The following is a 144179-nucleotide window of genomic DNA, read 5'->3' on the forward strand; positions in this document are numbered from 1 at the left end:
TAGATGCCTAATGTCAGGCACCTAAATCTATATTTAGGCAACTATGGTGGGAGTTTCAGAAGTATCTGATTTAGGAGCATAAATTCCGTGGACTTTCCATGAAACTTGTGCTCCTAAGTCACTTAGATACTTCTAAAATACCATGTCAATAAGTAGCCTAATTGTTAGAGCTGCTGAGCACCCACAGCCACCTATGACTTCAACGTGAATTTAGTTGTCCAAGTCTGAAAATTTTTGATGGAATGCATTACCTTTTAATTTTTGTTAATGGGAGTTGAGGATGCTAAATCCTTGCAGGAGATGCACAGAATTTGCAGGATCGGGCCCTTAGCAGTATTCCAGTTTAACTCAACAAAAGATTTTCTCTACTTCATTCCTGAATGCTGGCTTTAAACAACTGTCTTTACTATAAAAATAGACAAGGCTTCCATTAACGCAGTATCCTTTTTCATTTTCTTTGGCTTGTTCATGGAATCTTTGTTAAACTGGGACTTTAGAACTTGTGAATAAAAGATTGGTTGATCCCATTTGAACTGAACAATACTACTTTACTGTTTCCTTCAATTTTCTCAGAAGCTGGAGGTAAGCATGATTGTATTTGATAAGAAATTGTTTACTTAAGAAAATGTTACATGATTCTTTCTGTTCGGCAACCTAATGGCTCCATCTAGTGGTGTTGGGGCCCAATTTTTTTTAAGGATTGATTTGGGCCAATACAGTTTTTACATTTGTTTTAGTGAGAATATCGATTGTATATGAAGAAGTGCCTGTTGCTGGTACCAGAGGTTTCCTGAATTATTGACTCAGTCATAGGTGAGTTACTTTACCTGTCACTTCATTCACAAAATACGAGTACCGTTCCCAGACCTGAAGAAGAACTCTGTGTGGTTCGAAAGCTTGTCTCTCTCACCAAGAGAAGTTGGTCCAATAAAAGATATTACCTTACCCACCTTGTCTCTAAAACATGAATAGGACCACTTGCCATCTGATAGCAGAAACAGGTAACATGGTATCGAAGCTGTCAAAGGACAAGGAAAACAGAAGCCACATGAAGGGAGGAAGATTAAAAAAGAGCAGTAAGAAATTAATTCCATTCAGTAGTAGTAAGTAGTAAAGATGAAAATCTCATTTTAATGTGATAGGTGCAGTTGCTCTTACATCCACTATTTTGTAGTGGAGCTGTTAATTTCCTCTTGCCAGTGTAGGGCTTTGCATTTATTAGCATAGAATATTTCCTGATTGCTTGCAGCCATCACTACTTTAATCTTTCCTGGTTAGTTGGTAGTAGTTGGGTCTGTCCCCCTATATGTTTGCTACACTTCCAGTTCTGGTGTTGCCTGCAGGTTTAATCACCGTTTAATCTGAACCAAATAAAATAAGACATAAAGCAGATGAACAAGGTGCAGAGAGGTTTTTGGACTTTGAGGTGATCTATAAGCTACAATCCTGGTCCAAGAAGCAATTGCCAGGAAGTCTCACTGTTTAGAAACAGATAGAGAGCATCACCATTGAAGCGGCTCACTGGACCAACAGGAAATACTCCACAGTTTATGGTTTGAGCCACTGGCAAAATTGGCACACAGTATACAATATTGCACATGGATCAGTCATAGCACACATTAAGCTCTAAATAGTCTTTAAGTGTCTGATGTTATAATTGGTAGCTACTGACAAGCAGATCTCCGACAATTATGGAAAAGAGTCCACTAATTCCTTTTCCATGGAATCAATGGTTGATCCAGCATTATCACTTTCCCCACACTCTATACCAATATCAGATTCTCAAACATGGGCTGCTAGTGAATGAGAGATATGTAACTGAACGGGTACTAGCACTGTATCAATCAGTGACTTTATTCACATGAGAGCTGCTGTAAATTCTTTAAACCTTTATATCTTTGCAAAAGTTTGTTTAGTGCATTGGAGAGGGAATTGAATTTTTTAATAGTATCATCACTGATTACCTTATGTAACACCCAGCAATTCTTAAATAGGTGGCGTTTTGTTGGATAGTGCTATAGTAGCTCTTGAGGTAGAAAAAACAGTCACAGAGAAACGGTAGCAGTAATGGCATTAATTAAGCTTTGATTTGCCAAACAAGCAGGAGTAAGAACTCTCGGAGTTTTCACTATGTTTAAGACAGTATTGCCTAAACTACTGATCTATGGTAGTAGGCTAAGGCAATGAAATGTCAGTTATATGTACAACTGGACAAAATGAGTGACAAATTGCAGTGATAAGACTGTTGGGAGCTAGTGATGTATTGGAGTGAATTAAATAGTTGATCAGAAAACACAGAGTATTACACAAACTGTTCTATAATAATCCCCATAGCTCCTGTGTCAGTTAAAGTGAAATCAAAATTATAATTCTTAATTTTATTTACCTCACAGCTCAATATTCTCTTCCACCCCCTCAAGACTCTAAGGACTTTGGGCCAGCTTTGTACAGGTATTTAGGTGCTTAATTCCTATTAAAATCAGACCCTTCCTGCTTTGATGCTCTTCTAGCTAGCTCTGATATTCCTCTGCTATTCTAGCCCCTGACATCTCTTCTGCTTCCCATGCCTCTCTTATAGGCTCCATCCTGCAAGTTACTGAGTACCAATGAGAGTTGAAGGCACTCAGGTGTAGATCTTCAAAAGTATCTAGGAGTTTGAGGATCTGGGACTCGGTACCTCTTAGAGTCTTCACCACCTTACAGGATTGCTTCCATCTGCTCTAGCCTCTTCACTGAACTAATCCAATAATAATACTAATACAAATAAATGAAACATTCAAGATTTATTTTTGCATTTCCTTCTGTCCTAATTTCCTGCAGGGATTTTGTTCCAAAGTCAATGAAAAACAGCCTTTACCATCATCTAAACAACTTTCCTGCAGTAGCACAGGAGACAAAGTGACACAGACAGTTTGAAGTCTGTATTTGAACCTGTGTTGGAAATATGGGTACACTATATTCCTTTTCTGAATTCCCTTTTTATCACTTGTCTTTGCACACCCTTCGACATTAAGAGATATGATTAAAGCATATATCTAATTTGGATTGTCATTTATGTGATATTTGCATGGTTTTTTCTGCTTTAAAATGAAGACTAGCAATTATGTTCCTCATAATTTTGAGTATCTGCTGAATAAACGTGGCAGCATGGCAAGATTATGATAAATGTGACATGAGCTTGATCATTAGGTCATTCCTTATTTCATTAGGCAAGTCAATGCAACCTTTGGACTCTGCAGCATTCTGAATACTGCAAGAAGAAATCAGATGTTAATAATTTCCAGATATCTATTCCAGAATGCATAGACTTAACAGAACTCAGAAACAGTCTGTTTCATATGTTTTCTTCATATTTCAGTCTCTTTCTATCTGCATTGCTATATTTCTTTTAAGATTATCAGTGCACTAAAAGACCCTGTTTTTAAACATATTAGTCTAGTTTGTAATTGCAGTAATGAAACATATTATCTTGGGTCTAAAGTATTTCTCTCCGTTTGTTTATTTTATACATTTAATAGCACTTAGAGAACAGTCATTTTCACTGTCCCCCCTGCATTCTCAGTCTGATTATCAGACAGAAAAAAGTTGAATTAATAGTAATATGGTGTTGTAAACCCACTAACCTGTCAGAGGGACTCAGAGCAATGTAGCATCTGACATCACTTGTAACTCACTTTTGTCATTAATTAGATCGGTAATTTATTAGTGCTAACAGAGGTAGTGTGTTGAGAGCAGACTGCTGAGCAAAAGCTGGTCTCTGAGCCCATCATATGGAAATATGTCTAAAATGGAGAGCAAGAACAAAAAACAGAATTTTTTATACTCTGGATTTCTGCCTCACAGACCACACAACAGGAATCTTTGAAGAAACAAGTCCTGCCACCAGTTCAAACCATGAGGGATACTTGGGCACTAAATATGAAAAGAGACCAATTATAAATAGATCTCAATTAATTGCAGTTAACTCAAGTGATTAACTCAGAAAAATTGATCACGATTCAAAAAATTTAATCCTGATTAATCACAGTTTTAATTGCACTGTTAAATAATGAAATACCAATTGAAATTTATTAAATATTTTTGGTTGTTTTTCTACATTTTCAAATATATTGATTTCAGTTATAATGCAGACTATAAAGTGTACGCTGATCACTTTATATTATTATTTTTTATTACAAATAAACCTCTACCTCAATATAATGTGACCTAATATAACATCTGAATTTGGATATAACACGGTAAGCAGCACTCCGGGGGGCTGGGGCTGCACGCTCTGGTGGATCAAAGCAAGTTCGATATAATGCGGTTTCACCTATAACGCAGTTAGATTTTTTTGGCTCCTGAGGACAGCATTATATTGGGGTAGAGGTGTATTTGCACTGTAAAAATAACAAAGGAAATATTATTTTTCAATTCACCGTATGCAAGTACTGTAGCGCAATCTCTTTATCATGAAAGTGCAACTTACAAATGTAGATTTTTTTTGTTACATAATTTCACTCAAAAACAAAACAATATAAAACTTTAGAGCCTACAAGTCTACTCATTCCTACTTCTTGTTCAGCCAATCGCTCAGAGAAACAAGTTTGTTTACATTTGCAGGAGATAATGCTGCCCACTTCTTATTCACAGTGTCACCAGAAAGTGAGAACAGGCTTTTGCATGGCACTGTTGTAGTCAGCATTACAAGGTATTTATGTGCCAGATACGCTAAACATTTGTATGCCCCTTCATGCTTAAGCCACCAGTCCAGAGGACATGGTTCCATGTAGATGACGTTAAAATAAAAAATGCATTAATTAAATTTGTGACTGAACTCCTTGGGGAGAATTGTATGTCTCTGGCTCTGTTTTACCTGCATTCTGCCATATATTTTGTGTTATGGCAGTCTTGGATCATGACCAAACACGTTGTTCAGGGTGGAGCATGCTTTCAGAAGTCTTGAAGGGTTAAAATCCATGTGCATTTTGTATAACAACCTGGTATATGGATTGTGCCAGCTCTTTCTCAGACCCAAAGTCCAGAGTTTGGTCAAGAGACCAGAGGCCTAGCAAATAGTGATTAGCTAAGAGAAAGCTGGGGTAAACAGATAATCTTGTTTTGCTCAAATAGACCTGGTCAGCAAATTGCCAGGTGTTGGAGCTAAGAACTAAATAATTGTGTCTTATTCAGAGTTGCAAATTGAACAAAGGATCCCTGTTCCTGTTGTGTCAGTGTCTTCTGTAGGGAATGTTCTTCCCACAGATCCAATCTTGAGTTTATGAAAAGTTAGCACGTCAGTATAAGATATGGCATCCTTCCACCTCCGTTCCCAGGGACCAATGCCTGCCTTAAGACATAAAGCGGACAATCTTTATTGCCATATACTTTCACTGTTTCTTTGCTTTAACCCCTAGGAATGTACCTGTTGGACAACCAAAGGAGTTGCTCCATTCCTATGGACTCCAAATCAGAATTCAACATATATATTTTATACTAATAACATTTTATCAAAGTATTAATTAAATGTTAACTTGCTAACTTGAGACCATGGGCAGAGACATTATGTAACCTTTTAACCATTGGCTAATGTGCTATCTTGTCTTGCTGCAAAACCTATCCCAGAGTGTGGAACTGCCTACCCCGTCACCTTCCCCTGCCAAAGGAAAATCTATATACTCTATTGTAATCAATTGCTTGACAGCATCTCTGAGCCTAATAAGCAAGGTGACACTCTGCCAGTGCTGTGTGTAATAAACTCCTATGCTTGGCCTCTACACGCTGTGGATTGATGTCCTTCAAGTCTTAAAAAAGCAACACTCTGATGTGAAAACTACAGAACCCGAACCACAAAAAAGAAAATCAACCTTCTGTTGATGGCATCTGATTCAGATGATGAAAATGAATGTGTATAAGTCCTTACTGCTTTGGGTGATTATTGAGCAGAATCCATCATCAGCATGGACGCATGTCCTCTGGAATGGTGGGCGAAGCATGAAAGGACATATAAATCTTTACCACATTTACATAAACATTTTGTGACACCGGCTACAACAGTGCCATGTGAATGCCTGTTTTCACTTTCAGGTGACGTAAACATGAAGCAGGAAGCATTATCTCCCATATATGTAAACAAACTTGTTTGTCTGAGCAACTGGCTGAACAAGTAGGACTGATTGGACTTGTAGGCTCTAAAGTTTTACATTGTTTTATTTTTCAATGCAGTTATTTTTTGTACATAATTCTACATTTGTAAAGTCAACTTTCACGATAAAGAGATTGTACTACAGTACTTATATGAGGTGAATTGAAAAATACTATTTCTTTTGTTTCTTTTCTAAAGTGCAACTATTAGTAATAAAAAATAAATACAAAGTGAGCACTGTACATTTTGTATTCTGTGTTGTAACTAAAATCAATATATTTGAAAATGTAGAAAACACCAAAAAATTTAAATGGTATTCTATTATTAACAGCCCAATTAATTGTGGTTAATTTTTCAATCACTTGACAGCCCTAATTATAAACCTTCAGAGCTGCAGAGACCAGGCTGAAGATCATGGCAGCTCAGTTACTGAATTTTGATCACTGAGTGACTTTAACTACACAGTGCAGTCCGCAGCTTCTCAAAAATCACAAAATGGTGGCCACAAACCTTATGGCCACAGAAATACAGGCAGAGATGCCTGGAAAATTGGATGCACTCCCAAAAATATTTATGTGATTCCTGAGTGCCACCAGGAGAGAAAGGACAATGAAGATTCTTTAATGGATAAGCTTATTTTGAGTTCTAAGGCCTGTCCCTACCTGGATTAAGAAAGACTTAAAAATACTATTGAATCTCTGTGTTGAATCTGATAAAATAGGCACTCTCAGTTTCTAGATTATTGGATGTTCAGAATTCTTGGAACCTTTTGAGGTTTTAAAGTGACCCCCACTTATTAACCCTATATCATGCAGACAAGAGAAGACAGCCGGAGTAACAGACATTTCAGGAGAAAGCCACACTAGCAATCATATTATATTCCATAAAGTATTTAATTCCACAAATGATTAATATTTGTTCTAGGATACAACAACAGAAATTAAAGATGTAAGCGACCTGCTAGGTTGTGTTATTCCCAGACATGCTCCCATTCTCTTTTATGGGCTGGGCTCCCTGTTGGTCTATATTCCCACAATGCACTACCGTCTCCCCACTCCTTGGTGCATCATGATTTCAATAGGAGTTAGATACCTAGGTGCTTATGAAAATTCTACTACATGCCTATCTGCCTCTTTAGGTGCCTAAATACCTTTACAATACGGGTCCTCAAGAATTAAGGAGCCTAAGGTAACGTATTTTAAGTGTCTAAGGCGATGTCTAACTACAGCCTATGTTGGCAATAACTTATGTAGCTCAGGGTATGAATAAATCACCCCCTGAGTGACATAAGCGACACTGGCATAAATGCTCACAGAGGTGGGTTTTTTTATGCCAGTGGAAGAGATCTCTCCAGTTGGCATGGAGTGCCTTCACCAGATGTGCTGCAGCAGTGCAGTTGCATCTGTACAGCTGCGCCACTGCAGTGCAGTATGTGCAGATATGGCCCCAGGTACAGATATTCAGAGATATTTATGTGCCTAAAGTAAATGGGAGTTAGGCACCTACCTTAGGGACTTAGAAAATCCCACAAACTGCCTATCTGCATCTCTAGACACCTAAATACCTTTTGTAAATCTGACCCTAGGAGTCCATTTTCAGAAGTTACTTAGCCGCCTAAGTTGCACTGAAAATTAATAGGATTTTAGGGTCTGAAGTGCTTAAGCCATTTTTGAAAATGAGAAAAAGTAGGGATGTGTGGATGAACTTGTACAACTCCCACTTTGTGATGGAGCCAAGGCACAGTTTTCCCTATTATTCTCCTGAACTGTGCAGATCTGCTTTGCCACTTCCTGTGCCTTTCCATCACGCACTAGCCCCAGATGCATTAACCTGCATTATTCCAGGTTAAATTTCATTGTGGTATTTCCTGTCCACATTTGAGATCCCTTTGTATCATTTCTCTGTCCATGCTGTCTTTCACAAAACCTCCCACCTAAGTGTCACCAGCAAATATAATTCACATGCTGTTTACCTGGTCCGCGCCTTCCAGATCTTTAATTAAGATGTTAAGTAATATCAGGGTGAACACCACTCCCAGTGGTTTCCCACCGGATACTCTCTGCCCAAGTCAATACACTGTTATTAAAAACATATAAAAAGGACAAAATCTGCTAAAAAGTTGCTGAAGAAAATCCAGTCTGAATGATATTTGAAATCTCATAGGAAGAAAAGGAACCAGACAGATGACCTAGAAAACAGATTTATGGTATTGCAACTTTATTTCTACAGTTCTGGATCCTTATTGAGGCTACTTGCTCTGCTTACTCAGTGTCTGATTTCAGCACCCAAGCTCCAATTCCACCTGTAAGAAAAATAACAAGCAACAAAGCTGCTTGGGACACGTTAAAATACACCTTGTCAGATGATAATATCAGTTAATGTTGTATGACTTCAAATCTACTCTTAGCACAATTGTCGTATGCAACTTTGCAGTGTAGGCCTGAGACCTGATGAACCCTGCACCCCCATATGAAACCTGCCTTGGGTGAAACTCAGGGAGTTCACCACTAAAATTGGAAAAAAAAAAAAAAAAGAATGTTCTGCTGCTTATAAAGCACCCCCATCTCAGGAACATCCCTAACGAGAGTTATAGCCACCAAGGTTGTAAAGACACTGGGAAATTAGGGAGGATACAGAAAGAGACTCAATAAATGGTAAGATAAGCTCTGACTAGCGTTCTAATGCATAAACAGAGAAGGTCACAATTAAATTACAATCTAGGCATGAAAAATAAAATGTAAAAACTTGGGCAGGAAGGAGGACACATAAGTGCCAATTTTTGTTATTTAGGAGTGGGATCATGTGATAGGTTTAATAAATTTGAAGGAGGGAGCTAGTTTTACCTGTATAATGTAAATGAAAAACACTGTTCTTTGGGAACCATTTCTGGACTGTGGGGCAACATCAAGCTGCAGGAACTCTGACTACTCTGCCTGACTGTGATGTGCAGAGGCATCGCCAGGAACCTCCAGATGAGATGATCCTGACTGACTGTAGGGTGAAATTTGTATATTGGGAGTGGTAAGCATAAGAGATTTGCTTGGTATATGTATTCTGTGTGCGTTGCTAATAAATAGATATTTAGAGCACAACTGTTTAAGGCTCTTTCATTGGGAAAAGGTTCCGCAGACCCGTAGAGTCCTGAGCCCCGAGGGAAAGGCCAGGTACTTAAATTGAGCAAGTTTCTTCCTGAGCTGTGTAGGTAAGAATAGGTGCCTTACACCCTGAGCCCTAGGAAGGGAAAGGGTGGGGGTGCCCTAAATTGACCAGATTACGCCTTGAGCCCTCAGCAGGGTGTAGGCTGGGTGCCTTAGATTTTGCAGGTAACAGTAGCGTATGCTTGCACCTTTGAAAAGACTATGTTGGGCCCTGTGGCCAGCTTGTTCCAATAGGTTCTGTTTAACATTTAAATCTTGTTTAGTGCTTTGAAATAATGGGCACAAGGGAAGAGCAATCACAAGTATGGCACTTCCTCTGGATCTGGCTTGGAGCCTGTGCCAACCATAATCATCTCACTGTTACCTTGTGCATCCTGTCTGTTTTATCCACCTATTATCATATATATAGGATGTAAACTTCATTATCTTTTCATTATATGTATGTAGAGTATCTAGCATATAGTTTATTAGTAAAAGCAATAATAATGTGACAAAGCATGTGGATCCAATTTTTCTTATTTTCAGCTGTTTATCACTATTTCATTGGTACTGTTATTTCCCCTAGTTTTTATAGACCCTTTTTATAGACCTCAAGACAAATTTAAGCCTTTATTTTAGTGTCATACTGATGTTTCCCACCCTAGAGAAAACACAGGCACTAAGTCTAAAATGCCCTTTTTTGCTATGTTTTCCGTAACTGAATACAAGTCAAGCTAGAGTTTACAAAAGTCTCAGGGAACACCCACAATTTTAAAAAAAATCAGAGGGCTATGCTGTGTCCTGCACAATAGCCTACTAAACAAGGCTAAGAGATAAAAAGGGCCTTTTTGGATTAAAGAGAGTTTAATAAATTACGACTTTATATGTATCTTTAAATACTGCTGCAGTCCCTATACAGTCATGCCAAAAAATTATTGTATCCATTTGTCTAATATGTTTTACTGGTAGTTGTCTTTTATAGGACACAGAGTGAATCTAAACATTAATTTAAAAAAATGAAATCAAATGTAATTATTAAAATGGAAAGGAATTGTTTGAACTTCTGCCAGAATTTCATACTGTATATTATTGCCATATTTTACTTTAGTATTTATCTACAATGTTATCTTTTTTATTCTTCTTGGTGACTCTTTGGTTAGACTTCCTTAAGAAATATTAAATAAACTTACTTTTGTAAAATGCAAGAACACATGACCATTACTAAGCAGATCCATAGCAATACTTGATAAATCCCTGTTTAGTACAAACTGCCCTCAAAACGGCTCCAAATATCAGACACATAGGTTATGTCTACACTGCAAGGAGGGGTATGATTGTGACAAATGTACACATACCTGATCTACCTAAATCAAAGCCAGCTTGAGTAACAAGAGCAGTGAAGCAGCAGCAGTACAGGTGGCTGCATGGTTAGTCCAGCACACCCAGAACCCTAGGAACGTGCTCGGGTTGCCACTGCCCATGCTGCTGCAGCTTCCTCCTGTTGTTACTTGAGATTGTTTTGATCTACCAGATGAAGGCTAGCTTGGGTATGCCACACTTCCTGAATGCAGATAAGATATACCCATGTTAACAGATATGGTTATCAGTCACATACAGTCACCATATACTTCAGAGTAAGGTATAAAACCTCACGGAGGATAGGTGTGGGATAATTTGCCCCTCACATTGGGTCTCCTCCTAACCCCTAAAAGTTAGAGATTAGTTCAAACCCCAAAATATGAGGTTTTATATCCCTTCCTTAACTTTTTAATTAGTATTAACGGCACTAACTTTGGATATTCTTGTTATCCATATAAATCATGGAAACATAGGGCTGGAAGGAACCTTAAGAAGTCATCAAATCCAGCCTGCTGCATTGAGGCAGGACCAAATAAACCTAAAACCACCCCTGACTGGTGTTTGTTCAAGCAGTTCTTTAAAACCTCCAGTGACAAGGATTCCACAACCTTCCATGGAAGTCTATTCCAGAGCTTAAGTGCCTTTATAGTCAGAAAGTTTTTCCTAATATCTAATGTAAGTCTCCCTTGTTGCAGATTAAGCCCATTACTTATTGGCCTACCTCTAGTAGACATGGAGAACAACTGATCACAGTTGTGATCAGTTGCCCTAGAACAGGGCCTCATCCTCCCTGATTGAACTACCTCATTATCTCTAGCTTGCCTGCATATTTATACCTGCCCCTGGAAATTTCCACTACATGCATCTGATGAAGTGGGTATTCACCCATGAAAGCTCATGCTCCAAAATGTCTGTTAGTCTATAAGGTGCCACAGGACTCTTTGCTGCTTTTACAGATCCAAACTAATATGGCTACCCCTCTGATAACTGATCACGTTCTCTTTATAACAGCCCTTAGTGTATTAGGTCCCTCCTCAGTCTTTTCTCAAGACTAAAGATGCCCATGTTATTTTAACCATTCCTCATAGCTCAGGTTTTCTAAACCTTTTATAATTTTTCTTGCTCTCCTCTAGACTCTCTCTCCAATTTGTCCACACCTTTCCTAAAGTGTGGTGACCAGTGGATCGATCGCCGCAGCATTGATCCATGGTAAGTGTAGACATACCCTTAAACTACCATCTCTTCTAGGGCAGAGACTATGGGTGAGAGCCTGGCCCCACTGAAGTCAATGGAAGTTTTATCGTTGACTTCAATAGGACCAGGATTTCAACTGCTGTTTTCTTGAATGTGTGGACAGTGCCCAGCACATTATGGGAGCTGCTGGGATACGAATAATTATGTAATCTGCTTGAAAGACGCAGCTATGGATTCATACATAAAATGACCAGTCAATCACAATAATTTCTGAAGGTGTTGTTGAGTTTTTCCTGCAGATGGTACCATAGGTACAGGAGCATTAGTCAAGAATTCTGAGCAGGTCTAGGATTTTGGTAGAGCAACATGCAGGAGAGGAAATTGCTCAATACTTTTTTGTACCTGAAAAATGAAGATAAGTAATTTCTGTGGGGGAGTTTGGCTTCTGGCTTCTTATAAACAGCATACCTTTCTTTCATCTTGCAATGGCGAACACAAACAAAATCTGGTACCAAACAATGACCAACATGTTGGAATGACCTGTTGTAACTGTATACACCAAAAAGTTGATGGAAGTCAAGCACTTTATTTTTTTCTACATATATGGCTTACAAGGTTTAAGCGAATATTGTTCTGGTTATAAAGAGTACAATTTTCAAAAGGGCCTGACTAAGTTGGGCACCCAACTTCCATTGAAAGTCAATGGGAATCAAGGCCCAGATCCGCAAAGGGACTTAGGTGTTGCAACACTCAGTGTGGCAGTGCCTAACTTTCTAGGTGCCTAAAAAGTCACAGGTGCAACACTGGGATCCACAAAGCCTGACTCGGGTGCCTAGCTCCCTATACAATGATTGGGGAAAGATAGGGGGTGAGTCCCAGGGTGGTGGTTGGGGAAGAGGTCTTGGTGGGGGGCAGTGAGGGGACAAGGAGCAGGATGGGTCGGGGATTTTGAGGGGGGCAGTCGGGGGACAGGCAGCGGATGGGGGTTGGATGGGGGCAGGGCCAGGCTGTTTGGGGAGGCACAGCCTACCCTACCCTAAAGCTCATTCATTAGTTTGAGGCTTGCAGACAGCTATTTAACACAAAGAGCCAAGCTGTTATCTTTTCTGTGGGGGAGGGATCACATGAAAAGAGCAATATCCAGCACCACCTACCTCCTTCCCAACCCTACTAAGGGAGACTCCCATCCCCTGAATCCTCTGGGCGGCCCTGCCTGGAACAGCCTACAGGGTTAGACATGAGCCAAATGGGCGTTTTGTGGATTGCAGTTTTAGGCACCCAAAACTGGCACCTAGTTACCTAAGTGGCTCTGGACTTAAATGTCTAAGCCACTTAAGCACTTTTAAAAATCCAATTTAAAATGATCCAAACAACTGTTTTTAAATGGGTTTGGGTGATAACTGGGAGAAGCTGGGAAAGCCGGGGGGAAGGGGGCGGGTGCTGCAGCAGCTGGGGGGCCAGCTACGGGCGCAGGTAGTAGGGAACGCGGGCTGGGAGCTGCCTTGTAGCCTCTTCTCCCCAGGGCCAGGCACCCCGAAGCCCCGCCCCGGGAGCAGCCTGCGCCCCCCCAAGTGTAACCCGACCGGAGCCAGCGCGACAGCTGCTGCTCGGGCGGGGCTGCGCTGCGGCCGTGCACCCCGGGGCCGCTGCTGCCTCCTTCGCCGGAGCTGGAGCGGGCGGCCAGCGCAGCCGGTGAAGCTGGGAGCGCAGGCGGCATGGCCCCGGGCTGGAGGAGTCCCGGCGGCGGCCTCGCCAGCGCCCTGCTCCTGCTGCTCGCCCTTAGCCTACGGGCTCTCGCAGGTAGGCTGCAGAGACCCCTGGCCGGGCCTCCCGGAACCTGCTCGTCAGGCGGGGCTGGGCTGCTGCCCCTCGGCTGCTCCGTGGTGGGCTCGGCGGGGCCTGCCACCGCGGCTGCGAGCACCTGCCTTGCCTGGCCAGCGCTCTGCTGGGCGGGCGGGACCCTCCGGCTCCGCTCCCTGTGCGGGGCCGGTGCCTCTCGCAGCCCGGCAGCTGGAGCCGAGACACGCGTGGGCTCCGGCGAGCGCTGCACTGTAGCAGAGGGGAAAGGCCCCGAGCACCAGGCACTTCAGGCCACATTCTGCCTGCCGGGGCGAGCGCTTTCCGCGGCTCCCCAGCTACAGTGATTGCGGGGGCTCAGTGCCCCAGGCGCGCTGTGCTTACTGCTTACTGGGTGTTTGTGTACGGACCTGCAATCGAAGTCAGACTCATTTGACAGGCACTTCCTTCACTTCGTATCCGTTTTAAGCCAGCGCTAGCCCACCGGGAAGGGTTGTGTGGTCTTGTTCGTAATTAGTGGCCCAAACCTCCGTTCTTTGGAAGGAGAAATGCAGGATCAGGGGTCTGAATTGGGATTTCAGAAATGTCAGGCCTTAAAATAAGTGCTGAACTTTTAAACTTTTGTTTATTCTTTGCTTATAGTGGATTGAAGATTTAGCAGCACATTAAAGTTGTATACCAGAGGACATTGCTTGTTCTATTTCCTTATGGTGCATAACAAAAACCTTAAAAGCTTTTTTGTTTAAAGATTTTTTTCCTGCTCATTTTTTTTTTTTTGGTCTCCTGAAATATTAGGCATTGATTTCTGGTTTTGTTTTTGTTTTGTTGGTTGGAGGACTGTTTGGAGAGTTAGGGGGACAGTGATACCACAAGAGAGACCCTTTACATTTTCACATAACTTTATTCATGAGAGTAGTGCCAAGAGTGAGGAATTCGGCACATACCTAAGGGCTTGCAGGGAGCAAAGCTGAAAATATGAGCTGCAGCTGCCCTGTCCCTCACTAGAAGGGGAGTTGGTGTTCAGTCAATTTTTTTTTACAACTTTTTGTTAAGACTGGTTTAACTTAAGCTCCTGACAAACAGGATAAAAGCTTTTTGTGAAAGAGTCAACATCTCTTCCCTTTCAACCGAGGGCAAAGAAACGTCCGGCTCAGGTTTTAGTCTATTGTGATGTCTCTATTTCACTGAGGTCTGCAGTCCTCAGGAGGACCTCCCTGGAAAACTTGACATGTCCCATCTCTGTAATAAAAAAAAAAATTAGAAAAAAGGCTTCCCTTTCCTTTTAAAAACTGTAAGGGGTCATGCTACATTACAGAAGATAAATAAAAAACACAAGCAAGACTCCCCCCTCCGCCCTTTTTTTTAAGTTCACTTTTAAAGTAGTGATCAGAATGTTCAGAAGTAGCCCTTAAATTTGAGACCTCTCATGCCTGAGCACCTGCAACTCTTCTAGACAAAGAACTTTAAAGTCCAGGCCCTTATGCAATCATTAAAAGTAAGAAGGGTGACCAGATGTCCCGATTTTATAGGGACAGTCACGATTTTTGGGTCTTTTTCTTATATAAGCTCCTATTAGCCCCCACCTCCATCCTAATTTTTTACATTTGCTGTCTGGTTACCCTAACTAACAGTGCAACTAAAATCTCAAATCTTTTATTTCTCATTATAATACATAACAGCATCAAGGGCTGGAGTTTTTCTTACTACCTATATTCTAACAGTGGATGTGATTTGGCAGTTTGAAATAGCCATTTAGAGAGTGATACATTAAGTAGCTGTAGAAGTGTGCATTGTAGCAGAGCCACAGCTTTCTGGAACCCCATAGCTCATGAGTGAATTGCAGTGGAATTCTCCTTGGAAGTTGAGGGTGCTCATCATTTCAGAAGCTCCATGAGTGTATAGATGTCTTAATTATCTGGGGTTAAGAGATAGTGGATCTTTGTAAAGACAATACAATTTTCTTTTAAAATAAATGTGCAGTACTTCAGATATTTGGTAATGTTCCCTCGAGAACTATTTTCATGCATTCTGCATTAAATATATGGGGCTCATATTGCAACATGGTAGCTTGAACTGTGGTATGCAGTCCCAGATGGTGTTCTCACAGGTTTTCATGACAAGAAATCCCAGTTACAGTTGGGAGTGGTTGTTACTTTTAGGTATAGTTCTGTAGTGGGATTTTCAGAAGTGCTCACTTTGGCCCAAGTCCTATGGAAGTTTATGAGAATTTTGTCATTTACTGCAACAATGGTAGAGTTGGGCCCATGCTGAGCACACTTGAAAATCCCTTGAGTCTTGAAGCCTCTCTGTGAAAGTGGTTTCTTTAGAGAAAGCACTGGTGTGAAACACATATTTTATACTAAGACAGACAGTATAGATGTAAGAAGTCTATAAAGAGCATTGAAATTATATTTAAAAGTTAAGAAGTTTTCAGACTTCTGTGTTAGGAAATTCTTTGACGGTTTTAAAAAAATATGTATTAGCTGCAAAGGATTAGATCTTATATTAGTAAGATCCCAGCAGAAGTTGGTTTATATTGTATTTTCATCATCATATTAATGACTAAAAATGAAGCACACAAAATGGACTTCTCTTCAAAAGATATTTTTGCTGTGGGACTGTCTTTATGAGCCAGGTCCTGCAAATCTCTGACATTGACCGGAATTCAACATATTTTGGGGTTGCAGGATTGGAACTCAGGTTTGTCACCGTTTTTTCTTTCTGAATATTATTTTATGTTAATGAAGTGTAGTATATGTATATAGGTTTTAATATGATTTTGGACCCAATCTAAACACGCACACATGGAATTACACTCACAAGTAGTTTCAGTGACTTCCATGGACCACTTTATGTGAGTAAAGATATACATGTACGGATCATGGTCTTTCTTCTGAACTGGCATAATAGATGAGTGTTTTAATTGTTTTGCTTCCTGGAAAACAAATATACGGTCCAGTAAGTTGCATTTTTAATTAGCTAGATTTTTGTCTATTTGACTTATATTTATGAAATATACACGGCAGAAGATCCCATTTTAATGTAGATTCATACATTCCCACATCATTGTAAACATCATTAAGGAGGTTTGACCTTTTTGGTTTCAGCAGTTACCGGTGATAAAATACCAGATTTCCTTTCTTCACCCTCTACCTTTAGGGCAAATGTGTTGCCCTAACGCATGTTGATGTTAAGAGTATTTAATCTTTAATGGATCATTTGTTCTCATCTCAGTGTGCAAGAATTACATGTGAAACTCTCCGTTCACCAAGATGATACAAGATCAATTAATTTTAATCTCAGCTCAATAGTTTGAATAAATAGCCTTCTGTATGATTAACATGCATAGTCACTGTCTCCAAATCCCTTCAGGATTGAATAGGACTTGAAATTCTGTTTCAAATGAGTCCAGCACTCGTATTTCCTGTATAAAATACTTTTGCTGTTAAATAGCCTGTTTAATTTAAATGACTCTTAGAGAGTCTCTAAACATAATGGTTATTAAAGATGGCATTGTCTTTCCTTTTACCAGTCCTTAGAGAGGTGACTCTTGTCTTTCGGAGTCTGATAAAGAGTTGTTTATGATTATAACAAGCAAAAATTTTAATAAATATTTTAGTAACTATTTTTACATCAATATTGAGGTCTGCTCCCTACAGCTCTGTTGTGCTAGGCAATTTACAAACAACACAATAAGAGACAAGGCCAGGTCAGTGCTAGAAACTTTTGCCAGTATAGCAATGTCACTTGGTGTGATTTATTTGTTTATTTTATAACATTTCTATATTGGCAAAAGCCATAGTATAGACACAGTTATACAAGCAAAAACATGCTTTTGCTGGTATAGCTTATTCGCTTGAGTTTGTATAAGCTGTACCGGCTAAAGCACTCTTGTTCTGGTATAAGCTGTGTCTACACTTGGACAGTTTGCCAGTTTAGCTATACTAGACAAGCTTTTCTAGTGTTATCTAGGCTTGAGAGAGAGTTCCTGCCTCCAAAAGCTTAACTGAGATTGAGAGGTGTTAAATAACTTGCCCACATTCTCAGAAAGAATATGTAGTAAATCCAGGATTTGAACGGGGGCCTACTAAATGGTAGTCAAGTACCTTAATCACAAGGCCACCTTTCTTCTAGAATTGTGGTAGGTGAAGGATTTACAGATAAAGCATATTTCATGTATGCTGTGCACACTGCTGGTGAGGGTTATTTACTTGCAAACTCATTTAGTATTTGCTTTTCATTGTACACAAAATAACTAAGTGTTATAGTGGGGAAAGATTGGATAAACAGAAGATTTACTTTAGATTAAAGGTTAGACATGCTTTAAAATGTCAAAAACTAATGTAGCAAAACTCCTTCCCAGCTTTTGCGCTGTCAGTGTCATTTAGCAACAGTTTGGCACATAATATTGTTTCTGCCATCTCTTTTTCTCCTCCTCCTTCTCCCCTAGTTCCTGCCTCCAAAATCTTATCTTCTCTCCAAGACTCATGTGCTCCCTCATTTTGGGGCTCTGCTCCTAATTTACCATTATATTGCTCTGCTTCTGCTCTTTGTACTAGCAGTCAAGAATAATTCACTAACATTCTGTTGTGAAAAGCCCACACTTTAAAGAGCCATAGTTTAGACCCTTACTCTTGACTTGTGTGCACGTAGTCAAAGCACAGTAGTGTTGATGGAGAAAGCAGTGCAAGGAGGAATTTGGAATTGTAAAGTGCCACAAAGGACCTGACCTTCTAAAACAGAGACCTGTTAACTCAACATCCCACCACAGAAGCTTTCAAACCTTGCCAGTGCTTTTTGAAACTTCTTGCACTCTTTTAAAACATTTTTTTTTAATATAAAATTGCATTTAGGAAAAGCAGCTGCTGAAGATGAGTAAAGAAATGTCTAGGTACTTATGGCTCCCATCATTGTAAGAACTAAGAACAGCAATACGAGATCAGACCAATGGTCCATCTCCACTGTTAGAGACAGAGCATCCTGTCTCTAACAGTGGCCAATGCCAGATGCTTCTGAGTGAATGAACAGAACAGGGCAATTTCAAGTGATCCATCCCGTCATTCTATCACAGCTTCTGGCTGTCTAGGGACAAGTGGAGCCTGGAATTGCATCCCTGCCATCTTGGCTAATAGCCACTGATAGACCTATCCTCCAGGAACTAATCTAATTTTTTTTTTAAAGTTATACTTCTGGCGTTCCCAACATCCCCTGGCAATGAGTTCCACAGGTTGATCATGCATTGTGTGGAGAAGCACTTCTTTTTGTTTGTTTTAAACCTGCTGCCTATTAATTTCATCAGGTGACCCCTGCATCTTGTGTTATATAAAGGGGTAGCTAATATTTCCCTATTCATTTTCCCCATACCATTCATGATTTTATAGACCTCTATCATAGCCATGTCTCTTTTTTAAACTGAACAGTCCCAGTGTTTTTAATCTCTCCTCATATAGAAGCTGTTCCATACCGCTTATTATTTTTGTTTCCCTTCTCTGCATCTTTTCCACTTCTAATATATCTTTTTTTGAAATGAGGCAACCAGAACTGCACACAGTATTTAAGGTGCTGGCATATGATGGATTTATGTAATGACATTATTTTCTGTTGTATAGATCTATCCCTTTCCTAATGGTTCCTAACATTGTTTTTTTTTTTTTTTTTACTGTAGTTTTGGAGCATCTCATAATGAATTTATCCTTGCAACACCTTTGTAATGTAGAGAAGCATTATCCTTGGTTTAGAGATTGAGGACAGTGGAATCTCCCTCACTGGAGATTTTTAAGAGCCGGGTAGACAAACACCTATCAGGGATGATCTAGATAATATTTAGTTCTGCCATGAGTGCAGGGAACTGTACTAGATGACCTCTTGAGATCCCTTCCAGTCCTTTGATTCTATGACTTGGAGTCAGAGAGATTTCTATGATAGCTAGGAAAGTAGTCTCAATTTTGAGTCCTTATCTAGTGCCTAAACCAAAAAGCCAAAATTCCTCCCAGAAAAAAGGTATACAACTGAAAGGAAGGCTTGGTCACTGTTTTATGAAAACTGGAAATATCACTGTTAATTATTATACTGTATTACTTTTAGTATGTCTGCTATAGCAACCAGATGTGTCTATGCAAAAGAAATTCAATAGGTGTCCTCTGTATTTTTGTTGCATTAATGTGAACTCTGCTGTTAAAGTTTTATATCATGTGAGTCAATCATTTCATAGATACCAAGGCCAGACGGGACCATTGTGATAATCTAGTCTGACCTCTTGTATAACACAGGCCACACAACTTCCCCCGAATTTACTTTCCCTGTAATTTTTTTAACATGAATTTGGAGTAGTCTTACTTCTCATTGTAAATATCATATCAGTCTTCTCTCAGCAACTCCACTGGCTGTTGATTTACACCAGTGTGAGAACAAAATTAGGTGCATTATCTATGCAGTAGATGGAAACTCTGGATCCTATTAATGAGTTCCAGAAGCCAAGTTTTTGTTTGTTTGGTTGGTTGGTTATTTGTTTATTAAATAAAAGGAAGCATGGGGATCTCTACAGGTGCACACTTGGGGCCAAATGCTGCTCACCATACATAGACCTACCTTTGAATTCAGTGTTAGACCTGATCAGACCATATTAAAATCATTTAAAATATGGCGGAAATCTTAGGGTTTTGCTGTTTTCTCTTTTTTAATAAAGAGAAACAAGAAGTTGTTTTGTCTGGATGTAGCTCTGGATTTGAATGAAAGCTTATTTTGTTTAATGTAAAGGTACATAAAATATTGTTAATGGCTTTTCCCCTTGAAGCATTTGTTATTTTCAGGGAATATAGCTCTTGTAACTTATTCAGTGACTATGACAAGCAAAAACAGAATCTTTCCCTTGCAGTATGTTAAAATGTTTGGCCTAGAGAGCAGTCTCCAAGAAGAGAACCTGCAGAAGGGGGTGCAGGAGGAGAACAATGTGAGACGACCTTGTGAAATTATCCATAATTAATTCTCATAAGCACCAAAGCCTGCAGGGGCATGTGCTGCTCCCTGGCAGTATGGCTCTATTGTAGCCATGCTGTCAGAGCCTTCCCTGTGTGCAGCTGCCCCAGGCATCTCTTCATCTGATATACCCCTGCACAGAGGAGGGCTCAGGACAAGATAATGCCGTCCTAGGTTGTGCTACCTTTCTCTGAGGAATCTGAATGAAGGGATAATGATTTCATGGCCTGTCCAGCTTTCACTCCTCTTCACTGTGGAGCCTTCCATAGGATTCTAGGAAGTGGGGTACAGCGTTATTAGCCCACTAGCTCCCTCACTCCTGTTTCTGCTCAGGACCTGGGAAGACTGTCCATGAATGGGCAGGGAGTGGAAGCCATCTAGGCCTTTATTTCAATTGGTATCACTGCTGGTTATGTTTGTCTTACAGAAACGGAGAGCTACCAAAACATTTCCCATGTAAAAAACGTGAAATCAGGTTAGAAAATAAACAGTTCAATTATATAAATGTGTGGTATTGAGTGTGCATAAGTATAAAAGAATATCACAGGCATGTGGGAACACTACCAGAAAGGCTAATGACTGCACATGATGGCGTATATTACATTGGTGGACGTGCAGGTGAATGAACCGATGATGTTGTGGCTTCATTCACCTGCACGTCCACCAATGTAATATACACCATCATGTGCCAGCAATGCTTCTCTGCCATGTACATTGGCCAAACTGGACAATCCCTACGTAAAAGAATAAATGGACACAAGTCAGATATTAGGAATGGCAATATACAAAAACTTGTAGGAGAACACTTCAACCTCTTTGGACACACAATAGCAGATTTAAAGGTAGCCATTCTGCAGCAAAGAAATTTCAGGACCAGACTTCAAAGAAAAACTGCTGAGCTTCAGTTCATTTGCAATTTTGACACCATCAGCTCAGGATTAAACAAAGACTCTGAATGGCTAGCCAACTACAAAAGCAGTTTCTCCTCCTTTGGTGTTCATACCTCAGCTGCTAGAAGAGAGCCTCATCCTCCTTGATTGAACTAACCTCATTATCTCTAGACTGATTTTTGCCTGCATATTTATACCTGCCTCTGGAAATTTCCACTACATGCGTCTGACAAAGTGGGTATTCACCCACGAAAGCTTATGCTCCAATATGTCTGTCAGTCTGTAAGGTGCCACAGGACTCTTTGTCGCTTTTTACATTTGTCAATGTGTACATGTATTTCCCTAAACTTGGAGGAAACAGTTATGTTTCAGATACCACTATGATAATTTAGTATGTTGAATTTATAAACAGCAGTTAATGTATATGCAGATAACCACAATATTGAAGTCATAGCAAAAACTTGCTTTAATTCCAGTATCTGTTTTATAATGTAAAATACTTTCATGTCTCACACTACTGCATCAGGATCTTCCTCTATAAAAAAAGATATGGTATTAAGTTTAACCATACAGTAGCTGTTGTCATCAAATATCTAGGTATTCCTATCTTCTAGTGGAAAATTACTTGCTTTGTTTTAGCAATCCGACACATGCATAGAGGCAAAGTCTCAATTTTATAAGGATGGTGAAGTTCTACTCAGCACTTTAAAGCCACATCATGGCAATCTAGTTCTAATTTCCAGACTGTAATTTTTACTAATCTGCAAAGAAATTGTGATAAAAAAAAATCTTTCCTACTTCACAAACTTTAGAAAAATAGGTTATTTCTAATCTGATCCTCACAGGGGTTACTTATCAGTATAATACAGTACTATTACCCAACTCTTGTATAGCATTTCCTAATCATAATGTTACTTGCACGCTCTAGAGAAGTGGTGGGAAACCTGTGTCCTGCCAGGTAATCTGCTGTTGGGCTGTGAGACAGTTTGTTTACATAAACCATCCGCCGGCATGACCGCCTACGGCTCCCAGTGGCTGCAGTTTGCCACCGGGAACAGCAGCCACTGGGAGCTGCAGGTGGCTGTGCCTGCAGACGGTCAATGTCTGTAGCCCGCCAGCAGATTACCCTGATGGGCAGCATACAGCCCACCACTGCGCTAGGGCATCTCATCTCTACCCTTTTGTGTCATAACCCAGTTAATTTAGGCCCCCTACCATCTTAACCAAGTTCTAGGGCTTGGGGCAAAAAGCACCTACCCTTACCCAATTCCTAGGGTTCAGGGCATAATCTTCTATGGATTTGCAGGGCCTTGTCCTGGTTAAAGAGCCTTACACAGTAATATCCTCAACCTCTATTTATTAACAATCACCAAACAGAATACACATGGTAAGCATACTGTGCTATGCTCACCAATCCTGATTACACAGGAGGACTTTCCCTGTTGGCCATGCAAGTTCAGTCTCATCTAGGTTCTGGTTGCTGCATGTCACGGTCATGCATACGATTTTAGCAGCTCTGATCTTGGGCTGTGTCTTGGAGGTGAGTTCTTCTTCTTCTTCTAGGTCTTTTCTTTTTATTCTTTTTTTCTTTTCCTTTCTTTCCCCCCGGTCTCCTTTTTGGACCCCAGTTTATATAGTGAAACTTGAGTCCTGCTTATGTGGCACTGAGACTGCTTAGAGTGAGAGATATAAAATAAGTCTTCTCTGCAGCCTTAGCTAACTGCCAGTTGGCTTTTAGCTCATGCAGTACAGGCTCATGCACTATGCCCTAGAGGTCCCAGGTTTGATCCCACCCACAGACAGCTGAGGTCTGTTTGCATTACAAGTGGGGGCTTGTCCAGGATTTCAGCTGGGAAGTCTCTGAAGCTAGGGATGTGCTTCCTCAGCTAGGGGAAGTATGTAACCCACACACCTTCTGGGTGTGGTATTCTGTCCTATCTAGTGTCACTGAGGCCATGTCTACATCTAAAATTTTGCAGCGCTGGTTGTTACAGCTGTATTAGTACAGCTGTATAGGGCCAGCGCTGCAGAGTGGCCACACTTACAGCAACCAGCGCTGCAAGTGGTGTTAGATGTGGCCACACTGCAGTGCTGTTGGGCGGCTTCAAGGGGGCTTCGGGGAATGCGAGAGCAAACCGGGAAAGGAGACCAGCTTCGCCGCGGTTTGCTCTCGCGTTCCCCGAACCACCCTGCAAACCGCAGGGAAGGAGACCTGCTTGCTCGGGGTTCCGGGAACGAGAGAGCAAACTGGGAAAGGAGACCAGCTTCGCCGCGGTTTGCTCTCGCGTTCCCCGAACCACCCTGCAAACCGCAGGGAAGGAGACCTGCTTGCTCGGGGTTCCGGGAACGCGAGAGCAAGCCGGGGAAGGAGACCAGCTTGATTACCAGAGGCTTCCTCCTTCCACGGAGGTCAAGAAAAGCGCTGGTAAGTGTCTACATTGGATCACCAGCGCTGGATCCTCTACACCCGAGACAAAACGGGAGTACGGCCAGCGCTGCAAACAGGGAGTTGCAGCGCTGGTGATGCCCTGCAGATGTGTACACCTTCAAAGTTGCAGCGCTGTAACTCCCTCACCAGCGCTGCAACTTTCTGATGTAGACAAGCCCTCGAGACTGCTTAGAGAGAGAGATAAAATGAGACTGTTCTACAGTCTTACCTAAGAGCTAGTTGGCTTTTAGCTCATGAGATAGAGGCTCATGCAGTAAGCTCCAGAGGTCCCCAGTTCGATTCCATCTGACAATGACCGGGTCTGTTGGCATTATACTTAGCTATATCTTGACCAATCATTTGGTTAAAATATTACAAAATAATTCTTTGACCAGTCCTAATATATTGCAAAACAATTCTTTAACAATCATACCCTGCCACCTTAGTTGATTTAAATCTTGCATTATTAGTTATGCAACAAACAAAAACAATTAAAGAACCAGAGACTATACAGATAAACAATAGAGAAGTAGGGACCATAAAGTCAAAACAATAAAGTAGTATTGATTTCACAATCACAACTGTTGGTAAGTGATTGCTTGCCAGACAGAATGCTGTCAAAGAAAGTTTTCTTAAAAAAACAGATATGAAGATGTTTAAATCTGGTGATGGTGGGTACTTTTAGAACAGAAGTGCCTTCTTAACAGCCTGATATTTCATTGTTTTAACGTAATTTAGATGGAATGTGAGACTGACTTTCTGCTTTTTAGCTCACGGCTGCTGCTGTCCTAATGTGGCTGCAGAAAAAGGCCTCAGACCTCACAATAGGTCTCAAAGCACTTTACAAAGGAGGTCAATATCATTATCTCCATTTTAAGCAAGAGGCAAATAAAAGGTTACCTTTAGAAAGTAATTACAAATAAATCCCAATTTTTCCAAATGCTGATTCAAAACTCAAGTTATCTGAAATTTATTCCCTCACTTCTAAAGTCTTACAACATCAACATTAGTTTGTTCAAAACTATATTAGAAGGGTTTTGGAGACCTTCATAAAATCTGGGGTTTACCTGTAGTAGAATGAGCCGTAAAGCTGAATTCCACAGTATCTCATGTTATAAAGATTGCATCACATTCTCCAAAAGAGATCTGACCCATTTGTTGCTTTCTATATAAAAGTGGAAGCATATCTCAAATTAGTATTAATCAGCATTGTAAAACAACCTAATCAAGGATTTCTCCCCATCCCCCCGCCATGTTCTCACAGTTTATTATGATCCCTTTGAATGTTTAAAGGGCAATCTCTTTACTTTCCAAAATTGTGTTTCCCTCCATTATGCATATACTTAGGTGTATTTGGGTTACTCAAATTCTTGGTTTCTGTGACTGGTAATCTTAATATCTAGCACTGTTCAGTATACACAAACCTTTACAAAAGCATCAGCAAAAGAGTTAACAGCTGCACATGAATATTGCATAAAAACTCAAATTTATTTCCATAGATAACAGCTTCTAACAAATAGGTTTTCTGTATTAATAAGGATACTACCATAGCCTCTTATGCAGAATTGGAGAGTTTTATTTTAGAGGTTTTAATACAAGTTCGTCACTACCAACTGACTAACATTTGTGTAATAGACTTAGGGCTAATATTTATCTTTGCAGATTACCTCAAACATTCTGTATATACTCTGGAGTTGCTAGGGATAGATTTAGAGACACTCCTGTTACAGTCTGAATGACTGTTTCAGAGAACAAACCTGCAGCCACAAGGTAAAGGAAGAAGATAAAACAACATTTATAAATAAATCTGTAGGTCATAACATTTTTGTTATAAATTAATCTAACAGAATCACTTTGGTTGAGTTCTGATTAATAGTGCTGGGAGTTTTCCAACAGAGCATTCTAGCTGAAAACTCATTTTCTCTAAAGAGAAGAACTTCACATGCAGATAATTATCTGATCATTTCCCTAAGAACAGAGAGGCTGTGTGCTGCCCTCTTATATGGGATGCACCTGTGGGTGGCCCAGGGTCCATCCCTGATAGGGATGAGGTTATAAAAGAGGTCCTGAGAGTTTACTGTGAGAATATGTTTATTAACAGTGAACTGGGTTACTCTAGGTTACAGAAATAAACTTATTTATTGGAGTTTGTAGGAAAGTGGAGTTTTTCATTGTGCTCTATGGGCTGCCTTTCAACAAGTGCTTATAGGACATGTAGTGAGAGTCTGGGATGCTTATGAATTTATAATTGAATTTTTACACTTTTTTGATGTAGTGCTGTTAAGAGCATCTTGAGCTTGACAAACAGAAGTAGAAACATTTGTTTCCTACTTGTTCTCTCTTCTTGAGCTGGCACCACAAATGTTGGACAGTCATGAAATGAGTGAAAATGAACCAGGCTTTTAAAAGTTTTTAATGTGTCAAAACAAACAATCAACACCCTGAAGAACTAGTTGCATGAAAGGGAGAACCATCTTTATGATTAGAAAATTAACATTTATTTTCCTTTCTAGACTAAAGAAGATTTACACTACCTTTTACTGAAGGGTCTTATATTCTGAAGACTGAGAGCACACAGCTGTGTAGCTTGGATCTATGTAGTTAATATTAGAAACTTCTGATATGTCTCATAATTGATTAATTTTTTTATGAACCTCAAGATCAAAACCAAACATCTTAAAACCATCTAGTCATGCACACATCTGGCCTATGTAAAAACATGTTCTTAGTACCTTTTCCTTCATTCTTCTGCCTCAGTTCCTTCTGATATCTTGTCTTAGTTAGAGTGTAAGCTCTTTGGGGTTGGCGCTGTCTTTTAGTGTGTTTGCACAGTTCTATCACATTTCAGCCCTGATGGGTGTTCTCTATTATTCACTAAATACTATTCCATAAACACTCTCAAAAGTGGGCACCTACATTTGTGCCATACAGATCCCACAACATCTTTATCTACCACCAATCCACCTGTAAAAAGACATTATAGGACAAATGCCAATGCCAGCAGTGTCAAAAAGCACTTGACTGTTCCACAGCTGAAAGAAAAAGAAGTTTCTTAGCACACAGGATGAATTCTTTCACTTCAATTTCTGGAGGGTTTCAAATTGTAGTCCCACACAGAGTATATTGCAGTAATCTAATCCCAACGTGGAGAAGGCAGGGATAAATTGCAGTGACATTTGCATCCAAAAGCAGAGGTTGCACCCTTCTCAACAAGTGCAGATGGGAAAAAAACTGCTCCTGGGCACAGCTGCTAGCTTAGCATCCATGAGCAGCAGAGAATCAAAAGTAAACTCTGCCAACATGAGTAATAAGTGGTAGGCGCACACTCTCATTCTGTGGAGTCAATAGTAATCTCCATTATTTATTTTGATTGATTCCCCAATCTGTTTCTATTAGCTTTTTTGTTTTCCCCTGGAATGAGCCTTTGGTAGTGAGCCTCTGGTGAGTAAACTTCCTCAGAGCCCCAGTCTTAGCCAGACACTGGATAAATTACTCAGCTAGTGCTCAGGGCACTTAGCCATCAGGACAGAAGAACACTTATGTAATCACTCACTATTATCCCCAGAAATCTCTCAGAGAAGCAGAACTTCCTTTCTTGAGCATATATGCAAGATTGTAAGCTTTTTGGGACAGGGCCTATATATTTGTTCTGCATTGGTACAGCACCTAGCACAATGGGGTCCTGGGCGCTACTGTAATACCAATAATTAGCATTGAGAGGTAGCAACTTCAAAACTGATAAAGGGAAATAGTCAGTACATAATTAGACCGTAGAACTCACTGCCACAGGATATCATTGAGGCCAAGAAATTAGTAACATTCAAGAGGGGTTGGACAGGTACAGAGAACAAGAATATCCGGAGTTATAACAATTAATACATGTGACGTTGCACTCTGTATGATTTAATAAAAATATGCTAATGAGTGAATATAATGTCACGAATATGCTTCACGCAGAAGGTCTCTTGTAAGGTATCGTTACAAAGCTTGTAATCTACTGAGTGTGGTCATCCTGTTTGTATAAATGCATCACTCTTGTATCTGAAACTAGAAATATGAAATATAACTTTGAGGGCCTATCGTAATTATGCAAAGTATGGGCCATTAATGGTGGTTTGGAATCTTGATGGCTCCCATCAACCAGGACAATTGACTGTGGATGGTTCTGTTTGCAGGCAGGCCTTCCTGTGAGTCAGGCTGGGAGGAATGAAGGCTTGGGGTCTTACAGTGACATGGCATCATGTCACCTAAACTGGAATCCATCTTTAACCTAGTGCTTTTCCACTGGAGGGGGAAGGGGTGAGAACCCAGAGGGACAAAGGATTCCTGCCTTATGCAAAAGATATATAAGTGGGTGGAACAGAACAAAGGGGATAGCCATCATGAGGAACCCCGTAGCTACCACCTGAGCTGGAACAAGAGCTGTACCAGGGGAAAGAATTGTGCCCAGGCCAGGAAAGTGTCCAGTCTGAGGGAAAAACTTATTGAAGTATCTCTGAGGGTGAGATTATCTTTATTCAGTTTGATGAGACAGATTTGCGTGTTTTGTTTTATTTTGCTTGGTGACTTACTTTTTTCTGTCTGTTACTACTTGGAACCACTTAAATCCTACTTTCTGTATTTAATAAAATCATTTTTTACTTATTAATTAACCCAGAGTACGTATTAATAAACAGCCATGCATATCTCTCTGTCTGTGTTACGGAGGGTGAACAATTTATGAGTTTACCCTGTATAAGTTTATTACAGGGTAAAATGGATTTATTTGGGTTTTAGACCCCATTGGGATTTGGGCATTTGAGTGTTAAAAGACAAGAACGCTTCTGTTAGCTGCTTTCAGGTAAAACTACAGCGGTTAGGGGACGTGATTCAGACCTGGGTCTGGGTTTGCAGCAGGCTAGTGAGTCTGGCTCAAACGAGGCAGGGCACTGAAGTCCTAAGGTGATAGGGCAGGGAAGGCAGGGGTAGAAATAATCTTGGCACATCAGGTGGCAGCTCCCAAGAGGGTTTCTGTGATCCAGCCTGTCAAAATACAAACAAAGAATTTTGGATGAGATAATAATTCAGGGTTTAAGGCAGTCTCTAACTTTGAGGAATTAGGATCAGACCTTTATGGAGGCAGATTATCCTATAACTGACTACTGTGGGGGTTTTGCACCCTTCTCTGAGGCATCATACTGGCTATATAGACCATGGGTCTGATCCAGGGGCTCTCAAACTTCACTGAATTGAGACCCCGTTATGACAACAAAAATTACTACAGGATACCAGGAGCCTGAGCCTGCCTAAACCCCGCCCAAGCCCCACCGCACTGGGCGGGGGGTGGGCGGAAGTGAAAGCCCAAGGGCTTCAGCCCCGGGTGGGGGGCCTCTAACCTGTGCTTTGCCATCCAGGGCTTCAGCCCTTGGGCTTGGGCTTCAGCCCTGGCAGTGGGATCAGGTTTCAGTCCTGGGCCCCAGCAAGTCTAACTCCAGACCTGGTGACCGCATTAAAACAGAGTCACAACCCATTTTGGGGTCCTGACCCAAAGTTTGAGAACCGCTGGGTAATCCAATATGGCAATCCCTATGTTCCTAACTTTCAAGAAGTGACTCCTTCCTGTCCCTGCTAGGGACAGCAAATGTGTCCCCTCCTGAAGTAGCAATCATGAAATTTAGATACTATAGCAATTAAAAAAGATTAGAAACTGTTTGACAAATCCTCTGCCTTTTATGTTTTGACCTTTAATAACTAGATAATTTACTAGATTGCATGACATTTCACACTATAATAACACAGAGGTTGCATCTGGCTGTGTTCTCTAACTGCATGGAATGTTACCAGGCTACCTTAGTGTAATTAATCTGAGCAACAGTTGTCCTGTGACCTAATTCTGACATTTCTGTTTTAATGCCAAAAAATAAAATCAATAGCTTAGTTAGCATATTTTCATTTCCACATCAGAAAGGTTCAGCATTTCTGGAAGTACTTTCAGTGTAAGCTACATTGTTTTTGCTTGCACTATGGGCCTACAGCCAAAACATTATTTTATCTTTAAAGAGAAGCACTGATGCCAATATCTGTTAAACACTTTGAAGACCAGAAATGTTCTGCAGCTGTTCTGCCATGTGGGAGCTGAGTCTTGCATTGTGTAGAGGAGTGGGATGCACATTTATTGCTTTAAGAGATGGAATAGTGTAGTTCAATATTTGCATATAAAAAGACTACCAATTCTAAACTCAGAGGGTGAGGGAATTTAGTAAAGTCTTATTCTCTTGTACCTTGCATGGATGTGAGGGACTCTCCTGGATTACAAATCCAGGCATAGTAGGGAGAACAGGCTTCATGTGGCTGCTGCTCCCCCTTGGGAGTGAGTTGGGGACACACAAAGTAAGGGAATAGACAGAGCCTAGGCTTCTCTCTCCCCAGTGCACTGGAACTGTGAAGACATGGTGGATGGTGTAAGGTGCGCCCTGTAAAGGCCTACATTAAGTTATTTCCCCTCAACAGCAAGGGAGGAGCACGGAAGGAGTTGTGACTGCGAGTTCACCATTCCTTCCCAGGGTTCTTCCTGCGGCAGTAAAGCTAGATGCCACCCCTTTTGCAGGGCTTAATCTATCCCAGAGTGAACAATTTTGATAGAACAAATTGAGTTGCTAATTTTAAGTAAAGTCTTTGATCCCAATTTTGTTCCCCAAGATGCATGCACAGCTCCTGGTAACTGCACAAGTGGATTTGGGTGCAGAATTAGGCTTCGTGTGTTTGGTAGTTACATGTTTTGGGTGTTGCTTTTTAAAATTAGGGAAGAAAGAAGGCATTTATTGTTCTGTATTTCAGATAGAAAAGGACAAAGAAAAATCATTTGAAAAACAGTCTTCAATGGGACTGGAGATGCTTAAATAGCAGTGAACTAGAGCTGAAAGTGGACAATAATTTAAATATGATTTTGTTATATGGTGACAGTGAAAGCCAGGATAATTATGTTCTGCATACAAAGTCCGCCAAAAGAGCAAGAGATGCCAGGCTGCCCTAGAACTAAAGCAACCAGCTAATTACATGATATGCAGAAGATTTAAAATGAGAACTCACTCATTCAGTTTTTTGCATCTATAGAAATATAGAGACAACTAGTAGCAGTAACTGTAGAATGAGTGAATTTTAATGTCACATACTTACGTATTAATATACCAACTTCCCAAGACATATTTAAGAAAATAGAAAATTCTCATTGCTTAAGTGGATTGAGCTTTTACAAAAGAAGTTGTTACAGGTGGTATCTGAGTTAATGGGATAAAATACCCACCCCCTACTATATCTAAATGATTGACTGAAAAAAGCCCTCTTCTATAAGTCTGAGCACTTTCTCCATATCTGCTCTTGTTTATTACAGAGACAAAGTGGGTGAGGTAATATCTTTTATTGGACCAACTTCTGTTGGTGTGAGAGAGAAGCTTTTGAGCCTCACAGAGCTCTTCTTCAGATCTCAAGAAAAGCTCTGTGTGGCTCAAAAGTTTATCTCTCTCACCAACAGAAGTTGGTCCAATAAAATATATTACTTCACTCACCATGTTTCTCTAATATCTTGGGACTAACATGGTTACAACTATACTGGTTTGTTATAGTCATTTTCAAGAAAGATGCTCTGACTTTGTCTAAGGACCTTTCCTCTCTTTCTTGGGGCTCTGTTTAGTATTATGGAATGTACTGTCCAGTCCCAGAGAGAATATAAAAAACAAGTTCCTTAAATGATGTGCTAAATTCACATATTCTAACAGCAAGAGACATTCTAATGTTACTGGCTTGACTCCGTTCGTATTCCTTGATGATATGATGTAACCAGAACAAAAACAATTTCTCTTTAAAAGATCTGGTCCCAGAGACATTCGGAAGGTCACCTCTAATGTGGTTTTAGCCAAAAAGCATACTGAAGAGGTTCGTCTAGAGGAACCTGACTGCTACACTATAATAACATGCTTCTTTCACTGGTGAAGAATCCAAACACAGACAATGCCAGGATACTGTAGGTGGTCCTGGCTCGAGTAGTGATTTAGCCATGGATAAATGCCTAGGTTGAAAGATCCGTTTGCCGAGTTAGCTGCCCCACCCACAACTGTGGAGTCGAAGGGTTGGCTTGTAAAAGGCAAAATTTATAATCCCAAGGATTCTTTTGTCAATTCTTCTGTTATTTCCACTCAGATATTTCCCCCCGGTGGTTCACTGTGAGGCATTTTTGATCCTGTGCTACCTCTAGCCTAGTTGTTCTCTAGTTCATCCAGGAAGATCTAAATAAAGGTATTGCTCTGTGCACAATAAAGCTTACCCCAAGGTATGTGGTGGGTTCTCCAAGACTTGGAATCTTTAATCAAGATTGGAGGTCTCTCTAATATCTACGTTGTTCTGTCACAGGGTATCAGGCTTGGTGCAGGAATCACTGGGCAAAATTCTATTGCCTGTGTTAGGCATCAGGTCAGACTAGATGATCGTAATAGTCCCTTCTGACCTTAAAATCTGTGAAAGATTCAAACTTCAACAATAGATTTCCTAAGGGAGTTCATTGGTAGGACTCTAGTCAAATCCTGTACCATTGCTCCTATTCATTAGGGGTTGTAGGATCTAGCGTAGCAATAGAAATATAACTCCTCAGAATCTTAATACAGAAATTGAAAGCCTCTGCATTTCTCCAACTGAACTTCTCGTGGCCCATGATATTATACTGCTTTCCTAAAATCTAGTGTGGCCATAGTGGAAGGGGTGATCTTGTGATTAAGACATGGGAGGGGACTCGAAATAATCTAAGTTCATTTTTCATCTGTGGCATAGACTTCCCATGAGTCTGGGCAAGACACTTAATTTCTCTGTGCCACAGATTGCCGTCTGTATAGTGGGGGTGATAGTATCTCTTTTCTCCATCTCTCTTGTCTGTTAGGTAATAAACTCTTCAGGGCAAGGGCTGTGTTTTACAATGTGTTTGTACAGTGTATAGCACAAAGGGTTCCTGGCCTTGGTTGCTGCCTCTACACATTACCACTCTACAACTACTACTACTATTATAGTGATTAAGAACAGTTCCCTCATCCATCCGATTCTCTTGACCTAATATTTCCTTTGAAAAAGGGAGGTGCTTACATTCCTCTATTATTAGAGCAATAATATTTTATCTGTAGAGAACAACAAAAACCAAAAGGTCAGGAAAACTGCTTTTGATTTTTCAGGCACATGTTGTATGAGAGACTCTAGTCTAAGGCATCTGAATCTATTGGCCATTTACTTGCCTTCTGTCTATGGCGTGTTTATGGGAAGAGGAACTCCTGTCCATTCAACTCCAAAACTTATTTGACTCAATCAGTTGTTTTTCAACTCTTTTATTCTGCGGATTATTTCATTAGAGAAAGAGATCATTTAGTGCAGTAATTCTCAACCAATGGTCTGGGGCCCCCTGCAGGCCTCGAGCAGGTTTCAGGGAGGCCTCCAAGCAGGGCCAGCATTAGACTGGCTGGGGCCCAGGGCAGAAGGCCGAAGCCTCCCCACATGGGGCTGAAGCCCAGGTTCCTGAGCCCTGCCACCCGAGGCTGAAACTGAACCCTGAACAGTATAGCTTTGTGGGGGGCCCTGTGGCATTGGCTCCCAGGCAGTTGCCCTGCTTGCTACCCCCTAATGCCGGCTCTGGCTTTTATATGCAGAAAACCAGTTATTGCGGCACAGGTGACTGTGGAGTTTTTATAGCGTGTTGAGGGGAGGCCTCAGAAAGAAAAAGGTTGAGAATCTCTTACTACTAGAATCTTCTCTCTTTCCTGGAGATTTTTGTACCATAGATTGAGAACCGCAACCGTAAGTTTATGCCCTCTTCGGTGTTGTCTGCTTTTGCTGTAGAACTAAGTACAGTGATGATATAAAAGTCTTTCCACTGCTTCTCTAAACATTAGACGTAGGGCCAGCAGTGTGTTTAACTGTTGGCCACAAGGTTCTCAGTAGCATTATTTCTCAGATATAGTATGAGCTAAGATCAAGTGTAGTATCTACCTAGGATTCTATTGTGCACTGCACCAGCTGTCTGGGTTGGTGTATTCTAGCACGCAAAAATGGAAATTTAATTCTTACTATTCATTTTCGGATATAGTAGATACCCAGTGTGTGTGTGTGTGTGTGTGTGTGTATGGTAAAGATGAGGAGGCATTTTGCAAAAGTACATATATTGTAAGTCTCTTTCTTTTTTTTCTTTTAGTATCATTTTATGGTGATAGCTACGTGGAGTTGAACATTGCAGAATCATCCACTCGAACATCATTGCAGTTACGATTTCGAACCAGCAAGCCACATGGATTGCTTTTTCTTGCAGCTGGAAACGAGGATTATTGTTTGGTGGAACTGCACTCAGGATATTTACAGGTGTGATTTTTTAATTATAAAAAATAGAGAGCACAGGCACTGATTTGCCTAGTGTTTGTCTTTGGAGTCATAGCGGGACCACAAAGTCATCTAGTCTGACCTGTATATCACAGGCCACTAAACTCCATGCAGCCACCTCTGCACCTTGCCCAACAACCAGAATTAGACTAAAGCACTACAGTTCTCAGGAGACTAAACCGTTGTGTGTTGCAAGCAGAGAAGAGGAGGGACCAAGGTGTACCAATGCCTGAGGCCCGTGCAATGGCAGGGAATTGGTAAAGTAAGATATATTGTAAAACCTCAGAGTTAAGAACATCACAGTTATGAACTGACCGGTCAGTCGCACACCTCATTTGGAACCAAAAATACACAATCAGGCAGCAGAGACAAAAAACAAAAACAAAACACAAATACTGTACAGTATTGTGTTAAATGTGAACTACTGAAAAAATAGAGGGAAAGTTTAAGAAAAGATTTGACAAAGTAAGGAAATTTTTTGTGCTTGTTTCATTTAAATTAAGATGATTAAAAGCAGCATTTTTCTTCTGCGTAGTAAAGTTTCAAAGCTGTAGTAAGTCAATGTTCAACTGTAAACTTTTGAAAGAACAACCGTAGCATTTTGTTCAGAGTTACAAACATTATAGAGTTACGAACAGCCTCCATTCCTGAGGTGTTTGTAACTCTCAGGTTCTGCTGTACCCAGATAATCGTGGCAAGTGAACCACATCCATGCTACAGGGGAAGGCAAAAACTCTGCAAGGTCTGACCAGGGGGGAAATTCCTTCCCAACCTTGAATATGGCAGTCAGTTAGACTCTAACCATGTGAACAGGAACCAGTACGTCAAGCATCTATGAGAGAGAATGCTAGGTGCTACCTCAGAGCCCTGATCCTGCCTATCTAATGTCCTGTCTCCAGCTACGGCCATCTCTGATGCTTGAGAGGAAGGAGACAATCCCTTCCCCCCCTCCCAGAATATACTGAAGTGAAAATTCCCTTCCTGGCCCCACAGGTGTCTAGCTGATTTTAGGAACATAAGACATAAAGGGACCCCCAGAACTGTCAAAGGCAGCCCCCACAGCACTGCAGGCAACCTTGTTGTACAGTCCCATTCATACTTTTATCAACAACAATCTTAAAACTGATTGAGTTGTTTGCCCCCACTACTCCCAGAATCTCACTCCTCAGGTGGCTAGCAACCTTTGTCAAAGTTCCAGTCTAAATTTATTCATAGCCAGTTATTACCCATTTGTTCTTATGCCATGCCAACATTGTTCTTTAGCTTAAATAGCTCTTCTCTGCCCTGATGTTTATCTCCCTGATAAACTTATAGAGAGCAATTAAATCCCTTCTCAGCCTTCTTTTTGCTAGGCTAAGCAAGCCAGGCTCTTTTAGTCTCCTGTTATAAGATAGGTTGTCATTCCTCTGATCATCCTAGTAGCCTTTCTCTGCACCTGTTCAAGTTTGAATTAATCTTTCTTCAATTTGGGTGAGCACAGTTGTACACAATATTCAAAATGAGATCTTACCAGTACCTTGTCCTATCGCTACTGGAAATATCTCACCTAACATGTGCTAAGACTGCATTTGTCTTTTCCACAGACGCATCACATTAGTAGCTCATAGTCATCTTGTGATCAATTTATATACTTGTGTGTCTTTCCTCCTCTTTCACTTTCAACTGTTGAGCTCCCAACTTATAGCAGGAATTCATGCATGACCTTGCACTTTATGCTCACCTTGGGCTCTTGTAAATTTTGGTCATAGCAGAACTGGAAATAGTCACTTCTTGGGTTTGCATCTGACCAAGACTAAAACTGTGTTGGCAGGTAAACCTTCCCAAAATGTATAATGGGTTTGGGTTTGGATTTGATGTGGTGGTGTTAGCAAATCCATAAAAATAATAAATGCATTTGTGCTCAAAGTTTGAAAATGCAGTGATTGAAACTTAAGTTGAGCAGCTGTTAAAGCATTAAGTATTACTTGTTTCTTTGAGACACACACAATTAGTTTAATTATCATCCATGCACTTACTGATTTTCATCATTAAAATTTTGTCTCTTACAGTTGAGAATGAACTTTGGAGCAGGGGAACGAGTGCTGCATTCTCAACAGAGCTCCAGGCTAAATGATTTAGCCTGGCACCTGGCTGAATTATATCATGAAAATGATAATGTCACACTGGTACTTGATAAACATTATAGAACTAGTACAAAAATGCCTGGGATTCTATATCAATTAAATATTGAACGTGGACTTTACGTTGGTGGGAGCGGTACCCTTGATGTTCCTTACCTTGATAGAGCACTAACCAATTTCCGAGGATGTATCGATGATGTGTTATTCAATCAGCATGAGATCTTAACGTCCCTGAGACCTTATCCTGGGTTCAGAAATGTTCATGAAGTGTCACTGGGATGCAGTGATGAATTCTTTGCAAGTGAAGATGAGCCTATCAGTTTCTTTAGTTCCAAATCCTATGTTTCTTTCCAGCTGTGGAATGTCCAGGGTGAAGGATGCTTAGAGTGTGCAATACAGACCTCAGCTCAGCGAGGCTTGCTGCTTTATCATTCTGGACGAGCAGGAGATTTCATTGCAATGGAAATTGAGAGTGGACTAATTAAGGCCCATATTGGAAAGAGTAAAAGTAGAATGCAGCTTTCTTCTCTTAAGTCAGTCAGTGATAATAAGTGGCACTCCATTGAGTTAAAATTTACCGCACAATATTTGCAGCTGATGTTAGATGGAGAAACAGTGAAAACATCACTACCTTCCCACAGCAAGATACCCCTTCTTAAAGGGCCACTCTTTGTAGGTGGTGTAGATGACAGCACACGGGTAGAAGTGATAAAGTTAGAGCTAACCTCAGTTTCTGGAAAATATGCCAGAGGAGGATCCTTCAAAGGTTGCATAAGAGACCTGAAAGCCAATTCAGAAAAGAGATCATTAAAGAATGTTCTGGTTACAAAGGACATTTCAGCTGGATGCAAAACAGAGAATTCTTTTAAGACAAATTCTTTTGTAATGACAACAGAAAAGACTCCTCTTGTAACAGCAGCCTCCACTTCTGTCAATTTTCCTGAAATCGCCAAACCCCAAGGCAAAGAGGATAGTGGCCTTTTCTTGGTTCTAAATAACTTGATTGTCCCAGAGGGTGGACAAGCTCCACTTGAATCTAAACATATTAAAGTAAATTTAGAGTTTAAGAAATTAGGGGTTCGTCAGTCACAGATCTTTTTTAAAATAAAGGAGCAGCCCTCTCATGGTTACTTGAGGTTAGGGGTTGAACCAGAGCAGGAGAAGGGCACATTTACAATGTTAGACCTGTGGCAAGGAAGAGTGCTATATGTCCATGATGGTTCTGAGGACACTTATGATAATTTTACTTTTTCCATTTCTGCCAGTAGTAAAAAGGATATATCTCCATATCTGCAAGGACATGAGCAATATGTTTTTAGGATTACCATCACTCCGACAAATGATGTTCCTGAACTTATGCTCCCTGAGGGAAACTTATTTCTTTTGTTTGAGAACTCAAAGAAACGCTTGACTGCCGATGTAATAAAGGTTTCAGATCAAGACACAGACTCTGCCAATCTCAGTCTTTCAGTACTTGGAAATGTGAATACAGATGCAGGATTTTTAGAAAATTCCAAGAATCCCGGGAGAGCCATTATTACTTTTTCTAATGAGGACTTAAAAGAAGGCAACATTTTCTTTGTCCACACTGGGGTCAAGAACTCGAGAATTGTGCTGCGAGCAAGTGATGGAGAGAAAATGAGCAACACAGTTGTGTTGCGTGTCATGGCTGTTCCTTTGGATTATAAAGTGGTCAATAACACAGGAATAAAAGTGCTACAAGGCAATGCAGCTTTGATCACACTCAGCCACTTGGCAGTTGAAACAAATGCCATCCAGCAAGAGATGGAGATACGATATGAGATCACAGAATCACCCCAATTTGGTGAAATTCAAAGGCAGCATTCTAGCAGAGAGTGGAAGCAAGTAAACATTTTTTCTCAGCGCTCTATTGAGCGCAGCCGTGTGAGGTACTGTAGTATTTTCAAAGCATTGCAGCTGGAAAACGTTACAGATCACTTTAAATTTAAGGTTCACATTGGAAACACAATCAGTGATGAGCTTATGTTTCCAATCACAGTGAAATGGTTGAGGTATAATTTATTGAAACATGTTCCTCTAGAAATTGAAAAAACAAAAAAGAAATGTCTGAATTCAGATAATCTTTTTGCTGTGATGATGGATATAGAAATACCTGAAAGTGAACTTAATTATAAGTTGTTGTCCTTACCCAAGAAAGGGCAAATGCTCCTTAAGAACCAAGCCTTGAAAAAAAATTCAACTTTTAGCCAAAAAAGCATTATAGACCGTGAAGTAGAATATGAATTAATTAACAGACCCCATGAGAACACTCAGGATTCATTTAGATTCCTAGTTTTTACAAAGTATTTGGAGTCAAATGTGTATGATTTCAAAATCAACATTAAAGCAGAGCTGACAAGCATTATTTTGACAAACAATGGCTTGACCATAACTGAAGGTGAAGGAGCGCTAATAACAAAAAGCAGATTGTTTGCACAAACCATGGATAATAAGGCCTTTCAATATAAAGTTACAAAGAGTCCTCAACATGGGAAATTAAAACTCATTAATTTTTCAGATTCACCAGAGAGTAATGATAACCTCACCACTTTCAGTAACCAAGATATAATGGGTGAACGCGTTATGTATGTCCATGATGACACTGAGACCATGTACGATGAATTTCTTGTCATAGCATCCACCAGAGAATCAGGAGAATGGGTGAGCTCTGCTGCTGGAACAGAACCTTTATCAGCAGAGATAAGATTTAATATTTCTGTTGAGCTGAAGAATGATGAGAAACCAGTACGTGTGGTTGATAAGGTATTTCATGTGGTTAAGAATGGGCAGCGCTTATTGACCTTGGCAGACCTATGCTACCATGATCCTGATTCTGATTTTGATGACGGGCAGTTGCTGTACACTAGGCGTGGCATTCCTAATGGAGACTTGACTCTAGTGAATGATAACACTCATAGACTCTATCAATTCAAACAAGAGGACCTGGAGCAAAAGCGAGTCCTGTTCACACATAGTGGTGCAGATTATGGGCGCTTTGTGTTATTTGTAACTGATGGCAAACACTACACGTCTTCTCTTCTAGAAGTGAGTGCTTCAGATCCCTATGTTAGACTAGCAAACAATACAGGCTTATTGGTCCAAAAAGGAAAAGAGAGAACTATTACAACAACTAACCTTAGTGCCATCACAAACCAAGACATTAGAAGGGATCACGAGATTACTTATGAGTTATTCTTATCTCCAAAACATGGAAGAATCTTTGTAAATAATCTAGCAACAGATTCCTTTACCCAACTTGACCTAAAAAGGGGACATGTGATTTATAGGCATGATGACAGTAACAACCTGGTTGACACATTTAACTTTACAGTTTATGCTAAGGATATCCACCAGGATGCTGGAATGCATGTTCGTATGTACTTGGAAAGCCATCAACGTCCACCAAAGATTGTACACAATAACAACCTCTTAGTTGAAGAAGGAAAACCAGTTAAAATCAGTAAGGGGAAATTGCAGGTGAGTTAAAATTTAGCTTTAATCTTCTGTCTGTAATGGATTTTCTTCTTTATTCCTGTTTCCCAGGCACAGCAAGCCCTTTTAATGTCTCGGTTCCACAAAACCGTCATCTTTAACGTAACTAACTTGAATTATTGCTAGATATTAATTTTGAAGAGTAACTCCAATTATGGTATCCGCACTTGAGAATCTGCTGGCCTCAGTGCAGAAAGGGTTATAGACTTCAGGTAGCCCCGCACTCTGACACTAGCATTCCTCCATCACTAGAAAGAAAAAACAAATCTATCTGTTAAAATAAGACAGAGACCATAGGCTTCGATTCCCTGCGTACTTGAAAAAAATTAAGCTGCAGAGACGCTGCAGAGACACTGTATTTATCAACACTACAAGAAAACCAGACAGTTTTAAATACATTTATCAATGTATTTGCAGTTCACATTTAATGGTAGAAGAACCAATAACAAATATTGGGGGGGAAAACTTAAACTGTATCCAAAGTATTTGCTTAAATACAAAGAGTCTGATTGGAGCTATACCAGTTACACAAGCTGAGGATATGGCTTGGAGTTTTAAAAGCATCAGTTCAGAAGCATTAGCTTTGGCTTATTCTGTTTAATATTTTTCTCTGCACCTATTGGGATCATTTTCATCATTAAAGTAACTACCACAAGGAGGCTCATGTTGCACATTATTGTGCTGATTGTGAAATCACATTCCAAGCAGCATTCCACAGTTCTTAGATAATTAACTCATCATGTTTTTTGTTTTTGTTTTTTCAGTTGAGAGATCTTATGGGACATGTTTTGGGTTTTGAAACACTTTCTCATGCAGTATTACCTAACATACTCAACATAATACTGGAAATGCGTTGTGCTAGACATTTGCAGATGTTTATAAATGTTTATAAATAGAGAATTCCAGCCAAATGGGTGGATAAATAATCCATGATTTACTGTCCCAGGATTAAAAGTGAGAAATTCAGAATAGAATTAAAGACGAAATTGGCTTGTTTTTACTTTAATGACTTTTTGTGTGTGTGTAAATTTAAGGTTGTACATGAAAACAGTTCTCCATCAGAGATAGTGTTCACATTAAGGGCTCTTCCAGTGCATGGATACATTCGGAAGTTTGCATCAGAAGAAGGTTACCTTGGTGCAGAACAAAAGCCAGTTTTGACCTTTACCCAGCAAGATATTGATGATGGCAACATTCAGTATGTGCAGACAGTTTCTGACCAGCTACAAGACCATTTTTCGTTGGATGTGACCAATGGCATTCGAGTGGTCAGTGGAATAGAAATCTCTGTAGACATCATCCCTAAGCTGATTCCATTAGAAGTGCAGAACTTTACAGTAATAGAAGGTGGTTCTAAAGCTCTGGTGGAAGACTATCTAAACATTTCTAATCAGCATTTCACTGGACTCAGTTGTGAATTTATTTTAGTTGAGCCACCAAAGAATGGGCATGTTGGAAACTCTCGCTTTCCTGGAGTAAAGTTAACCAAATTTACCAAAAAACAGGTAATGTGACTATGATAAGCTTGATCTAAATGTCAGTCCTTTTTTGTTTGTGTTTTTTTTTTAAATGCTGATAATTATTTGTATTGCAGTCACACCTGCTAGTCAGGGTTCCTTTGTGCTAGGCACTATACAAGCTCAATAAAGGACAGTCCTTTACCTGAGGAGATTACTGTTGAAGACAAGATGAAATGGGGAAGGGAGAATGAAGGAAACAATGACAGGTAGACGTGTTTTTATATGCCTGCAGCTGCAAGATACAAATAAGATATGTCACAATTCCCTAATAGGCCCTATTTAGCCATTATTAATTGGCAGTTTCCTGCAAAAGTCATGGTAGAAGTAGCAGGATTGAGGGGGAGGACATTGTTTTTCAGTCTAGTTCTGAGTGAATGTCAAACTAGTGGCAAGGCATAAACCTTGGATGTGCTTTGTGGGGAAGTGGACAAATATCGGCGTTGGTGGTGGAGCAGAGAACGTGGAGATTATATGATAAGATACAAGTGGAAATAAGTTTTGTGTAGCCTTAAAAGGCTATGAAAAAGGTCAGAAAGCCAGTTGAGGGTCTCAAAATCATGTGTTTTTAAGGCCAGAACAGACCATTATAATGTTCTAGTCTGGTCTCCTGCATAACAGTGGGCACATTATTTCACCAAGTAATTCCTACATCAAGCCCATACTTGTGGTTGTGCTGGAAGGTGTTTTTAAGAAAGACATTCAATCTTTATTTAAAGACTTCAAGTGATGGAGAATCCACCCCATCCGTTGGCATGGGGCATGAGCAGGAGTTATGGCAAGATATTTTGTGATTCACTAGTTTCAAATAATAATGGTTTCATACTGCAAAATAAAGTACTGATGGTTTGCAAAGTATTTTCTCCTTTCAAAAATCTACACCAGAGTTAACGGGAGTTAGATGCACATAAAAACATATATATTCCTTAATATGCTTACTTGAAAGTAAAGATCCACATTATGTATTATTTTGATATGTCATATTCCAGTGGGATAACTCCTGCCCAAATATGAATATATATGATTTTATACTACTTTTCAGACTCCTGAATATAGTAAATTGTCTTAAATGGCATGGGATGTAATAAGCCAACAATTCAAAATGAGCAGTAGCCTGCCAGGTATCTTACACTGCCAACGTAATTGAGGGTCATTTTACATCTGAATGAAAACTCTCTAATTTGAAGGTTTCAATATTTAGCTTGTTTCAAAATGCATAAACTGAAATGTGTTAACCTTTGAAAAATGTTAATGAATATAGATTTTTAATTTTTATAGCCCAAACACAGAAATTTGACTTTCAGCTGCAGATAGTGATATCTTAAGTCATTTTGCCTCTTCTATATAAAAATGAAACACTTAAGAGGGTTCACTTTTGAAAATCAGTTAACTGTGCTTTAGCTGTTTTTATATGAGTTCTTTGGGATTTATTGGTTTGTCTTTGACCTTCTGATACAGTTGCATATGTGCCTCACTATATCTGAGGTTATTTCAGAATAACCAAATGCCTATATGCAATCTGATATGCTAGAGATAGAAGAGTGTGCATCAGTGGGAGAAGAATGGGGTCATGAAGGCTGAAAAAGAATTATTGCAGAGCTGGAATGGTTGAATGCTTTTTGTTTAAAATTTCAAAATATTTTTTGTTTTAATTTTTTTAATTTTCAGTCCATTTATTTTTCAGGTAGAACAGGAATTAATCTACTATATTCATGATGACAGTGAGGGGGTGAGTGACAATTTTACTGTCATAGCAAATAACACAGAACTGTGGAAACAAAGTTTGCCCCAAACTATATTTGTGACCGTTACGTCAGTAAACGATGAAGCTCCAGTTATAAGTAGAAACAAAATACTTAGGGTAAGTTCTTCACACTTTCATCTTTATAATTTTAAAATCTTCATTTTTAACCTAACATTGTTTTATAGGACTGTAATCACACACAGAATAGAGATAGATATGTGTAAACCTGGAAATATATGCTATGTACTAGAAGCCAGTTGTGGTGCTTAAATACCACGGTGATAGGCTCTGTAGATAGAGTGGATACTATGACAATTGTTTGTACATACGGAATCGGATCCTGGCTCTTGCCAAGTTTGTGTTGTGCTGTCCTGATGGTGCAAAGCAGACCTTAAGCTCACCTAAGAGGCTGGCTGATGATTCCTTTTGTCTAAGAATCCCTGAGTGGCCTAGGGCCTTATAGCTGAATCTGTGCCACTACCTCCTCTTGGCCTTGACATGAGACACATGGTGGTGAAAGGTGTATGGATGGAGCACTGCTGTCTTTTAACATTCCCTGCCAGAAGTAATGGCAACTTGGATGAAGTTACTAGCCAGCATAAGTCAGAGGAGTCCTGAGGCATTGGCCTTTGGCAGGCTTCAGGATTGAGGGACCATAAAGGTGGCTTCAGATTATTTTTGCACCATCCCTCGGATTCTGTGCCTAGCACCTCTGAACTATTCCTGAAGATCAGGTCCATTGAGATTAATTCTGCTCTTTGTTATGTCTCTGCAGCCCCCACTGAAGTCAGTGGAGATAGCATAGGTGTAAGAGAACAGAATTTCACCCGCTTACTATGCTTTAGGGAATTGACTAAGAATCTGATATTTCTAATAGGAGACATGAAAGTTTCTCTCAGAAAACGTATGCAGATCTTTTAAAAAGTCCTAATAAAAATAATAATATTGTATTATACAGTGAGGGTCCAAAATAGAACCACTCCTCACAGTATTACTAGAGAGACTGGAGCTACTACTGTCTGTTACTATAGGTTTGTTGGGTTGTGGTTGTTAAATATGAATTAAAGATAACATTCTGAAACACCCAAAGCCTGCTTTCTTTGCATAGTTCCCAAAGAACTTGTGGAATTGAAGATTGTAGAATTGGTCTATTTTTTTCTCATAGTAACCATATATAGCATTTAACCAACCATTCTATCTTGTAAGGAATAAAGGATGGTTTCTTCTCATCCCTATTTTGTATTGGTGTGGCTCCATTCGCTTCAGTGGTATAATTCCAGATTTACATAAATGTGAGAGGATTATTATCTATATTACAACAGTGCCTGCAGGCTGGAGCCCTCTTGTCCTAGGCACTGTAAAAACATAGGAGACGGTCCTGTCCTGAAGACTAGATGACTGGTGACTAAAACAAACATAAAGGGGTGAGGGGTGGGAGCACAGATCATAAAATGATATTGTCTTGAAAAATGGTGGTCAAGGCCTATCAGCTGTCTAACAGTAAATGAGTTGCAAGTTTATTGTAGGCATGACACCAGAGAAGAGTTTTTTAAAGGAGGGATTTGAAGGAGGATAATGTTAGATATTTACATAGTGCATCAGCCCTAGTATAGTACAGTGCAATTTACAAATGACAACATTTAAAACATGTTTGCATTTAATCCTGAGTATGAATGGTATTTGAGTATTGTGTAGACAGATTGAGTACTGTAGGGGTTACCACATTTTACCATCATCCATAAACCTTTTCACAGAAGAAAAAAAGAGAATATAATCAGTTTTGGCAGTGTTGGACTTCACAGTGATGGCATTTACCCACTGCAGGCATCCATCCATACCGCAGTGCACCATAGATATTAGGCTTTTACACCATGCTGAGTCCTGACAATTTGACAGTTTTCTCAAAGAAGGAGTCAAGTATTACACAATAAACTCCTACAGGGGAGCATAATTATCCACTGGTAGGGTTCTTCGGGCATCAACACAGTGGGTATTAACTGTAATCTAGTAATACACCCAGGGGAAAGATGTCCACCAAGACTACTTCCTGATTTCTCTTTCCATGCATATAATTGCTTTGAAGAATTATCCTTTGACAGAATTGAGACCCAGCAGCACAGCACATTGATTTTTTATAACGATTCTTAGGACCCGGCTTCATAGGAACACATGAAGTTGGTTGGCAGACCCAAAACTTACCTTTATTTTAAAACATAAATAAATGGCACAACTTTTCAATCTAATCCTGAAATATGTCATTCGTTCAGAACATAGATAAAATGCTATCCACTCAACTGGGCAGCCTGCCTACACCAAATCCACGGTTCTTGTATTCATGACTGTTGTTTTGCTTGTCCCACTTGACCCTTTACTGTGCTTACTCTGTTCTTGTGCAGCAGCAGGGTACTAAAATACAGAACTACTGCATTTCTGGTAGTTCTGTGCACACTATACAAAGCTGGAGATTATGATTTATTCCAAACAATCACTTTAAACCAAGCTGAATGCCTAAAATAGATGGGGAAAAATTGGATTATAAAGATTTTTCTTGAACCGGCTGCCTGGTTCAGTACTGACTGACTATTATCTGCTGGGAGTTCCAAGGCAGTGCTTACCTAGGGTGAAACTTGCTAAATTCTAGGTTCCAGCGAGGCTGTCCTTGCTCATCCAGGTATCTCGTATTGCTAGCTGTTGAATTTTAACCTGCTTGTAGAAATCTATGTATTTTAAATACAATAGCCCTGGCTTAATTTATACCTTTTTAGAGATAAAGAAGTAAATTTACAAAGCTGAATGAAAATCCCTGAAAACCACTTTGTTGACCTTGTTGCAAGACCTTGTCTAGAGGATAACCTTTCTTGGAAGAAACTTTTGGATTTCAAGCAATAGATTTGGTCATGTTGCCTACTACAGAATATGGTCCTGATCCTGCAAACAGTTGTTCATATTATAATTTTACACAGGCCAGGGCTACACTAGAGAGTTGCAGCGCTGGTGAGGGGGTTACAGCGCTGCAACTTAGGATGTGGCCACACTTGCAAAGCACGGCCAGCGCGGCAACTCCCTAGTTGCAGTGCTGGCTGTACACCCGGTCGAGCCTCGGGTGTAGGGATTCCAGCGCTGGTGATCCAGCGCTGGTCAGCAAGTGTGGACCCCACCAGCACTTTTATTGACCTCTGGGGTATAAGGAGGTATCCCAGAATTCCTGTCCACAACAAACCGGAAGAAAGGGGGAGCTCGGAGTTCAGCCAAACTGCTTATTTAAAAAACAAACACAGCTCCTGTTTGCTGAGCGAGCGGAGGCAGGCAGGAGAATTACTTTGGAATGTTCACAGCTGTTTGCTTGAAGAGAGAAACAGCACACTCACACGGCAGGGGGGGAGGGGGAAGTCCGTGTTGAGCAGTTGCTGATCTGGTCTGACGGGTATTTAGAAGTACATAATTTGCGTTTAGTGAATGAGAGAGGAGTGGGGGAAGGGAGTTAGAACTTTTAAAATGATTGAAGGTAGGCACAGTCCTTAGAACTTGCAAGGCAGGGAGCTGAGAACAGTGTCAACTCCAAAAATCCATTCTGTCTGTCTCCTCCACGCTCCCTGTCACATTCCACCCCACCCCCCTCTTTTGAAAAGCACGTTGCAGCCACTTGAATGCTGGGATAGCTGCCCACAGTGCACCACTCCCAACAGCGCTGCAAGTGCTGCAGATGTGGCCACACTGCAGCGCTGGTAGCTGTCAGTGTGGCCACACTGCAGCGCTGGCCCTACACAGCTGTACGAACACAGCTGTAACTACCAGCGCTGCAAAACTGTAAGTGTAGACATGGCCACACTGTTTACCTCAGTAGGATTCCTCACAGTGCATAAAGCTAAACACATGAGCAAGCTTGCAGGATTGGGATGTAACAAAGCTCTTAAAAGAACAGCTAAGTCAGTAACAAAGCAGAACAAAAACGTTAAAAGTATCAGTTCCCTTTATTAGCAACAGAGGGCCCCTATGGAAGTAAGTATTATACTCTTGGTGGTCTCCAGGTGGATACTGAAGTTAAATTTTTAATCTTGTAATGGGACTTTTTGCCAAACACAACAAACTGTCACACTTACCCGCTCAAATGTAAAGCAATTTCTTTGACTCCATTTCCCTCACTTCTGAGGCCTCCTCAACATTCTTTCTTTAAACCACAGTATTTATGATTGTTATCAGGGTGGTGAACAGAGCAGGTTTTTCCCTTTTCAGTGTTTGTGTGGGGGTGCTGTTTTGTTTTTAAAGGGATGAAGGCTATTGGATTTTCCTTTTTTTGAACTTCTGTATCATTCTGCAATATTTCCATGAACATAACAGATTTGAAAAGTTTTATTAATATGAGAAACATTAGTCTTTAAAAAAACAGGAGTACTTGTGGCACCTTAGAGACTAACAAATTTATTTGAGCATAAGCTTTCATGGGCTACAGCCCACTTCATCGGAAGCATGCAGTGAAAAATACAGTAGGAAGATATATATATCACACTCAGAGAACATAAAACAATGGGTGTTACCATACACACTCTAACGAGAGTGATCAGTTAAGGTGAGCTATTACCAGCAGGAGAGAAAAAAACTTTTTGTAGTGGTAATCAAAATGGTCCATTTTCAGCAGTTGACAAGAAGTTGTGAGGAACAGTTGGTGAGGGGGGGAATAAACATGCGGAAATAGTTTTACTTTGTGTAATGACCCATTCACTCCAAGTCTTTATTCAAGCCTAATTTAATGGTGTCCATTTTGCAAATTAATTCCAATTCAGCAGTCTCTTGCTGGAGTCTGTTTCTGAAGTTTTTTTATTGTAATATTGTGACTTTTAGGTCTGTAATCGCATGACCAGGGAGATTGAAGTGTTCTCCAACTGGTTTTTGAATGTTATAATTCTTGACGTCTGATTTGTGTTCATTTATTCTTTTATGTAGAGATTGTCCGGTTTAAAATGTGATACTCTCATAAAAAACCAACCTTCCACACAAACTTCCTCCTGGCTGAACTTTACAAAAACTAGATAAGCCGTTTACAACACACACTTTGCTTCTCTTCAAAGAAAAAAGGACACTAAACTATCTAAACTACTACATACCACAAGGGGTCTCAACAGTGGTTCCCTTAACCCACCCAGCAATATTGTTAATCTTTCCAGCTATTCTGTTAGCCCAGCAGAAGAGTCTGTCCTATCTTGGGGCCTCTCCTTCTGCCCCTCCACCCCCACGAACATGATACAGTTCTGCGATGACCTGGAATCCTATTTTGTACGTCTCCGACTCAAGGAACATTTCCAGCACACCTCTGAACAACATACTAGCACACAGAGACTTTCCTACCAACACTACAAAAAGAAGGATTCTGGGTGGACTCCTCCTGAAGGTCGAAACAACAGACTGGACTTCTACATAGAGGGCTTCCACCAACGTGCACAGGCTGAAATTGTGGAAGAGCAGCATCACTTGCCCCATAACCTCAGCCATGCAGAACACAGTGCCATCCACAGCCCCAGAAACAACTCTGGCATCATAATCAAAAAAGCTGACAAAGGAGGTGCTGTCATCATCATAAATAGGTCAGAATATGAACAAGAGGCTGCTAAGCAGCTCTCCAATACCACCTTCTACAAGCCATTACCCTCTGATCCCACTGAGGGTTACCAAAAGTAACTACATCATCTGCTCAAGAAACTCCTTGAAACAGCACAAGAGCAAATCCACACCCTTAGAATATCCCTGCTCGTGGTTCTATCTGCTACCCAAGATCCATAAACCTGGAAATCCTGGATGCCCCGTCATCTTAGGCATTGGCACCCTGATAGCAGGATTGTCTGGCTATGTAGACTCCCTCCTCAGGCCCTACGCTACCAGCACTCCTAGCTTCTTCGAGACACCACTAACTTCCTGAGGAAACTACAGTCCATTGGTGATCTTCCTGAAAACACCATCCTAGCCACTATGAATGTAGAAGCCCTCTACACCAACATTCCACACAACGATGGACTACAAACCATCAGGAACAGTATCCCCGATAATGTCACGGCGAACCTGGTGGCAGAACTTTGTGACTTTGTCCTCACCCATAACTATTTCACATTTGGGGACAATATATACCTTCAAATGAGTGGCACTGCTATGGGTACCCGCATGGCCTCACAGTATGCCAACATTTTTATGGCTGACTTAGAACAACTCTTCCTCAGCTCTCATCCCCTAAGGCCCCTGCTCTACTTGTGCTACATTGACACATCTTCATCATCTGGACCCATGGAAAAGAAGTCCTTGAGGAATTCCACCAGGATTTCAACAATTTCCACCCCGCCATCAACCTCAGCCTGGACCAGTCCACACAAGAGATCCACTTCCTGGACACTACAATGCTAATTAGCGATGGCCACTGTGACAGACCCAGGCCAGTGGCATACAGGAGTCTGGTAGAGGGCAAATATACTGGTCACTGGATGAGTAGTTTTCTGTTCCCTGAGTGACCAGAGTAGGGGCTGCACTAGAGTAATCAGGAAGCTGCTAGAACCAATTAAGGCAGGCAGGCTGATTAGAACACCTGCAGCCAATCAAGGCAGGCTAATCAGGGCACTTGGGTTTAAAAAGGAGCTCACTTCAGTTTGTGGGTGGCGTGTGAGGAGCTGGGAGCAAGAGGCGCAAGGAGCTGAGAGTGAGAGGGTGTGCTGCTGGAGGACTGAGAAGTACAAGCCTTATCAGACACCAGGAGGAAGGTCCTGTGGTGAGAATAAAGAAGATGTTTGGAGGAGGCCAGGGGGAAGTAGCCCAGGGAGTTGTAGCTGTGATACAGCTGTTACAGGAGGCACAATAGACAGCTGCAATTCACAGGGCCCTGGGCTGGAACCCGGAGTAGAGGGCGGGTCCGGATTCCCCCCAAACGTCCCAACTGCTGATCAGATACAGGAGGAATTGACCCAGACTGTGGGTTCCACCAGAGGGGAAGATCACTAAAGTATGCAAATCTGCCAATAAGCGCAGGACCCACCAAGGTAGAGGAGGAACTTTGTCACATCACATAAACACCACCCTATACTGGAAACCTACTGACCGTTATACTTACCTACATGCTTCCAGCTTTCATTCAGACCACATCACATGATCCATTGTCTACAGCCAAGCGCTATGATACAATTGCATTTGCTCCAACCCCTCAGACAGAGACAAACACCTACAAGATCTCTATCAAGTGTTCTTACAACTACAGTACTCACCTGCTGAAGTGAAGAAACAAATTGACAGAGCCAGAAGAGTACCCAGAAGTCACCTACTACAGGACAGACCCAACAAAGAAAGTAACAGAAAGCCACTAGCCATCACCTACATCCCCCAACTTAAACCTCTCCAGTGCATCATCAAGGATCTACAACCTATCCTGAAGGACGATCCCTCACTCTCACACATCTTGGGAGATGGGCCAGTCCTTGCTTACAGACAGCCCCCCAACCTTAAGCAAATACTCACCAGCAACCACAGACCACACAACAAAAACACTAACCGAGGAACCTATCCTTGCAACAAAGCCCGTTGCCAACTCTGTCCACATATCTGTTCAGGTGACACCATCATAGCACCTAATCACATCAGCCACACTATCAGAGGCTTGTTCACCTGCACATCTATCAATGTGATATATGCCATCATGTGCCAGCAATGTCCCTCTGCTTTGTACATTGGCCAAACCGGACAGTCTCTACATAAAAGAATAAATGGACACAAATCAGACGTCAAGAATTATAACATTCAAAAACTAGTTGGAGAACACTTCAGTCTCCCTGGTCACTCGATTACAGACCTAAAAGTTGCAATATTACAACAAAAAAACTTCAAAAACAGACTCCAATGAGAGACTGCTGAATTGGAATTAATTTGCAAAATGGACACCCATTGTTTCATGTTCTCTCAGTGTGTATATATATATCTTCCTACTGTATTTTCCACTGCATGCTTTCGATGAAGTGGGCTGTAGCCCACGAAAGCTTATGCTCAGATAAATTTGTTAGTCTCTAAGGTGCCACAAGTACTCCTGTTCTTTTTGCGGATAGAGACTAACACGGCTGCTACTCTGAAATTAGTCTTTAAATTCACTCTGTAACGTAAAACCATAAGTATTCTAAACAATTACAAGGGAATTGCTAGGACTTTTAGTCCAGTTGAACAATCAAAAAGAGAAACCTTCTCAGAGAATAGCTAACAGATGAGAGCTCTGATTCAGAAAAGCTCACAAATATGGGCTTAAGTTTGTCCCTATTCATGACAGCTCTTGAATACATAGTAAACATTACGCACATATTTGAAACCCATTTACTTCATTGTGTCTTAAACAGAAGCCTTTAAACTTAAGCATGTTTTAAGCAGCATTTTTTGAAAAAATCAGGGGGATTCAGGTTGAAGAAGATAAAAATCCTGACTCTGCTGGTCCCATTTATCTATGCATTTAAGTAAGATTTAGTAGTGGTGAGGTCTGGCTGTACCTCAGTGTAGCCACAAGGTGGCTATATTTTCGTATATGTGGAATTTTTCATGAAAAAAATCTTAACAGTTATTATCCTTGTTAATTAATTCTCCTTAACAGGGTATCTCTAAAAGCAGAGCACTATGGATTAGGTCAACGGGGTATTTTTCATTTCTCAGCAAGAAAGGTCGTGAACCTTCCTGCGTACTGTAGTAGTGGAATGTTTTAGGCAAATGCAGAATATTAATGCAAAACTAACATCTCGGGAATTCTGCATATTTTTTTCGTTCTTCTGTTCTTAAGAAAACCTTGATCTCCACGCTATGTGATGCAAATAGATGTGGGAAACAAGTCACTTGTACTTGTAAAGTATTTGCAGTATTTCAAGTGTTTGCCTCCTTACATTCCATTTCAGTTCATGGATCTCCTTTCATTTCTCATGTATCACATTATATGGCACACAGAGAATTTTAACACATAGTGTGCGCACAAAAAGGCATTGTGTGTAAGCGTGCTGGGGAGGCATGGAATAAATAATATCTTTATAGCTAAAAAGCCCTATTATTTTTCAAGTTTGAATGAGGAAAATGTGTAAGTCATACAGAGGTTTAGCATTGGAGTTACACATTTGCATACTCCTTTGTAAATATTCTCCCTAGTGTTTTACCATTTATATGCAATATATTATATTTTTCTATATACAGGATGATGCGATATAAAAGTATTGGCATGAGTTTGGGGTGGCTACAAGTCATCAAACAAGTGGCAATAAAACCTTTACATAGTGGTCATTTTTTAGGAGAAGTGCAATAACTTTTGTCAAGCATATTTTTCCCCCCATTAAACTGCTAACGTAACCTTACCATCAAATAACTATTGATAATGAATTAAAGAGCAGGAATTGGGCAGAAGCAAGAAAAGCCAATGGAATCAAATGCAATAAGATATTATTATTAATAAACTAAAAGTCAGAGAGGTACATTATGATATCTGTTCTGCACTTTAACTAGAACTGTTGATTATCAAAGATTTTATATTATAAATCAACTCTTCGTGGATTGAGTTGGTGTGCATGTGTTGCATGTCTATGGACTTGATTTCAGCTTATAATAGATATGTCCTATCCTGAGCTCTAGGCACCTTCACCCATAATTAAAAATGCAAACAGAACAAAAGTGAAGCCAACAGTTGCTCTTTACTTTCAAAGCAGAAAATAACCACGAAAATTAAATGAAGCCCACAGAATGCTCCCATCCTGGGATATCAGTACTTACGGCCTTATCACTGCCCTGAAGACAGAGAGACGTGTCATGTTTACACTAGAACTGCTAGAATTAAAGTAGTGGGTTTTATGCTGTGTTCACAAATGGTAGTTTTTTGTCTTAGTTTAGGCTTTGATTCAAAGTGCTGAGCAACTGTCAGTAATGCTGAGTACCTTCATCTTCCATGCAGTCAGTACCTCCAAGAACTATTCAGTCCTTTACAGGATTGAGCCCTTCGTGTATATTGTGAGCAGATGGGAATTGAAAGGAAATATTTAGTTTAAAAAACTGTTGCCTTTTTATTAGAAGTTGTATTGTATTTAATCTGTTGTCTTTCTTATGGCCCAAATCTGTGACATCTCCAGTGCCATTTATTGCAGTGGAAGTTGAGGGCACTGAGTGTTTTGCTCACAATAAAGGACATGGCATTAACACTCCATGAAATAAACTGCTGCATTTGTCAGAGACAGAGTACAGACACTGTCAGACATTTGCATTGCCCTCTGAAATACTGATTTATGCGGGAGGTGATTGATGGACACAGGTCTGGAGGGATCTTCCTGGTCCAGTTCCCTGCTATTGCAGGTAACCACATTATGTAATCCTGTTCGTAAACAGGATTATATAACGTATCAAGCTCCATCTTAAAACTAATTAGGTTGTTTGTTGGTGTTGCTTGATACCTTGAAGTTTTTAAATAATTTCAGAATGCGGGGGAGAGATAGCTCAGTGGTTTGAGCGCTGGCCTGCTTAAACTCAGGTTTGTGAGTTCAATACTTGAGGGGGCCATTTAGGGAACTGGGGTAAAAATCTGTCTGGACATTGGCCCTGCTTTGAGCAGGGGGTTGGACTAGATGGCCTTCTGAGGTCCCTTCCAACCCTAATCTTCTATGAAACACTACAGTCAATGATCAGCAACCATATTGGATTACAGGGTTACCTGTTTTAGCAACATGAGATACAGTGAATCAATCCAATCCATGTAATTTTTTCTTCATCTGTTTTTTGTTTTTGTTTTTTAAGGTTTGGGTGGGCTCAGTTACGGAAATAACAGTTGATGACCTTTGTGCAGAAGATAAAGACTCCTCAGCATCAGAGCTAGTGTACTCTATTACTCCACCTAGCAATGGCCACTTGGCTCTTAAGTCTTCTCCAAACAAAAGCATCCTTAATTTTACCCAGGCTCATATAATGGAAGGACAGCTGGTGTTTGTACACAATGGTAGGTAGTTCTAAAACTACCATGTGGGAATATTCTGTTATGTAATCCTATGGGGATATTCACAAATGTAATCTCATGGAGATATTCTTGTAACATGATATAATTATAGAAGCACTAATTAAGTGACGTATGATCTCACAAGCAAAACAGGGAAGAGTTCAGGTGTTTACCTGAGTAGGTAACTTCCAGCAAACACCTAGGTGTTGTAGGAAGTAGTATTGGTAATTCAGTGATGTATTGATTGATTTGTATTACCATAGCACCTAGCAGCCTTAATCATGGATCAGGACCTCATTGTGCTACATGATGTACAAACACAGAACAAAAAACAGTTCTGTCTCCAAAGAGCTTACAAATTTAAGTATAAGACAACAGCTGGATACAGGCAGACTGTCGGGAATACAATGAAACAGTGACACAGTATTGGTCAGCACGATAGGCATTGATCTCAGCACAGCAGCAGCCAAGCCACTGTCACGCTTATTTTAGGCCTCACAGCAAGGGAGAGTTTTAAGAAGGGTTTTGAAGGTGCATAATGAGCTCGTTTTGAGGATTTTAGGAAGCTTCTTCCAGATGTGAAAGGAGGCATGGGTGAAAACATGACGATGCCTGTTTGAAAATTTAACAAGTGACCAATGCAGGCTGACATCATGGGCTGATTGGAGGTGGAAGTTGACATCTCAGTATTGAATGAGAGATGATATGTCAGGTGGAGATAGGTTGTGAAGAGCCCTGAAAGTGAAGTCAAGTTTGATAGAGAAGAGAAGAGCCAGTGAAGGACTGCGAGGAGAGGGGTAACATGATGAAAGTGACAGGCTAGGAAAATGATCTCATAGCAGCATTCTGAATGGATATGAGCGGGACAAGATTTTATTTGTCAAGGCCACAGAAAAGGATGTTGCAGTAATTGAGATGTGAGATGGAAGCCTGATGAGTTTTAGCTGTGTGGAGGGATAGGAAAGGCTGTATCATAGTACATGGTACTTTTCCTTCTGTGTCAGTAGTGAACTGATGCCCACGTATTGTGTTAGGGAACAGGGTGATGCTGAAGATGCCATCTTTTGAATGAGACGTAAAACTGAGTTTCTGACTACTTCTTGTTAAGGATCTCAAGGGACTTTTTGTAAGGGAAGGGTTCTTAACTCTAGTGTTTCAGCTAGATCTCAGTTTCTGTATTTACCTACCTTAATTTTCTCTGCAGTTTCAACTGGATATAGCATTCTTTAGTGTAGTATAGTGTTCCTTAATGCCTCTTCTAAACTCTTGTGTAGGGTTGCTGTGTGCTGTTTGTCAGTTGCTGCATTTCTGTAGTGGGTGAAATGATTTTTCTGTATTTTTCATATTTCAGTGTGTATTATAATAAAGGGTATAAAACAAACCTTTATTAAGCAACTGATTACCTGCACCACCTGACTTAGGCTTCTTTGATTTTAACTGCTTCGCTAAAGAAAAAAAATTCAATTAGTTTTATAGAGGTTACTAAACATCTTTAACAACAGTATCTAATAGTATAGGATATAAGAAGACAAAAATGATATTGGACTGTGATTTGGCTACATAAATTAGAAAATTTGTTGATATTTAGGTTTTCAAAATCAAATTACACAACCACAACCCAAAATAATACTTACACACAGTTACTCTATTGTGAAGGAGACTGTTCAGATTTTTGACTTTTTCCTTCAGGATAGGGCCTCACTTGTGCCAATTGGTTCAGTTCCAGTGTTGCTAAGACAACAGAGGAAAAACAATCCAAAACTGAATCATAAGAACATAAGAATGACCCTACTGGGTCAGACCAAAGGTCCACCTAGCCCAATATCCTGTATTCCGATAGTGGCCAGTGCCAGGTGCCCCAGAGGAAATGAACAGAACAGGTAATCATCAAATGATCCATCCCCTGTTGCTCATTCCCAGTTTCTAGCAAACAGAGGCTAGGGACATGGTTCCTGCCCATCCTGGCTAATAGCCATTGATGGATCTATCCTCCATGAATTTATCTAGTTCTTTTTTGAACCCTGTTATGGTCTTGACCTTCACAACATCCTCTGGCAAGGAGTTCACAAAACTGTTTGGTCAATTATTATACATGCCAATTCACCAAGGTCTCCTTCCCAATAAATCTATAGTTGTCAACCCTTTTAACCTATTTCCCAATGAATGATATTAGCTCCAGGCTAATGGGGCTGACTAACAGTCCTATCTACCTAAAATAAACTTCTGCATTTATGACAGATTGTATAGATTGAGTACAGTACAAGAAGCTCACTCACCTGGTCTCATCTTATGTCTATATACACCTAAAATTTGAAGGATGGTATGAAACTGTTAGCTATGATAGACACATGTACAGTTCTACAATCTTAGTTACTAATTGTAACTTGCACAGTTTTAAAGCTACTTTACAAAAATTTTGGTTGGAACCTGTTCCAAAACAAAGAGAGACAATGTAACTCTGACAACCTTTACAACACATACACAAGTATGTACACTTACTTATTAATTAGATACTCAGTTTCAGGAAGTGGTCAATTGACTGATTTGAGTCATTATCCAAGAGAAATTCTATATAGTACTTATCACTGGATCTATGCTCAGCCATCAGCTTTCAGCTCAGTTAGTGTTCACAGCAGGAGTTGACATGCAAATGCTGGTGGAGCAAAGGATGCACATGACTGTAGTCTTTTCCTAATACGCTACCAGGCAACTCAACTTGCTGGAAATTAGTAAAAGACAGTTAAAGATGCCTATCTAAGATAGGTTCTTGCTGTCACCAGGAAGACTCCCAGGTGGCTGGTCCAGGACCTCAGTCTTCTCCTTTCCAGGTGTCTTTGGCTTTTGGGAAGCAATGTATTGAAGAAGACAGGCCATTTTATTCTATATCTGCTGTGTGGTCCAACTTGATTTCTCTTCTTGGAAATGGTGGCATTGACCAATCAGATCGTGACCCATCTCCTTCCAAAGATTTGAATTGTCCAATCAAAATGAGAATCATCCCCTCAGTCAGGGACAAGACATTAGCTTTTGAGTTCTTGTACCTGGGACTGGAATTTTGCAGTCTTTTTGTGTAACACACCTTATTGCACCAGCGTGTGTAAGAAAAGTTAGGCCATAACTGTTGCAGTCATCTTGGGCCATACCTTGAACACTGACTGGTTTGCTCCAGTCAGCAATTTACCTCTGCATGTTGCTTTCCATGGGCCCCTTTCAGTGCATCTCTTGGCCAGCATTGCAGTTATGCTTGGTCAAGTTGCAGTTTCTCCATCAACACTTGTCTAGCTGCTGAAATGTCCAGTTTAAAATTCACATAGTTTATGCAAAGTCTCTCCAGTTTCTTTTATGCTCTTTAAATGTAATAGTCCATTATACAGTGCAAAGTCTATTCAAAAACTGTTGTTCTCCAGCCAATCAGAATAGCTTTACAAATCTTCCATTTCTGTTCTTTTAACAACAGTGGCAGTCTGTAGGGCTAATCTAAGTCTGTGCATTATTACTCAAACCATTACATTTCTGATTATTCTACTCTGGGCCAAGTATCTTTATATGGATTCAGTTCCTTTTTTTTACTGCCTCTTTCAGCAGAGATGTATTTCACTAACTTGACAGCATAAACATGTTTGATTGCAAACATTAGCCTTACTTCTTCTCTTTATCACTTAAACGAAAATAAACCAACATGAATGCAACCTCTTTCTTTTCTAACAGAATTGCCCATGAAGTGAACTCTGTCACTAAAGTTTATAATATTTTGCTCAAAGCTGTATTACTTATAGTTGGCTTCCCTTTTGTATGCATTTTATTTATAATAATAGATTCCAGGAGGTTCCCCATTTTGCTACTATATCTGGCACATCGTATCATATCTGTGTTTGTGTCAAACTGTCGTGCAAAGCTCAAGTGTGAGTAGCAACTTCAGGGAAGACTAAGAACCAGGGCTCAAACCCCAAATTGGTTATGAGTTCTCACCAACAATTATCAAGTGTAAACTCCTCAAACACTGTAACAGCCTTGCCATTAAGTCATAGACAGTGTCCTTGGGTACTCAGATCTACCTTACCACCCAGTTAAGCTTACTTTTGTGATAGATGATCTCTTAACCTGAATATTGCTGTGATTTTTAGTATATTTCCAGTCCCAAAGGACCAGTCACTTAGCCCAGGTGAAATGCGCCATAGCAAACCAAAAACAACACTTGTAGCCAATCCTGTAATAAACTATCTAAAGATTTATTAACTAGGAAAAGGAAATAAGAGGGTTATTTAGAAGGTTAAAGTAGGTAAACATATATACACAAATGAGTTCCAACCCTAAATTTCAAAAAGTAATAGAAGCTTCTATAATAACTCAGGCCAAGCACTGTGGATCTTTTGCTTATGCTTAGTAATCCTTGCCCCTCAGAGTCCAAGCCACATAAAAGATACAGTTCCTCTTTTTAAGGGCTTTTTATTCCTTTCCTTTCTGCTTCACATTGCCAATTCAGCTGTTGGGAAGAATTCACTTGAATGTCTCCTTTTCGTTGGGGGTGGTGGTGGTAGCAATCAACAAAATCTTTTGTGTCCTGATGTTCCACAATAGTTCATCTGATGTTGATGGTCCTTCTTTGTTGGGCAGGAGCAGGGCCGGCTCCAGTCACCAGCCTAGCAAGCAGGAGCTTGGGGCAGCCAACGGAGAGGGGCAGCACATCTGGCTCTTTGGCGGCAATTCGGTGGCGGGTACCTCACTCCCTCTCAGAGTGAAGGACCAGCCGCCGAATTGCCGCTGAAGACTGAAGCAGTGGTGGTAGTGCCGCAGATCGCGATCACGGCTTTTTTTTTTTTTTCTTTTTTTTTCTTTTTGCTGGTTGGGGCGGCAAAAACCCTGGAGCCGGCCCTGGGCAGGAGATGACACATCCTGTTGAAAATTAGTCCTTTCATACTCATTAATGCTTCTCTCCTGACTGGTGATTTACAGTTACAGAGCAAACACTTAAATATTACCTTATAACATGGGATACAGATATTATAAGTGAGGTTAATACGTGCAGCAACTGACAAGCATTTCATAAGGTCTAAACACATTCTTATATCTCTAATACCTGTTTTAACAGTACCAACACACAGGTGAGCCAGACTGGTTCCAGCTATGCATTTATTGTCAGTTGAGACCGAGGGGCCTTGGCATGCGCTGGCAACTAGTCTGCCTGCATCACAGTTCGATGTTAATGTAATGTGATTTTTAATTCATTCATAGACAGGGAAAAAGGGGAAGTTTCTTTAGCTGCAACAGCAGAACAGTTCTGTGAAAAGCTGTAACAGCTCTGAGTTTCCTCAAACTGTTGAAGAAATTTAGCCGTTAGACCTTGGGTTTTTATTCTTTCAACACTCTGTTCTAACTTTACCAGCAGTCTTTTATGTCTGGGCAATTCTTAAATAGAAAAAACTCATAATTTTGGGGCCTTAGTTACCAGAGTATGTTAAGTGTGTAGGTTCCTCTCTGATGAAAGGTGCTCTCTGTAGTTCCTAATTTGTGTGCTGCTTAACCACAAACCCTATCTCAAAAGCAGATTTCCAGGAATGCAGCTTAGTGAAGAACAGTCAATGATATTCTACCCCATACTTCCCATGGGTGACGTCGGCTTCCCATGAGGCAGTGGAGGACATCCACTTCATCACTTGGCTTGTTCCTGATACTGGATAAAGCCAGAGACAGGGTCATTTTCTGTTTGCTCATTCCTGCTACTGCAAAGAGAATGCATGTGCAATGAGAAAGGTGCAGGGGTCAGTCACAGCTCCCCAAGTGGCTGTGGTGAGAAAGCTACATGAACATGTCCCATAGCTAACTTCACCCATAAAAGTAGGGTGGGCTTTAATAAAGCTATTATCACCTCTCTTCTCATCCTTCTCCATTCCCATATTACCTCAGCAGCAGAAAGGAGGGGTACTAGGAAGAATACAGAGCAAAGAACTGTGTCTTAGAGATTATCCAGGATGCAGCAAAAATGAGTTCGTAATTTTAACAATAGTGACACTGGGAAGATTTTGACCTTTTGTTAAATCCTTGCAGTTGAGGTAGAAGGGTGATGTCGTAGGTTTGAAGCACTGAATCCTTTATCACTTGGGTCTGAGAAATGACAAATGCACATCTGCAGCCATAGGAAATTAACATAAAGATATTTGCACCCATTTAGGCTGTGAAACTCAGTCTGTAATAGTTCATTTTCTAGTGATCAGTGGTGTGGAACCTATTCTCTATCTGACCTGTAATGCTGCGCAACTCTCCTCTTGAGTCTTCCTCTCAGCCCAGAATCACACCAGTTACCTCAAAGAGAAAAAGGAGCCCTATCTGGCAAATATTTCACCCTTTCTGCTTTCTTTCATTTTGGTTCCCCTTCTGCCTGCATTTTTCTCTCCTTCAACCTGGCCTATGACTTGGAAGTGTTCTCCTATTCTCAAACTCTAACCTCGTAGTCTGACCCTGGAGACTGTCCACACTTGGCTTCCCCTCAATATCTCTCTCACTGCTTTCATCTTCCTCCCTTCCCTTTGCGTTCAGATATTCTGTTCTTGTCCCAGTCTTCAGAGCCCCTTTCTTGGCCATGCTTGGCTTGCCAGGTGTTGCTTAACTTCTCTCTGTTCCTCATTTCCAGTCATCTACCACTGCTTCTTTGCCTTCCTCTCCACTAACCAGCCCCTATAATCTGTCTTCTGCTCCCTCCATTCCCTGGAGCCTCTCTTACCAAAGGTGACCAATGACCTTTTCCCGGCAAAGGATCCCCTTCTTATTCTCTTCCATTCATTACGCCATTTTTTATACCGTTGATCATTCCATCCTCCTGAAAGTTCATGCACCAGTGACTTTTGTTATTCTGGCTCTTAGTTAGTTTCTCTGACCACTCTTTCAGTGGCTTATCCTCCCTCTGGCTTTTTTTAATGTCCTCCAGGGCTGTGCCCTGGGCCCTCTATGCTTTTCTCTTTTCCCTGTGGTATCACACAGCTTTGACTAATAACTCTTCAAGCACAGGAATGGGTTACCTAGGGAGGTGGTGGAATCTCCTTCCTTAGAGGTTTTTAAGGTTAGGCTTGACAAAGCCCTGGCTGGCATGATTTAGTTGGGGATTAGGTCCTGCTTTGAGCAGGGGGTTGGACTATATGACCTCCTGAGATCCCTTCCAACACTATGATTCTACGAACTCTTACATTGTAAGTCGAAAGCAACTTCTTCATCCTCACCTTTTCCCTCTCCCTTCAATGTTGCATCATTATCTGTCTCTTCCACATCTCATCCTGGTTGTCCTGTCACCAGCTCAAATTCAGCATAGTAAAAACTGAAATTCTCCTTTCCATATCTGTCCTAGCCCTCTCTTCTCTGTCATGATCAGCATTCCACCATTTGCCCTACCCAGGCTTGCAATCTGTGTCATTTTTTTCTTCCTTTCCCTCCACAGAATCTGCCACTAAATCCTCACATTTTTTCTCTCCAGCATCACTGAAATCAGGTTATTCCTTTCCATTCTCTCAGCCCAACCCTTTCCCAGAGTCTCATCATCTCTTACTGCAACAATTACAATCTTCTTCTCTCTGGCCTTCTTTCTTTTCACTTCACCTTTTCTTCATTCTAATCAAACTATTCAGTGGCCCCTTTAAAATCAGTTATGATAGAAATAACAATACTATAATAATGTTAGTCAGTGAATAGGAGTTGGCTATCCAGTCCGCTCTTTATGGCCTACTTCTGCTCCCACAGTAAACTTCTGTTTACTTCTATCAGGCACTTAATCCACATTAACTAGAAAGCAAGTGAAGCTAAGTAAGCCTTTTTCTCCTCACCTGAGGCACATCCTGTCAACCCTTTAAATCAGCAACTGGCTGTGCATTTTTTATCAAGAGAAAACACTGGGAAAGTTAAAGCTTTAAAATTAAATATGATGCTGCTTAAGCTTCTAGAGCTTATATTCTGTTTAGCTGGTTCTGATGGTACTCCTTGGGGAAGTCATTAACTATGGTCTCAGGCCAACATTAATTCTTCTGATATGTGAATTTATAACTTGTCAAAAAGTGCTGATCATTACATGAAAGTGTGTAGTGATCTCTTCTGCTTACAGGATATACATTCATATAACAACATAAAGGAGTTAAATTAAGTATAACAGGCAGATACTTATAAATGTTAATAGCTGTGGATAGCAGTTAATATTTTTAATTTTTCATTGACCTTGTTCTTAAAAACTAATCTTAGTGTCCCCTACTCATCACTTGTTCAACAGTTTACCAGCAGTGCTGTGAGCATCGGAATAGTAGAGTGTGGCAGTATAATTTTACAATATTCCAATCCCCATGCAGTCACTGGAACATATTTTGCTGACAGTCAAGCCAGAGTAAATCCAGGCTTGGAGATTTTAAAAAAGAAATGTATTTCTTTCTAGCACACACTGGCTGTGTAATAGTTTAGTCTGAGGCTGCGGGTTCTCTTAATGAAGCTATCTTGAAATGAAATATTTTTAATTGCTGCAGAATATTTTTAATTTGCTTAAACTCAGAGTCAATTTATCTCTACAAACATATTCCAAAGTAATGCCATTATAGTTGTTTTGCTGCAAAAACTGCATCTGGGCCAGATTGCTACTTCAGTGATGGTGCCACTGCTAAGGTAAAAAGAAGGGAAGAATAAAGAGGTTAAGTGCCAGATATTCCTTTAGTGTAAATTGGTGTAGTTCCATTAAAGTCAAATAGACTCTGCTGATTAACCCAGTGGAAGATCCGGCCTTAAAAATGCAAACAGAACTCAGTAGTTTTCATTGTTTATAATTTCTTCCACATCATGCTTTAATTTAACTCTTCAGTGTTCAAGTGCAAAAGTACAAGTTGGAAGTGACTTCAGTGGTATTACTTTGGTTTTACTGTGGTGTAAGTGAGAACAGAATTTGTCCCAATATGTTTTCCCACCATATTCTGAATAAATAACAAGGGATTTTTAAAATAATATTTGAATTTACAAGAAAGTGATTATTTTTGTTTTCTTTAGGAGCAATGTCTGGAGGCTTCAGTTTTCAGGTTACAGATGGTCTGAACTTTGCACCTCGACAAATTTTTAGTATCACAGCTCGCACTCTAGTTATCAGCCTAGAAATTAACAAAGGACTGGGAGTGTTTCCAGGTATGGCTTCGACTATAAAATTATTTTGATTCAGTTTACTTGAAATAATTGCATAGGAAATAATGTGTACAATTATATGATAGATATCTGTCAGGCTATAAAACAGCTGTAGATGGACATACATCTACATTTGTTGTATGCAGTGTTATAGTCATATTGGTCCTAGGATATTAGAAAGAAATGGTGGGTAAGGTAATATCTTTTATTGGACCAACTTCTGTTGGTGAGAGAGACAAGCTTTTGAGCTTACACTGAGGGTATGTCTATACTACCCGCTGGATCGGTGGGCAACGATCGATACAGCAGGGGTCGATTTATTGTGTCTAGTCTTGATGTGATAAATTGCCCCACGAGTGCTCTCCCATCGACGCCTGTACTCCACTGCTGCAAGAGGCGCAGGCAGAATTGACGGGGCAGTGGCAGCAGTTGACACACTGCAGCAGGGCCACCCAGAGGATTCAGGAGGCCTGGGGTTTTCACCGAATTGCCGCCGAAGACCTGGCACTTCAACGGCAGATCCCAGGGTGGAAGGACCCCCCCGCTGCCGAATTGCTGCCGAAGACCCGCCCTGGGACCTGCCGTCGAAGTTTTCAGGTCCCGGAGCAGAAGGACCCCTCCGCCACTGAATTACTGCCGAAGACCAGGAGCAGAAGAAGCTCCAGGGGCCCAGGCCCTGCGAGAGTTTTCCAGGGCCCCTGGAGCAAGTGAAGGACCCCGCTCCAGAGGCCCCGAAAAACTCTCGTGGGGGCCTGGGTCAAATTGTCCCTCTTGTTCCTTCCCCCACCCCCGGGCGGCCCTGCACTGCAGAGAAGACACTGCAGTGAGTAGATCTAAGTACGTCAACTTCAGCTACGTTATTCATGTAGCTGAAGTTGCGGAATGTTATTCATGTAGTTGAAGTTGTAGAACTTAGATTGACCCACTCCCCACCAGTGTAGACCAAATCAGAGACCCAAAAAAGAGCTCTGTGTAGAGCAAAAGCTTGTTGCTCTCACCAACAGAAGTTGGTTCAGTATAAGATATTACCTTACCCACTTTGTTTCTCACATATCCAAATTTGTAATTTTTAACACCACAGTTGAATTCATTTGTAAAATGTTTAATTTAGTGATATGGGTATTGATATATATGCACATTAGTATGACTTGTACTGTTCTAAACGCACGAGATTACTAAACTGAATTAATTCCAAAATTCTTCTGTAAGTTCATAGAAGGTAGTAGCATAAAGTATGTGTTAGAATATTGAGCCTTTCTCGACTGCTCATAAGTTATAGGAACAGAGTAAAGTTTAATGCCCTCAGGATTCTGAATAGCAACATTGATACTAACCAGTGGACTGATTCACTTAGTTGCTCCTTGAGAAAGTTATGAAAAGCAGCAGAGACCTACAATTGTCTTTTTGATGACTGGGGAAGACAGAATTGCTTTGGTTCACATTTGAAAGTTTATGCTTGCAACCATAAGGGCCAACATCTTAACTTTTTAAATGAAAGCCTAAGTCCTGAAGGAGTTGATGGATTAGGAGCCACACTCATCAGAGATGTTTTGTACTCATCACTGGCAAGTAGACAAGTTTCAAGCTCTGCTGTAGCACAGTTCTGCCCAGAAGTGATTCCTGGATGAGACAGTAGATAACACCAGACACTGACTTCTGGAAAGGTCCCAGGTTTAATACCTGTAACTGACTCACATCTTGTTGCTGGGGCCTAAGAAATAAAGATGTCTCTTACCAGCACTTCTGCGTGTTACACCTTTCATACAGATAGTGTGTTACCTGAACTACCTTTGTCTTTCAGAGAAGGTTATCCATCAACACAGAGAGGGACTCTGTGTTGGGGAAGTTTGCACTGCAGCTCTTCATCTATATATGTTGTGTTAAGCTAGCATGAGAGAAATATTTAAGTTTGTTTACCTTTTAAAACAAAATTCTCATAAATAAAGCCTCATAATACAATAAACTTAAAGGAAACAAAAAAAATAGGTTATTGCAGCATGGTCTTGTAATTCAGTCAGTATAAATGTGATTAAAATAAATCCATTTACAAGCCTTATTAATCTGTATCACGCCTGTCTGGTGTTTTTTGGTTTGTAAGGTTGCCTCAGGCACAGGGTTTACAGGAATTTCTACTGTAACCCAAAGATAATTATAAAAAAAATATTCCTGACACATTTTTGTAGGAAGAGTCTCTAGACTTTGACAGCTTTCCAGCATGGAAAATATATTTCCTTCACCACCTGCTCAGCTTGGTCTATGGTCTTTGCTGAGCTGTTATTTTACTTTGAGTTAGTAAATATATATATGGAAAGAGAGAAATTGTGCTGAGTTTTTTCACACTTTGGGTAACCTTAACTCTTCTTTTTTTTCCCCTCTCTCTCTTTTTTGCCACTTGTTCTATAAAAATGAAAAAGCTTGCTCCTAAACATTGAGATTAATGTATTTCGCTACACAGGCAAACTTGTTTCATTCAGCTTTTCTGAACTGCGGCACTTTGACTATCCTGAAGGGGTTGTGCCTTAGGTAATGGCACTGTTTTTTCTTCTTTTTCAGTAGCCTCTCACCCACAAATATATAATAGTCACTGTCAGGTTACATTTTATGGGATTGAAGGAAGCCTCAATGTTGAAGCAAACTCCGGAATTTTGTTCTATGGGCAGGTGAAGCCTGGACACACTATAGAGCATGTGTCTGTCTTCGAAGTTGGGCATAAGCTACTCTACCCATGCTTTATGACTAAGGCTCTGTTTATGTCATGGAGGTCATGGAAGTCCTGGAATCCATGACTTCCAGAGACCTCTCTGCTTCAGTCCCAGGGGCTGCAGGACTCTGGAGCTGACAGCCAGTAGGGCCCTGGCAGGGTTCCAGCGACAGGTAACAGCAGCAGCAAGTGACAGAGGGCCCCCTGCAGAGTTCCAGCAACAGGTGACAGACTCCTGAGGGTGCCCTCCTCGGGGTTCCAGCGACAGGTGACAGCCTTGTGCGAGCAGAGGAGGATGCCTTGGGCAAGTGGCTGGGGTGTCCCATTTTCTCCTTGGGAAATCTGGTCAACCTGCAGTTCCCAGCCACCGTGAGTGGAGGGGGAGCCTCCAGCCACCATGGTGGTGGGGGAAAGCATGGAGCCGCAGCAGCAAAAGTCACAGACAGGTCATGGCTTCCATGAATTTTTGTTTATTGCCTGTGACCTGTCCATAACTTTTACTAAAAATAACCATGACAAAATCTTATGTATGATGTATGGTACATATCTACTAGCTCTGGGAGGAGGGTTGCTGCAGGGGGAGAAATTTCAAGCCATAGAAAAGTGTCTGCACGGAAATATCTGGAATTGGGAGGGTTTCCTCTCAAAAAATAAATATTTAGGAGAAGCAATGTCCTGAATAATTGAGTGAGTCTGAGTTACTCTATGAGATGAAAACAAGTTTTAATAATAGTTATACAGAAAGAGAATTACCTTAGCCAGTCAGTGGTGGGTTGGATCATCCACAACTCTATAGCTATTTTCTGGTCTGCAATTCCCTACTGTTTAAATTGGCTAGGGAGTGGGGGAATGAAGAAGGAGGGAACATTTAAAATATACATAATTTAAAACACCCTATCTTTGGGGGCCTGGCTAATGTTTCCTAAGCAGTGTGGATCTTGAGAGGCACAGAGGTGATAGGAGGGAGAAGGACGAAAGAGGACAGAACCGGAAGATCTCATTTCAGCATAACAATAACTCAGTTTCGGAGTATAAAGAGCTTGAGCCAAGACACAGCTATTGCCTTGTAAATAAGGAGATTGCTTAAGATACTATCTGATTAAAACATTCCCATTCTTCATATATTATTCTGCATTACTCATTTGCAAAGATTATGTTTTACAGGAGACTGGTTGATGATTCAGGCTCCAAGGATATATATTACTAATGTCCAAAATGATCTATGTATACCCATAAATGCTTGTTGTTCAAGGGCAAGCTAAACCTGGAGGGGAAGGAGACGTGGGAAATTCATTAGACCATTCTTTATTATAATTTGTGATAGCCTATTGCACTGTAGGTTTTAAGAAAAAAATACATTTCCTTTCTAGCAAGCTGAAGTGTTAATGTTCTTAAATTTACTGAAAATGATTTGCAAAAAGAGGTTTTGTCAAAAAGAAAACGCTATAAGGAAGTCTTAATGAATAGATTAGTTGTTTCAGAAGTATTTATTCTGAACTAGAATAAAATGTCTAACATTGCATGGTAATGTTCGGTGGACAATGCTGCATGCATGGCATTTGAAGATGATGTACTTTTTAGTGTTACATTCACTCTTTTAGGAAGTCACTAGCTTTGTTCTGTTGTCACAACTATTGTATACATTGTCTTGGTTTGGCTACGTTCCAGGGTGCCTTTTGGTAGCCCCTAATCCAGTGAGCATCGGTTATTATAGTACTATGTATGCAAAGGATTTTTTGCCTCCTCTATAACTATGCATATGCTTTAATGTTAGTGAAATAAATCATTATGAAGATACATTTTCTATTTCACAGCACTGTGGTGATTGTGTAGTGCTTTTTTGGGTTTTTCACTTTTCCAATGTTTTATGTCTAATTGTTTTGATTTAACTTCAGTGCTCTAGTAATATTGGTATGAATGAAGTGCAAGTACTGGCTACTACAAAAATACCTTCTGGCACTTTATTTGAGTCCTCTGGGCTGCAAAACCTCTGGCTCGGAGGAAGGCTACACCTACACCGCCTTACTGCATCACTGGGCTCATGGCCTACTATCAGTGGTTAGTGTCCCAACCCTTCTAGCGGGCAGAACAAATAAGCAGTCTCTAAACTGTAGTCCTTAGGCAGGGCAGAGCTGATGAGCGGTCAATAGCTCTAACCCTTAGGCAGGGGAGTGCTGGCCAACAGTCTAGAGCGCTAGCCCTTAGGCAGGGGAGCACTGGCCAACAGTCTAGCACCCTGTCTCTGGCAAGCGACAGACAAACACAGGCTTCGTGGCTTATGGTGGGGAGCCTCTGCCCCAGAGGTGGGGTTGCAGGGGAAGGGGGACGCCCGCCCAACTCCACTGCGTCCTAGCCCAGGGCCCTAACAGTGACAAAGTGTCCTACCACTCAGTCAGTGAGGATCCTCCCACAACATGCTGACTGGCTGTTAAGCTGCAGTACCAACAAACTAAAGTCTGGTTTCCCTGGGCTCCTTCCTACCAGAGTTCTGGATCAGGCTCCGTGGTCTCAGGCTCCTCTGTTTCATCAGGGCACTCAGCCGGCAGCAGTCCCACCAGCTCCTCCCCAGCCTTGGTCTTCTCCAGGTCCATGATGCTGCCTGGCTTTGCGGATGGGTCAGCAGGCAGCGGCAAGAAGGACACATCTGTTTCCTTCCCTGGCTCTGTTTCAACTGAGCTAGGGGTTCCATCTTTTTGTACTTCTTGTCTTGCCTCAACTTCCAGTGGGAGAGCCAAACTCGGCCTGATTCCGCCCACTTGGGCAGAGAGAGTCGTTCCTCCCCCTTTGGCTCAGAGGGAGACCGCACCACCTCACTACAGTATAAATAAAAGCTACTGTATGTGAACTTGTCTAATGACAAAGATCTGCATTTGTTGGGGGTCACCCTTATTCTTTAAGTATTGAGATATGAGAATTAGGGAGGTAGTCAAACAACTAATTTTATAAAGTGCTATATAAATGAAAATATACTTAGATTATGGGCTGTGTGGTACGAAAGTTTGAAAGGTATGAAAGTTTTCCTGTGGTGAAATATTTACATTGTTGTAAACTTGTATTATTTTTAATCATTATTTAGGGTCTAGGAAACTTATTTCAGCTCATGATCTGAAAGCTGTAACCAACGATATGGCCAACACAGGAAACAGAACTATCACTTTTACAATTGTCAGAGCCCCAAAACTTGGAAGACTGATCAGAATAGATACTGACAACACCACACAGGATATTTCCACTTTTACTCAATCCATGGTAAGCATTCACATTACAGAAGGTCCAGTGGCAGACTGTTATTGTAAAGTGAATCCTAGTTATTCATTCTTTGCCCAGGCCTTTTACACTTGTTTTAGTGCCAGCCATTTGTCCCATCACAATCATTGCCCAATTTAGCTGTGTCATTCAATATCTGGCAATTTGCACTGACCACTAGATGAGAAGCCCCTGCACTCCCAACTGGAAATTGGTGAAGTCTGAATAATTTTCACTCTCTTGTTTTGGTTATAATGGTATTTATTTAACTAAGGTGGAGATTTCCAATGTCCAGTGCTAGTCGTCTGATCTAGTTTCCCTTCCTGATTTTTCATTCCTCACTAGTGCACAGGTTGGAAGTCATTGGTCCTGGGTGAAAAAGTCATCCAAGAATCCCTTGGAGTGTTTAACACCAAATGTCATGATCACTTAGGCTGGCCCCAGTCCTCTTGAAGTCAATAGGAGTCTTTCTGTTGACTTCAGTGAACATTAGATTAGGCTCTTAAAGAGCATCCCCCTGAAGGAAATGCTTGGATAGAAGAATCTTAACCATGATGCAGGACCTTGAGTTTGAAGGGTTAAAAAGAGGGAACTTCATTTACCTTCCATGAAGAAAGTTATAGGGGTGGCTGCTACTAAAAGAGAATTACTGAGCCTTTGTGTAAAGCATCTGGATATAATTGTGCCTTCCACAAAACAAATTACTCTCAGAGAACATTCCTTACAGCGAGACTTAAGGAGCTCAATCTCTGTAGCTTATAGAACAGAAAGTTAAGAAGTGATTTAGTCATGATCTGGAAATACTTACATAGAAAAGAGATATCTGATAGTAGACAGCTACTTAATCTGCAAACGTCATAACAAGGTCCTGTGGCTGGAAGTTGAAGCTTGACCAATATAAAAGTGGAAATAAGGGGAAATTTTTAACAGCAATTACCAACAACTTACCAAGGAATGTGGTGGATTCTCCATCACTTGAAATCTTTAGATCAAGACTAGATGTTTCTCTAAAACGTGCTGTAGTTCAGCCACAGTTATTGGGCTTGATGCAGGAATTACTGGGTGAAATTCTGTGGTTTGTGTTATGCAGGAAGTCAGCTCAGATGGCCATAGTGGTCCCTTCTAGTCTTAAAATCTATGAATTTATGAACATAAGGTTTACACAGTTATGTACGCACATCAGGAAATGCCATAGCTTAGGTTGTACATGTAACTTTTACTCTGTTCTCTTGTGGATATGATACAGTCTCTAAATGTTATTTATCAAATAATACTTTGAAATGCCTTGCAGCTTCTTCCTATAACCTTAGCTCTTACAAACTCTAATGCCTTTGTCCAAATTACAAAAGTACTCAGCCAAATTTTGTGTGTCTGTCTCCATTTTAGGCCTTGTCTGTCCTTGGGAGTTTTTGGACCCATAGTCTCCATTAGTGGTAGCTGTATTGTAGATAAGGCTCAGGTATTTTAACCATGGTCCTCTAACCTTACGAGAGAAATGGGAAAAGAGAAAGAAAATTCTCACTTGGCTTAGTTCAGTGTGTATTAGCCATATAGGAGCAAGCTAAACAGCAATGAAAAAGGTAGCAAATATGGTTGATGATGTATATTTGGAGCTTAGAATTGTGCAAATATTCAGTAGGAATTTGAAGAATAAGAAATTCAGGTTCTGTTTGTTAATAAAATTCTTGTGAATCAAGTTTGAACTGGAAAGCATTTTGGTTCAGTTTAGTTTTTCAGTTTCTTTGGTCTTATAGTCAGTATTCAGAAATATATACTTCTCACTGCAAGTGAAACTCATTTATCTTGACTAAAGAAGAAGTTAGCTAATCTCCTTCCTTATATCTGTGTTTCACTGCCTCAATACAGTCATAATTATCACCCGCTTTCTACTGAACTTGTCCAAGGCCAGCTGTTTTGCAGCCAGCATAAAAAACTAATTTGTGCATCTTATTTTCCAAGCCTGTTAGATTAATTTTGAATACAGTGGGTTGTTTTCTTGGCAATCTTTTCATGATATCTCAACAATCTTTTTTCTCATTCAACTAGCCACTTGCTTCCTCCCCAGACTAAATCCAAATGTGTTTATTTAATTAAACTGAATACAACTCATTCAATTATCTTCTAATTTTTAATCCTATTTGAAACAGTTGCATAAATGGACCAAAAAAATCCATGCCAGTGGCATCCTCTCCTTATCCCAGAGACTCGTATGTGTGTACAGTAAAAAACTACCCCAGACAGATTTTAAAGAAATAGTAAAAATCATAAATTAGCTTTGTCCGGCTTTGTCCAGCTTGGAGCTATGCTTACGAGAGTGATCCTGCCCTTGTATCTACATGGACATAAGACCTTTTTGCATCATTTTGGGGGATTCTGGCAAACATCAGTCACAAAGAGCAGAGTTTAGCAATAACTATATTTTTGGGGCAACACACATTACGTTATTTTGGACGTTGTTTTGGAAGTTTGGCCAGCAGGGCTCAGTTCTCCCATTAATGTCAGTGGAGACTTTTCCATTGATTTCAGTGGGAGCAGGGTTGGTCCCGTTCATAGTTGGAGCTTAGATTCCATAATGCTAAGTGCTTTAGAAACACTAGAAATGCTTTAGATAGATAGAATTAGTCAATCCATTCAAAAATATGTCATGGAAACCTGTGCTAGGTCCATGAGACAACCTCAAGCTGTGTAAAGAAATATTTATGGGTTCTAAATTTAGAAAAAATACCATCTCAGCAGCGATCTCATTGGCAATCACAAACTAACACAGGTTAAGCCAAGTCAGTTAGCTGAATGAGAATTCTCGAAGGATTCGGTATGTAACACTCTTCTCTCTAGTCAGTGAACCAGTGCTTCAGCATGAGGATAAATCTGTTGGATGAGACTTGAAAACAAAGTCCTGACCTCTTGTGCTTACTAGAGATACCACAAAAGCAGCAAAGAGTCCTGTGGCACCTTATAGACTAACAGACGTATTGGAGCACGAGCTTTCGTGGGTGAATACATGAAAGCTCATGCTCCAATATATTTTTTAGGGCTTGGCTACCCTGGCGCTTTACAGCGTTGCAACTTTCGCGCTCAGGGGTGTGAAGAAACACGCCCCTGAGCGCTGCAAGATACAGCACTGTAAAGCCTCAGTGTAATCAGTGCTGCAGCGCTGGGATCGTGGCTCCCAGCGCTGCAAGCTACACTCATAGAGGATGTGGTTTACATGCAGTGCTGGGAGAGCTCTCTCCCAGCGCTGGCGCTGTGACCACACTCACACTTCAAAGCGCTGCCAGCAGCACTTTGAAGTTTCAGATGTAGCCATACCCTTAGTCTATAAGGTGCCACAGGATTCTTTGCTGCTTTTACAGATCCAGACTAACACGGCTACCCCTCTGATACTAGAGATACCACGGCACTTTCACAAGATTATGGGTATTAACCCTGAGATTCTGACCAAATTCCAATGCAGGTAATTGCTTTTTGTAGACTAGAAATTCAATTGAAAATGTATTCTTCATTTCTTACCCTGACTGATGCTTAGTTGTCTTCCTGTGTGCTATTGAATAGATATGCATTCCCAGGGACAGATACACTTCAGTGGTGGGAGAAGTGGTGTGTGTGTGTTTGTGTATATATGTATACTTTGTATCATTTCTACAAAAAGTGTTGTATGTAGATATGTTTATTTCTCTGAAGACTCTCACTCCTGAGTCTTAACTCCTTATCATGAGACTGGCAGAACTCTATTAACTCTTAAGTTTGTTGATCCTCAAAGGCAGCAATAGCAGGATAGAGTGTGAGATAGATTCCTTACTGGCTGTTGTGTGCCATTCCCTGCTGAGTATACAAGCTGCCCGCCATGGACTCCAGTCAGCTTCTTATGGACCAGAGTTGGTGAAGGAGCTGCCCTAGAGAGAGCAGGACTTAACAGTCATTGAACCAGCTCCTTCAGCTCCCAGCAGTGTCTTACTAGGTATTTTTTATTGTCTTACCCTTTTGAGGCCCTGCTCACTTATTTCTATGTTACTTCTTCTTCTAAAGCGAAGCAAATTTAAGAGCCTGGTGAGTTCTGCCAGTCTGGCACTAATGATTTGAAGATTGCACAGATTATATATTCAAGGCAGTAGAACTACAAGGTAATTTCCCCGCATACATTATGTATACAATCATTAAGCATTGTCATGGACACTTTGTTCTGCTTCAGACTGTTGTGCCTATGAATATTCTCCAGTTGTACCTCTATATTCAGGTGACTGACTCCCTCTACTTTGGACAGGTGGATGAAGGCTTGGTCATCTATGAGCACACACATAATGAGGCTGTGGGCTGGAGTGCAGAAGATTTCTTTACATTTACAGTCTCCTCCCCACCAGCAGCTCTGGATCTCCAGGTGTTTCACGTTGCCATTTCATATGAAATTAACAGACACGATCAGAGTAGTCGCCTGCTTGCAAATACAGGTAAGGTTACTGTGCTCTTTGAGACTCCTAATGTTTATGATCACATGTGGGATCCAACGAGCAAATTAGAAAAACTGCAGGGCAAACTTTTCCTCAATAACAAGTGGCCAAAATATTTATAGCATAGAGTGCAGTGTAGGTAATATTTTGTAAATGATTTCCAGTTGTTTTAGTAAACATTTAAAGGGACACTGATCAAAATGTAGTTTAAGTCCAAAACGTATGTTTTGCAAAAACAGAAAGGTTTTTGAGTTTATTATTAATGAAAAGGTTTTAGTGAATTATTTCTTTTTTCCCTCTTTCTGATGTCTGGGCAGAAGACTAGCCTGGGAAACTAAAGTTTACTAAACCTTTTTTTTTTTTTTAAGAGACCTTAAAATATTAAAGCACTTTAGAAATTCAATATATTTATTTGTTCCTCTTGAATTGCAAACACAACGTTATCCTTTTTTGCTGTAATGATGTGGTAGTAATTTCTAGGGATAATAATAGAGTGTCTTCTGTAGCTGTAAGGCATTGCTACATCTTTAATCCAACACCCATCCGTCAATACAGGAATTTATCTGCTGAATTTTAAATCTCTACTTTTTAAAAAAGTGTGGTAATAATTTTCTGGATTTGACAGACGGTAATGTGGGATATAAATATACCAGGAGAACGTTTGAAACATTGACTCCAAGTCCATCGTCCCGGAGCTCCATTAGTATTGCTGGTGCACATGTGCATCTTATTTCTGAATTGTTGCAATGACCAAGTAATAGTTTTTAAATGGCTCTTTTTCTTTCTGCAAGGTGCTATTGTTCAGGAAGGAGGTAAAGTCCTAATCAACAAAACAAATTTAGATGCTTCAAATCTATTGGTTAAGTTACCCGAGGTGCAACGTTCTATATATGAAGTCTGGTATCAAGTTATATCTTTACCTCAGCATGGCATAATTGTGGTTGGAGAAAGAAATATTACTGAAGAGAAACCTAACTTCTCACAGTACATACTTAACAAATTTGGAATCATTTACATGCATGATAACTCTGAATCACTTGCTGATTATTTCACTTTTGCTGTTTGGTTAAACCTGAAGAGTAAGTCTGCAAAAAAGCCTGATACTGATGTTTTGGAAGAGATGTTTAATATCACCATTGTTCCAGTGAATGACCAAGTTCCAGAGTTGAAGACTAAAGGACTGCGTTTGAAAGTTCTGCAAGGAGATACATCTGTGCTAGGACCAGAAAATCTGAAAGTCGAAGACTTAGACAACAGTCCAGGAGAGATCAAATACACAGTCATTAGCAATCCCACCAATGGCCATTTAGCAATGATGAACAATCTCAGTACATCCATACAAGATTTCACGCAAGCTGATGTTGATAGTGGCAGAGTTTGGTTTGTACAAGACGGAAGTTCATCCTCTGGGATTTTTTACTTTAGTGTGACTGATGGCAAACATCGCCCATTATACAAACTTTTCAACCTTGAAGTCACACCAGTCTCTCTCACCCTAGTCAACCTTACTGATGTGGTACTTCCACAGGGTCAGACCTCTGTCACTATTACTAATGTACAGCTATCAGCTACAACAAATGGAAAAAGTACTGACATTAGTTATGAAATAACAGTGCCCTTCAAATGTGGCCATTTACTGATTGGAAAGGAGCAGGTTACTAAGTTTGAGCAGGCAGACTTATACTCAGGAAGACTATCTTATCTTATGACAAATCTCAGTGCATCCCGGGATATATTGCAGTTTATGTTGTTCACCTCAGAAAGTAATCTTACGGGACAAGTACTCAATATCATAGCAGGGCCTTTGGTGAAAGCTGCATCTGACTTGAAGATTCCAAACCAGATGGTTTATAAATTAAGGATCAAGGACCTGGATGCTACAGAATTAGCAAATCTGACAAATAGCAATCCCAAATTTGAAGTGATAGTGCCCCCAGCTCATGGAAGAATTGTAAGAAGAAGGTCAATAAATGATGCTACATTTGTAGGAATTAATTTGTTCACACAAAATGACATTGACAGAGGTGTTGTGCTGGTTGATGTACATGCTAATCTGACAGGTATTGATATGTTAAATGACTCATTCACATTCATACTCATGGCTGATGATGTGCAGCCTGCTGTAGGCTATTTTCAATATGTCATAATGCCATATGATCCTTTACTTGTGCAGAGTTTTACAAGTCACGTGCCTTTCTTAACCCACACTGACACTTTAAAAATTCATACTACTTCCAAGGATGAGCCACCAGTTTCCCAACAGGATGAGGGACATACAGAAGCACTGGGAAAGACTGTGCAGAGCAGGTGGCAAAACCAAAATCGCTGGGGAAATCAAAATGAGGAAGATTCATTGCTTAATGGGGAACCAGTTGAGAGCAGATCTGCAGGGACCGAGACTACAGTTAAAGCAAATGCCAAAAGTCCCAGTGTGAAGCCACATGAAAGCAGCAACCCTTTGTCCATCATTATCCCACTTGCCTCAGTGGCTCTTTTACTCATTGTCGCTGTTATTTCCGTGTGTTTTTTCCTAATGTGTCATAAGACAGAAAAGGCAAAATCTCTCAGCAAAAATCAAACACAGACAATTCCCAGCACTCCAGGTCTCAGTCCAGAACAGAGCCTGACCATACCCATGGTCACAGTGACGCCTCTTCCAAAAGGGGCTGAAAACAGCACAGCCACCCCATTCGTGGCAGTCAGATGTAAACAGCTTCTTCCCACACCAGTTGCTTCAGCTGAAAAAAATTCTGTACAAAACAACTGGTTAAACCTTGATCCTGAAATGCTCCAGCATTGTCGAAAAACAAACCCAACTTTGAAACGCAATCAGTATTGGGTATAGAGTGTGGCCATTTTGGGTCATGTGGATTAATGTAGTTGTTTTTTTTTAAATATATAATGTTGACATTTGATCATTCTTTATTATACTTATTTATTATGGGTCAAATTCTGCTCTCTTTATTTTGAGCATGACCCAAACCTCAGTGAAGGCAATGCGCTGACTCCTATTGACTTCAGTGGGCTTTGGATCAGACCCTTAGTTAATATAATACCCACTGATTTCAGTGCCTTCTTTATCCTTGCGTATTTTAAATTAACTCATTATTTGCAATATTTTTTATTACCCTTGAAAGGGATAAGGCAGCATCAACATTGTGTCATTTACTGTATATTTTTATACAATATCACTTTTTAAAGAATCAAATTTGATACAAATAATCTGTATCTTTTGTCTGAACCAGCTTACTTTAAAGAAAATGCAACTGTGTTTTCATAAATAATTGGCAAGATGCTAATCTCAGGAACGTCAGTTAAACCTGAATGCTGTTCAAAGACCAGTGCTAAAGCAACAAAGCTGTGATTATTTTGACAATTATTCATCAAGATCCTTGAGCTGGAAGCCTAGGATTCTTCTCCACAAGGATACTACAGCAGTGATAATAGATATGTGATTCTGGTAAAACACTTATTACTAGGAGCTTTTGTTTGTTCTTTTTGTCATTTATTTTTAAAGTCTAGCCTCAAAGGTCTGCTGAATGTCAGAAGGCATGTCTGACCTCTAATCCACATGGCAAAAAACCATCAGTCAGCCTGTCTACAGCATTATCTTTAAGCTCTGGGTTTTGTCTGCAGAAACATATCCAATGTCCTACTGCTGTCTAAGGGCTGAATTCTGTCCTCAGGCCAGGTCCAGACTAGAGCTTTAAATCGATTTTAAGAGCTTTAAATCGATTTTAAGCTGTAACCGTCCACACTACAGAGTGCATAAAATCGATTTTAAGGGTCCCTAAAATCGATTTTGGAACTCCATCAAAACGAGAGGAGTAACCCCAAAATCGATTTTTTAAAATCGATTTTATGATAGTGTGGACGGCCATCGAAGTTAATGGCCTCCGGGACGTATCCCACAGTGCTCTAGTGGCCGCTCTACACAGGTAAAGGTACTCTTCTGCTGGCCAGGTAAACAGGAAAAGCCCCGGGAACTTTGAAATTCCATTTCCTGCTTGCACAGCGTGGAGCTCTCAGCAGCAGAGAGAACAATGCAGTCTCCTGAAAATAGGAAAAGAGCTCCAGCATGGAGCACACAGGAGTTACAGGATCTGATAGCTGTATGGGGAGAAGAGTCGGTGCTTTCAGAACTGCGCTCGAGCAGAAGAAATGAGAAAACCTTTGAAAAAATTTCTAATGCCATGCGGGAGAGGGGACATACCAGGGACTCGTTACAGTGCCGAGTGAAAGTGAAAGAGCTCAGACAGGCGTATCAGAAGACCAAAGCAGCAAAGGGCAGGTCAGGCTCTGCCCCCAAAACATGCCGGTTCTACGACGAGCTTAACGCAATATTGGGGAACAGCGCAACGACGAACCCCCCCTTGTCTGTTGATTCAGAGGTGGGCGTCGTGATTCCTGCAACTACGGAAGATTTATTTGATGGCGATGATCAGGATGATGAGGACCAAGAGGAGGGGGCTCCAGCAGAGAGCACAGAGCATTTTATCCCCCCAAACAGCCAAGATCTTTTCCTCACCCTTACTGAGGTTCCCTGCCAGCCATCTCAAGGCATTACTCCAGAAAATGAAGCTGAGGGACCGTCCTCTGGTGAGTGTAATTTTTCTTACCTTTCCTAAAACACTGACCCATGAGGTGGTTTTTAGAAAAGTCTCCATCCTGCTTGTTCGGGGAATGCGAGAGCAAAGCAGGGAAGGAGAGCAGCCTCGCCGCGGTTTGCTCTCCCGTTCCACGAACCACCCAGCAAACCGCAGGCAAGGAGACCTGCTTTTTGGGTGGAATGCGAGAGCAAAGCAGGGAAGGAGAGCAGCCTCGCCGCGGTTTGCTCTCCGGTTCCCCGAACCAACCAGCAAACCGCAGGCAAGGAGACCTGCTTGTTCGGGGAATGCGAGAGCAAAGCAGGGAAGGAGAGCAGCCTTGCCGCGGTTTGCTCTCCCGTTCCACGAACCACCCAGCAAACCGCAGGCAAGGAGACCTGCTTGTTCGGGGAATGCGAGAGCAAAGCAGGGAAGGAGAGCAGCCTCGCCGCGGTTTGCTCTCCGGTTCCCCGAACCAACCAGCAAACCGCAGGCAAGGAGACCTGCTTGTTCGGGGAATGCGAGAGCAAAGCAGGGAAGGAGAGCAGCCTCGCCGCGGTTTGCTCTCCCGTTCCACGAACCACCCAGCAAACCGCAGGCAAGGAGACCTGCTTGTTCGGGGAATGCGAGAGCAAAGCAGGGAAGGAGAGCAGCCTCGCCGCGGTTTGCTCTCCCGTTCCACGAACCACCCAGCAAACCGCAGGCAAGGAGACCTGCTTGTTCGGGGAACGCGAGAGCAAAGCAGGGAAGGACAGTAGCTTGATTACCAGTACAATCTACTACAGGGATTACTAGCCATTATTAACTTCCCATTTTCTCCGGACAAGGTCTGTGTGCTTCCCTGACCTGCGTCTGAGCAGAACTCTCTGTCCTCAGCCACAAGCAATAAGTATTAAAGGAATCCTAAGGTGACCTTGTGGTAAAGTAAAATGTTCAAGGTTCGGTAACAGGCACAGGTCAGTGAGGAGAAAGACTGTATGAATGGTTGTGTGAAATGTGTCTCATGATTCTTTTATCACTCTTTCCAAACCCCACCCCCCCACACACAGCTGCACATTTCTCCAGCCTCCCTCTCGCTTCTCATCCACGTGGGGGGGGTATCATAAGAAGATTGAGGAAAAGGAGGACGCGTGAGGACATGTTCACCGAAATTATGGCAGTGACCCGTACAGAGAGAGCTCAGCAGGGAGACTGGAAGCAATTGGTCGCAAAGTACAGGGAGGCTGCCAGTCAACGCGAAGACAGGAGGGACGCCAAAAATGATGTCAGGTGGCAGGAAGATCAGCGCTGGCGAGCAGCAACTCTGGATCTTCTTCGTGATCAGACTGACATCCTCCGTGATATGCTGCAAGAGCTCCGTGGTTTCAGAATGCCCCTACAGCCCGTGTATAACCTCCCTCAGTACTCACCCTGTCCCACACCTTCCAGAACCAGGCGTGTAAGAACGCGTGGGGGAAGGCTCTCTACACCAGCCCCCTCCACTGCTGCGGACACTCCAACCAGAAGGCTTTCATTAGATTGAAAAGCCCTTTGTGTCCTGTTTTTTCCCTCCTCTAATGATCCAAACTTCTCCCATGGCACCTTTGCCTATTTTTACTCTCAGGTCATGCTATTAAGGAAGTGTGACTGTAGTTTGGTAATGAACTGAAGCAAGCAGCTTTGGAAAGCTGCACGGAAGCTAGTTATCAGCATCAGGATTTGACAATTGGGGATATGGGTAATAAAGGGAAAACAAAGAAAGCAGCCATACCGTACCCTGGTCCATGAGAATTCTTGTTCTGTCTACTGTGATGCACTTTCTTCTTTCAAACCTCCCTCCCCCTTCCTCCAAACCTCCCTCGCTCCGTCCCCCATAGAACGCTGAGTTATGAAATTTCAAGCACAGTATTGTAACAACAAGCTTGATGCTTGATTGATGAAAGGATCTGATTTTAAATAAAGAACACAATTCTTGTAACACATAGTAGTAACTTTATTTTCAATAAAAAAGCAGTTAAGGAAGGTTGCAGGTCCTGTGCCTAGCAGCAGACGGAAGCAGCTAATGGTGGAGGTAGGTAATAATTGGGAACTACAGAATTATATGTTTTCCAATGGACAGCTCTCGCAAGTAACCTAAGCAAGCAATTGAGGAATGCTGCAGGCAAAGTATCTTGCAGCAGCAACACCGCATAGCCGGGGAGGGCAGCAATCAATTGAAAGGAAAATCAGCATTCAAACTGTACCCTGGCCCATGAGGAAGCTACTTTTCAGTGCTTCTCTGATGCGCACAGCATCCTGGTGAGATCTTCTAATTGCCCTGGTGTCCGGCTGCGCATAATCAGCGGCCAGGTGGTTTACCTCAGTCTCCCACCCCGCTATAAAGGCCTCCCCCTTGCTCTCACAGAGATTGTGGAGCACACAGCAAGCAGCAATGACAAAGGGGATATTGGTTTGGCTAAGATCTGAGCGAGTGAGAAGCGTTCGCCATCTCGCCTTAAGCCTGCCAAATGCACATTCTACCACCATTCTGCACTTGCTCAGCCTGTAATTAAACAACTCCTGAGCACTGTCAAGGCTGCCTGTGTATGGCTTCATTAGCCAGGGCATCAAGGGGTAGGCTGGGTCCCCAAGGATAACTATAGGCATTTGGACATCTCCAACTGTTATTCTCTGATCAGGGAAGTAGGTCCCTTGCTGCAGCCGTTTAAACAGTGTAGTGCTCCTGAAGACACGTGCGTCGTGAACCCTTCCTGGCCATCCCACGTGGATGTTGGTGAAACGTCCCTTGTGATCCACCAGGGCTTGCAGAACCATCGAAAAGTACCCCTTGCGGTTAATGTACTGGGCACCCTGGTGTTCCGGTGCCAAAATAGGGATGTGGGTTCCATCTATGGCCCCCCCACAGTTAGGGAATCCCATTGCAGCAAAGCCATCCACAATGGCCTGCACGTTTCCCAGAGTCACAACCTTTCGAAGCAGCAGCTTAATGATTGCTTTGGATACTTCCAGCACAGCAGCCCCCACAGTAGATTTGCCCACTCCAAATTGATTCCCGACTGACCGGTAGCTGTCTGGCGTTGCAAGCTTCCATATGGCTATTGCCACTCGCTTTTCCACTGTGAGGGCTGGTCTCATCCTGGTGTTATGCCGCTTCAGGACAGGAGAAAGCGAGTCACAAAGTTCAAAGAAAGTGCTCTTACGCATGCGAAAGTTCCGCAGCCACTGCGAATCGTCCCACACCTGCAGGACTATGCGGTCCCACCAGTCAGTGCTTGTTTCCCGTGCCCAAAAGTGGCGCGGAACGGGTAGAACCTCACCCATAACCGTCAGGAGCTCCAACGTGCAGGGGCCCGGGGTGTCAGAAAACTCGTTCTCCAGTTCGTCATCGCTGTCGTCCCCGCATTCAAGCATTCTCTCTTGCACTTCTGCATCATGGGTCAGCAGTGATAGAACGAGAATGCGTGAATTATTTACAGCATTCGCGATCAAGGACAAGAGCAGACCTGGATCCATGCTTGCTGCAAAATGGCGTTTCCCTCACTGCAGCCAGTAAAAACAGCGCGAACTGACTGTGTGCCGTTTACAGGAAGGGGGGGGGGCTGTACCCAGAACCACCCAGGACGGGGACTTTGATCCCATCATGCACTGGGCTAGTAACCCATAATTCCAAAGGGCAGGGACCCGTGCAGGAACTGTGGGATAGGTACCCAGAGTGCAACGCTCAGGGAAAACATGGACGCCAGGGAACATGGACGCTCAACATCGATGTAAGTAGCTCTAGTGTGGACGCGCAAAATCGATTTTATAAAGCCTGCTTTATAAAATCGATTTTAATAACATCGATTTTACCCTGTAGTGTGGACGTGGGCTCAGTAACACAAGTTCTGCTGTGTTTGAAGTCAGTGAGGCCAATCTATGAGACAGCAGAATTTAGTCCTCTACTGTACAATAGAATTTGTTGTTAAACTACTGAGAAAAATAAATCTGTGTGAAGTTGAGAAAATAAATATACTATGGAAGAGTTTCATAATTTAAGCTTAAACTACAGCAAGGGAGGTTTAGATTGGACATTAGGAAAAAGTTCCTAACTGTTAGAGTGGTTAAACATTGGAATAAACTGCCTGAGGAGGTTGTGGAATCTCCATCTCTGGAGATATTTAAGAGTAGGTTAGATAAATGTCTATCAGGGATGGTCTAGACAGTATTTGGTCCTGCCATGAGGGCAGGGGACTGGACTCGATGACCTCTCGAGGTCCCTTCCAGTCCTAGAGTCTATGAATCTATCAAGGAACTTTGATTGTTTGTGCCTTAAACACTGTGAAATAAATTACTTCAATTTAGCAACATTGATAAAATGTGCAATAATTTCTCTTTAAAGGGAATATTTCGTTTGTATGAAAGTACTTGCTAAACAGTGATATACAATCCAGTTTTAAGGTCCAATCCTGCCTTCAGTGAAGACTATGGCAAAACTTCCACTGACGTCAAAGAGAGCAGAACTCAACCTTAATAGAAAATTGCTGAGATTTTAACTGGTCCCATTATATATTGCCTGATCTATTTTGAAAATTTTATTTGGAAAGACCATTTCCCAGCTTCTAAACCAGCTTTTATGTGATAATCACGTACCTGATGTGGACTCACCACAATACCTTACAGAGTTCATACTAAAATGTCATTGTAATTTGACATCCAAATACTACCATTCTTACTTTAACATCCAGGACTGTAGTTGTATAAATGTTCTCATTGCCATTTCCTTCACATCATAAGGAACTGTTTAACCATAAACTGTATTCCCCCATTTATTTATTCCATTTAGGTGAAATTCATCCCAGTGCAGGGGGCCTTGCCAAGGCCTTGGTTACCACTATGCCTTGAGTGCCAAATTATGGATGCTTAAGCACAGGAGTGCTGGGGAAGGGAAAGGCACAGGGCGCTTTTTTAATCCCTCACCTCTCCCAGCCATGGACAGTTGTAATTAAGATGCTTTATGATATGTCATATGGTATAGGGATTCCAGAGGGTCCATTTCTACTGGAAAGCCCCACAAGGGTACATAAACACTCAGGGCCAAATCCTTAGCTGGTGAAGTCAGTGGAGCTACACCAGTTCAGACCAGCTAATGATCTGGTCCATAGGGTTAAGTATTCCCAAATTAAAATGTGTTTGATGAATTAGGGCCCAACCCTGCAGTCCTTGTACAGGCACAACTTCCACTGAGTCCATAAGGATAATGTGAGTGTATCCTGAATCAGAATTACAGAATTAAACACTGGTCACCAGTGGACTATTGTGATTTCAGAAACTAACATTTTACAGTCAATGTCCAATGTATTGTTTTTACTTCATCTTATAAGTGTATTTTTGTTTTGTAAAAGTGAAATTTTTTTAAAGGGTCCTTTTGTGACGTTGCACTCCATATGTTTTATGGAAATATGCTTATGAGTATGGATATGAAGTAACGGGAATATGCTTTATGCAAAAGGTCTCTGTGACCGAAGCCATCACAGTGGCATAGTCGAATAGGATATGTGCACAGCTGATTGCTTTGAGACACCGGTAGTGAGTTTTAAGGCTGGAGAACAGACAAAGTGGTTACTGGTTGTTATTTTCTCTTTCCTTATTTTGGGTTAGGGAAATAGAGACATAACAGTATGCAAAATAAGTAAGAGTGAAGCACAGAAGAAGCTAGAACTGCACAGGTTGCAGATTGCCCAAAAAGGCTGAACACTGGGAAAGTCTGTGTTAACTAAGAAGCCCCTGAGCTGAGTGTATCACAGTTTCAGTGACTCAACCTCTGGGTCTGTGCTGAAGCTGACTGAAGTGTCTAACTCAGCAAGACAGGAGTGGAGGGGCACCTGTTTTGGCAGGAGGGTTGTTCTCAGTGATATCCCAGCTCACTGAGTGACAGTCTCAAGGGAAGACAAATGGAAATTGATGTGCAATTTGCCTTGGAAAAGGCTGCCATGAAAGCAGAAGCAGCCAGACAAAGAGCTGCACATCAGCAAGCATTGGACTTAAAAGACAAAGAGATTGACGCACAGAAAGCTGCCCAGAAGGAGAAGGAAAGATAGAGGCAGCATGCTCAGGAGGAGAAGAAAAGAGAACTGGGTAGCAGATGCCCTGTCCAGAAAAGAGGAATTTTAGACGTACTGCCTCCACCATGGATGGTGTCATGGCAGTAAATTCAGGAAGAGGGTGTGATGTTGCACTCCATATGTTTTATGGAAATATGCTTATGAGTGTAAATATGATGTAACTGGAAAAGGTCTCTGTGACCGAACCCGTCACAGTGGAAACTGAACCCGTCACACCTTTCATTACCAAATAGATTTCAAAATTGCAGCATAAGATTATGATGAAAAGATTTGTAAGAACAACAAAGAATTCAGTTTTATACATTGCAACATGTTTTTTAAAAAGCTATAAAAAGTTGAATTATAGAGCAGAAATACATCACTTTATCCTGCTACAAATAAAATCCTGTTTCCCAGTTTCCTAGTGTTTTTTTTTTTAATGGTATATATTTCATTGGACTATAAATAGGCTTTTCCACACAAAATCAGATCACTGGTGCATCATATCTGCTTCTAACAGTGGTTGGAACTTGATGCTACAAAGACAAATGTGAATTTATTCCACCACGCACCTGACTGTTCAGAACAATGTAGTATCGAGCTATATGTAGTAGTTTGCACAAGTTCACAAGGTATTGCATTTGATTTATTTCAACAAGTTTTTCCACATCCAGTTGCTCCATAAACTGGGAAGAAGATACTTGGAATTCTTGATCTTGACTCCTAATCCACTTGTTTCTAGATGTATTTTGTTATTTAGAAAATATGTCTCACATCCTTTGATCTATCATGTCTGATCTTTTAAAGTGTAAAATCATTTTGTGTTTAGTAGCCTGGAATACATATCTAAAAGTTACTTCATTTAGTTTGCTAGGGATGTCTTACACTAGTTACTTGACAGCATGCTGACAAGCTATGTGTTACATTAAGCAATAGGAAGCAAATCTAGCACAATAGTGAAAAGGGTATTTTGTGAAATGCAAGTACAATAAACCTCTATCCAGCTATTTGCTATTTGAAACTGTCAGGCTGCATTGTTGAGCTGCATTTTTGTATTTGTATTATCATAGTGTCTAGAAACCAAACAAGAATCGGGGCCCCATTGTGCTAGGTACCGTATAAACACAGAGTAGTCTGCAGTCCCTGCTTTGGAGAACTTAAAGTCTAACTTCTTATTTGGGAAAAATATGAGGTGCTGAGTGACTTCAATTCTCCCTGAATCATGAGGGGTAGGAAGTGCTCAGCACTAGAAGTGCTCAGAATTTGTAGACAAAATGTTGTTTTGCTGGGAAGTTAATTTCCAATAAAATTGGGAAAATAAATAAATAAATAAATGTAAAGGTCAAAATGGACAAGAAAGGTTTCAGAATTATTGAAATGAGAGGTTTCAATTGACCCAATCTGATTTTTTTCCCCAGATTTTCAGGTCATGATTTCCACTGTTCAATACAGGGAGTCCTCAGACTTATGACACAATTCGTTCCTCAGAATTCTGTTGTAAGTTGAAACTGCTTTTCCCATAGGAATCAATAGTATGAAGGGAGGATCGGTTCCTGATCCAAGGCTTGATACACTGTTTTTACAACAATAACCCAGTTTTTTGTACTAAATGAATTATAGATGACTAATGTTGCAAGATCACTGTATTTTCTGTACACTATTTTGTAATAAGCATTCAAATAAACATATAAATTCCCATATGCTGCTCAGAATGCCAACAACACAGGTTCAGAAAGCCAGGGAGAATGGCTCACATGCTGAGCCTCAACCAATCACTGTTCAAGTTTTCTGATTGGCTGGGGCCAGGAGCCAATCAAAAACAAGCGGCAACTCTACCCGGCAACAATCTCCCCTGCTGCCTCGAAGCCTGTCAGGGTGAAACAAGCGTTGTGGGGCGAAACCAGGACCAGCGCTAGTATTTTTAGCGCCCTAGGTGCACGGGCATTTCACCGCCCCGCACGCTGGTCCCGCGGCTCCAGTGGAGCTGCCGCAGTCGTGCCTGCAGGAGGCCCACCAGAGCTGCGGGAGCAGCGGACCATCCGCAGAAATGCCTGCGGCAGCTCCACTGGAGCCGCGGGACCAGGGGACCCTCCTCAGGCACGACTGTGGCAGGTCAACCGGAGCCGCCTGCCCTCCCCCGCAAAATGCTGCCCCCCCAATAATCCTGGCACCCTAGGCGATTGCCTAGGGCGCCTAAATGGAAGCGCCGGCCCTGGGAGAAACGGGCAGTCAATTGAAAAGCCTCATAAATGGCATGTGACGTAAGTCGGGCGTCATAAGTCCAAGGACTCCCTATATATGTGATTTCCACTTTTTGTTCCTATTCAGTACAGGAAAAAAAAATTAATTCTCAAAAATTTGAATGGGAAAGAGTACGATTTCCTGCCCAGCTCTATTCAGCGCCTTGCAGTACTGGGCCTAAAATCAGGACATCAATATCAGTAACAGTATTCAGTTCTCCCCTTTTCACATGCACATACTCTTGCTCTTCGTTAAGCATCTAAGAATGTTGTGCTAAAAATGTGTTTCTTCATGTTTTTTGCTCTCCGTACTTACAAAGCTTTTGCTTCTTCCATCTTGGTAAAATTAATAGAAGCAACATGAAACTAGTCAGTCATTTCTGCAGCAAGTTAAAAACGGTATAGCTTCTCTTGCGATGGCCAAACCCAACAGTGAGACTGGTGCAGGGCCCTAAAATGCAAGCTGCCTCCCCACACCCAGCATCTTTTCAAATCTATCCTGTTACTGTTTTAAGTGTAGTCAATGAATATTTTTAAACATACTGAAAATAATTGTCCTGGCAAATGCGATGGAAACTCTATTAATTTATCTTAACTTGATTCAGAGTAAAGTTAAATGTTAAATTCCTGCCAGAGCTGCATATCTGAAATTCAATCCCAGCAGAAAGTTTGTGATTTGTGAAATCCCTGGCTTGGAAGCTGTTCACAGACTCTGTAATGAAGCCTTTTCTTCAACATGCTCATTTTCCCCATTTCTAGACTTGCTTCTGTGTTTCTTGGTCCTTTTATGCACCTGCTGAAACCACTACCAACTGATTAAGTTGTTTGTTTGCAGTGTGAGGTTTTAGCTGAGTAACATTTTCTTAACCTCAGAGTCAGAGAGGCATTAGATCTCATAGATTGGCTGGAAAAGTAGAGACTGAGCAGATTAAGTATTGAAATCGTGCTGTATTGAATATCTCAGAACTGTTTGGACAGGAAACAAAAAATTAGATCTTCATTAAATGCATAGCATATGATTGATGATAAAGTCCATGTACTGCATTTAATGTACTTTATTTTGCATAGCATCTTTCATGTATGTTGCCAGAAAATACTTCACTGAATGAAATAACACAGTAACAAAGATCACAAAAATGAGGAAGAGAGAAATTGAGATGAGATATATTTCAGCTAATAACTGGAATGAGATGGAGACTCAGGAAGGCAGAGAGTTTTTTCCAGACAACAAAAGATGCATCAACATCAACAAGAGAGCCCTCTAAAAGAGAGAGAGGCAAATTGTAGACAAGCAGAGGGAATGAGGAGGGCAAGAGAGAGGCAAGTTCTATGAGGTAGGCTGGACTTGTCTGGATCCAAGTGCATAGAAGGATTTAAGAACAAGGAGAGCAATTTGGAACTGGATCCAGAAATCAGTGATGAGCCGGTAGAGTGTGGATAGCAGAGGCGAAGCAGCAATGCTTCTGTGTATGTGCAAGAAGCAGGTAGTAGTATTCCACATATACTGGGCCTTGAGAATTGGCTATGTGCCACAGAAAATGGAGTTGCCGAAAAGAATCAGGGTGAAAGGAACGAGTTTTCTTGACTGAGTGGCTGGTGAGATGCTGTAGTTAAAAGGTGTGTGTCTCTGTGTAACTCTATGCCTGTTGCAGGAGATTGAAAAGGAAGATTCATTTGGCTATAAGGCAAACATTTTGAATGTTTTCTCCATTTACATGAGTAGCTGGCACTGTCACAAACCCCATTTCAGGGGACTCCTTAATGAGAGAGTCATTGAAATCTTAACTTATAGGTAGGAATTACTGATTTGTTTTCAGACTAACACTTGTCCAGTCTGACTCAGCTGAGTATCATATAGTGTGATCCAGATGTTGCAACAACATTCTTTGATGAATGAAAAAAATTGTTAGTTTATTGCTTTAAAAATAAATAAAAATAAATCTTGTAAATGTCTCCAGTAGTATAGTAAGGAAAGGGTTAATGTGAATTCGTATGGAGTTTTAACTCTCTCTGCTAAACAGAATTTGAAAGGTTTTCATATTTAAAAATACATGTTTATTTGCAAACATTAAGAGGCATTTATAATTTGGCTCTAGAGGCCCTAATTCTAAGATGCATCTGCTCAGTGTGAGGAGTAGTACAGTGCAGGATGGAGAGTAGTACAGATCCCTGAAGACTGCTTTAATTTACCCCTTGCTTCCCACAACAACCTCAAAGGGCTGTTCCAGAGACTAAGGAGAGCCAGAGTGCAGCGGTGACTAGGTTACTACCCCTTTGAATCAACCCAAAGTAGAGCAGGGACCAGAATCCGGCCTAAAATGCCATGCTCTATTCCTGTATCTAAAAACTGGTATCTGTGTATCTAGGTGGATATTTAAGATGTCCAGATAGAAATTGGTACATAAGATAAAAAGAGGGCTAGTCTTGTGAGTTGTGCAGCACTTCACGAAAGTAAGTGAAGAGGTGGTGGTGCTACAAAGTTTCGGTGTACACATGAAATCATGAGAGTAGTTGTGTGAATAACTTCCATCCCATCATACACCTGTAGACAACTACAATCCATGAAAAATAAGAAAAATGAAATTCTCTATAATTTTTTAAGTTACAACAGGGCTATCACCCCTATCAGAGTCTCTAGGAGATGGACTTTTAGAGGGCTCAGGGGCCTAGATCCCAAGATCAGATCTGGATGACAATTGATTATGTGTACTCTGATGGAGAGAGATAAAAATCATACAATTTTTAATAGTTTATTTGTGGTCTGGCCTAACTCTCTGGAAACACGTCACCTGTAAAGACAAACATCTCATTTGTTCAAATGGCGCCAGTTTAATACTTATCTATGCATTGGATTGATGGCCCTGAAGTTGGCTGTCCTATTGATTAATATACAAAGACCAGTGTGACAAATACTATCCTATCACAACATTTCATTCCTGGCTTGGGGGAAATCAGCTGTAAGGCTTAGACTAGTGTCTATGCTTATTCCTTCCTCAGAGGCTCTGCTGACTTTGCCAATTGGTACCCATTGTGCTGGTGGGATTTTGTCCCCATGGGCACTTGACTAAACACCAATTTATCTTACACAGACCTCTCCAAAGCCACCAGATGGTACTAATTTTGTCACTACTGATCTGGATTCAAACCTCCTACTGACCTGAAAGCAAAAGATGCAATAGAAAATCTCTGGCTCATTACTAAAGCCCGAGATAGCCAAACCTATAAGTATCTTTAATCAGAAGGTTCATTATACACAAATTATTGTTGTTACTGTACGGGAACTCATCATTTTGTTCCCTTTAGATACACAGTGCAGCTGCAAGTGTAAGCCAGGTCATAATTTTAAACTTCCTGTGGTCTGGGTGAAGTTGTATAGTCTGAGTAAAGTTATCGGCTAGTCTTTTCCTAATACGGATAGGCCCCTTTTATAGATTAAGGGCCAGGTCCTCAGTGCATTAGGAAGCATTGCACAGCTTCAGACAATGTGGGGGCTTATTCTCTCCTGTGTTTTGATCTGCTCAGAACCTGAGAGGGGATGGGGACTGTTGGAAGCTGTGAATTAGTGGAGGGAACTGTACTCTGTTTCTCTGCATCTCTCATATATCCCGCACATTGAGGGACTGGTGGAGGAGCTGATTCTGCCAGGTTCACACCATCTGAGAAATGGTGAGGAAATTCTCAGATTTACAGCCCTGGCCAGATCCCTGCTCCTTGAGAAGATATGCAAACATACACAGCTACCAGTTTAACTTATGTTTTTTTGTAATTTTTTTTTTAATCACAGGAAAGGCCCATCACAAAATCTTGACATCAGTATATATAAACTACATATTTGGGTTAGATCTTTAGCTGGTTTAAACTGGCATCTGTTGAAGTCAGTGGACCACATTGATCTATACCAGTTGGGGATCTGGCCCGTCATCTGTAAAATGTTGATTTTCATCATGCCATTGTACATGAAAAACATATTATATCATGACCTCAATTGTGTATTTTCTCCTATTTTGTCTCCCACGTAAAGTTAAATTTTCTCCATTAAGGATTTGATATTGTTTCAACCATTTGTAATGCACTGGAGTTGTTAGAGCTCTGTTATCTGATTATTACATGTTTTATTATTAACAAAATCATGAGTACTCATTTCATGGTGTTAACTGGAAGATTTAATTTACCTAGCAATCCACTACACAGATTTTTGGAACAGGACAAATTTTAATATTTAGAACTGTGGAAAGACTTCTGTAATCATTGTTCTAATGATCTTATAAAAATCATGTGAGACGGGATATCCACTTTTTTGGCAAGATTTCCAGTATTGACTATGCATCATGTAATCTGGTTTCCAATAAAATCCATTCAAATTAATGTGTTAAGGATAATAAGATATATTTCTGTTTTTCTGTGATATTGCTTCACAGTCTTCTGACTATATGATACATAAATCAGTTTCCTAATTATCTTTTATCTCCTGTGTCAATGGGTGTGAAAAAGAATTAAGCCCTTTGCTTGTATTGTCTGCAGGGCCTCCTTCAGTTATCTAACATGAAAAAGTCCTTTTCCTTTAAAATGCCAGTCAGCTATGACTGAAACATGCTTTGAGTACAGTGTAAGAGTCATATTGTCAGATAAAGTTAAAGCATATGTTTCAAAGTGCCAAAGGCGGGTAAAGTATTTCACAAAGATTCTTTACCGTACATCACTGACCTCAACCTCTAACCCATTACAGAAAGAGAGAGATGCAAATGACTAATATCTTCCACAGGAATATATGATTAAGACCAAAGAGGATGCCTGACTCTGTCTACAACCTATCTTTGAAGGTCCCTTAAAAAAACTAGAAACAGGAAATTGCCTGGTTTCGTTTCACCCTCTTTTGGGGGGAGGGGACAGATAATGAAGAACTTCAAATGACTTTTTAGGGCGGCTGTATCTTTTGGTTGGATCTGACTTGCCTGTGGTAGTTTTTACCACCTAAACCAAAGAGCTTTGTGTACACATGGGATGTGTAGTGATGAGAGAATGTATCTTTGCAATAAGATTTAACATGAAGTATAAAATCTAGAGCATGAGGTTGCATTACTGCTGTAAGAGAAATGAGCTGTAAAGAGAAATGTTTTTTCCTGTAGCCATTTCTCCCAGTCTGACGTGTAGTAAGAACTCAGATTCTCAATGACCAAAGCCTTCTGAATGTCCTTCCTCAAGCATCCTACACTTAGAGAAGGATAGCCTGGATTCTTTATCATTGCTGTTTATATGCTCTTCTTTCCAATAAGCAGCACTGGAATCTCACACCTTTATATCAATCAAAGCAATTTTGCCTACACATTATTGTCAAATATTTCACTAATCCTATGGGTGCTGGACAGTGGTGTTACCTCTTTGCTTCTGTGACAGTGCTTGCTTTGACGTCAAGCATTAATGAGTTGCACTCTGCTGTGTCTGCTCAGATCTTGAACCAAGGCTGAATTAATCTTTTGTGGGCCGGGCTCCAAACATATTTGTGCGCCTCCAGAGGGGCAATGGAGCATTGGCACGGGGAGGTCAGTCCCCGGAGTGAGGGGCTGGCCAGGTGCATGGTATGGCAGAGGTGGCCCTGCTCTGCCAAAGCCCAGTGCAAGGGCACTGTTTACAAACTGGCAGTTGTCAGATGCACAGTGGCCTGCCCTGTCGGGCCTTGGTCCATGCTATGCCACACAGCCCTGCCCAACACCCCCCAACTCCCTAGGGCCAGAGGCCCCCCAGACTCCCCGCAAAAGCACAGCACCCTGCACAACACCACCCCTGCCCACAGCCCCACCACAACTGCCCAGCATTCTCCACAGAACCCCCACTCCCTAGTGCCCCAACACACACATCTTCCCTGCCCCCTCACAGCCCAGCACCCACCCAGGCCTCCCAGAAACCCACTCCCTGCCTTCCAGCCACACTCACCAGCACTGCTGGGAGGTGACTGTGTCTGCTGGGCTGAGTCAGCAGAGCATCCAGGGTTGGTCCCGGAGCCAGGAATGTTCCGGCCCCTTGGGAGTGGCGCAATCATCCAGGCCGGCTCCCTCAGGACCCACTTTACTGGAGGGGCCCAGCCACGCCCCCCACACTGTCCCCCAGCCCCCCACTACTGGCTGAGACACCAAGGCTTCTGCACCAGTACCAGGCGGCACAGCTCCAGGGAGACAGGCAAAGCCCCACAGGTGGTGGGAAGCAGAGACTGCATGGAGCCAGAGGTGCACTGGGGTCTGGCCAGGGGGCAGAGAGGAGAAGGGGAGCGGGGCCAGGAGGAGAAGAGGAGCCCTTGGTCGGCAGGCAGGCCGAGAGAAGCAAGTGGTGGGCGGGGGGAGCCAGCGGGGTCTCAGGGCACAGTGCAATTGGAACAGGCCAGGGCCCCTTCTGAGCATGGGCCCAGCTCCATGGAGCCACTGGCACCATTGTAAACCAAAGACTGTCTTGAACAAGTTTTCCTGATCCACTTAGGGTTTTTCTAACACCGGTAAGTTGGCTGCAGAGTTGAAGCTACTGTGCTTTCATCAGAGGTGTACAATATAAAATACAAAATCAAATTTACTGGTGCAGAGAGTCTTCATTCCTCAGCATTTTGGAATTGAGTAGGCTGAATTTGAGACCCTCCGTCCTTGCACTTTTTTCCAGTCCAATCTACCTTATAAGTATTGTGGGCTCCTGCTTAAAAATCCAGAACTGAGCTTTACATAACAGTGTTTCAATTAGTTTCCTATCAAGATAATCAGAAATGCTGGTTTTATGAACCTAAAACTAGAAACATAAGGCTGAGATAATTTTGATTTAAAACATCTACAGATTTGACATTATTATCCTTAAGTCAGAGAATTCTACAAGCAAGTAGTGTATTAATCTTGAGATGGCATGAGCAAGTGCTGTATGCATATGAATGAGACAAATATTAGGATCAGTCTGGCTAAGTGCAGAGTAAATAACAGCCCAGATCATGTAAGTACAAGTATGTAATGAGTTTGCAATTTAATAGGAACAGCTAAGAATCTTTATAGTCAGGCCAAGCATTTCATATACATTAAGCACATATTTTACAGCACGTTGCATTAGCACCATTGTCTGGTAGTGGAGAAAATGTGTATTGGAATAAGATGGTACAAAGAGGAATATTAATGCAGTCACCTCTTCAATGGTTTGAGTTTAGTGAGATGCTTTCCAGGTTTCTTCATCTCCTCACAGTGTTGTTTTTCCTGATTATATAATATATCACTAAAAACCATCGGTGGTTTGATAAACAGAAAATCTCTGACAATGTGCCCATAGTCATCTTTGGTTCTTTTTTTGTTTTCCAAAAGCCTGGTAGACACTGCTTCATGAAAAGGTAGACAAACATATTTGAAAAAAAAAATTATATTAAAAGAGGGAGAGAGAGAAATTAAAACTGTTTCAAAAGGAGTTTTCAGTGGAACATATCTTGGAAGGACTCAAATAACAACTACATTTAGCTGAAGTGACATAGTATGTTTTGTAGATACACCAGTAGAAAGGGAGATTTTTAAAATTATGTTCGGTGAAAGTCATATATAAACTTTGTTACCATGCATCTGAGCCAGCCATAGTTAAGAGGATGGACTGAAGAAACAATTTCCTGTTTACCCAACACATACTTTTTATCATCATTCTCTTTTCTCTGAAATCTCTCTTTTTTTTTGTCCCCTTTTCTTTTGCTGTCATTTTGTGGCATTTTGAGCCTACGGTCTGGAAGTGTCCATAAGAGTGAAGACTCCCAGATAACTAATTGCTGCAGAGGTATTACAGTAAGGTTATGCTACCACAACTGCTGATTTAACTATTCGAAATGGGCCTCATGACAAAAAACATAGCCTCATACTAAGGGAGGTGAAAGACAATGCTGTGAAAATCTTCAGTTAAGGTCACAACTAGTCACAGGTACACCCAGTAAAAAATAATGTATGTCATACTTACAAAGTGGGGGAATTTATCCTGGAATGCAAAAAAACTGAAAAGGACTCTGAGCAACAACAGATAATCAATGGAACATGTTCTCAGTGTAATGCTGTAGTAGGAGGTGTGTACACAGTGTACAGATGTATAAGCAGAGGAATATCAGGTAGGACTAAGGAAGTGGCAGTACCTCTCTATATGGCATAAAGGAGACCATTACTAGAATACTGTGTTCAGTTCTGGTGTCTACGCTTATAAAAGGATGCTGGAAAACTGGAAAGGGTTCTCGATGAGGGGCATTGCCAGCAGATCGAGGGATGTGATCATTCCACTGTATTCGACATTGGTGAGGCCTCATCTGGAGTACTGTGTCCAGTTTTGGGCCCCACACTACAAGAAGGATGTGAAAAAATTGGAAAGAGTCCAGGGGAGGGCAACAAAAATGATTAGGGGGCTGGAGCACATGATTTATGAGAAGAGGCTGTGGGAACTGGGATTGTTTAGTCTGCAGAAGAGAAGAATGAGGGGGGATTTGATAGCTGCTTTCAACTATCTGAAAGGGGGTTCCAAAGAGGATGGATCTAGACTGTTCTCAGTGGAACCCGATGACAGAACAAGGAGTAATGGTCTCAAGTTGCAGCGGGGGAGGTTTAGGTTGGATATTAGGAAAAAAATTTTCGACTCAGAGAGTGGTGAAGCACTGGAATGGATTACCTACGGAGGTGGTGGAATCTCCTTCCTTAGAGGTTTTTAAGGTCAGGCTTGACAAAGGCCTGGCTGAGATGATTTAGTTGGGAATTGGTCCTGCTTTGAGCAGGGGGTTGGACTAGATGACCTCCTGAGGTCCCTTCTAACCCTGATATTCTATGATTCTGTTCTATGATTAGAGATGAAACATTCAAGGAAATAATTGAGAACATGCCTTACAGTGAGACATTGGGACTGAGACTTGCCTTATGGTGAGACATTTGAGGAAAATGTGTTATACTGAGAGAGTTAAGAAACGTGTTATATTTAGTTTATGGAAGAGAAGGGTCAGAGGTGACTTGATCATGGTCTACAAGTACCTACAGGGGGGAATATATTTAATCTAGCAGGAAAAAGGTATAACAAGATCAAATAGTTGGAAGCTGAAGCTGGACAAATTCAGACTAAAAATAAGGTGCACATTTTTAGGAGTGAAGGTACTTAACGATTGGAACAACTTACCTTGGAACATGATAGATTCTCTATCACTGGAAATCTTTAACTCAAGACCAGATGTCTTTCTAAAATATATGCAATAGCTCATGCAGCAGTTATGGTCTTGAGTCAGTCAGGGTCTATGACCTATTATGCAGGAAGTTGGTCTAGATCGGTGTTTTTCAATCTGTGGGTTGGATTGCAGCATGTAAGGCATTGGGTTGCCTTGCTCTGGTCAGCACCATTAAAAGTCCCGTTGGTGGTGCCGCCCTGCTAAGGCAGGCTAGTGCCTACCTTTTCTGACACCATGCTGCACTCCGGAAGTGGCCACAGGGGTCCGGCTTCTAGGCAGGGGGGCCATGGAGCTCCATGCGCTGCTCCTGCCCCGAGCACCAGCTCCGCACTCCAAACTGATGGGGGTAGTGCCTGCAGGCAAGAGTCATGAAGAGCCACTTGTATGCCTCTTCCTAGGAGCCAGATCTGCTGCTGGCCGCTTCCAGGGCACAGCACAGTCCATGATACACCCCAGCTGCACTGCTGAGCTACCAGAGGTAAGTCTGTGCCTGTGCCCCAATCCCCTTCTCTAGTGGTGAGGCCCCCCACAAACTTGAACCCCTCATTCCTGGCCCCACCCCACAGTCCTCACCCCTGCACCTCAACCCTTTGCACCAGCCCTGATCCCCTTCCACACCTTAGACCCCTCATCCCTAGCTCCATTGGGTCATGGGCATCAACAATTTCCTTCAACTGGGTCCCCAGAAAAAAGGTTTGAAAATCCCTGGTCCAGATGTTCATAACAGTCCCTTCAGGCCTTAAATCTATGAATCTATGACCTAAAAATGAGGCAGATTCTACCTTATTAAGAGTGAGGTGCACTAAAGTTATACTCCAAAAATGTCAATAGAGCTGCTGTATGCTCAGTAGCTTTGAAAATCAGGCCACTATTAACATGTTTAAATATGGATATAGTAGCCTAAATGTAGGCAATCCAGATTTGTAACTCTTGCCCTAGAAGAGGCTCCTTTGCTCCTATGTAATACAGCCCAGAGTTTCTCCCTCAGAGTTTCGTACGGTTCTGACATGGAATTAATACAGGTAAAAAGTGTTCACTAAGGAATTATGCCAGGGAAATGAGCAGACTCTGGAAGTGCTCTCTTTGTCTGACACTAGTTTTGACTTTGTTAGCTGAAACTTTTAATCTAAAAACAGCCAAATAAATCTCTGGTTGGCTCTTGTTGCCTAAGTCAGGTGGATTCTCGTCAATCACAGTGCAATGCTTTGAAAGAACGACATTCTCTCAACCCCGTACGTGGAACCTTCAGGGGGATTTACTATTTCTAAACAGAAGAAATTAGTTTACATTTTAAAAAGGAACAGATACTGGTGTTTTTTTTAATTGGGTGAAATGATTACATCTTTAAAAAGAAAAATATGATAGACATTTCGTATTACATTTTCATACTGTAATATAGTCAAGGTCCTTCATTTTTGGATTTTATTTTGTTTTAAAATTCCTGGAAATTTATTGGTGTTCCTTACAAAAAATAAATATTGGTGCAAAAAAATTACATTTTGGGGTTAATGTTGGGAGATGGGAGAACAGATAAAAAGCAACAAATTGAGACAACTAAGCATATTGAAATTAAAAGCAGTTTAATTCTGTGGTTTGTATCACCACTAACAATATGTGCATGAACGCATGGGTGGGTGTGTGGTGGATATATTCACACTGCAAAAAACCCAACCCACAGCAGCAAGTCTCAGAGCCTGGCTCAACTGACTGGAGTTTGTGTTACAGGCAGGGCCGGCACTACCATTTAGGCAGCCTAGGCAATCGCCTAGGGCGCCAGAATAATTGGTGGGCGCCGTTTTGCCGGAGGGGGCGGCAGGCGGCTCCGGTGGAGCTGCTGCAGTGGTGCCTGCGGAGGGTCCGCTGGTCCGCGGCTCCAGTAGAGCTGCCGAAGTCGTGCCTGCGGACGGTCAACTGCTCGCGTGGCTCCGGTGGACCACCCGCAGGCACCACTGCAGCAGCTCCACCGGAGCTGCGGAGCACCGGACCCTCCGCAGGCATCACTGCGGGAGCTCCACCGGAGCCGCAGGACCAGCGCGCGGGGCGCTGAAATTGCCGTCCGCCTAGGGCGCTCAAACCCCTAGTGCCGGTCCTGGTTACAGGGCCAAAAATAGCAGTGTAGACATTCCCTCTTGGGCAGGAGACCAGGCTCTGAAACTCTCCCCCCTTGCCATGTTTCAGACCCCAGGCTCCAGCCCAAACTGTAATATCTATGCTGTTATTCTTGGCCCCTTTGTGCAAGCCCCAGGAGCCTAAGTCAGTTGACCCAGGCTCAGAGACTTGGTGCAGCAGGGTTTTTTGGGTTTGGTTTTGGGTTGGAATGTAGATGTACCCTGTGTATCTTCCACTACGCTGCCTTTCTTTGACAGACACCCTTGCCTTTACACAATGACTCATTTATGATTAACATAAGCACATCTCCCTAATGTAATGTATTGCATTTTCTTAACGGGATCAGTATTTTCATATATGTGAGTGGTCCAAAATTTGGGTGAAAATTCATTTAAAAATACTTTTTGTAAAACTTGGGAAACTTTAGGTAAAAACTGGTAAAATCTGAAAACAAAGGGCCTTGAATGCAGTTATGCTGTTGGAAAAAATCCAGAAAAAGAAAGAAAGCAGGGAGACTGGATGGCTCAAGGAATTGACAGTCCTTTAACCTTTCAGTTTCAGGTTCAGTTCCACCCAGGCTATTAATGATAAAAATGTACAATCTGACTATACTGTAGGAGCCTAAATGAAGTAAGTTTGGCAGTCTAACTGACAGGTGGACTTGTGTCCATATCATGAAAAATTATCAAAATAATTGGCAAAGAGGCCAGGTCCTGAATGGGTCACGAAGACTGAAATATCCTCCCACAACCACCAGAGTTCAGGGATTCATAAATTCATAGACTCTAGGACTGGAAAGGGACCTCGAGAGGTCATCGAGTCCAGTCCCCTGCCCTCATGGCAGGACCAAATACTGTCTAGACCATCCCTGATAGACATTTATCTAACCTACTCTTAAATATCTCCAGAGATGGAGATTCCACAACCTCCCTAGGCAATTTATTCCAGTGTTTAACTACCCTGACAGTTAGGAAATTTTTCCTAATGTCCAGCCTAAATCTCCCTTGCTGCAGTTTAAGCCCATTGCTTCTTGTTCTATCATTAGAGGCTAAGGTGAACAAGTTTTCTCCCTCCTTCTGATGACACCCTTTTAGATACCTGAAAACTGCTATCATGTCCCCTCTCAGTCTTCTCTTTTCCAAACTAAATAAACCCAGTTCTTTCAGCCTTCCTTCATAGGTCATGTTCTCAAGACCTTTAATCATTCTTGTTGCTCTTCTTTGGACCCTCTCCAATTTCTCCACATCTTTATTGAAATGCAGTGCCCAGAACTGGACACAATACACCAGTTGAGGTCTAACCAGCGCAGAGTGGAGCGGAAGAATGACTTCTCATGTCTTGTTTACAATGCATCTGTTAATGCATCCCAGAATCATGTTTGCTTTTTTTGCAACAGTATCACACTGTTGACTCATACTTAGCTTGTGGTCCACTATGACCCCTAGATCTCTTTCTGCCATACCCCTTCCTAGACTGTCTCTTCCCTTTCTGTATGTGTGAAACTGATTATTCTTTCCTAAGTGGAGCACTTTGCATTTGTCTTTATTGAACCTCATCCGGTTTACCTCAGACCATTTCTCCAATTTGTCCAGATCATTTTGAATTTTGACCCTGTCCTCCAAAGCAGGCTCATTTATTGTCTTGAAGGGTTGGTTAATTATGGAGCAGGGTTAATTATGGAGGAGAGTGGCAAAAAATACCTTGAGAAGAGTCCAGAAAATCATGTTGTTATATTTATTACTTTATTATATTATATATTTTATATCTGGTTGTGTCCATAATGTCAATTGCTGTAAAAACAAAAATGAAGGCTCAGTACCTGCCCTGAAGAGATTAGAATGTGGAAAATTCACCAAATGACAAAGCATAAGGAAAAGGGGACAAAATACAAGTGAAGTCAAGGTAATGACTCCTTATGTCTTAATTGCTCATTTAAAAAAAAATTCGATATGCAGATTATCCCCAATTGTCCTTCAACCCTTCTACTTTTAATCAGATAATTTCTTAAAAGGTTGGAGCGGTGATGTTGATGATGAGGATATATGTTACAATGAAATGAAGCTTATGGGTTATAGCTAAGGAGGTTGATCCTTCACTAAGAATAAAAATAGATGCTAATTTAGCAAAAATATTAGTAAAATAAATAGTCATTATTTAAAAATCTTTTCAGCATCATAAATCCTCAAATTAACAGTGAGCTCTTAATTTTAGCAAGAATAGATTGATAGTGTTTTTCCATCTGTTTGAGTGTTATTTAAAGCAGATTCAGCAATACGGTATTTTTACACCTCTCAGATACTTTACTTAGTGCATCAGTCTCTCCAGAAGCCTGTCTGTAGTTTAATTAGAGAGAAAATAATTCCATATTGGGTACTTCTGAAAGAAACATTTTATGTACCTCACTAATGCAAGCACTGTGTATTTTAATGTAATATTTTTAGCAGTATACATTCTAGACTTGGATTTTCTAGGAGATATAAAATGTTTACGTTTACTAGTGATTTGGAAAACACTTCTGATCTGACCTTTACTTACAAATGTCAAAGATAGATGAGCTGTTCCTCACAATTGTGTATTGTGGTGCTTTCTGCAAGACTGAGTGCCCTCAGTTGTGAAACTGACACTAGTCACTACCCAAAAGTCTGACATAGCAGATGGTCAGTAGCTTTTACAGGAAAACATCAGCTCTAGTTCAGTATTTCCTTCAACAGAATATGATGTTGTGATGGTAATGTTAATTATCCCTTTCACAAGAGAAAGGAAGCATACATTATTTACTAGGCTCACTAGCATGAGTTTGTGATTCAAGCCATCAGCTTTTTCAGAGCAGCTTAACTGTGTGCAGGTTTTGAAGATGAAAGGCACAGCTGTAGTGTACACATATCTTTGTAACATGCCAATACAAAATGAAATCCATAAATCGTGTTCTTTTAGCGACAGTGTTTATGTGTAAAAAGTTAACAACTACAGTTTTTCTGCAAACACTCACTCTAATAAGGGATAAATGCATGCTGTGGAATAGTTCCTTTCATAGAGTTTAAGACACCTAGCCTGACCTCTTGTATATCAGAAGCCACTACATTTCACCCAGTTACCCCTATACTGAGCCCAAAGACTTTAGTTAGACCAATGCATTTCAGTTTTCAGGCGACTAGACAGCATGCCACAGGCAGAGCACAGGAGCAGCCAACCCACCAGTACTGGAGGTCCCTGTAATGGCAGAGAATTGATTTGGTGAGATATACACAGTTGATCCATATACACTGCTGAGGAAGGGAATCCCCCTTCCCTCCCCAATAAGGTCCTAGCCAATCTGATGGCGAGATGGAAATTTTTTCTTGACCTCCAATCTACTAAGCAGTGTGACACTGAGCATACAAGCAAGGGGTAGCTAGAAAGAGTCTGTTACATTCGAGCAGGGCTCAGGAAGTTAGCACTCCTAGGTTCTAATCACAACTACAACTGATTTACTGTGTGACTTGGGGTGAATTATTTAGGCTAGATTTTTGAAAGATATGGTGGGGCCACTTTTCACAGGTTCGATGGACCTACAACTCCCTTGCCTTCAACTGGAGTTTTGAGGCTCAGCACTTCTTGAAATCAGGCCAAAGTTGGGTCACAAAAACTAGGTCATCAAAAAACAATGGTTACTTGAAAACTTTACTTTTCTGGCCTCATCTTCCCCATCTACAGATCATATTTTCCCTCCATGTAAGAAAGCTTTATTTATGCATGTTTTTAAAGGGCTTTTGAGATCTTTGGATGAAAAGTGCAGTGGAATTTACACAGTATTATGTATTTTAGTGGGAAGGAGAGAGCCCATAGGAAATAAATTGCCATTAACAGAGGGACATATGGATGGAAATAAAAACTACTGTCTGGAAAAAAAAAGCTCCCTAAGGGAGGTCTGGCAGCAGTAGTGGAAGTAGATGCATAAGCTACAAACTTCTGTGCTTCAGCATATCTGAGGTTAAGGGCTACTCTGACCACATCCAGCCCTCCTCAGGGGCTTGATCCTCTTACGTGTTGAGTACTCTAGCTCTGATCCAGAGAAGCACATAAGCACCTGCTTAACTTTAAGCATGTAGATAACTCGGTTGGGATCAATAGGACTGTTCCCCAAAGTCATGGCTTGCCTTCATTTTCCATCACCAAATCTCTACAAAATCTATCTCTCTGCTTTTGTCACTTTTCATTCCCTTCTTTGTTTTACCCAAGTAATACAACTGACGGCGCCATTCCTATCTTCTGCCTGTTCTTATCTCTGAGCCTTTCCATATATCCAAATTCCAATCCCTGATCCAATCTGCTGTGCCCCCCCCAACTCTTCCTTCAAGTGATGTCTTACCACCAGGTCTATTAACCCAAGGGCTCCCCTCAAACATGTTAAATTTGTTGTTGTTTTTTAATAAAAATAAAAAAATCCTAGAACACAGAGTTCTTGTGGTGAACCATTTCCTCAACCTTCCCCAGCCCCACCTCCTTAGAATTGCTTCAGGATCATTTTACATTCTATTAGAATTGTAATAACTATAGAAATTAGAGACAGAAAATACCTGTTAAGTCTTTGAATCCTTGCCTGTGGCAATTTGCTACAATACATTGTTTCTTACAATAAGCCCAGTCCTGATTCACAAGCTAATACTGCACTAACAACTGAAAAGCCCCTTTTCACTGAAGTCATGGCATACATAGTATCAATTCATGCATTTAAAAAAATATCTGGAGCTCATTTTATAGACTCTGTTCACACACACAAAAAACATAGCGAAGATTGTTGGAGTAAGTCAAGTCCATAGAATCTGTCCTGTAATACATGCAATATGCAGAGTGACTAATGTTCATGAGTCCTTCAATTGTGTAAACATTTCCTGATTGCAATACTCCTGGACGTCTCTTTCAGTCAGACATGCACAATTGTGCAATTTGACCTCTTCCAGTGAGTTTGGAACTATTATGTTACAGCTTGCTGTAAATTACAGAGGAGATGCTCCCTTTTTAAAATTTTCTTTCTTTTATTCCCCCTATGTCTAACTGTTGTTTTTGTATGGTATGATGAAGATACATTTGAAAAGGGAATGAAGGGAAGGGAGTGGCAAATAAAAAAAAATAAAGAAAAAGAACAGAAAATGAGCAGAAGATTGCACAAGAGGTTAAGATAAATAAGGCCTTTCCCAAGCATATTAGGAACAAAACAACTCATCCTTATTTAATGCTTTTTAAAACTATTTGTGTATTTCTAACCCTGTTAATTTATATGAATGATGCAATTGCTAAAGAAATAATGCCTAAATTCTACTCCCTTTTTAAACAGCTGAGCAGCAAAATGGAAAAGAACAACTTTTATTAAAAGTGATGAAATTCAGCTATATACAATCAAATGCAGCTCCTGCTTCTAGCCCTAACAAGACTCCCATTGACTTCAATGTGAGCAGGATCAGGCCTTTATTGACTATTTTATCCTTTGTTCTCTCTCCGTCCTGCAGTCCCAGAAATTAATTTTACATTTGTTCCAAGGACCCCAAAGCGCGTTGTCACTCCTATCTCTTCCAGAAATGAGTTCCATAATCATGGGTCAGTTGCCAAAAAAGATGTTTCCTGGAAAGTTAACAATTCCATTGTTCCAGTGTAATGTAGTTACTATGGGAGGTTATGATCAGTGGTGAGCTGGAGCAGGTTCCCACAGGTTCCCAAGAACTGCTTGCTAAAATTAGATCTCCATGGAGAACCGGTTGTTAAAGGACCAGGAGGTGGGCAAAGAACTCCAGTCCGTGGGCCGGACCATCCTGTTGCTCCCAGGATTCCCAGCTGGGGAGGCTGAGGCTCTTTGGGCCCCTCCCCCGCTTTCCCCCAGCTGCAGCATGGCCAGCTGCTGGCACCAGCTGGGCAGCTCAGCTGAGCTCTCGAGTCGTCCTGCTGCCACTTTTTGAGAGGCCCAGCAAGGTGGGGGGGGGGGGCTGCTGCAAGCTCCAGGGCTGGCCAGAGGGGAGGGGGTAAGTGGGGCAATTGGCCCAGGCCCTTTAGAGGCCCCCGGCCCCACAGGGATGTCTCTCTTGGCCCCTTCCCCGCTCCCCACCGCAGAGCTGCAGCATGGCCAGCAGCTGGGCAGCTCAGCTGAGCTCCTGAGTCGTCCTGCTGCTTTGAGCTGCCAGCAAAGTAAGGGGTGGGGGCTGTGAGCTGCAGGGCTGGTGGGGGGACAAATGGGGCAATTTGCCCCAGGCTCTGCATGGGCCCCTGGCCCCACAAATATGTCTCCCCCCTGCTTCGGCCCCTCCCCCCCTTAAATCAGAACTTTATATAGGGAACTGGTTGTTAAGATTTTGGCAGCTCATCACTCGTTATGATCACAGGGAGTGGGGTGGTTCCTCAAGTAACTTGAGTCACTTTTAGGGAGAACTTTGCAGATTGAGGACTGAAACCTTGAATATGACATCTTCTGTGCAAAACAAAACCCCATAGCAGTGAGTCTCAGAGCACAGACCAACTGACTCGGGCTAGCACTATGGGGCTAAAATCTGATTCTGAAACCAGGCATGGAGGTTGGGTCTCAGAGCCTTCCCCTGTGGAAATGTCTACACTACTATTTTTAGCTCCATAGTGTAAGCCCAAGTCAGCTAACCTGGGCTATGAGCCTCACTTCCTCTGGGGGGCTGAGATGGGTGGGAGAGGTCAATGTAGACATAATCAGCATTCAATGGGGAGCCAGCCAGTAAAGACAGCAAAGCATCAAGGTAATATGTTCTAGGCAGCATGCACTGTTCAACAGATAACCTTCTAGGTTGTGAACCAGTTGAAGCAATTTTAAAGTACAGAGTGTAGTAACAATAAAATCTAGAGGTTGTAAATATGGAGATTGTCATGGTAAACTCTGGATTTGATCTCTTCTCAAAGCTTTCTCAAGAACTCCAGCTTTAAGAAGATTCTGACCTCATCACACTCAGCTCATGAAACAGATTAAACCCTACAGGTAATATTTTCAAAAGTACCTAAGTGACTGAGGAGCCTAACTCCCATTTTCAAAAGTGACTAGAGTCAAAGTGACTTGCCTTGGAAAGTATGGCTTACTCCAAGTCCCTAAATTGCTTTTGAAAATGGGACGTAAGCACTACACCAGTGTGGCTGCAAGCTATTTTACTACCCTAATAAACATGCCCTAATAAACAATACACCCACTTTTTGATGGTGTATGAGAACCTGAGCCATATTTCTTTATGCAAAGTCAGGCTGGAACTCTGTTTATGGCCAAAAGGGGGGAAAGATTTATTCATGTTTGAAATACACAGCAACAAAGTTCTTGAGCTGAGCTGCATAAGGTAGAGAAAAATATATTGTCTCCTGGGCTTCCCACTTACACGTAACTTCTTTTAATTTGTCATACAAGCCACCATTTTACCAAAATCTGTAATGCCATGGTACCATATAGCTCCCCTTACCAAGTGCTAAACTACAGGTTTCTGAAGCAAAATGTCCTAAAAATTAAGCTCTTGCATCTCACAACTGATGAGTGTTGTTTTAATTTCCTATATTTCAGAAGCAGTGCTGATCTCCTGGGTAACGGGGAAAGCTTGAAAAGGCAACCAGTCTGCAGGAAACATGAAAAAAAAAAACACATGAGCAGTGCCATGAATTGAAGAACAAGGACGAGCAAAAATGACTCATGCCCTGCCATTCATGAAAAGTGCAGTGTCTAAGAAAAGTGTGTCCTGTACAACTACACATTTTTACAGACCAGATGCTGACTCACTGAAAATATTAGGAGTACATAAACAGGAAGCTGAGATTGTGACCACAGACAATCAGCATCTGATAGAAAGTGCTGAGTAAGCTTTAAAGTATTTCTGTGCCAGCAAATAGGAACTCTTCAACTAATCTAATGTCATTTCTTTGGATTTAGCCTCTAAGTAAAATTTCTTAATGTTTGTTTTCCCCGCCCCCCCGAAGTGTTTCAGAAGGGCTAGTTGGCACACTGACAAATAAGGGCCTGAGCCTGCCATCTGCTAGCACATTGTGGAAAGTACTGAGGGCTCTCAATGCCCATTGAACTCAGGGTTCCTCAGCCTCTCCTAAAAGGGCTTCAGTCGGCTCTAGGACACAGTCCTAAATACCCTTCCCTTAAGAATGGCCAGTTTTGCTCAGGTTTAAAACAATGGAAATGGAGCATATTCAGACCCTGAAAAAAGGGTTTTTTTAATCTGCTAGCTACACCCCACTGTTTTTGCATGTGGCATTGTTCTGTAATATCTCAAACTAGACGCAAGAGCTGTGACAAAGGTGCCAGCTTGGAAAGCTAACTCGTAGCTTTTTTTAATAAAATGTGTGTTCTGAATGGGTTAAACAGACTTTGCAAACTATTGCTGACTGGAATTGCTTTGAAAAGTAGCTAAACAGCTGGACTCTCTGCTTTGTAATACCATATACTCTCTAAATTGGGCACCAAGATTTCTGAATGTCAATTACTGCAGAACAGTTCAGCTGCTTCAATGTCTGCAGAAAGAGAAAAAAATGACACCAGCTGTGAGGCTTCCCAGGGTTGTGAGGCACCTTGCTACCACTTGTCCTTGGCATGAGAAAACATTATCTGTGCCTGCCTGGCATAGGCCCAGACTCTGTGGATTCTCAGGTGCTCAAGCACCCATGGAAAAAAAATAGGTTTACCATGGTTGCTGTTCTGGCATCCCTGGGGCTGGCCACCAATCAGCTGTTCAGTGGCTGGTTCTGTGTCCCCATCAGCTCTTCAGTGGCTGCACCACCAATCAGCTGTTGAGCAGACTGCCCCGCCCATCAGCTGTTGAGTGGGGCTGCCCCACCACTCACTCCTCTCTGCCCCCTCCCCCTTCACTGCCCTTAAGGCAGGATTGGGCAGAAAGGAGCCAGCAGAGGGCAGGAGGTGTTCAGGGCAAGGAGTTTTGGGGGAGCAGGGATGGGAAGAGATGGAGTGGGGGCGGGGCCCCAGGAGAAGGGATGGAGCCAGTGTTGGGTACCCACCGGCAAAACCAAAATTCAGTACTTGTGTTGCCTGGAGCCAGCTCTCTAACCCCATCAGCCATGGGCAACACAAGCACTCAAGGCCTGCACCTAGCTTGCTGTCTCTCTACAGGCTAGAGATAAGCATACTTCAACCCCCAAGCCTTCCGAGTGTCCTCTGGAGTGTCCAGTCCCAGGCCCACTCACAGAATTTGCCGATCTACTGCTCCCAAAGAAGCAGTACACACCAGCTTACCCTTTTCATCTCAGGATTGCCTCTCCATTTAACATACAGCACTTAGATACGGGTATAGCAAAAACAAGTTTATTTAACAAAGAGTAGAGATTAAATGAGAGCAAGTAGATATATTGAAAACAAATGGTTACATGTAAAATAAAATCATAACGTGCATTGTAGAAGCTAGTCTTACTAAACTAGTCACTGCCATATCTTATAGTATTACTCATCATCATTTTCAGCCAGGCAAGCTGGGATCCATTTCTTATGAAACAAGCCACACTCTCAGCTTGTCTTCTCAGTGATGGGTCCCAGGTGTATCTTAGTACCTCCAGTTATTGTCTTTACTCATAAACAGCATGATGCACCTCTGACTCCCAAACCTGCCCCAGCTGTTTCTGTTTTTTCCTGCAGATCTTCTCTCAGGTGAATTCACAATCTCTCTATTAGCCTCAGGCTCAGTAATGCAAATAGGCCTCCATTTTGATACAGACACTGCACAATACACACCTGACAAGACAGAGAGAGGTAAGTACCTCCTACCCCTTGCCAGAACAGAGTCTGTCCAAGGCCTGTCACCTACTGGTGACCTGCTTCTAACTTCAAGGTTTGAAGAACATAATTTCCAGTATAGATACATAACTGCTTAACTATTATCCATACATATCTTTTGCAGAGACTATGATGACCAGTAAGCCAGTGGGTCTTGGTACACACCTTAGATGCCACCCTTTGGTGAATTAGTATGTGTGTACCAGACCCAGGGGTAAAACTTCATGCATCTTCTCTGTGCCCTCTGTCAGTTGGCATCAAGAGGTCCCCGCACACACCACCAAAATCTCACCAAAGCAGCTACCGCTGTTAAATTTAACATAGGGAACGACTTGACATTTGTTTAGATCAGCAGTGCTATGCAAAATGGTATCAGAATTAGCCAGTTATGGTCTGCAGCTTCAATATTCCAGAAAGACAGAGGTGAAAGTAAGCCTGTCCAGTCCAGTCCGGTGTACCGGCAAGAGTCAGTACTTCGTGCTGGACCGCATCGATTTCCATGGCGGGGATTGAAAGGGCTCAGAGCTCCCCCCCGCTGCGGGCAGCCCAGAGCCCTTTGAATCTGGGCCGCAGCTGAGGTTTAAAGGGCTCAGAGCTCCCAACCGCTGCGGGCAGCCCAGAGCTCTTTAAATCCCGACTGCAGCTCCGGCGGCAGGGCTGCGGCTGGGATTTAAAGGGCTCAGAGCTCCCTGTGGCTGCGGACAGCCCAGAGCCCTTTGAATCCCAGCCATGGCTCTGGCAGCTGCGCTGGGGCCAGGATTTAAAGGGCTCAGGGCTCCTCTCAGCAGCAGGAGCTCGGGGCCCTTTAAATCCCTGCCCCAGCCCCGCAAAGCTCAGGGTTACCCTGGGGGCAGCAGCCCCGGGCCCTTTAATTTGCCCTTGAGCCTGGGGGGCGGGGCTCCCAGCCACCTCTTCAGCCCCTGGTTGATTTAAAGGCCCTGGGGCCCCCAGCGACAGCCGGTGCCCCGGGGCCTTTAAATCTTGAGAGGTCACGCCTCTTCCGGATGAGGTCACGCCTCTTCTGGATGAGGCCACGCCCCCTCAGGACTCTGGCAGTACCGGTAAGTCCTGTAAGTTACTTTCACCCCTGCGGAAACGAAAGGGAAACAGAGTATCACTGGGAAGGTGATGGGCGGTCTGTTAACATGAGGTATAGGGAGAGGTAGTACCTGCCTGAAGGAAGTTGCAGTATTGGTCAAATACAAAAAAAACAGCTCAGCCACAATTCTGACTGGTATAATCATGTTATAAGCTGAAGGCCATGCAGCAATCTTGCAGAGGTCATTGTTGCAAGGCTTTCTGGAGAAAGCAAACCCAATTCTTTGTTGCCCTGTACTGCGTACACTCCCCTACACTAGTATAAAGTTAGTGATAAGTGGGTGTAAAATGCTGCCCCACCAGAATGATATATTTTACACCATTTTACACCTTCACAAGGTGCAGGGCAAGGAAGACTCAGGGCTAGAATATCTTAAGAAGAGATTTGATGCAATAGCCAAAGAGCGGTACACAGGAAGAGGGAGATTGTTCCAAGAGAACAATTCTGTACTTTAAAATAAATCTTAGATAATGTTAAAAAATAGATCATCAAAAATATTTTCATTCAGTTTTTTAAAAGTGACCTGAGTTCTGGTGAAAGGTACTAGAGATTGACAACCGTGCAGCCTGACACTCTACCACAGAACAGGGCAGCATAAGCAATGACATTGGAAACTTCCATATGGTGCCTTGAGAATGTGCTTCACCTTTTTTTTGGCTTGGAAGTGCCACATGTGGAGGTGACTGGGTTGTCCATTTTCCATGCATGTTCATCTTTGGCCTCCCTCCTGAGTATGGCAGTAAGGGTGACCATTAGCGTTAAATGTGCCAGGCACAACGATCTACTAGGAGATGGCTTGAGACTGCCCACACATTTCACCAAATCTACTAAGCAGCTGTCAAATGGTAATCATGTTTACACACTATCTATCTAGTCCAGATTCATACTAGTAACTGCAGGCGTGTTTGAAGGCACCTCTGTGAGTGAAATATATCAGCCTCATTTTACAAAAGGGCAAACTGAGACACAGAGGGCCAAATTTGCCCTGATATAACATCTTGGGATCCAATGGAATTACATCAGTGGTGAATTTGTCCCAGAAAGCTTAAATAACATGTATACAGTCACTTGGTGAGCCCATAGAGAACCATGTCAGCACTAAAACTCAGGAGTTCCCAGCTCCCACTCCCACAGTAAAGTCACTATTCTGCTCCTCAAACAGGGAGTAAGGATTTAGAGGTACCATTGAAACATCATGACTACAAGTGCAAATGGTCCTTTTATTTTGACTGCTGGATTTCAGAAGTGGGCTGAGTGGGCTGGCACAGGGGATTCAATACATTGGAAATTATTTAAAGACTTTAATGGAGCTGGCTGAATTATTCATTGTGAATAATTCATCTGACCAATGTGGGAATTTTTTTGGCAAATAAATTATTCATAATTCTTTTTTTATTATTATTCAGCCATCTCCAGACTTGAACAAGGCTTGGAATTTGGCACTGCGTATTTTTTGCCTGTCAAAAGGAGTACAAAAGAGTTCTCTTCTTTTATTTCTGGTGCCTGAATTTATTTTTCTTCCTTGTTCAGTTGGTTATGATTTATGAGAGGGTATGGACAAAAATAACTAAGGTGTTCCCTCTCCAGGCTTTAGGTCATGAATGTTCACGCTGTTTCATGCATAAACAGCTAAAACAGGAAAAACTCAGTTTCCCTATGTAGTTGCTTATATTGAGTGATGTTTAATGAAACCCCAGTTTCTCCACCTATTTTTCCTCATGCACTTTAGTACTGTATGTATAGTCAACTCAATTCCTCAGTCTCTGACCATTTCATGAAGCCCGGTGATTGCCCTTGGGGGAGGAGACAACAGCATTTACTATGCTACCACACAGTGATACTGAAATATCACAAGTCTTTTTGCTACTTAAAATAGAAAATAAATGCACTGATTTTTTAGTATTGGGAAATGTGTGTTTATTTTAAGTGGCAACTGTTGCCACTTATATCTAGTTCATATATAGGAGGCTGTGTCTAATTTAGGGAGGATGGGGAAGAAGGTGTTAGACTTGGTTGCAACAGCATACCTGTGGTTTAAATTCAGGCGCACTAAGCCAATCATCTACTGCATAACACTGGGGAAAGTTGTTTAATTACCCTGCGCCTCAAGTAATAACTTACCTATACAAATGAGTATAAGTGGGACCAAACTGTAAATTATACACTGTATCATTTGCATTAATAGGTGCATATCAAAGAACAAGGTATTTTCAGTTATTGGTGGGCTATTCCAACCCACATATCATTCTCTCTTTGTACATCTGTGCTCTCCTGGGACCATTTTCATTATGTTATGATAGGCTGATTAATCCATTATCTGCACTCAGCCTTTATCAAGATTAAGTGACATACCAATTTCAAAGCATTAGACAAATTGTCAAGGCAGGCAGTACCATTTAGACATCAATATGTGTTGCAGACACATTTGTATCTAAAATTCATGAGGACTGCATCTTCCAGAGATGTTTTTCAAAGCAAATACATTCATAAGGGATCCTTAGAGCCATGCCAATATGATTTGTTTGAGGCTATGGATACTGTGCAAAAATGGATTTTGGCCCATACTAAATCTGAGCCATTAGGAGTCATTTTGCTATATATAAGGGGCACTTTGAGGTACACATTCAAAGAAGAGGTAATTCCAGAAGAGCAGAGGCATAGCAATAATGAGACTATGTCAGTTCTGCTTTGTAAGATACATTAAGCCAAGTTGTGCCCTATTCTGAAACCCAGATGCAGGTAACGCTATCCCCCAGATAGTCTACAGGGATTGGCAACCTTCGGCACACGGCCCATCAGGGTAATCCGCTGGGGGGTCGTGAGACATTTTGTTTATGTTGACCATCTGCAGGCATGGCCCCCCCTCCGCAGCTCCCGGTGGCTGTGGTTTGCCATTTGGCCAATAGGAGATGCAGGAAGTGGCAGCCAGCACATCCCTGCGGCCACACTGCTTCCCACAGCTCCCATTGGCCAGGAACGGTGAACCACGGCCACTCGGAGCTGCAGGGGGCCGTGCCTGTGTATGGTTAACATAAACAAAATGTCTCACGACCTGCCAGTGGATTACCCTTATGGACCACGTGCTGAAGGTTGCCGACCTCTGGTCTACACCATAAATTAAAGCTGCCTTCCTCTTGTGGAACCCCCTCAAGTGCAGCTGCCCCAACAGTGCAGGTGATTTACAAACCATACCTACCTGTGCTGCTTTGTGTGTAAATCTATAACCAAAGGAGTCAGGCTACCAGAGAAAAGTATAGCACAAGCCAATGGCTGGAAGTTGAAGGGAAGCTAGACAAATTCAGACTGGAAATAAGGTGTACATTTTAATGGCCAGCATAATTAACCATTGAAACAACTTACCAAGGGTTGTTTTGGATTCTCCATTGCTGACATTTTTAAAATCAAGATTGGATGTTTTTCTAAATGATCTGCTCTGGGAATTATTCTGGGAAGTTCTCTGGCCTGAGTTATACAGGAGGTCAGACTAGATGATCACAACAGTCCTTTCTAGCCTTAAGATCTATGAATCTATACACTTACATTACTAAGTTCTGAATTGTTAAGCTAGTATTAATAGTGATGGAAACTTGTACTATAATCTTTTAAAACTGAGCTCTAATATGAACAGTAAAACTGCAGCCAGAAGTAAGACTCAGATAGAAGAATTATAATTAAAATACAATTGCAGACTACACGTGGCGAGAAATGCTTCTCTCCACAAGTATTTTTCCAATTGCTATGTTAAGCAAAATTATGGCAGTTTTCTTTTAAGCTCATTGTGGTTTCCAGTTCTTCATCTGTTTGGCTGTGCTGTGCACTTCTGGCATCAGACGGCCGCAGATACAAGGAACAACACATCACTGAGACCATAGACAAGCACCCCACTGTAGGACTGATCAATCAGCAAGGAGGATTGGGCACTTGTCTTGTACTGTTGCTTAGAAAGTAGTGATTTATTGCCGCATCTCATATAGATAAATGAGGTCTGTAGTCAAAGTGGGTCTTCTAATTGAATTACCCAACTAACCAGATGTAAGTAACCTTAAAAGGCCAGGCCATATAAAGAAGACAGTATGCCAGAAGCAAATCTGGCTGACATATTGCACATTAACCCACAGGTCTTCCCTATCTATGATCATTGTTGCATCTTTATGCGCTTAGCGTCTGTTAAATTTTCCTTGTGGAGAAGGCATAAGGTAAACAATTATTGCTACTTAAAGTATTAAGCAGTTAGTGCAGGAAATCCAACTGTTAGTTGGCACTGCTCCTTTTCTAAATGCTTTGCAAACATGAAGGCCCTGTCCTGCAAAGGTCCTGGCCATGTGAAATCAGTTGCAGGATTGGGACTAATTAATGCAATACCTTATGAGCTGGGAAATTATAATTATTGTTTCCACTTTATGGTGAGGAAACTGATGCAGAGATTTATGACATGTCATTTCATTTCTCTGCTGGTACTGAAGCTCTAGATGTAGACTGTAAGGTTTCATATGTGCAGAGGACATTTTTTTACCATCTATTTTGAGAACAAGAACTGGGGCAACAATTTTCTCCTCTATTAGCTTCTACACTTCTTTAGATGTTCACATTCTTCCTCTTCTCATAATCTATACATGTGCACCTAAGGTACATGCCTCCTGGAACTCATCTGGAGTAATGTGTTGTATATTTTAAGGCTAGAAGGATCATTATGATCATCTACTCTGACCTATTGCATTAACATAGTGACTTCTGCATTTTACCCAGTGATTTCTGCATCAATAATTGGAGCCAAGCAACATCATATCTAACCTTGATTTAAAGAGGTCAACTGCTATAAAATTTACCACATCCCCAGGTAAATTGTTCCAGTAGCTAGTTACCCTCGCAGTTAAAAATTGCACCTAATTTCCAGTTTTAAATGGGTCAGCCTTCAACTTCCAGCCATTAGATTTTGTTACAGTTTTGTCTGTTAGATGACAGATCCTTTCATATCAGATAGCCTCCCCATGTAGAGTCATTAGAGATGAGAGACAGCTGAAATTTTTATAACTAAAAATCCTTTATTTTTTCAAAAATGGGAAAATTGTCACAAAAGATTGTCAATGCTGTCAAAATTTTCTATTCTTTGCTAAAAGTGGGTGTGTGTTTGTCAGTTAAATTGTCAAAAATTTTGCTGAAAAGATTACCAAAATATTTCTGTAAGGTGGTCGTGGATCTCTTTCTGTCCATCAGGGAGGGAGACCACACCCCCTTGCTACTGTGCTTCTGGAGTGACTCAGCTCAGGGGGAAATTAGCCAACAGTTAATGGTTCCAGCTTGCAGTCAGGCAGAGGAAAACAGCGGTCTAGGGGGATCAGCTCTTTGGCGGGAAAGACAGCAAAACCATCTGGTATCTGAGCTCGGGCAGGTGACAGACCAATGTAGGCCTCTTGGCCTAAAAGTAGGGAGGCTGCCACCCCCAGGGATGGTATGACAGGGGGATGCAGGCCCACCTGACTCCACTGTATTCCAGCCCAGGGCCCTAACAGTGGTAGAGTGGTCTGCCACTGAGTCAGCAGGGAAATTCGGCAGCAACACCCTGGCTGGCTTGCAGTCAATAACACAGCCAAACTCTATTCGGCTTCCCTGGGCTCCTGCCTTCACTCCCAGTCGGGGTACCTGGATTCCAGGGTCATTGTTCATCCCACTGGGGTAAACGGCTAGTGGCAGCCCCAACAGCTCCTCGGTGTTCCCAGTGCCTGGCAGCTCTGGCAGTCCCTCCATGTCTCTGGCACTGTAAGAACCTCCATCGGTTCTGAGCTCCAGCAGTGTGGGCTGGGCTGGGACATCCCGCTCTTCTGGAAGCTCTCCTCAGGGCTGGCTCTAGGGCTGGCTTCAGCTTCCAGCCTTTGGTTGGAATATATGTTGTTTGACTGCAATCTGCTTGTTCCAGATTGCTCTGTGTAAATGTCCTGTCTTCATCATTATTTGCATATATGCAACCATCCAGCCCTAGGACTCCTTGTTGTTTTTGCATAAAAATAAGAGTCAGACTTTTGGCCATTCAGCTTTTGAATATTAATTAAAATTAAAAATATAATATTGAGCAGTTACTAATTGATTTTTCCACAAATCAAAAGTGACAAATGGATACTCCTAGATTTATAATTATTATAAAGTACAGCTGCAGGCCTAAAGTGGAAAGAATTAATCCTGACCTATAACTGTACACTCAATAGTTTTTCAGAATCAAAGAGTTCATGTAATTTGCAAACTTTTCCCAGAAACGTAAAATGTGAAATGCCTCTTTCTTCTTTTTCCATTTCCTTTACAGAGCTGTGGTTTTGGCTGACTGTCATTTGTAAGAAATGGAATGCTACCTATTAAAAAGCAGCACTAGGGACCTCAGATGCCAGCTGTAAGGAAAGTCCATTATGATATTCCTCATTAATTGTTTTGATTCTTATTGTTGTTTCCATTGTCCAGCTATGCCAGCAGAAGTACAAGAGGCACTGGGTGTGATTTTAATTAGGTTGCAACTTTTTTCTTAAATATCTGGGGGTATCCAGTAGATAAAATTATACAGTGCAGGTAATTCCATAATCCTTTCCATATACTTGAGGGCTGCCATCAGTGCTCCCCCTTACCCATACTGATCCCATCCAGCCTGCTGCTGGGAACCTGTCGTCCACCCCTTGTATAAGGATTAGGGAGGAGCTAACAAATAGCCGGGGAGGGGAAGGTTGGTCTCCACTGTAGAAGTCAGAAGAGCCCCAAACCCCTTTCTCTGCTTCTTTAAAGAGCACCTCTTTTAAATTCTTCACCAATCCAGCCTATCTGATTCGGGTCCATTCCCTATGGAGTATCTGCACTGGGCATCCACCACAAGCTTACAAAATGAGTTGAGACATTATAGCCTAACCCCTCTCTGACCCCACTAGGCCCTTGCTCCCCTGTGGATAAGATGATACAATATTTCTTATTAATTGTTTTGTTTCTTATTGTCCTCATTTTCCTATGTTTCTCTTGCTTATAGTGTGTACTGCTTGTGATTTATCTGGCAAGGCATCAAGCTTTTTAAAAGTTTCAGATTCGTACTGGATCATTTCTAAGATATCTGGAACAAAGTTTCTGGAAAGAGGAAGTTTGGCAAGTATATCAAACACATTCCGCAAATATTGATCCTGATGGCATAGATGTATGTACGGATCAAAGCTGCGGGGAGAGGCAGCTCACAGCTTTTGAAAAACACTAGCTAGCACCTGAGAAGGATTTACTTTGTAGTGCTGAATCTGAAAAGATACCAGTTCTTTTATGATAAAACTGAACTATATTAAGATAAACCATTTAAAGTAATATAATGCACTGGGGTCTCATATAAACCAATGAAGGACAGAAAATTAGATTAAAATCTTTAACTCTGTCCTTAAACTATTCTTTAAAACAACTACAGCCACGACCTACTCTATGTGACTGTAATGCTTATGGAAAGTGCCAAATTGACAGGCCTGGGGACTGAAGTCTTACATGCACGCAGCCAAAGAACAGCTATAGTAATGGATCGTGGCAGTGAAGCTTCTGAATCCTCAACCAAAATAGCTCAGCCCTGATGTGGCAGGACCACTTTGTAATGTGCTATCTATAGTCATTCAGTCCTCAGCCTCTCTGTGGAGTCTAAAGGAGACAATGATGTGTGTGGGTTTTGTAATGTGAATGCCTGTCTTTTGGGAATTGGAGTGAGATCACACAGCTCATTACATATAGGAAATCACACAAGCATCAACTTTCACTCACTGTCATTGCCAACGTGGGCCAGGCTCTATTACCAGGCCCCTAAGTCATCCAATTCCTTAATTCCTACTGTTGTGTCTTGATTTGTAAGATAAATGACTAGCTGACAAATCTGACAATACCCCGTCAAAACACAGTGGATTAAAGAAGGCATTTCCCCTCAGACTTTTTTTGCTTTGGTGTCTTTATAGCTGAGCCTTACAGCTATTTGAACACAGCTTGTTTAGTTTAATTTTCTTTTTGAAAGAAGTGAAGAATACCATTAGAATACAAGGTGGTCTGAGGCTCCTTTGAGCCCAATATCATGTCATTGGACCGATTGAGATGCAGCTGCATTTTAGGTATTATTGTTAATACAGAAGCATAATATACAGCATATAATAGCTGCTGAAGAAGTTAGACATTAAGCTATGGATGTAATAACAGTATCACATTTTAAAGCTAGGACACAGATACTTCTAGCCAGGTTGTACTTTATAGGCACTGGCTTTTTTAAGGGTGATTTTTATTTGCTTGCAATTGTCTGTTATTTCTGTGCTCATGGGAGTCCTTCCATTGACTGCAATGGGGTTTTGCTCAGGCCGTTTCTTAAAATGAAATTTTTTGTTTGTTTGTTTTTGTTTTTGAAGGAAAACAACATTCTTGACTGTACATCTATGGCACGGTCTCGTATAGTTTAGTAGGAAGGAAAGTGATAGAGTTCTATAGAAATTATTGTAAAGCCTATAGAACTGAAAGAGAATTGTCTCCTTTTTTGTAGGTCCCAATAAATGATATTGCAGGGATAAAATTTCTGTTAAATTCTATAATGTGTTTACAACAAAGATATAGAGAAGTCATCGTTTCCTGTTAAAATGTGCGGATTTTTCCTTTGGGAGATCAAACGTGTCAAGTGGCTTATCAATTAAGAGAATGCAAATGTTCATAAAAACATCCATAGGGCTCTGGTTCTGTTTCACCTACACTTATTTTTCTCAATTTACGTCATTGGAGTTGCTCCTGATTTACACTGATGATGCTCAGTAATTAAAAGCAAGGGAGAAGAATGTATAGAGAAAAAAACCCAGCAGATCATAGGCAGTGGGTTATGTATAAAAGTGGAGAGAATAATGTTTGCACAGTTATAGCTACAAGTCTTGTATGGTTTGCTACAAGAATGGGAGACATCCCTTCATAGGGCACAAACTCCAGGCAAGAGTTAGCCGGTGATCTTGGATGACATTGAAACTCATGTCATAAATTGTAGCAGACTTCAAATCAGGTATGAAGAATTAGGGAGTACTAGACTTCAGGGTAGTTTTCTCATAAATCTTATTGGATCTAGGCTCAGAGCAACAATGTTCATGTTAGAGAACAGACAAAATTGTGGAGGAAGGGCAGAGGAAGACGTGTAGGAAGAAAGTCTATAAAAAACAACAGAATGGGAGGAAGACGCAGCTAGAATAAGCAGATGAGTAAACAGGGAGGAAATAATCTGATTCAGTGAAACAGATAATGCCTGGAGAGAAAACAGGAAGAATGTTCTTATGACATAAACATCAGGAAAAAAGGCAAACCCCTAAAAGCAATGAAAAAATGGTAACCGAAGAGAAATTTTGAAGGTATCAGTAAACAAAAACATGCAGGTATAACTCTGAGGGCCTATTGTAATTATGCAAAGTGTGAGCCATTAATGATGGTTTAAAATCTTAACAACCCCCATTAACCAAGACAGTTGACTGCAGATGGCTCTGTTTTACCTGTAAGTCTCCCTGTATACCTGTGTGCTAGCAAGTGGGTAATGAAGTCTTACAATGACATGTGATCATGTCACCTGAACTGCAGTTCATCTTTAACCTGGTGTCTTTCCATTGAGAAGGAGGGGTGGGAACCCAGAGAGGGACAAAGAAATCCTGCATTGTGCAAAAAATATATAAATGGGTGGAACAGAACAAAAGGGAGCAGCCATCATGAGGAATCCCCTTACTACCACCTGAGCTGTACCAGGGAAAAGGACTGTGCCCAGATTAGGAAGGCATTCACTCTGTGAAAGAAAGTTATTAATACATCTCTCAGGGTGAGATTTTATCTGTACTCAATTGTATTACTGTATTAGACTTAGATTTGCATGTTTTATTTTATTTTACTTGGTAATTCACTTTGTTCTGTCTGTTACTACTTGGAACCACTTAAATCCTACTTTCTGTATTTAATAAAATAACTTTTTACTTATTAATTAACCCAGAGTATGGATTAATACCTGGGGGGAGGGCAAACAACTGTGCATATCTCTCTATCAGTGTTATAGAGGGTGAACAATTCATGAGTTTATTTGGGTTTAGACCCCATTGGAAGTTAACCATCTGAGTGTTAAAGATAAGAACACCTCTGTAAGCTGCTTTCAGTTATGTCTGCAGCTCTGCACCCTGAGTCTGTTTTGGATCAGATGGGTGTGTCTGGCTCAGCAAGACAGGGTGCTGGGGTTCCAAGCTGGCAGCAAAAGCAGGGGCAGAGGTAGTCTTGGAACATCAGGTGGCAGATCCCAAAGGGATTTCCATGATCTAACGCGTCACACATGTACATTTATTTTGTTATGTTATATATCTTGCACATTTTTGCTGATTCTCTTTGACTTTTGTCTAGGCTATGGACCAAATCCTTGCCTTAGATATATACTCATTAAACTCAGTAGGAGTTATTGTGATCCAAGGACCTCTTGATGCCAACTGGCATATGGCACAGGGTTACTTAGAGACACAGGGATCCCCTGGGGTCACCAAACTGACAGCATGTGTCAGACTGGTCATCATAATCACTATGAGAAGTGTGCACAGTAAATATGAGGAGCTGTGCTGAAAATTGTTCTCTAGGCCTTGTAGTTAAAGGCAGGTTACTCAAAGGTAGTGCTTCTTTTGACAAACTTCTCCAGACAGGAGGTGGGAGACACTTATCTCCCTGGTGGGCCATTGTGCATTGTCTCTCTTACAATAGAAGTCTATTAGCATACTGACTCTAATGGTAATATAATAGAAATTAAGGTTTTTTAAAATTGATTCATGTAGTCCCTTTTCCCTTTTGCAAACATCAGTGTGCTTTACACGATCACAGATTACACCCATAGAAGGATGATCACTTTACACAAACCACCTCCATTCAACCATCTCTGGGATGCGGCCAAGCAACCGTTATAAATGCATTTTCCGAGAGGACTGGAAATGGAGGAAAAAATACTGCATGCATATGAAGCCACATGAAAATACAGTTGGCAGAATACAATTTACCAGTTTAGCATTTGGCCAGAAAACTGGAATTAACATTCTGGTTCTTGTGAAAAGTGCCATGGAATCTTTAATCACTGTAAGTGGCTAGGGACTCGCTTTTTCTATCACATTCACCTTGTGTGTCTTAGGTTTTATAGAAAATTTATCACTATTACATCTAAATGCTGTCACCTAAAGGACACTTATTTCTCCCATGGAGAAATAAGAGATAATGAAGGAAATCAAAAAGTTTATGAGAAGAGCTAGTAACAATGAGCTGTTACAAGTAATTGGACAAGCCCTGGAACACACTAATTTCTTCTATAATTAGAGTAAATTCAACAGTAATGGGCTATGTCCTGAAGAGGATGTAGGGTACATCTCACCCCTTGCAAACAAATGTGTACTAGTAGATGGGTCTGGCTTATTTCCCCATCTGAGGATTAGGATCTGACCTCTTTCCCACAAATGTTGCTATCAACAGCAAGTGATAGTGGGCGGAGGTAGGATGCTCATATTCTGACCTCTCAGAGGAGCAGCAAAGTATTAGGCACCGCAAGGTGCTCCCTGTGGAATGCTATCCTGACCAGAAAGATCCCTGTGGCAGAAGATGCACAGGCTGAGTCACTGGTGTGGTAGCCAGGGTATGACTTAGCCCTAAATTTGAGATACGGTACAGAACTGCTTACTTCCATAATAAATTAGGTGGGGAGGGGACGCAGATGGCAGGAGTTGCAATGCAGAGACTGCTGAAATATTCATTGACATTTCTCCCTGTGTTCCCAATGATGAACGAGGGACAGATGTCCAAAGCTAACATAGATTTCTCAGAGGAGAAATAAGAGATGGTTTATGAAATAAAGCTCATGTCAGAATTGATTAAAACTTTAAGGCCAGACAGAAACAACTTGTGTAAGATGCATGTGAAAAATCAATGTTTTGTTTGGATAAACTTAAACATTCTTTGGAAACAGGAGAGATACTTGTGGATCAGAATGAATGTAAGATAACACCCATAATTGAGATGGGATCTAAGGGAAGATCCAGGAATCAGTACACACGCGCAACCACTTCTATGGAGCTCTGTTGACTTACGCCACCTGAAGATCTGGGCTATGGCACTGAGGGAGAAAATTTTCAACACAGTGAACTGGGACTTAATTGCTCTATTATATATTGTGCTAAACATACACCCCTAGTTATTAACTATCTGAAGAAAGGGAAGACTGGGACCCTTCTATGTTAAACATGGATGCCCACATTTCTTAAGATAAAAGATTAATTCAACAGAATTTACCTGAAACTTCATGAACAGAAAAGTGTTAATTCCAATAATTTGTCCCCAACTAAGCACAACCGCATTGGCTGATAATGCACTGAGGCCTATGACACCTTTGCTTGCTGCAATTAAACTTTTCATAAGTGACAATTACACCGTACCTCTGTGTGTCCCATTGCATCTGAGCAGGTTTGGGGCTGTGCATTTCCAAGAGAGTCCACTTTCTGAAAGAGCTAAATTGTCCCATTTTTTCCCAGGCTTCTCTTAGCCTCCTTCATAACTAGGGGCAGTGTTTTCTGGAAATTGTCACATTTTTTTCATTTCCGGAACTGCTGATCAGAGGGTGGGTGGGGCACACAGGGTTCTGCCCTCCCAGATTTCTTCCTGGAGCCACCTGACTCATCCCCACAGCACAGGCTGGGGACTGGCTGCTATTGAGCCTCGCTGCCAACTTCTCCCCTCCTCACAGAGGCCTGGGCTCAGCAAAATGGCCGTGGCTCTTTCCTTGGGCAGGCAGGGCACTTGGCATTGGGGTGCTGGGCTCCCTTGCCATGCTACAGAGTGGACAGTGCTCATATCTGCTCTTGGCAGCATCCCAAGCACCTCTCCCCCACTTACCTCCTATGTACACAGCTGGCTCCTGCCCCGTCTCCCCAGCATAAAGCTGGCTGTAGGCTCTCAGTGCTTAACAGTGCCTGTCCCCTACCTCCCCTGCACAGCTGACTCTAGCCCTCGGTGCCCAACATCTGTCCCTCCGCCCCACACAAGGCTGGCTTTAGGCCGATTCCCCCTATTTCTGTGCCTCAGAGGGCCCCGCAGTGTCCGGAAGAGGGGCCCCACAACGTAAGGTCCCAGAAGACAACTGCTGCCGAGGAAGCACACTCTGCCGAAGTGCCTCCGGAAACAGTGGCAACCGACTGAGCTGCTGCCGAATTGTTGCCACTATCGCTGCTGCTGTCTTCAGCAGCATTTTGGCTGCAGCTCTTTCAAATTGGGCCCCGCATGTCCTAAAGCCGGCCCTGGTCCCACACACAGCTGGCTTTAGCCCTCAGTATATAATACAAAAATATTGTATTGCAATAATGCATATCTGAACCATTCTGAAAAATACAGCTTTGAAAATCAGAAATTGCTCTGTTTTCATTGCCGGAAAACACTGGCCCTATTCATAACCATTTGCACTGCACTCCTGGATGTCAGACTACAGCTGCAATAGTAAAGAGAGTTCTGAAAGAAGCTCAGATGTTAACTTAGGCTTGCATAATAATACAAAGGGCCCTCAAGTGCTCACATATTATGATAAAAGGATGAATACATTTTCATTTCTTAGAATCTGGAGATTGAACCATAACAGGAGACAATGAAACAATCCAAAACAGTTGAGTTTCAATATTTATCCAAAATATCTGTAAATATAGAAAATGGTCTAATGGGTTTTGTGTGAGGGTTTATGAAAAACGTATGAACAGATTCTGGATTGGAATCTTGTATGCTGAGAGAACAGGAAATGCAAAATACCATTTTAGGTTCAGCAATAAGAGTGGAGCCACTAGTGTCAGTCAGGACACTTCCTGTTTGTAAGGTTTCACAAAAGAAACAGGATTGAGAGTTATCCTCGTTATCTGCAAACCATGACAATGAAAACAATATCTACACATTCAGCTCATTCCACTGTGTTGCCCATGGCACAAAGTTCCACCCTCCTGAAACATGTGATACACTGTGCACTTTGTGCTGACTCTGTCACACATAGCATCCGTCAGCACATTTGTTGCATTCCTCTGCATACGTTTGTCTTTACTGCAGTTTAAATGTTGTTGCCAGGATTCATCATGAAAAGAAAATGTCATTGAGGCAATTGTTACACATATAAAAAGTGTAATATTAAGACTGAATCTCCTTTCCCGTCACCGGCTTCACTAATTTCTGCTCCACCCTAAACACACACTGATACTCCTCAATGTTGTGGCAGTCTGAGATCACATTAACTGCTGTCTAACTCAGAGCAAGTCCTGGGCTGTGCAAATGGTGGAGCTGCTCATGGCACCTTCAGGATCAGTCACATGACTGAAGAGATTACGGAGGCAGCAGGTACCCACTCACCAGGGTCTACAATTGCAACAGTGGATGCCGCTTCCTCCTCTAGTCACCTTCTCCAGCCTTGCAGGAGAATGGAGACAGCTTCTGCTGCCCTGCACAAAGACAGCCTGAGCAGCTCATTCACCAGGCCCAGGAGCAGATGAAGCAGGGAGGTTAAGTGGTTGAGCAAGGGAGAGTGAGCAGAAGCCGGGTGAGGAGTGCATAGAGCAGAAGCTGACATGGGTGCAGGAACTCCCTCAGGTTCTCTGGAGAACAGAAATTGGGTGTATGAGGAAGCAGAAGCTCTGTGGGTGGTGGGCAGATGGGCCCATAAGTGTTCATGCGGGTTCAGTGGCCTGACAGATGTTCAGGAAAAAGGCAATGTGGTGTGATACTTGGAAAGTGATGGAAACTGCATGAGGGCTCAGGTGTGTGAGAGAAGTGTGTGCTGGGGAGATGCGAGTTTTGAGGAGGAAGCACTTCAAATCTTGGCTCTGCCTTCTTTGAAAGCGTTAACCCTAATTATTTTTCGCACTTCCTCCCAAAATCAATAGGACTATCAATTGAATGTGGTAACCTTCTTTTACACAAAGTGTGGCATACTAACAAAGACAACCTGAGCAGCTCGTGGAATTAATTTGCAAAGTGGACACCATCAAATTAGGCCTGAATAAAGACTGGGAGTGGATGGGTCACTACAAAAACTAATTTCCCCCTGCGGAGACTCACACCTTCTTGTCAACTGTTTGAAATGGCCCACCTTGTTTACACTGGCTTCATTAGCACCACAAAGTGATTCCACCCCTTCTTGTCAACTGTTGAGAATAGCCCATTTGAATTGGTTTGTTAGCACTGACCCCCCCCCCCATTTGGTAAAGCAACACTCATCTTTTCATATGCTGTGTATTTATACCTCCCTACTGTATGTTCCACTCCATGCATCTGATGAAGTGGGTTTTAGCCCACAAAAGCTTATACCCAAATAAATTTTATAGCTGTGTATTTGATTTTTCCTTCTTAAGTACTTTGCACTTTATTGAATTTCATCTTGTTGAATTCAGACCAATTCTCCAATTTGTCAAGGTCATTTTGAATATTAAACCTGTCCTCCAAAGTGCTTGCAACCCCTCCCAGCTTGGTGTCATCTGCAATTTTTATCAGCATACTGTCCGTTATTAAAGTCAAGTATATCATGTCTACTGCTTCCCCCATATCCATTAGATCAGTAATCCTATTCAAGAAGGAAATTAAGTTAGGTTTGGCATGATTTGTATTTGAAAAATCCATGCTGACTCTTCCTTATAATCCTGTTATCCTCCAGGTGCTTACAAATTAATTGTTTAATAATTTGCTCCAGTCTCTTTCCAGGTATTGAAATGGTCTATAATTCCTTGGTTCTTCCTTGTTCCTGTTTTTGAAGATAGGTACTATGTTTGCCCTTCTCCAGTCTTCTCACACCTCTCCTATCCTCCAGGAGTTCTCAAAGATAACTGCTAATAGCTCCAAGATTGCTTCACCTAGATCCCAAAGTAGCCTTCGTGAATGTCATCAGGTCCTGCTGACTTGAGTGCATCTAACTTATCTACATATTTTTTAACCTGTTCTTTCCCTATTTTAACCTGTTCTTTCCCCTTGATTGTCAATATTGTGTTGCGTATCTGATCATCAATAACACTTTTAGAGAAGACTGAGGCCAAATAGCCTTCTTGATGTCATCAGTTATTAGTTCTCCTTCCCCACTAACTAGAGGACCTACACTTTCCTTCATCTTTCTTTGGCTCCTAATATATTCAAAGAACCTCTTCTTATTGCCTTTTATGTCCCCTGCCAGATGTAACTTATTTTGTGCCTTAACATTTCTGATTTTGTCCCAACATATTTGTGTTGTTCTTTTGTACTCTTCCTTATCAATTTGACCATGTTTCCACTTTTTTAGGATTCCTTTTTGATTTTCAGGTCATTAAAGAACTCCTGATGGAGCCATTTTGCCCTTTTACTATTCTTCCTTTGAATCAGAATAGTTTGCAGTTGTGCCTCTATTATTGTCTCCCTGAGGAACTGCCAACTTTCCTGAACGTAATGGAGATTTGGTGATTTAAAAGAGAAATAGCAAGTGTGTCTGAACTGGATTTTTGTGCTCTTCTGAAAAGAATTCTGGAGTAGCTACTTAAACAAACCTGAAGTTAAGAAGCTTCCTACTTCAGGCATTGACCAGAAAGCTTCCAGGCCAAATTCTGATCTCATTTACAACAGTATATATCCACACTAACACCATTGGCTTTGGTGAAGTTAGTCAAGATTTACATTGTTGTCACTGAGAGTTGAACTTGGCCCTGAGCCTTTTACTCAGTCCAAAAACGTGACAATAAAGAAAGAGTAACCTTTAAGCATGAGGTTCCCACAGGAATTTTGAGTCAGATGAGATGGGACCTTGATCTCACTCTCTTAAAAAAAATAATCTTCAAACCCTCAGTGACATTTTATATAAACTCAGCTAAAAGACAGAGGGAAAGAAACAAAATACTGTCTGCTTGACAATCAGATACAGAAATTAAAGCAGAGACAAAGAAGTCTCACCCAGACATGGAATATATGCTTGGTGGGTGACATAATTATAACAATGATGAAGCCCTTTGTGGCCACTTATTTATTACCTGCTGCATAGAAATGTTCTGATGATTAATGAGTTAATATTCATAAAATCTGAAGTTGTAAACAACAAGACCACATCAATGCTAAATATCACTATTACCATAATTGGTAAGAATTCTAAAAGGTCTTTAATTACCCTTTGCCCTCTCTGTAAGGATCAAACACACAGGGCTAAATTGCAGCATGAAGCTGCAGGGGACTGGACTAGAAGACCTCTCAAGTTCCCTTCCAGTCCTATGATTCTAGGATTCTATGAAACATCCAGTACCCAAGATGATTGTGCCGGGCTCACCAACCTTAAGAATGGAACATCAGTATAAGGGCTGGACTACACATGGAGTTATCCCTGATGAATTCCATGTGTGGATACTCTTATTCTGAAATAACAGCGCTTTGTTCCTGCTTTAGTTTAAACCCAGAATTTGGACTAAGAGTGTCAATGCATGGAGATAATCAGAGCTAGTTAATTTGGGATAACTCCATGTGTAGGCAAGCCCTTATACTGATGGGAGAATGAGCCCATTAAATTTGAGGGGCATTAGCTTCCTCTCAATTTACTACTTGTGCACAGCACCACCAACAGATCTATATTACTGATGAAAATGAAGCAGCAGCAGTTGGAAAGCAAACACAAGGATTCATCATCCAGAGCAGTAAAAAGGAGACACAGGCAGGGTCTCTTGCTGAAACAAAAGCCTGGCATGATTACTTTCACATACAGGAGTATGGCAGCCTTCCCCAAATTGCTATTCATGAAAAGAAAAATTGGAAACGGCTGTAGCAACAAAGGCCATATATAGAATCCATTTCTCAGGAAAACTGCCAACAAAAAGAGAAGTGTAATAATCCACAGATGAGCATTTGCATATTACTAGTGCCAAAAGTACAGTATTTAAAGGACAATGAAAGAAGATTATTTTCATTAGAAGAACAAAGTAGCAACAAGGATGTTGACCATGGAATTAAAACTCTATTGTAAGTCACAACAAAGGAAGAAACAGGACGGTAGCAACTGATGAAAGCTCAAGACTAGAGCTAGTGGTTTTTTTAAATAGATTGAATCTTCATAGTCCAGAAGAATTTGGGATCCTCCCATTACTGACATTAGCCAAAATTATCTTATAAAATAAGACTAGAGATAAACAAGTGTTTCACAATAGTCAGTTCTCCTATAACTTTACTGCAGTACAAAATCTAAATGATGGACTGCCATAGTCCAAGGGAAACTAGCAACCCAACTGAATGAATCAGCTGCAGTATGACATTGCAATCACCTACTTTTTGTTACTTTGTTGTGTAAATTCTTACAATTTCTACCATAGATGTAATGTTTACTGTAATTAACTGGGTACTTGACATGCAAATGAGCATACCTTACAATGTTAACATCAATAGATGTGTCACATCATCACAGGAATGCTTGTTATAATGAGAGCAGAATCAAAAGTAGTGCTCTTAGCATTTCAAGAAACTATTTGCTTTTTCTATTGAGAATGCTGAATGGCTGCATAACATTTTCCTTTAAAATGCCCTAAGATCTGACTCAGGCCATGTCTACATCTAAAATTTTGCAGCGCTGGTTGTTACAGCTGTATTAGTACAGCTGTATAGGGCCAGCGCTGCAGAGTGGCCACACTTACAGCAACCAGCGCTGCAAGTGGTGTTAGATGTGGCCACACTGCAGCGCTGTTGGGCGGCTTCAAGGGGGGTTCCGGGACCGAGAGAGCAAACCGGGAAAGGAAACCAGCTTCGCCGCGGTTTGCTCTCTCGGTCCCGGAGCCAGCCAGCAAACCGCAGGGAAGGAGACCTGCTTGCTCGGGGTTCCGGGACCGAGAGAGCAAACCGGGAACGCCGCGGTTTGCTCTCTCGGTCCCGGAGCCAGCCAGCAAACCGCGGGGAAGGAGACCTGCTTGCTCGGGGTTCCGGGACCGAGAGAGCAAACCGGGAACGCCGCGGTTTGCTCTCTCGGTCCCGGAGCCAGCCAGCAAACCGCGGGGAAGGAGACCTGCTTGCTCGGGGTTCCGGGACCGAGAGAGCAAACCGCGGCGAAGCTGGTTTCCTTTCCCGGTTTGCTCTCTCGGTCCCGGAGCCAGCCAGCAAACCGCGGGGAAGGAGACCTGCTTGCTCGGGGTTCCGGGACCGAGAGAGCAAACCGCGGCGAAGCTGGTTTCCTTTCCCGGTTTGCTCTCTCGGTCCCGGAACCCCGAGCAAGCAGGTCTCCTTCCCCGCGGTTTGCTGGCTGGCTCCGGGAACGCGAGAGCAAACCGGGAAAGGAAACCAGCTTCGCCGCGGTTTGCTCTCTCGGTCCCGGAGCCAGCCAGCAAACCGCAGGGAAGGAGACCTGCTTGCTCGGGGTTCCGGGACCGAGAGAGCAAACCGGGAACGCCGCGGTTTGCTCTCTCGGTCCCGGAGCCAGCCACCAAACCGCGGGGAAGGAGACCTGCTTGCTCGGGGTTCCGGGACCGAGAGAGCAAACCGGGAAAGGAAACCAGCTTCTTTCCCGGTTTGCTCTCTCGGTCCCGGAACCCCGAGCAAGCAGGTCTCCTTCCCCGCGGTTTGCTGGCTGGCTCCGGGACCGAGAGAGCAAACCGCGGCGTTCCCGGTTTGCTCTCTCGGTCCCGGAACCCCGAGCAAGCAGGTCTCCTTCCCTGCGGTTTGCTGGCTGGCTCCGGGACCGAGAGGGCAAACCGGGAAAGGAAACCAGCTTGATTACCAGAGGCTTCCTCCTTCCACGGAGGTCAAGAAAAGCGCTGGTGAGTGTCTACATTGCATTACCAGCGCTGGATCACCAGCGCTGGATCCTCTACACCCGAGACAAAACGGGAGTACGGCCAGCGCTGCAAAGAGGGAGTTGCAGCGCTGGTGATGCCCTGCAGATGTGGACACTCTCAAAGTTGCAGCGCTGTAACTCCCTCACCAGCGCTGCAACTTTCTGATGTAGACAAGCCCTCACTTACAAAAGTTGGGCATCTCTCTTCCAACATATGTACACCAAGGATAAGAGGGTTATTTGCATTTCCTTTACACACATTAGGTAATTTTGATTAAAAAAAGAAAATAAAAGAAAAAGGTGAGCAGAGGATTTTGAGCACCTCTTATTCCCCTTTCTGATGTCATTTTATCACATGCAGAGCTCCAAAGTGGTTGCAAACCTTTGTAAAGAGGCTTTATTGTTGTGCTAAACAGCGGAGAAAGAATTAGGGTAGTCAGTGAAGAGAGAGAAACAAGGAGGGGGAGATATAGTAATATCTTTTATTGGACCAACTTCTGTTGGTGAGAGAGACAAGCTTACACAGAGCTCTTCTTCATGGGTCTGTGGCAGCCAGCCAGCCATGCAGTGCAGCCATTGTAGTGTATAACAGAAGGGGTGATGATATCACTTGCAACAGTCTCGAATAGGGAATACATTCACTGATACACATATTTCACAACTGCAAGATACATGCATATTATGTTGAAAGCATCAGGCTATTAGTAGAGTTGGTTGAATTATTATTCATCTGAATGATTTGCCTTATGCAGGTTGCCCATTCTTATGTTGACAAACTACCCACAAACAAGATGTGATTTCTACTTTTTGTTCATCACTTGCAATTGTTTGACAAAAAGATTATGTGGGGAAATGTTAGCCTCTGGTTTAGTCTTGTCAATATGGGTATTCATTATTTATGATGCATGATTGGTCACCAAAATCACATGGTATTGTTTCAGTTCCCCGATTGGATAATTTATAAAGAGGAGTCCCTTTTTCTGTATGCAAATTATCTGTAAACTTCATAATGTTTTTAAAGTGCACTTAGATATTCATAGGAGCAGTTAAAGAAATGATAAATATGAATTACAGTAATTTAATTAATATTTTACATTAAACAAATAGTTAAAACTGACATCTCTCCTGGGTAAGATAATGGCACAGCTGATATAGGACTTCATTAATAAAGAACTAAAGGAAGATTATGTAACTCATGACAGTCAACATGGGTTTATGGAACATAGATCCTGTAATATATTTAGATTTCTCTAAGGCATTTGACTTAGTACTGCAGAACAATTTGCTTCTATAACTAGAATAACATAGCCATAACATGGCATACATAACATGGATTAAAACTGGCTGATAGGTCTCAAAATGTAGTTACGAAAGGAGAATCGTCATCAAGTAGGGATGCTTCCAGTGGGATTCTTCAGGGATTGATTCTTGGCCCTACACTATTTAACTCTTTTATCAATGACCTGAAAGAAAAGATAAAATAATCACTGATAAAGTTGGTAGACAACACAAAACTTGGGAGAGTGGCAAATAATGAAGCAGACAGGTCACTGATTCAGAGCAATCTGGATCACTTGATAAACTGGGAGCAAGAAAATAATCTTAATTTTAATATGGCTAAATGTAAATGTATATATCTAGGAACAAACAATGTAGGCCATCCTTACAGGATGGGCTAACTCTGTACGGGGAAGCAGTGACTCTGGCAAAGATTTGGTGGTCATGGTGAATATTCAGATGAACATGAACTCCCAGTGTGCTGCTATAGCCAAAAGAGCTATTGAATTCTTGGATGGATAACTAGGGGAATCTCAAGTAGGAGCAATGAAGTTATTTTATATCTGTATTTGCCACTGGTGTAACTGCTGCTACAATACTGTGTCCATTTCTGGTGCCATAATTCAAGAAGGATGTTGAAAAATTGGAGAGGGGTCAGAGAAGAGCCATGAGACTGACTAAAGGATTAGAAAACATGCCATATAGTGATAAATTCAAAGAGTTCAATCTCTTTATTTTAACAAAGAGAAGGTTAAGGAGTGACTTGATTACAGTCTGTAAGTATCTACATGGGGAACAAGTATTAAGAATGGGCAGATAAAGGTATAACACAATCCAATGGCTGGAAGTTGAACTTAGACAAATTCAGACTGGAAATTAGGTATAAATTCTTATGAGTAAGATTAATTCACCATTGCAACAATCTATCAAGGCTCATGATGGATTCTCTATTGCTGAAATTTTTTTATTCAAGATAGGGTTTTTATCTAAAAGATATGGTCTGAGAATTATTTTGAGGAAGTTCTGTGGCCTGTATTATACAGGAGATTGGACTAGATGATCACAATGTGGCTTTAGAATCCATGAAAACTGAATGTCTCATTCTGGAGTGCAATCCGAATCAGTGAGGGAAGGGGCTGGATCACCTCAAAATGTTTTGCTGTTGTAGCTCCCAAGCTGGGCCACTCACAAGGAGCCTGACAGCATGGGCGGTGGGTATCAAAGGCCAGGGAAGGCTAAGCCAAGCCATGGCCCTGCCCATATTCTGTCCCGAGCACCCACCCCCACCCCAAAGCCAGCAGCAGCTCAGCTTGGCCAGAAGCCTGGAGATAGGACTCAGCCAGCAACTAGAGGCAGCTCGGACCAGGGGTCGGTTTAGGTTGGCCAGTGTGGCTGAGTCAGGTCAGCTACTGGACTGGGGGTCAGGCCAGCTGGCATAGCTACGGCGGGCCAACTGGAGTGGCTGGGGCGGGCCAGCCAGTGTGGCCCAGGGTTGGGATGGTTTGGCCAGGGTTTCTCTGGCTGCAGTCGGGGGTGGGGAGACCTGACTTAGGGTTCTGGTGAGCAAGAGGGGCAGAAGGGGGTGGGCAGATAGCCTCCCTCAAGGGCAGTTGACGCACCACCCATGCCTGCCAGCATGCAGGTAATGCCCTGAGTGTCTGTGCGCTAGACAGTCTGACTCCAGCAGCCCTACAGCCCCATCCTGGCTTCCACCCACCTTGGTTACTACTTGCAGGGTGACCCCAACACATTCCCAAGCCTGGATTTTCCCAAAAATGTATTCTGAAATGCCCAGCCTCTCCTGGATAGTTCAGATCTTAAGGTTTGTTGCTTCTGTAAGGAATCAATATTCAACATTTTGTTACTTTAACTGGAGTTACCAAACAGTTCAGTGTAAACACAGCACTGGATTGGTTTAGGTTAAAAATAAAACAAGTTTATTAACAAAGGAAGATAGAATTTTAGATTAATTCAAGTATAAAACAAAGTTAGAAATGGTTATAAGTAAATTAAAATGAAAACTTGCATCTAAAAGGCTAAAATTTAACCCAGCAAGTTTTGGTTCGAGGCTTTGTTCAAGATGTCTTCTTTCACATTAGTCTTCCAGCAAGATGGTGACTGACCCTTTCCCTGGTCAGGAGCTCTCCGAGAGGCCTAAAGCTGCTGGTGCCTGTGACTTGTTAGGAATAAGAGAGAACTTGAGGTTTTCTGCCCCTTTCTTTAATAATCCAGTGAACCTTTGAAGTAGAGTCTTCTGAAGATTACCCCACAAAGAAAAGCTTATCCAAATAACGAGGAAGATGACATGGAATTTTGTGGCGAAGGGCTCCATGCTCTTTCTCCAATCCCTTACCCTCTTGTGTTTGCTCAAATGCAAATTGTTCTGTTTCCTGCCGTCTCCTCCTCCTGCTGTTTTCATGCCCTATTTACTACTTATATGTACAATGAGGTAAACACCCATTCCTTTGTTTAGGATAGGCCTGTTTAACAACTTTTGCCTAGGCAGGGCTGTCTGGTTTTGAAACATGTGCTAATAACATCATACAGGGACCATTCATAGCTTTACTTATAATGCTGCGACTTACATTTCACCATGTGTTATTGACCAGTGAGTTGTTGGTTTCCAAATGACACCTCACAAGGCATACTGTGTACAAAGATTATTACAATGGTGGGTAGCCTGTGAATACAGGGATACGTTTGGGCCACACTGAGTATCTTCTTTCTTCAGGCACTTATAAAACCAAATCCTGGCCCTATTGAAGTCAAGGGCAATGAAATTGTATCCTGGTTACCCAGGTTTGAGATAGTCCCTGGTCTGCCAATCAAGGACCTTCATTTTCATAGCCTCCTGTATAAAAATAGATTATTTATCATTCTAGCTTTCTGCCCCATAATTTAGTACTAGAGATGACATGACCACATGGTTTAAATTTATTCTCATATGGCAAATTTTTAGGATTTGTGCTAAAAACAACTTCAAAGTAAAGCATTTGACATGATGACAGAAGCAGGAAGTTGTTAACCTGTCTCAGAGTCAAGATGGAGAGAGAGGCAACTCACTTTTAACTTTTTCCTGCTTGAACACTGTAGGTACTTGTACTGTTGAAGGCTAATTAAACTAATGCCGAAGAAAATAATGAAATCATTTTAATTTTATTAATTTGCATTAAGACCAATCACTAAAGCTAACAATCTATTAAATACTTTGTATATTTTTGTTCCCGTAGTTTAAGCTTATTGAGCCAAATTTCTGCTCTTAATTACCCTGGTATATTCTGGAGCAATTCCTTTGTCACTGGAGTTGCTCCGTCTTTACAGTGGTATAACTAAGAACAGAGTTTGGTCCATTTATTACTTCTGCATGGAGGGATCATAGTTATTTATTATAATCAGATACTGAATAACTATCCCAACTCAAAACATGAGCCTATTTTTCAGGCGTCAAGGGAGGCAGAGGCAGAAGAGAAGTCATGGTCTGGGCTGTCCAAATGTATGGAAAATACAGGGTCTTCCCAAAGATGCTGTCTGCAGTCATTCCTAATGTAAATTCCAGGTGAAAATGTTCAGCTGACTCCTACTGTTCCACATGACAACTAAATTTTGGACTAGTAGCTCCCAAGGCTATGGGTCTCCCAGCAGAAGCCCAAGGAAACCAGTAGAAACTAACAAATACCAACAGAGATCAATACAAGGATTCCAAAGAGTCTACACTAATGTCTACTAGGGAAGATAAGAGTAAGTGAAGTCCATTAATAAATAAATAATCAATGTTTCCTACCTGGGGGCTGATTTTTCTAACCTGATTATCTTTCATCCAGGCATCTGAAAACAGTCATTTAGTCACAGTTATGCTTGTTGTGGAGGAAAAAAGTATCTTTTATTGCTGTTATTCTCTTAAGTAATCAATTATAATCTACATAATTCTCCTTAATATTATTTCTCAGATAGCTGAGGTAAGTATTCAGAGAGGGGGTTAAGTTTTGTATTTTTAAGTACGACCAAGCATGTTTTTTAATAAATAAACTTATATTTGTAATAATACTGTATGTCTATTACTTTTTTTTTTTTTTTTTACTTGTGATGAAAAAACTCAGGGTTATGTTTGAACTGAGCTGTGTTTTCTACTGCTGCTTTATATGAAATAAACCTTCCAGAGGCAGCTTTTCCTCGACTTTGTCTCTTTAACTGAAATTTCCACTTTTTTCCTCATAGGATACGCTCAGCCTTTTTGACCTGATTCTCATCAAGAGATGCTTTCCCTTTCCTTTGTGACTCTATTTGGTGGAAATGCTCCAAGCAGAATACTGAGTTTGCATAATTTTAATTGACAGCTGCATTTGATGACACAGCAGAGCCTTTAAAGCAACTATTTCACTCTGACTGTATTTAATTATTTTACCGTTGTAATTCCCATTTAATTATGAATATGTTTCTGAAACAGTGGCATTTATCTTGTGCTTCTGGTAACAGTATATGAATAAAAATCTTATTCCTAAATACCACTTCTAGAGAGGTTCACGCTAGTTATAACCGGAATATATTTAAAATGTGACAATTAAGCTTTTCCTAGATACAGTACTGGATACCACCCAGTGTTCCTTGAAAGCTCCCATTTTTTTTGATACAATGAAGTATTCAAAACTTCACTCAATTAACAGAGCTCTTTGTACTATAGCATTCGGAATAGATGTTCCCTGACTATTTATTAGACATGTATTGAACCATCTGGCTGGTCATCAACTGGCAACAGCAGTGAGCCACTCCACACAATCAGTTTGCACCTGCAGCCGAATAGCTTGATCTCCTATCTTGTCCTGGAACCTTATGCAACGTGACAGGACGCAAGATTAAAAAGTATCTCTTTAAGTGCAAACTGCAGCAATGTCTGAAACGTTTTTGTGAGCTAAGCTGGCATGTTTCTACCAATGAGTGGTCTGATATTTTTCATGCAGGCTATAATTAGAATGATTTTACTGTTTAAAGACCAGCAGTAGCCTCATGCTTGTTATTTCATTCACTGTGTGAATCTGGCACAGCTACCAGTTTCTGCAAGTGAGAAACACAAGGCTGGAACAGCAGTGCTGTTGTGAGTCAGATTTGAAGCCTATACAACAGTCTGAGTTCCTGCCAATCTGGAGGCAAGGAACTAGTAATCAAACATGGGACTCCCGCCGGGGACGGCAAGGCACTTGTGATATTCGCAATGGAGTCAGTTACAGTGATATCATCTGTGGGTCAGAATTGGTTGGTTGGCACCATTTCACCAAAGTTGCTTTCAGAAAATTGATTCACACCATTTTTTTGTTTTAGAAACCAAGTACATTTACCAAACAAAGCATTTGCTCCTAGAATTCTCAGCTAAAGGGACAGATTTTTCCCCTCAGCAAATGTCTTTCAGGATATTCAGTCAGCATCCTCTCTCAAGTCCTCTGTCACATAGAATTTTTCTTTATACAAATGTTTATCTCTGTTCTGTAAATGACCTTTGAATATATATATATAAAAGATACACTGGGAACGTTTACCCCAAGTCTGTGTCCAATCATTTATTTCATAACTAACAAGGAATTCACCCACTTTAGAAGTCCAAATCCTCTCAAGTCTCAACTAAGCAGAAGGTGCTGCACTAGCCTTGAGAGTTTTTTTCTGGGCTAATGTCTCCTTTTGCAGTCTTCAGGGGAGGAAAGAGAGAGCCCATTATGCAAGCATATGCATTAGCTATTTGTACTGTGTGGCCTTCAATTAATCTCAGGGAAACCAAATACTACTGAAATGAGCTACCATCATCAATCACTACCAGTTAACTTTTGTAAATTAAATAACTTTTCTGCTGTTGCATCAGGCAACTCATGCTAATAAATGAAGGACCCAAATCACATTACAACATCATGATCCGTAAATAATGGAAACGTCTTTAAATCCATTAGACAGAAAGATGACAGTACTTGTTAGACATTAGGGGCCCAGGCCAGATTCATTTCTGCTGTAACTCCACTATAGCCAACCCTGATTACTAAAGAGCCACAGCTGGATATTGATCTGGTGATTTCCCTACAAAGAGCACCTGGGGGAAAATGAGCAGGAAGATCAGAGACTGATTGGAGTAAGCAAGCAGCTGGGACTGAGGATTCCAGAGCCCACAGGGCCTGCCAAAGGAGGAAAGGGCCCAGGTAGGATGTCTGTGAGTACTAAGAGTAACTTGCTCTGTGTGGACTTTAATTGGGAACTTGAAGTTTTATTTGGAGTCTCGAAAAAAAGCCTGTGTGGTGTTTGAGGAACTAACTGAGACCATCAAGGGGCGCTAGGAGGTGGCAACTCATTTACATCTTTGTGTCCATTTAGATGGAGCAAGGGATATTGAACACATATTACAAAAAGATAATATAAAAGCAATATTTCATCATTATCCACAGCCCTTCTATTGCACCTTACGTCTTCAATGTCTGTGTAAATTCTTTTTGACACTCAAATCTTTGTATCAGATTTTAAATAAAATACAAATTAAAAAAGTTTACTGTGAAACACTGCTTAAATTATGGACAAACTTAAGTATAGACAATATGATGGACAGAAGCCTGGAAAACGGACTTGTCTGATGAATCTGAGAGTCTACTAGTTCCCTGGAGTTTTAATTCTAGTTCTGATATCAACACTCTGTGACTTTAGGCGACTTATTTAATCTATCTGCCTCAGTTGCCACCATGTAAATGGGGCATGAGTGGACAATGTAAAAATGAAAATAATACCACAGCGGTTTTTAAAAATAAGTTAATTTTTATAGCTCACCTTGGAGAATACTTTTCTGCTAGGTACTATTATCAAATATGTTGGTCACTCAGTGGGTGGACAAGCACCAGTTCCCCAATTATCTACACCTGCTCACTCTGGACTGAACATTGAAATCCAACATTTTTAAATATCAGAAGAGTCCCATAAACAAGCCAATTTAATTCCAGCCTTTCTAATCCACCACATATTCCAAATCAAAATTCCTACATAGGTACCAATAGTCAAAACATACTGACAAATCATTTTCAAGTTTTCTGGAAAAATTGCTGTTCTAAAGGTTTATTATATTGGAAACAGTGAAACAGAACCCAAAGCACATGAGTAAGTGCTTGACTAAATGGGAGCTTAAGACCAAAGAATCATAGACTTTAGAGATGGATCATGGTAATTATCTTATGTAAACAACCATCTGTTAATGCAGAAAATTTCCCTGCTGTATATTCAGTCTAGCTTTAACTGTCAAATAGAGACTTCTCTCTGCTTTAAGCAGAAGATGGATTGCATGCTCAACCAGTGTGAATGAAATAAAGAGCAACCTTTCACTTATGTCAATTTGCATATACCACTCCCAGCCTCAAACTCTGTACAATGTGATTTACTCTGCTGTCTTTGCATCTCTTCTTTCTCCTTTGTTCAATGAGTTTGTTCCCTGATGAGCTGACATCGGAGCTCATATGCTACTATGGAGGTCAGGTTAGCTGCCTCATTTGATCTTCAAATCAAACAATTATAGAAAGAGTCTCTGGAGCTGTCATAAACGGATAGCTAAGGGTTAATGTTCTTTTACCTGGAAAGGAGTAACCTGAAACACCTGACCAGAGGACCAATCAGGAAACAAGACTTTTTCAAATCTGGGTGGAGGGAAGTTTGTGTGTGAGTTCTTTGTCCTTTATCTTCTGCCTGTAATCTCTCGGCTATGAGAGGATTTGCTGCCTCCTGCTTGTCTAATCTTCTGTTTCCAAGTTGTAAGTACAAATATAGTAAGGCAGTAAGGTTTATATTGTTTTCTTTTGTATTTACATGTTTGTAGTTGCTGGAGTGTTTTGAATTGTATTCTTTTTGAATAAGGCTGTTTATTCATATTTCTTTTAAGCAATTGACCCTGTATTTGTCACCTTAATACAGAGAGACCATTTTTATGTATTTTTTCTTTCTTTTTATATAAAGCTTTCTTTTTTAAGACCTGTTGGAGTTTTTCTTTGGTGGGGAACTCCAGGGAATTGAGTCTGTAGCTCACCAGGGAATTGGTGGGAGGAAGAAGTCAGGGGGAAATCTGCGTGTGTTAGATTTACTAGCCTGACTTTGCATTCCTTCTGGGTGAAGAGGGAAGTACTTGTGTTTCCAGAACTGGAAACAGGGAGGGTGGCGTCCCTCTGTTTAGATTCACGGAGCTTGCTTCTGTGTATCTCTCCAGGAACCCAGGGAGGGAACACCTGGAAGGGAGAAGGGAAGGGAAATGGTTTATTCCCCTTTGTTGTGAGACTCAAGGAATTTGGGTCTTGGGGTCCCCAGGGAAGGTTTTTGCGGGGACCAGAGTGCCCCAAAACACTCTAATGTTTTGGGTGGTGGCAGCTTTACCAGGTCCAAGCCGGTAACTAAGCTTGGAGGTTTTCATGCTAACCCCCATATTTTGGACGCTAAGGTCCAAATCTGGGAATAGGTTATGACAGGAGCAGCTGCTATTAAACAATCCATTGGAATTAAAAGAAACATATCCACATTAGAGACACAAAATCACCTTTTTAATAATGTGCTAAATGTTTCCATTTATAGAGTAATTCACAATCATAGCAGGTAACACTATTCAAAACATTCTTCTGAGCTCCCTTTAGCTGTGTGGCTAATCTAACTCTAGCATTAAGGTCATGTTTTATATTTTGTAACAATTAAAAGGGCTTCAGCTGAAAAGTTCAGCCCTAATCTAATAATATAGCCTCGGCATTGTAGAGCTGTGGACCCTGTAGGATGTAGGGCTATAGTTTTAAAGGTATATAGGCATTGCTGCACTCAGCAATCTATAAAATTTTATGACATTTTAGTTTCCTGCATTAATTATTGTGTGTCCTTCATTTGGGGCTTTTGTTACACATTGTATCCTGAATTTGGGCCAAGTTTGAACTGGACAGTTACAAGTATTCATGCATACTCTGTTGTTCTAGGCATGAAAGATGAGTACTGTACTTTAATGTGTATGCATTTTCCTTTCTAATTCCAGTACTTGAAACTATGAGTTTATATTAGCTAGTGTTGTATGAACTGAATTTGCAATGTCATCAGGACACAGTGAATTCGGTATAGAGGTTCTACCTATATTGCCTAGAACTACAATCCATTTACCATACTGACTGTAATAGCAAAATTGTCTATTACTATTGTACTGTATCCTGTTAACTGACAGTAAAATAGTGGGTCAAACAAGTATAACAAGCAGAAAGCATGACTAAGTATCAGTATGTGGAGTGAGGTGAGCTTTGCTGAGGAACTACCAAGGACCACAAAGTACTTTCCACAGAGGGGAGCTGTGTAGCGTTAACCTTGTATGCCTTATACAGCACACACAGGCAAACAGTACAATACAAGAGTCAAATTCAATCAATACAGCCTTGGCTTTTACTTTTCTAACAATTCAGATAACTTTTAATTGCTGATTTATGAATGCAGGAGGGTGGCGGTTTCTCAGAGACAATATTAAAGGTTCAATGGCAAACTATCCTGATGCTACGGAAAGACAGGAAGAATCATAAAAGGCCAATTTGGCTTCATCAGGACCTCTTAATAGGATTTCTTTTTGATTTCCAGGTCATAAAAAAGTGGAAACATGAACAAATGGCTAAGAATGAGTACAAAAGAATAGTTCAAGCATGTAAAGACAAAACTGGAAAGGCTAAGGTACAAAATAAGTTACACCTAGCAAAAAACACAAAATGCAAAGAGATTCTATGAATACATTGAGAGCACGAGAAAGATGAAAGAAAGTATAGGTCCTCTGCGTAGTGGGGAAGGAGAGCTCATAACAGATGACGTCCAAGTCTGAGGTGTCTAATACCTATTTTGCTTCAGTCGTCATTAAAAAGGTAAATTATGACCAGATATTTAACATGATTAATATTAACAGTAAGGGGGAACGGAACACAAGCTAAAATAAGGAAAGAGCAGGTTAAAGAATATTTAGATAAATTAGCTGCATTCAAGTCAGCAGGGCTGAATGAAATTCACCCTAAGGTACTTAAAGAACTAGCTGAAGCAATCTTGGAACCATTAGAAGTTATCTTTGAGAACTCTAGGAGGATGAGTGAGGTCCCAGAGGCATCAAGAAGGGAAAACATAGTACCTGCCTTTGAAAAGGGGGAACAAAGAGGACATGGGGAATTATAGACCAGTCAGCCTAACTTTGATACTTGGATAGATACTGGAACAAATATTAAACAATCAATTTGTAAGTACCTAAAGGATAATAAGGTTATAAGGGCAAATCATGCCAAACCAACCTAATTACCTTCTTTGATAGAGTTACTGGCCTAGTGGATGGGGGAGAGGAAACTGTAGACATGATATCTTGATTGTACTAAGTCTTTAGGCACAGCCCCATATGACATTCTCAAAGGAAACTAGAGAAATGTGGTTTGGATAAAATTTTCATAAGATGTGTGCAAAACTGGTTGAAAGATCATAGTCAAATAGTAGTTGTCTAGTGATGAACTTCAGTAAAGACAAGTGGAAAGCACTACACTTACAAAGGAAAAATCAAATGCACAACAACAAAATGAGGAATAACTGGCGAGGCAGTAGTACTGTTGAAAAGGATCTGTGGGGTTAGAGTGGGTCACAAATTAATGAGAGTCAACGATGTGATGCATTTGCAAAAAAAAGGTTAATATTCAGGGAGCATCATGTATAAGACATGGAAAGTAACTCTCCCACTCAGCACTGGTGAGCCCTCAGCTGGAGTACTGCGGCCAATTTGGGCACCACACTTTAGGAAAGATGTGGGCAAATTGGAGAGGGTCCAGAGGAGAGCAATAAAAATGATACAAGGTTTAGAAAACCTATGTAGAAAGGTTGAAAAAAACCTGGGCATATTGTCTTGGGAAAAGAAGACCTGGTAACAGTTTTAAAATATGTTGAGGGCTGTTTATGAAGAAGACCGTGATCATTTGTTCTCCATGCCTAATGAAGGTAGGGCAAGAAGTAAAGGGCTTAGGCTATGTCTACACTACAGACCTTACAGTGGCATCGCTACACCGCTGCTGCTGTGCCGCTGTAAGGTCTCCTGTGTAGTTGCTCTATGCCAATGGGAGAGAGCTCTGCTGGTGCCATAATTAAACCACCCTCAAAGAGCAGTGGTGAGATATCGGTGGGAGAGCGCACACAGCGCTTTTGTTGGTAAAACTTATGTCAGACGAGGTTTGTTCTTTTTCACACCCCTGACTAACAAAAGTTTGACCAACAAAAGTGCTAGTATAGACATGGCCTTAAACTGCAGTAAAGGAGATTTAGGTTAGATATTAGGAAAATCTTTCTAACAATAAGGACAGTTAACCCCTGGAATAGGCTTCCAAGGGAGATTATGGAATCCATCTCACTGGATTTTTTAATAACAGATTGGACAAACACCTGTCAGGGATGGTCTTGGTATACATTCTACTGTCTCAGTTCAGGGGGTTGGACTAGATGATCTCTTGGGGTGCCTTCCAGTCCTAAATTTCTATAATTATATAGTTTTATTTCAAACTTTATCATTGTCATTGTTATTAGTGTATATGAGGTGGTGCCTAATGGCCCCAGCCTTATTGTGCTAGGTACTGTACAAACACATAATGAGTCTGTGATGGGTTAGACCCCCCCATCTGGGGTGCTACCTGATATGTTGGCGTTCCACTGAGCCCGCCTGTTCCACCAGCCTGGGCTTCCTCACCTTGTCTTTGCTGAGCCAGGCCCTCAAGCCTTCTCTAGCACACACAGGTGAGGCCACAGCCAGCTGCAGACACAGACTGAAATCAGCTCTCTGTGGGACAATTTAGCTTGGGACTTTACCCAGAACTTGCTTCCACGCCTCCTGTGGGGTGTAAACCCAAAATTATATCGTCTTGCACTGTATAGAAAGATCTGTACAGCCTAAGCTCACAAAAATCACCTCCTCCCTGAATGTGGAGGGAGATATGCACAGCTTTTTGTTCTCCCAGATATGAATTGCACAAACTGAGTTTTTTGAAATAAACAAGAAATAAGTTTATTAACTACAAAAGGTAAATTTTAAGTGATTGTAAAGGATAGCAAACAGAACAAAGCAGATTACTGAGCAAATAAAACAAAACATGCAACCTAAACTTAATTCACTAAAGCAGCAGGTTACAAAATATTATTTCTCACTCTAAATGTTATTTTAGGCAGGTTGCAGAGTTTCTGCAGCTTAGAGTTCCAGTTATTTCTCTTCACAGGCTAGACCCCTGTTTCAGCCTGTACTCAGCTCTTGCCTTTCCCCAGCTTAGTTCCTTTGTCTCTTCAGGTGCTTTCAGCAGTTTTCCTTTTTGGGCAGGGAGGCAATGGAGAAGAGCCCTGATTGACTCACTTCCCAGGCTTAAGTAGGATTTACATAAGGTGGGAATCCTTTGTTTCCAGTGGAAAAATACCAGCAGTGGCCAAGGCGGTACTCCATATCAGGTAACATCATCAGATGACCCTGCAGTGTCAAAGCAACATCCCAGGAAAATGGGAGATTAGTATATTCGAAGTTCTATTGTCCTTCTTAAAGGGCTCATTCATGCTGATTGCCTACTGTCTGGTGGGCATTCCACCAGATACACACAGAGTTGTAATGGTTACATAGTCAATATTCCTAACCTCAGATACAGAAATTACACATTTATACAAAGTGGATAATCACATTCAGCAAATCATAACCTTTCCAATGATGTCTTACATGACCCATCTTGTATAAAATATATCTGTTATGCTGTATTTATATAACAATATTTCTATGAAGAATATGAGGTGTAGCATCACAGAGACTCTGCCTAACAATTTTTATTCATCTGAGGCTGCTAATGTAATGATCCATAGTTACATACATATGAACACCATGATCACCAAGTAGGATTGAGATTAGGAACAAGTATCTATCACTTGAACTAAAGTAGTGTCTCTGCCATTTGATAATAAGCAACAAGATACTAAAAATGTCAAGAAAAGTCACTGGAAAGAGATATGGGGACATACTCTCGGGGTTTGTCTTGTAGGTCAGGTTTTGCCAGCTTGTTAGCTAAGTCTGAGCTAAATTTGATCCTTTTTGTAGTCAAGTCAAGGCCTCAGCCAGGAGATGACACTAGGAACCCAGAATCCAGCCAGAGAATTTGGTGTGACCCAAATGTAATATCATTGGTCTGATCTTTTTCTTTTCAAAGTTTTACGGTACCTATGCATGCTTTTTGTTTTTCTTTATGGAATGTGTGAATACTAGGTGTGGTCAAAACAGTTTTCATGTTGGTTTTCCTCTGGAAAACATTAAAACAAAGATATTTCATTTAAAATGTTGTAAACAATTTTCATTTGATGGAAAACTTGAAGTTTTTTAAAAAAATGTTTAAGTTTGAAAAATTTACTTTTGTATCGATGAGAAAAATCCCACTTTCTTATTTTTAAAAACTTTCCATTTTTTTCCCCTCATTGGAGAAAAAAAATGACCAGAGAACTAAGTAGTGGGGGGAAAAACAAGCTGTTCTCTCTCTCTTTTATTTTTTTCTCATGGGGAGGAGGGAAGGCAAAGCATTACTTTGTGTTACTTTTTAACATTTTCTATTTTTAAATTAGAGAAAGTAACAGTCATTTCTATTTTTTTTAATGTTTTCCCCACTTTTCTAGTGAAAGAAGGTAGAGTAGGAGTGGGAAGGAAGGGCAGAAGGTAGACACTTGCCCACAACTTAAAAATGAAATATTTCCAATGCACTTAAATGTTGAAAGGTGGGTTTTTTTTTTGTTTTTTGTTAAGGAAAGAAACACTTTGCCAAATGATTTTTAATTAAAACTTTCATATTAGATGAAACCCCACTTTTCATCAAAACACTTTCAATCAGCTCTAATGAATAACTTATAACCTTAATGAAAGTCTGCTTTGCTTTTTCTAATCAGCAAAAGCAATAAAATAGATTCTATCTACTTACTGGACAGGCAAAGAGAAAATAATGCAGTCATAACACAAATGCAGACTAGAAACACTACTACCAAAACAACTCAATAAAATTTAATGTAATTATTTACATTTTTTAAAAGGTTCCTGGTTTTAATATCTGTTCTCAGTAACCTTCCATAAACTGGGTAGAGGTCCACTTATCCATGGTGTCTGCAACACTCCCTTTTCTCTCAGCAACACATTCACAAGTGCATGTTTTTGGCAAGCTTTAGAATTTTGGCACCCATGTTCCCTTCTTCCTGCCTTTGTTATGCTTAATAGTAAGCTGATGTTGGACAGCTTCCAGGGGGGACATGCTGTGGTGTATAATAGACGGGTGTTATTCTAAGAATTTGGCTTAAAAGCCAGAGAATAGGAAAGTGATGATAAGTGCCTGTTCAATACTGGCCAGACACGACACTTGAGCTCCATAACACTGCTGCTTTTTCAAAGAAGGGCAAAGAATTAAACATGCAGGCT

At 41.4% G+C, this 144179-nt stretch overlaps 1 protein-coding gene across 5 annotated transcripts; it reads left to right on the top strand.

The window, feature by feature from the left end:
* Positions 1-13519: 13519 nt before the first annotated feature.
* Positions 13520-106226, top strand: LOC115653702 (chondroitin sulfate proteoglycan 4-like). 5 transcript variants are annotated; one of them, XM_030567261.1, is made up of 11 exons: positions 13520-13614; positions 34106-34269; positions 36336-39905; positions 40955-41425; positions 43122-43298; positions 53943-54141; positions 63142-63273; positions 69048-69220; positions 73479-73662; positions 104732-104807; positions 105372-106226. In XM_030567261.1, exons 1-10 carry the CDS (start codon positions 13530-13532, stop codon positions 104764-104766), a joined length of 5190 nt encoding a protein of 1729 aa, XP_030423121.1. In that variant the 5' UTR covers positions 13520-13529; the 3' UTR covers positions 104767-104807; positions 105372-106226. The 5 variants fall into 5 exon arrangements, with proteins under 5 accessions (XP_030423121.1, XP_030423120.1, XP_030423122.1 ...); XM_030567260.1 differs by lacking the exon at positions 104732-104807; XM_030567262.1 differs by lacking the exon at positions 104732-104807 and having other exon boundaries at positions 105378-106226.
* The last annotated feature ends 37953 nt before the right edge of the window (positions 106227-144179 follow it).

Source organism: Gopherus evgoodei, chromosome 6 (assembly GCF_007399415.2).
Source record: "Gopherus evgoodei ecotype Sinaloan lineage chromosome 6, rGopEvg1_v1.p, whole genome shotgun sequence".
NCBI classification, from domain to species: domain Eukaryota; kingdom Metazoa; phylum Chordata; order Testudines; family Testudinidae; genus Gopherus; species Gopherus evgoodei.

Coding starts and splice junctions, on each gene's coding strand:
- LOC115653702 (XM_030567258.1), top strand. CDS start 13,530: ATGGCCCCGGGCTGGAGGAGTCCCGGCGGCGGCCTCGCCAGCGCCCTG. Junction 13,615..34,105: donor TAGCCTACGGGCTCTCGCAG/GTAGGCTGCAGA, acceptor TTTTTCTTTTAG/TATCATTTTATGGTGATAGC. Junction 34,270..36,335: donor TGCACTCAGGATATTTACAG/GTGTGATTTTTT, acceptor TGTCTCTTACAG/TTGAGAATGAACTTTGGAGC.